Here is a 144,179-nt window from a genome sequence, read left to right as displayed (position 1 = left end):
AAGTCATCTATGAAGGTCAGAAAATAATGATACTTGTCGCGAGCTTTAATATTCATCGGACCACATACATCAGTATGTATGATTTCCAACAAATCTGTTGCTCGCTCCATTGTTCCGGAGAACGGAGTCTTTAGTCATCTTGCCCATAAGGCATGGTTCGCAAGCACCAAGTGATTCATAATCAAGTGATTCCAAAATCCCATCAGCATGGAGTTTCTTCATGCGCTTTACACCAATATGACCTAAACGGCAGTGCCACAAATAAGTTGCACTATCATTATTAACTTTGCATCTTTTGGTTTCAATATTATGAATATGTGTATCACTACGATCGAGATCCAATGAACCATTTTCATTGGGTGTGTAACCATATAAGGTTTTATTCATGTAAACAGAACAACAATTTATTCTCTTACTTAAATGAATAACCGTGTTACAATAAACATGATCAAATCATATTCATGCTCAACGCAAACACCAAATAACACTTATTTAGGTTCAACACTAATCCCGAAAGTATAGGGAGTGTGCGACGATGATCATATCAATCTTGGAACCACTTCCAACACACATCGTCACTTCACCCTTAACTAGTCTCTGTTTATTCTTCAACTCCCGTTTCGAGTTACTAATCTTAGCAACTGAACTAGTATCTAATACTGAGGGGTTGCTATAAACACTAGTAAAGTACACATGAATAACATGTATATCAAATATACTTATGTTCACTTTGCCATCCTTCTTATCCGCCAATCACTTGGGGTAGTTCCGCTTCCAGTGACCAGTCCCTTTGCAGTAGAACCACTTAGTCTCAGGCTTAGGTCCAGACTTGGGCTTCTTCACTTGAGCAGCAACTTGCTTGCTATTTTTCTTGAAGTTCCCCTTTTTCCCTTTGCCCTTTTCTTCAAACTAGTGATCTTGTCAACCATCAACACTTGATGCTCTTTCTTGATTCCTACCTTCATCGATTTCATCATCATGAAAAGCTCAGGAGTCATTTTCGTCATCCCTTGCATACTATAGTTCATCACGAAGTTCTACTAACTTGGTGATGGTGATTAGAGAATTCTGTCAATCACTATCTTATCTGTAAAATTAACTCCCACTTGATTTAAGCGATTGTAGTACCCAGACAATCTGAGCACATGCTCACTAGTTGAGCGATTCTCCTCCATCTTTTAGCTATAGAACTTGTTGGAGACTTCATATCTCTCAACTCGGGTATTTGCTTGAAATAGTAACTTCAACTCCTGTAACATCTCATATGGTCCATGACGTTCAAAACGTCTTTGAAGTCCCGATTCTAAGCCGTTAAGCATGGTGCACTAAACTATCAAGTAGTCATCATATTTAGCTAGTCAAACGTTCATAACGTCCGCATCTGCTCCTGCAATAGGTCTGTCACCTAGCAGTGCATCAAGGACATAATTCTTATGTGCAACAATGAGGATAAACCTCAGATCACGGATCCAATCCGCATCATTGCTACTAACATCTTTCAACACAATTTTCTCTAGGAACATATCAAAATAAACACAGGGAAGCAACAACGCGAGCTATTGATCTACAACATGATTTGCAAAATACTACCAGGACTAAGTTCATGATAAATTTAAGTTCAATTAATCATATTACTTAAGAACTCCCACTTAGATAGACATCCCTCTAATCTTCTAAGTGATCACGTGATCCAAATCAACTAAACCATGTCCGATCATCACGTGAGATGGAGTAGTTTCATTGGTGAACATCACTATGTTGATCATATCTACTATATGATTCACGCTCAACCTTTCGGTCTCCATGTTCCGAGGCCATATCTGTATATGCTTGGCTCGTCAAGTATAACCTGAGTATTCCGCGTGTGCAACTGTTTTGCACCCGTTGTATTTGAACGTAGAGCCTGTCATACCCGATCATCACGTGGTGTCTCAGCATGAAGAACTTTTGCAACGGTGCATACTCAGGGAGAACACTTCTTGATAATTAGTGAGAGATCATCTTAAAATGCTACCGTCAATCAAAGCAAGATAAGATGTATAAAGGATAAACATCATATGCAATCAAAATATGTGACATGATATGGCCATCATCATCTTGCGCCTTTGATATCCATCTCCAAAGTATTGTCATGATCTCTATCATCACCGGCATGACACCATGATCTCCATCATCTTGATCTATATCAATGTGTCGTCACGTGGTCGTCTCGCCAACAATTGCTCTTGCAACTATTGCTATCGCATAGCGATAAAGTAAAGCAATTATTGGGCGCTTGCATCTTATGCAATAGAGAGACAACCATAAGGATTTTTCCAGTTGCCGATAACTTCAACAAAACATGATCATCTCATACAACAACTTATATCTCATCACGTCTTGACCATATCACATCGCAACATGCCCTGCAAAAACAAGTTAGACGTCCTCTACTTTGTTGTTGCAAGTTTTACGTGGCTGCTACGGGCTTAGAAAGAACCGTTCTTACCTACGCATCAAAAACCACAACGATAGTTTGTCAAGTTGGTGCTGTTTTAACCTTCGCAAGGACCGGGCGTAGCCACACACGGTTCAACTAAAGTTGGAGAAACTGACACCTGCTAGCCACCTGTGTGCAAAGCACGTCGGTAGAACCAATCTCGCGTAAGCGTACGCGTAATGTCGGTCCGGGCCTCTTCATCCAACAATACCGCCGAACCAAAGTATAACATGCTGGTAAGCAGTATGACTTATATCGCCCACAACTCACTTGTGTTCTACTCGTGCATATGACATCTACGCGTAAAACCTAGGCTCGGATGCCACTGTTGGGGAACGTAGTAATTTCAAAAAAAATTCCTACGCACACGCAAGATCATGGTGATGCATAGCAACGAGAGGGGAGAGTGTGATCTACGTACCCTTGTAGACCGACAGCGGAAGTGTTATGACAACGCGGTTGATGTAGTCGTACGTCTTCACGGCCCGACCGATGAAGCACCGAAACTACGACACCTCCGAGTTCTAGCACATGTTTAGCTCGATGACGATCCCTGGACTCCGATCCAGCAAAGTGTCGGGGAAGAGTTCCGTCAGCATGACAGCGTGGTGACGATCTTGATGTTCTACCGTCGCAGGGCTTTGCCTAAGCACCGCTACAATATTATCGAGGAGTATGGTGGAGGGGGGCACCACACACGGCTAAGAGAACGATCACGAAGATCAACTTGTGTGTGTATGGGGTGCCCCCTGCCCCCATATATAAAGGAGTGGAGGAGGGGAGGGCCGTCCCTCTCTATGGCGCACCCTAGGGGAGTCCTACTCCCACCCGGAGTAGGATTCCCCCTTTCCTAGTCCAACTAGGAGTCCTTCCATGTAGTAGGAGTAGGAGACAAGGAAGGGGAAGAGGGAAGAGAAGGAAGGAGGGGGCGCCGCCCCTTCCCCTAGTCCAATTCGGACTAGTCAATGGGGGGGCGCGCGGCCTGCATCTCCCTCTCCCGTAAAGCCCAATAAGGCCCATATACTTCTTCCCCCGTATTCCCGTAACTCCCGGTACTCCGAAAAATACCCGAACCACTCGGAACCTTTACGATGTCCGAATATAGTCGTCCAATATATCCATCTTTACGTCTCGACCATTTCGAGACTCCTCGTCATGTCCCCGATCTCATCCGGGACTCCGAACTCCTTCGGTACATCAAAACTCATAAACTCATAATATAACTGTCATCGAAACCTTAAGCGTGCGGACCCTACGGGTTCGAGAACAATGTAGACATGACCGAGACACGTCTCCGGTCAATAACCAATAGCGGAACCTGGATGCTCATATTAGCTCCTACATATTCTACGAAGATCTTTATCGGTTAGACCGCATAACAACATACGTTGTTCCCTTTGTCATCAGTATGTTACTTGCCCGAGATTCGATCGTCGGTATCTCAATACCTAGTTCAATCTCGTTACCGGCAAGTCTCTTTACTCGTTCCGTAATACATCATCTCGTGACTAAATCATTAGTTGCAATGCTTGCAAGGCTTATGTGATGTGCATTACCGAGAGGGCCTAGAGATACCTCTCCGACAATCGGAGTGACAAATCCTAATCTCGAAATACGCCAACCCAACATGTACCTTTGGAGACACCTGTAGAGCTCCTTTATAATCACCCAGTTACGTTGTGACGTTTGGTAGCACACAAAGTGTTCCTCCGGTAAACGGGAGTTGCATAATCTCATAGTCATCGGAACATGTATAAGTCATGAAGAAAGCAATAGCAACATACTAAACGATCGAGTGCTAAGCTAACGGAATGGGTCAAGTCAATCACATCATTCTCCTAATGATGTGATCCCGTTAATCAAATAACAACTCTTTGTCTATGGTTAGGAAACATAACCATCTTTGATTAACGAGCTAGTCAAGTAGAGGCATACTAGTGACACTCTGTTTGTCTATGTATTCACACATGTATTATGTTTCCGGTTAATACAATTCTAGCATGAATAATAAACATTTATCATGAAATAAGGAAATAAATAATAACTTTATTATTGCCTCTAGGGCATATTTCCTTCAACTACAAGCATTCACCTTGTGCTTTCAACTTCTCTTTCTTTTCGTTTGATCATTCTTTCATTACCTGCGTTCTTCATGAAGGTTCTACATGATGGTTTCATCAATGATTTAATTCATTCTCGAAGTGTTCATCAAGATTCTTTTCAGAGGAGCTCAAGCTTTCTTCATCTTGTAATCCGGAGTGCAATTCATTCTTCCGTACCATTTAAGGTGCTGCTATGTCATTCTTGATAATTTGAGTTCATGTTTCATGATTCACATGTCGTTAAGAATGAGATATTTTAAATCCATCAATCTCTTCTTTGGAGTTATCTTGGGTTATATTTCACCTAAATCCTTCCCTAAGGATTGTTGCTATCTATGGTGCTTATAAAGGACCCAAGTTCTTCTTTATCCTCCCGGTGAAATACTTTCTCGTCTCCTTCTTCATATCAATCCAATTCTTTTCCCATGAGTGGCAGGTTGTGACCTCATAATTTGAGATGTATTCCACAAGACCATATCAAGCTTATCCTTTCGTTGTTGGTTTCCCAACAACTCCGTTCGACCCTTCTCCTAAAGATGCCTCTTCAAGCTCTTTTGTGGCAGAAGTTGGCATTTTCTTCTCCATTCTCCTATCTCAATTATCTATCTTCTATTCTTTTGTTCCGGAGGCATTGTGATGTTGCTCTCTTCTACCCATCTTCTTGTTTTGTCATGATAGTGTTCTTTTCTTTGCTTATCCATTCAAATTTTGCATCCCTTCTCAACCGGAGTGTTGTCCAAATTATATCATTCTTATTCTTTCTCTATATCGTTTTAACCGGAGTGTTGTGACCTTTTTTCTCAAGTTCTTTTCGCCTTATCAAGTCTTTCATCTCTTTTTCAACCGAAGTGCTACCCGTATCGGCTCTTTCTTTTCCTCTTTCTTTACAAAGTGTCTTCAACTTCGTTCATCTCCGTTTATTCTATTCTTGGAAATGGCTTAACCTTTCAAGGTTCTTTGGTCTCACTCATTTTTCAAAGAAGCAACTTAGTTTTACCTCTTATCTTCCTCTTATTTTTCCCTCCGGTGCCATCCTAGATCTCGGGACGAGATCCTCTCGTAGTGGTGGAGTGTTGTAACTCCTCGAGACCGATGTGCGAGGTGTCTTCTAGTTATTCGCTGTTGTTGCCATGTCATTTTCTTGCGTGCTGCATCTTGCCATGTCATGTGCATTGCATCATCATGTTTTCAAAACATGCATCCGTCCGGGTCTCCACGTTCCTTCTGTTGTCCGTTCCGAGCCCAGACACACTCGCACGCGCCTGCGGCACGTCCGAAATATTATTTTTATAAGTGGCTAGATAATGTTCTTGGAATGGGATGAAACTTGGCGTGTGGTCTTATTATAGTGTCGATAGACCGCCTGTCAAGTTTCATCGCATTTGGAGTTCGTCTGATAGCCCAACCGTTAAACTATAGCAGCATTATAGCCGGGCACACGTCGGACGTTTTCAGTCTCCGGAAACAGTCGCCAGGCCTCCCTCTCTTGTCTTCTCTCAGCTCGAGATCGTCTACACAGCTCACTACCTGCCGCCAGGCCTAACCTAGGCTCTCTCGTCAGTCCGCGGACCTCCTCGCGCGCGCGTCCGAAAGCTGTCCCGGACCCGATCCGGCCAGTCATCACCGTTGTGTCCGGATCATCCCCAAACATCTGACAAACGTCTCCGTTTTGTTAATTGGACTTCCTAACATATTTTTCTCGACCGCCCGATTATGATCGGAGGGACGAGATCGCCCCTAATCTAACCCACTCACTATATAACTAGTCAAACCCTAGATCCTAGGAGGGCTGTCCCATCCAATCCTTCTCCCCGCCACCACCCCTCTCCCACCTTGGGATCCTCCCGATGCATCCATCCACCGACCAGCCGCTCCTGATCTTCCTCGCCTTCCGTTCCCCACCAACCAGCACACAGCCTCCCGCTTCTCTCGTTCCCGAGAGCGAGGAGTTCCCCGGCCCCGATCCAGCGCCTGATCCCCGCCTCCTCTATATGCTAGCTCGCCGGAGCAGATTTCCTTTCTACCTCGCGCCCCTTCTCTTTTTCTTTCCCCCCGTTGCGGTCTCCTCCCTCTCATGATCTCTCCCTCTCTGTCTTCATGGACTCGAATCAGCGAGCCGCCAGGGGCACCCGAAGCATGGACCTCCGATGCCGAGCCGCCGACCAGCAACCCCGACGTCGTCAGGAACTGCCAGCACCGCCCATGGTCTCGCCTCCGGCCAGAACGGGCCGTCCCCGACCTCCACCGCTGCGGATCCGCCTCCCCAGCCATCCCGCGCACTGAACCTCGCCGGAGACGCGCTAGGCCGCCGCCGTCGTCCTGCTCCAAGGCGAAGCGCGGCCCGCTCGATCCTCTGCTTCATCGACCTGCTTCACTTCCCCTTGAGCCAGATCCGCGCCAAGGCCCAGCTCGCCTCGATCCGATCTCCACGCGCAGCCCAGCGCCGCGCCAAGCCCGTAGCCCCGCTAACCTCTGCTTCCACTTCTTCGAGCAGGAGCGCTCGTCCAAGTCACGTGGCGCCTTTGTTCGAGAGGAGGACGACGGGGTCGACTCCCCCGTTGACTGCGCCGCATCCACAAGAGTTCGTCGGGTGGGATCAAAAGCCCAGCTGCGCGCCCTGCGGTTCTCCCTCCTCCACCGAATGGGCCGAGGCCCATGGTGAGCCTCCAGTGCCCCTTCAACTGTTGGGCCAGGCTGCAGATTCGGCCCAGTGTATATCTTTTTCAGATCTGCGATTTTGTCTTTTATTCCAGAGATGACTGTTTTACAGAAAAGCCCTTGTTGATACTGCATTTAATAACTTCACAACCGTGCACCGGATCTAAATAAATTATATATGAAAGTTTCTTAGATTTTTGTCTAGTTTAATAATATGAAACTTTCATCCATGTTAAAAATGTTTAAGATGATGTTTGCATATATTTTGCTCCTATGTCATGTTGAAATGATTTAATTCATAACTTAATAACCGTAGCTCGGTTTTAAATAATCTTTATATGTAAATGGGGTGGAAAAATGCCTAGTTCAACATGGTGTACTTATTTTGCATGTTTAATAACTCTAAAATTGTGTTTAGGGCAGAACAATACCAAACCTTAAAATATGCATATGGGGTTTTACCGGAATTGTTGTTGTTTCCGGCCTCATTTAAACTTGCTTAAATGTTTAGTTTGCTTATGCTTCACCCCTTGCCATGCTAAACAACATTTAATATTGTTGAGTACCTAAACGAGATCGAACTAAATAATGGGATGTGGTGTTTTGTCAATATGCATCCCGATGCACATTGAGCTCCACTTAATTTGTAGGATTGTTTGTGCTTTTTTGCCATGCCATGCCTCATTAAACCGGACATGCATCATACTTGTTTGCACATCATGCCATGCTTATGTGATGATTGTTTACTATGTTGTTTGCCTTCTTTCCAGTGTACTTCTTCTCGGTAATCCGGTAACGTCGTGTTTGTGAGGATCTGCTCGGCTATGTGCGTTTGTCTTCTTCATGGACTCGTTCTTCTTCCTTGCGGGATCTCAGGCAAGATGACCATACCCTCGAAATCACTTCTATCTTTGCTTGATAGTTGCTCGCTCTTTTGCTATGCCTATTCTGCGATACCTACCACTTGCTTATCATGCCTCCCATATTGTTAAGCCAAGCCTCTAACCCACCTTGTCCTAGCAAACCGTTGTTTGGCAATGTTACCGCTTTGCTCAGCCCCTCTTATAGCGTTGTTAGTTGCAGGTGAAGATTGAAGTTTGTTCCTTGTTGGAACATGTATATTTTGTTGGGATATCACAATATCTCTTATTTAATTATTGCATCTATATACTTGGTAAAGGGTGGAAGGCTCCGCCTTATGCCTGGTGTTTTGTTCCACTCTTCCCGCCCTAGTTTCCGTCATATCGGTGTTATGTTCCCGGATTTTGCGTTCCTTACGCGGTTGGGTTATAATGGGAACCCCTTGATAGTTCGCTTTGAATAAAACTCCTCCTGCAAGGCCCAACCTTGGTTTTACCATTCGCCACCTAGCCTTTTTCCCTTGGCAGTCACGCATCCCGAGGGTCATCTTTATTTTTACACCCCCGGCCAGTGCTTGTCTAAGTGTTGGTCCAACCCAGAGCACCGTGCGGGGCCGTCCCTTGGCAACTTGGGTTACGTTGGCTCCCATATGCTTAGCTTATCCGGTGTGCCCTGAGAACGAGATATGTGCAGCTCCTATCGGGATTTGTCGGCACAGCGGGTGGTCTTGCTGGACTTGTTTTACCATTGCGGATGTCTTGTAACCTGGATGCCGAGCCTGATCGGATTGTTTTGGGAGAAGGAATATCCTTCGTTGACCGTGAGAGCCTGTGATGGGCTAAGTTGGGACACCCCTGCAGGGATTTGAACTTTCGAAAGCCGTGCCCGCGGTTATGGGAAAATGGGAATTTGTTAATGTCCGGTTGTAGAAAACGTGAAGTTGATCATAATTAAAATACATCAACCGCGTGTGTAGCCATGATGGTCTCTTCTCGGCGGGGTCCGGAAGTGAACACGACATTGGAGTTATGCTTGACGTAGGTTGTTCTAGGATCACTTCTTGATCATAGTTTCTCGTCGATGCTTTGCCTTCTCTTCTCACTCTCATTTGCGTAAGTTAGCCACCAAATATGCTAGTCGCTTGCTGCAGCTCCACCTCATACTTTTGCCCTTCCTATAAGCTTAAATAGTCTTGATCGCGAGGGTGTGAGATTGCTGAGTCCCCGTGACTCACAGATACTTCCAAAACCAGTTTGCAGGTGCCAATGTTACCGAGAAGGTGACGCAACCAAGCTCAAGGAGGAGCTCAATGAAGATCTTGTCCTTTGTCTTGTTTCGTTTTTAGTTGATCAGTAGTGGAGCCCAGTTGGGGTCGATCGGGGGACCTTGTTGCATTTGGGGTTGTTCTTTATTTTGGTTTCGTAGTCGGACCTTGATTGTATTTGGATGTTGTAATGCTTTATTCATGCAATTGTGTGAATTGGCGATTGTAAGCCAACTATGTTTCTCTTTCCCTTTATGTATTACATGGGTTGTGTGAAGATTACCTCACTTGCGACATTGCTTTCAATGCGGTTATGCCTCTAAGTCATGCTTCGACACGTGGGAGATATAGCCGCATCGAGGGCGTTACAAGTTGGTATCAGAGCCTTCCCTGACCTTAGGAGCCCCCTGCTTGATCGTATCGCTGGCGTTATTGAGTTTATAAATGTTTTGAGTCATTTAGGATTATATATATCGGAGAGTTAGGACTTCTTTTTACTCCTCAGTCCCTACATCGCTCTGGTGAGGCATCCTGATGTAGAGTTTTGACACTTCTCTTCTCAAATTTCACTAAAAAAAATTTTAGGATCACGCGGGTATCTTGGAATCGTTCCGATGGTTTTGTGACGAGAACATTGTTCTTGGTGCCTCCTGTCATTTAGGGGTTGTGGCAGTGTCCCGGGGAGTTGAGCTCCGAGGTGTTGTCGTCACAATTTTATCGTTGCAGTTCTGGAATACCTGAGTTTAGTTTCGCCGACATCGAAAATCTCTTTTATCCAGTTGTTGGTGAGATAACCTCGACGCCACCCAGTACTGGGGCGGGAGTTCGGGAGTATTGCCATAACTCGTATAACGGATGCTTTTCAAAGGTTGAGGTAAACAATTTCCGAAGGTTTCTTGGTTATGTGTTGAAGGATGGATACAGTTGGATGTAGGATTGTGTAGTTTTGGGTGAGATATTATGCTTCCCCTGTATCGCCAACACCTGATTGCATAACTGGAAAATTTCAGGAGTTTATAAGTGGGAATTCAAGTAGCTCTTAGGATATCTTTCCGACAGATGTATGATATGAAATTGGGGTTCGACGTCTAGTGGTCCGCCTATCCACGGTTGGTTTTACAGTAGTCTCGTTGTGTCTTAAAGAGTCCTTGGCTATGCCGACACGGGGACACTTCGTATGTCATGTGCACTGCCTTGTACATGATGGTGCTGTACGATCGAGCCCGTGTAGGCCCCACCACGACTTCGGACGAAATCTCTATCATATGTTTGTTTCGGCTTATTCTGCAAGCCAATCCTTTGTTTTGTTTTGAGTTGTGGTATTCGAGTTGCTTCGAAGTCAAATGTTGATTCCATCCCTTGTCCAAGTGGTGTTCTCATACTCCGATGTGAATACCAATCCTTCTTGATCATCAAGATTGTTTTGTCAACCCTGTTCAACCGGTGTGTTTTCTCTTCAAGCGGATCCGTTCATTTTCAACATCCGCAAGATTCAATCTCAGCTTTCTCAATGTTGTTTGTTTCATCCGTCCCCAAGTTGCCTTTGTTTTCCCGCCCACCCACCCTTTTTCTTCAAGGACTCAGATTTCTTAATCAACTATCTTGTTATTAAGGAGAAGTCTCTCCATTCTTTTCCGTCAATATTCGTATCCCGTGATTCTCAGGAAGATTCTAACGGAGCTTCAAGTTCATCATTATTCGTTCTCTTTCTTCTCCGGTGGATTCAATTCGAGTTTTTTAGTGTTGATCATATTCTTTTCTTTGTTTCTAATTCTTACTTATGCCGGTGCACCTCATAATCATTCCCCGCTTGCTATTCAATTGTTCTAGAGTGCTCAAGATATCTCGAAGATTCATGTTTCCACTCTGCATTCGTTCAAGCTCTTTCGAGGATGTTATCTCATTCAAGTCATTTAATTCAACCGGTGCAACCTCTCTTCTAAATCATCTCAACGGTGCTTCTCTTGAGTGGGCCCTAACCCACAGGTCTTTTTCCAGGATCTTACCTGACTCTTCTTATTCTCCCGGAGTTATTCTCAAATCTTCTAAAGTTTGACATAAGAATGAATTGTCATCAGTCAAATGTCTTTCTCCAAGATCTTTCATTTCTTTTCATCGTTGGTTCAACCTTTAAAATCGTCATTCCGGAGTATCTCAACAATTCATGGTGGTGTTTCTCGTCGTAATTCTCAGATTTTGAAGACCGAAGAAGATTTTTCCTCTTAATCTTGCTCCTTTCTGTTCAAGATTCATGGTTCTAGTTTGATGCCATCCTCTCATAATAGTTTTGATCGTGAGAATTCTTTTCACCTATCTGGAGCAATTCAAGAGTCTTCTAAGTTTGATTTTCTGGAGTCCATCAATTCAGGTTTATTCGTGCTTAGCTGTCAGTTATCATTCTCCAATCTTACTGGTGCATCGTTCAAGTGATCTCTAATCAGTTCATGATCCCTTCGTTCTCATGTATCTAGATTGTCTCAAGTATCTTCGTTCATTTCACAATTATTACCCGGTGATTCATCCTTTTTACTTCGTTCATTTTCAATTCTTATGGTGGTTCGCTCAAGAGTTCTCTTCCTTGGTTATCATATCATTTTTTTTCATTGATCCCAAATCCTTCTGGTGGTTCGTTAAAGACCTTCCCAAGTTTGCGCTATATCCCTCTTAATCCTTTCTACGAGAATAAGTAGTGTGATGAATCCATTGATTGTCATCAATTTAAATTGGTGAAGGATAAGCATAATGTAATTATTATTCTTGTTTCATCGACTAAATTCAATTCCTTATTCCGGAGCCTCATTGAAATTCTCGGTTTCAATTGTTTCATCTTCTCTTCCTGCAATTCCAAAGTCTCTCAATTATATCATCACTAAGATCCATCTAAGTCACTACAAGAATTCACCTTGTGCTTTCAACTTCTCTTTCTTTTCGTTTGATCATTCTTTCATTAACTGAGTTCTTCATGAAGGTTCTACATGATGGTTTAATCAATGATTTAATTCATTCTCGAAGTGTTCATCAAGATTATTTTCAGAGGAGCTGAAGCATTCTTCATCTTGTAATCCGGAGTGCAATTCTTTCTTCCGTACCATTTAAGGTGCTGCTATGTCATTCTTGATAATTTGAGTTCATGTTTCATGATTCACATGTCGTTAAGAATGAGATATTTTAAATCCATCAATCTCCTCTTTGGAGTTATCTTGGGTTATATTTCACCTAAATCCTTCCCTAAGGATTGTTGCTATCTATGGTGTTTATAAAGGACCCAAGTTCTTCTTTATCCTCCTGGTGAAATACTTTCTCGTCTCCTTGTTCATATCAATCCAATTCTTTTCCCGTGAGTGGCAGGTTGTCACCTCATAATTTGACATGTATTCCACAAGACCATATCAAGCTTATCCTTTCGTTGTTGGTTTCCCAACAACTCCGTTCGACCCTTCTCCTAAAGATGCCTCTTCAAGCTCTTTTGTGGCAGAAGTTGGCATTTTCTTCTCCATTCTCCTATCTCAATTATCTATCTTCTATTCTTTTGTTCCGGAGGCATTGTGATGTTGCTCTCTTCTACCCATCTTCTTGTTTTGTCATGATAGTGTTCTGTTCTTTGCTTATCCATTCAACCGGAGTATCATGTTTTCTTTCGAGCTCTCTAATCTTATCAAATTTTGCATCCCTTCTCAACCGGAGTGCTGTCCAAATTATATCATTCTTATTCTTTCTCTATATCGTTTTGACCGGAGTGTTGTGACCTTTTTGCTCAAGTTCTTTTCGCCTTATCAATTCTTTCATCTCTTTTTCAACCGAAGTGCTACCCGAATCGGCTCTTTCTTTTCCTCTTTCTTAACGGAGTGTCTTCAACTTCGTTCATCTCCGTTTATTCTATTCTTGGAAATGGCTTAACCTTTCAAGGTTCTTTGGTCTCACTCGTTTGTCAAAGAAGCAACTTAGTTTTACCTCTTCTATTCCTCTTCTTTTTCCCTCCGGTGCCATCCTAGATCTCGGGACAAGATCCTCTCGTAGTGGTGGAGTGTTGTAACTCCCCGAGACCGATGTGCCAGGTGTCTTCTAGTTATTCGCTATTGTTGCCATGTCATTTGCTTGCGTGTTGCATCTTTCCATGTCAACATGTGCATTGCATCATCATGTTTTCAAAACTTGCATCCGTCCGGGTCTCCACGTTCCTTCCGTTGTCCGTTCTGAGCCCAGACACACTTGCACGCGCCTGCAGCACGTCTGAAATATTATTTTTATAAGTGGCCAGATAATGTTCTCGGAATGGGATGAAAGTTGGCGTGTGGTCTTATTATAGTGTAGATAGACCGCCTGTCAAGTTTCATCGCATTCGGAGTTCGTCTGATAGCCCAACCATTAAACTATAGCGGCATTATAGCCGGGCACACGTCGGACGTTTTCGGTTTCCGAAAACAGTCGCCGGGCCTCCCTCTCTTCTCTTCTCTCAGCTCGAGACTGTCTACACAGCCCACTACCTACCGCCAGGCCTAACCTAGGCTCTCTCGTCAGTCCGCGGACCTCCTCGTGCGCGTGTCCGAAAGCTGTCCCGGACCCGATCCGGCCAGTCGTCACCGTTGTGTCCGGATCATCCCCAAACATCTATAAAACATCTCCTTTTGTTAATTGGACTTCCTATCATATTTTTCTCGACCGCACGATTACGATTGGAGGGACGAGATCGCCCCTAATCTAACCCACTCACTATATAACTAGTCAAACCCTAGATCCTAGGAGGGCTGTCCCATCCAATCCTTCTCCCCGCCGCCACTCCTCTCCCACCTTGGGATCCTCCCGATGGATCCATCCACCGACCAGCCGCTCCTGATCTTCCTCGCCTTCCGTGCCCCACCAACCAGCACACACCCTCTCGCTCCTCTCATTCCCGAGAGCGAGGAGTTCCCCGGCCCCGATCCAGTGCCTGATCCCCGCCTCCTCTATACGCTAGCTCGCCGGAGCAGATTTATTCTCTACCTCGCGCCCCTTCTCTTTTTCTTTTCCCCAGTTGCGGTCTCCTCCCTCTCATGATCTCTCCCTCTCTGTCTTCAGGGACTTGAACCAGCGAGCCGCCAGGGGCACCCGAAGCATGGACCTCCGATGCCGAGCCACCGACCAGCAACCCCGACGTCGTCAGGAACTGCCAGCACCGCCCATGGTCTCGCCTCCGGCCAGAACGGGCCGTCCCCGACCTCCACCGCTGCGGATCCGCCTCCCCAGCCATCCCGTGCATTGAACCTCATCAGAGACGTGCTAGGCCGCCGCCGTCGTCCTGCTCCAAGGCGAAGCGTGGCCCGCTCGGTCCTCTGCTTCGTCGACCTGCTTCACTTCCCCTTGAGCCAGATCCGCACCAAGGCCCAGCTCGCCTCGATCCGGTCTCCACGCGCAGCCCAGCGCCGCGCCAAGCCCGCAACCCCGCTGACCTCTGCTTCCACTTCTTCGAGCAGGAGCGCTCATCCAAGTCACGTGCTGCCTTTGTTCAAGAGGAGGACGACGGGGTCGACTCCCCCGTTGACAGCGCCGCATCCACAAGAGTTCGTTGGGTGGGATCAAAAGCCCAGCTGTGCGCCCTGCGGTTCTCCCTCCTCCACTGAATGGGCCGAGGCCCATGGTGAGCATCCGGTGCCCCTGCAAATGTTGGGCCAGGCTGCAGATTCGGCCCAGTGTATATTTTTTTCAGATCTGCGATTTTTTCTTTTATTCCAGAGACAATTGTTTTACAGAAAAGCCCTTGTTGATCATGCATTTAATAACTTCACAACGGTGCATCGGATCTAAATAAATTATATATGAAAGTTTCTTAGATTTTTGTCTAGTTTAATAATATGCAACTTTCATCCATGTTAAAAATGTTTAAGATGATGTTTGCATATATTTTGCTCCTATGTCATGTTGAAATGATTTAATTCATAACTTAATAACCGTAGCTCGGTTTTAAATAATCTTTATATGTAAATGGGGTGGAAAAATGCCTAGTTCAACATGGTGTACTTGTTTTGCATGTTTAATAACTCTAAAATTGTATTTAGGGCAGAACAGTACCAAACCTTAAAATATGCATATGGGGTTTTACCAGAATTGTTGTTGTTGTTTCCAGCCTCATTTAAACTTGCTTAAATGTTTAGTTTGCTTATGCTTCACCCCTTGCCATGCTAAACAACATTTAATATTGTTGAGTTCCTAAACGAGATCGAACTAAATAATGGGATGTGGTGTTTTGTCAATATCCATCCCGATGCACATTGAGCTCCACTTAATTTGTAGGATTGTTTGTGATTTTTTGCCATGCCATGCCTCATTAAACCGGACATGCAACATACTTGTTTGCACATCATGCCATGCTTATGTGATGATTGTTTACTATGTTGTTTGCCTTCTTTCCAGTGTACTTCTTCTCGGTAATCCGGTAACGTCATGTTTGTGAGGATCCGCTCGGCTATGTCCGTTTGTCTTCTTCATGGACTCGTTCTTCTTCCTTGCGGGATCTCAGGCAAGATGACCATACCCTCGAAATCACTTCTATCTTTGCTTGATAGTTGCTCGCTCTTTTGCTATGCCTATGCTGCGATACCTACCACTTGCTTATCATGCCTCCCATATTGTTAAGCCAAGCCTCTAACCCACCTTGTCCTAGCAAACCGTTGTTTGGCTATGTTACCGCTTTGCTCAGCCCCTCTTATAGCGTTGTTAGTTGTAGGTGAAGATTGAAGTTTGTTCCTTGTTGGAACATGGATATTTTGTTGGGATATCACAATATCTCTTATTTAATTATTGCATCTATATACTTGGTAAAGGGTGGAAGGCTCAGCCTTATGCCTAGTGTTTTGTTCCACTCTTGCCGCCACAGTTTCCATCATATCGGTGTTATGTTCCCGGATTTTGCGTTCCTTACGCGGTTGGGTTATAATGGGAACCCCTTGACAGTTCGCTTTGAATAAAACTCCTCCAGCAAGGCCCAACCTTGGTTTTACCATTTGCCACCTAGCCTTTTTCCCTTGGGAGTCGTGCATCCCGAGGGTCATCTTTATTTTTAAACCCCCGGGCCAGTGCTTGTCTAAGTGTTGGTCCAACCCAGAGCACCGTGCGGGGCCGTCCCTTGGCAACTTGGGTTACGTTGGCTCCCGTACGCTTAGCTTATCGGGTGTGCCCTGAGAACGAGATATGTGCAGCTCCTATCGGGATTTGTCGGCACAGCGGGTGGTCTTGCTGGACTTGTTATACCATTGTCGAGGATGTCTTGTAACCTGGATGCCGAGCCTGATCGGATTGTCTTGGGAGAAGGAATATCCTTCGTTGACCGTGATAGCTTGTGATGGGCTATGTTGGGACACCCCTGCAGGGATTTCAACTTTTGAAAGCCGTGCCCGTGGTTATGGGCAGATGGGAATTTGTTAATGTCCGGTTGTAGAAAACCTGAAGTTGATCTTAATTAAAATATATCAACCGCGTGTGTAGCCGTGATGGTCTCTTCTCGGCGAGGTCCGGGAAGTGAACACGACGTTGGAGTTATGCTTGACGTAGGTTGTTCTAGGATCACTTCTTGATCATAGTTTCTCGTCCGTGCTTTGCCTTCACTTCTCGCTCTCATTTGCGTATGTTAGCCACCAAATATGCTAGTCACTTGCTGCAGCTCCACCTCATACTTTTACCCTTCCTATAAGCTTAAATAGTCTTGATCGCGAGGGTGTGAGATTGCTGAGTCCCCGTGACTCACAGATACTTACAAAACCAGTTGCAAGTGCCAATGTTACCGAGAAGGTGACGCAACCAAGCTCAAGGAGGAGCTCGATGAAGATCTTGTCCTTTGTCTTGTTTCGTTTTCAGTTGATCAGTAGTGGAGCCCAGTTGGGGTCGATCGGGGGACCTTGTCGCATTTGGGGTTGTTCTTTATTTTGGTTCCGTAGTCGGACCTTGATTGTATTTGGATGTTGTAATGCTTTATTCATGTAATTTTGTGAAGTGGCGATTGTTAGCCAACTATGTTTCTCTTTCCCTTTATGTATTACATGGGTAGTGTGAAGATTACCTCACTTGCGACATTGCTTTCAATGCGGTTATGCCTCTATGTCGTGCTTCGACACGTGGGAGATATAGCCGCATCGAGGGTGTTACAAGTAATTTGTTCACCCACCATAGAATACTTATGCTCTTGAGAGAAGCCACTAGTGAAACCTATGGCCCCCGGGTCTATTCTCATCATATCAATCTCCATCACTTTAATCTTGCTTTGCTTTTTTACTTTGCTTTTACTTTTTACTTTGCATCTTTATACCAAAAATACCAAAAATATTATTTCTATCAGATCTCACTCTCGTAAGTGACCGTGAAGGGATTGACAACCCCTATTCGCGTTGGTTGCGAGTAGCTATCGCTTTGTGCAGGTACGAGGCACTTGAGCATGGGCTCCTACTGGATTGATACCTTGGTTCTCAAAAACTGAGGGAAATACTTACGCTACTCTGCTACATCATCCCTTCCTCTTTGGGGAAAACCAACACAAGCTCAAGACGTAGCATGAGGCACACGGTGGATCTTCCAGTACGGCAAGTCCCAGAAAACAGACCTCGTTTTCCATACCTTCAGCAGCGGCTCTGGCGCCTTTCGCTTCTTTCCCGGCTCTGGCGCCTTTTGCTTCTTTCCCGGCAGTGGGCAATCTTCGGGGTTCCTCGCCGCTCCTCGTATGCGGGCGTCTTCGGGGTTCGGTTTCACCACATGCCAATTTTTCAACAGCTCGTCTATTTCCTCGCCGCTCCTCGTACGTGGGCGTCTTCGGGGTTCGGTTTCACCATCGAACAGATCCTTGCGTTTTCTCCACGGGTCATCGTCGCGAAGCCACCTTCGATGTCCCATGAACATGGTTTTCGAAGACCCAGGATCTCTATCTAGCTAGAGATACGTTGTGTCATCCATGCACCTGACGCATCCAGAAAATCCGTGGACCACCTGTCCCGCGAGATATCCGCAACCAAGATAGTCGTGCACCGTCGTGAGCAGTGCGGCTCTCATAGGGAAATATTCTTTCTCTGCGGCGTCCCACGTATTGGCTGGCGTTTTCCACAGTGTGTCTAGCTCCTCTTTCAGCAGCTCCAGATACAGATTGATGTCGTTCCCTGGTTGTTTTGGCCCTTCAATTAGCATACTCATGTGAATGTACTTCCTCTTCATGCACAACCAGGGGGAAGGTTGTACATCCACACAAACACAGGCCAGGTGCTATGTGTGCTTCTCTGGCTGCCAAACGGATTGACTTCATCGGTGCTCGTGTCCAGCATGATGTTCCTTGGATCGTTCCCAAATTCTGGGTCTTCGAAGTTCAACGCTTTCCACTGGCTCGCATCCTTAGGGTGACTCAACATCTTGTCTTTTTTATTTATCTCCGGATCATTTCCGTCCTCTTCTCCCTTCTTCTCCTCCCTATCCGCGTGCCAACGCAGGAGCTTTGCTACCTTAGGGTCCGCAAAATACTGCTGCAGACGAGGAGTGATCGGAAAGTACCACACCACTTTTCGAGGAGCTTTCTTCCTCTTCTTGTATCGAGTGACGCCGTACACCGGACATATGGTAGACTCCGCGTGCTCATCCCGATAAATGATGCAATTGTTCATGCACACATGGTATTTCACGTGCGGTAAATCCAGAAGACATACGATTTTATTCGCCTCCTCGAAACTGGTCGGGCACTTGTTCCCCTTGGGAAGACGTTCATGCCAGAATGACATGTTCTCGTCGAAGCATGCGTCGGTCATTTTGTGTTTTACCTTCATCTCCAAAGCCATGAGTGTTACTTTTAGGTGGGTATCCTCAGGCCTGCATCCTTCATACAATGGAGTAACCGCGTCTATCTCAAGTTGATCCAGCTTGGCTTTCTCTCGGGCGGCAGCTCTTGCTTATCCGTCTGCTTGAGAAGCAGCTCTTGAATATGAGGGTCCTGCACCCAGCCTCCATCGTCGTCTGCTCCGGCATCTTCATCTTCATGATCATGCCCTTCGTCTTGACCTTCCTCGTCATCATGTCCGGCATCTTCTACATGATGACTGTGTACAGTATCACCGTCATGATCATGTCCTGGAGATTCTTCGTCTTCTCGTCCGCCCTCGCCGCAGTGGTTGTCTTGCTGCCCTTCCTCATTTCTTGCCCGGCCCCCATGGACGACTTCATAGTCATCTTCATCACCTTGCCACCGATAGCCATCCATGAAACCACGCAAGAGCAGGTGGTCTCGCACCTGCCCGGAATCCGGGTCCGCAATAAGGCTCTTCAGCTTGCATCTTCGACACGGACATCTTATATCTGTCTCATTATTTTGAAGCATCTCGGCCTTCGCGGAGCTCAAAAACCTATTCACGATGCCTTCGGTCATCGTGCGGACCATGGTGTCCTGCAGGGTAGAGCAAAACGATATTTTAGAACCAAGAAAAAATTTGGCATGACTTTCCCTAAAAATAGGACCAAAAAGCATGCATAGTGCCAAAATTCTCGCCGAAACGGAAATGAATCAACATTCCGGCAAAATATTGGCAACTATCGCATTTCAAATACCGGTACCTGCAAACACAAACATATATGCAACACCACAAACATATGCAACACCACAAACATACATAGATCTAGCAAGGCCATAAAAAGTGCATGTGCACGTTGTTGGAGCGAGCTAGGGAGAAAAAAAGTAGATCTACAACATAAAGATAGCCTTCCCCTTACTTACCTATCAAAAAAAGGTTATTTAACCACTTAATTTTGATGAATCTATGGTGCAAATGAGGTGAGGAGGAGGAGGCAGCCGACACAAGCTTGCAGAAGGAGGTGGAGAGAATGAAGTGGGGAAAGAGAGTGTGTAGGTGTGGCTATCCAAAATATATAGCTAGTCCCAGGTTACTAATGGCGCACCACCCACAGATGCGCCATTAGTAACCTTGGTTACTAATGGCGCACCAGCTTGAGGTGCGCCATTAGTAGTTTTGCAAAAAAGAGTTTTAGTAGTGGCGCACTGCGTTGGTGGTGCGTCATTACTAGTTTAACTAGTAATGGCGCACTCTTCCCTGGTGCGCCATTAGTATTTTTGGAAAAAAATTGTTACTAATGGCGCACCGTGTGTCTGGTGCGCCATTAGTGTCTACCACACTAATGGTGCACCAACTCATGGTGCGCCATTACTATATAGTAGTGGCGCACCACATGTCTGGTGCGCCATTAGTGGCCATATCATCTATAGCCTTTTTCCTAGTAGTGCAAGATCCATGGTGACAAGCATACCCTCATCAAAACCATACACCTTGCAAATTGCTTCCCATTTTTTGCAACCAAAATGGGTTACGCTCTCAGAATTGTACAACTTTACTTCAAAATCCACATCCTGATGAGTCCTTAGGTGAATTTTGTTTGTTTCGAAACTTCCATGGTCTTCAAAACCCATCCTCTCCAAGACATAGTGCCTTGCATGGCATGGGAAAACCTACTTGAATTTTAAAAGATGAAAATTACACGCTGAAATAGTTGTAGTCATGCTTAATTACGAAAAAACACTTTTCGTCGTTGCGTACCGTTTCAAGATCGAAGGTCTCCTCGAGCTTAATACTAAAGCGCCGATCATCGTCCAGGTGAGGCATGTCGCACAGACCTCGATTCTCGTGGCACCAGCTGCACTCACCCGGGAGATTTTCGTCGTCTGATGACGACATTTCCTACGTTCATAATTCAAATATTAAACTTGTACAATTAAATATATGTATTACAAAAACTAAATTAGATCATTATTATTCATCACGGGTTGACTATCGATCTGTCGAGTATTTTCTTGAAAACTCTCATCTCACGTGGTGTATATATTCGACTCTCGGTGATGGTCGCTCCTCACTTTGTCCCCGAGTGCATTACACCAAAATGTCTAGCACACGAGAACGAAGGAGAAGCGACCCCCATGACAACAATTGGGATTCTTCGTACTCTCTCTCTCTCTCTCTCTCTATATATATATATATATATATATATGGTGGAACTCTCCCTCACTGATTCCTCTCTCACATTTGCGACCTTCGGTGATGGTCGTTACTCCTTCTTCCCCTAGTGCATAACAAAGGTCTAGCACCCGGAGAAGAAGGAGAAACGACCCCCACGACAACAGTCGGGCTTCTTCGCCCTCTCATATATGGTGGAGACTCGACAGACTTAAAGTCAACCCGACATATTGTTTAATTATCTTTCTAAAAAAGGATTTGGCTGGTCTCACCTCGAGGTCGGAGGGGGTCGGTGACGGGGACGACGGTGGGGATGATGGAGGGGGGCTCCTAGATTTCTGCGAAAACAAAAATCCTATAAGCTATCAACTAATCATATGCATATGCCTTGCATAGTGCTCTCCAATTTTAGCATTCAAAGTAGGACTAGTTTTCCAATTTGAGCATTCAATAAGCAAAATCAAATCGCAAAATAAAGTAGTATTCAAATTCGGATGCATTAAATTATAAGGAAAACTACATCATCTAATACACCTCGAATACTATCATACATATAACATTGCTAGTACAGCTAGAACCGTAGCACCCGATGGGTATCGGCACGGGCGGTGGACACCCAAAGAGACGAAAGCATCACAGGATCGCTCCAGTGAGATCCCTGAAGAACCTGCCAGGTATTGTCGAACCTGCTCTCCAACGCAACCATGTAGCGACGGACGTGCTCGTCCTCCTCGCTGACACGGTGACGTACCACCTCCGTGGTGTCCGGAAGCCTAGGCACCGTCACTGGCCCACGCGACCGCCACCAAACAAGGATCGGGTCAACGACGGGCTGGCTCCTCACCAACCTACGCCCTCAGAAGGTAGCACCTCCCAATACCAGCTCGGCGGAGCCCAGTCCCGGACATGACGTCGATGCGGGAATAATTGCTTGAACTAAAAAATAAACTAGTTATATTAATTTTCTTGCTAAAAATAAACTATTTCTATAGTAAAATAAAGTAGTTTTATTAAATCAACTAGTTCAACTACTGATTAAGCACTTACTATAAATAAAATAAAGTAGTACTTACTAAAAATAAACTACTTCTATATATAGTAAAATAAAGTAGTTTTATTAAATCAACTAGTTCAACTACTAAACACTTACTATAAATAAAATAAAGTAGTACTTAATAAAAATAAACTACTTCTATATATAGTAAAATAAAGTAGTTTTATTAATTAATCAACTAGTTCAACTAAAAATAAACTAACTTTAAATGCACTAATAGTAGAACTAATAACCTAAAATGCACTAAATCAACTAACCTTAAATGTAACTTTTGCAACACAATTTTTTCCTCTCCTCTTCTAACCATAAACATTGAACAAAAATAAAACTATACAGCCTATAAAAATGCTATGAACAAAAAAAACTATGAACAAAAGAAAAACTATGAACAAATACACTTACATCCATCCATATACATGCATATCCATCCATCCATACATACATATATCCATATACATACATACATGCATACATACATACATACATACATACATACATACATACATACATACATACATACATACATACATACAAAAACAGGGGCGGCGGCGCGGTGCAGGGGGGCGGCGGCAGCGCACAGGGGCGGCGGTAGCTGCGGCAGCGCACAGATCGGGATGGGAAGGGGCTCACAGGGGGCGATGAGGCCGGTGACGAGGACGACGACGAGGCCGGCGACGATGACGGCGACGAGGATAGCGGGCTCGTGGGGGAGGGGTTACGCGCGCGGCGAGGGCTCGGGGAGGAGCGGCGACGGCGACGGCGAGGACGACGTCGACGACAGGTCAGGGGCGGGGCGACGGCGTCGGGGCAGGGGCTCGGGGCGGCGACGACGACGACGACGAGGAATGGCCTGGCGGCATTGGGGGGAATGGGAGCAGCTGGCGAAATTTTCACAAGTGCTACCTTATATAGCAAAACCAATGGTACCGGTTCGTGGCACCAACCGGTACCAATACCCACCTATGGTCCCGGTTGGTGCCACTAGCCGGGACCAAAGGTCTCTTTTCGGCAGCCCGAAGGGCGGGAATCTGAGGCCTATGGTCCCGGTTGATGTCACAAACCGGGACCATAGGTGGGCATTGGTACCGATTGGTGCCACGAACTGGTACAAATGTGTGCCTTTAGTACCAGTTGGTGGCACCAATCGGGACTAAAGGCCTTGTGCTGCCCGCATCGCGGCACGAAAGTTTAGTCCCACCTCGCTAGCTGAGGGAGCTCGAGAGTGGTTTATAAGCCCCACTCCCGCTGCCCTCTCGAGCTCCTCTCAAATGCAGGCTTTCGGGCCTAAACACATTGTATCTATATTGAGCCTTCCACGGACCTGAATCCTGACCCATGGGTGGGTTTCTAGTCGTATTCAGGCCGTGGTGGCCCAGTAGGTTGCTTTTTTTCTCAGTTTATTTCTTTTCTTTTTTGCTTTATTTATTTTATTTTGTTTCTAATTACTTACTTATTATGTAATTTTGTTATTAAAGTTTCTAACAAAAAAAGTTCTTTATGAAAATTCTTTTTGCTTTTAATGATTTTGAACAGAAAATACTTTGATAATTTTGTTTATTTTTCTTTTTTCCGTGATTCTTTTTGTTTCTATTTTTGTTTATTTTATTAAAGTTTATATTGTTTTATTTTGTTTCTACTTATTTGTTAAAGTTTATTTTGTTTCTACTTATTTATTTTATTTTGTTTCTACTTATTTATTTTATTTTGTTTCTACTTATTTATTTTATTTTTTTTATTTTTATTTTTTTTATTTTTTTATGAAAATTCTTTTTGCTTATAATGTTGTGAACAGAAAATACTTTGATAATTTTAGTTGCATAAATTTTATATAATTTTAGTTTAAATAATACTAGAGGTTTATAAAAATTTTACGAAAATTCTTTTTGCTTATTATTTTTCTATTAGGATTTCATACGGAAACTCGTCTTTTACAAAGGGATTTCATGTTTTTCGAACTTATTTGAACTCCAGACTTTTTGTGTGTTCAAAATGTATCATTCAAAGCCACATCAATAATTTTCAACCCTTTCTGACTTCATTTGTTATTTTTCATGCATTTACTGATTTTTTGAGCTATATGACCCTGAAAATGAAAAGCACTACAAATGAACTCTGAAAAGGTTCAAAGTTGGCATGGTAAAATCATTTCACCCACATAGCATGTGCTAAAAAGTTGAGAGGGTTACGGCAAAAACTGGATGCACTTCGCATACAAAACGGACAATCTCTTTCTAAGTATCAGGGTTTCATACGGAAACTCGTCTGTTACAAAGGGATTTCATTTTTTGAACTTAGTTGAACTCCAGACTTTTTGTGTGTTCAAAATGTACCATTAAAAGCCACATCATTAATTTTCAACCCTTTCCGACTTACATTTGTTATTTTTCATGCATTTACTGATTTTTTTGAGCTATATGACCCTGAAAATGAAAATACAAATGAACTCTGAAAAGGTTGAAAGTTGGCATGGTATCATCATTTCACCCACATAGTATGTGCTAAAAAGTTGAGAGGGTTACGGCAAAAACTGGATGCACTTCGTGTACAAAACGGTAGAAACTTGTCTGTTACAACATGCATTTCAAATGAACTAGGAAAAGGTTGAAAGTTGGCATGGTATCATCATAATAGTTGTGGACAGAAAGTCTTCACTTTTTCTTCGCTTGTGTGCTTTGCTTATTGCGCCGTAACCATGGATAATCTTCATCGTTTATCAAGATGCTTGGGTCAACCTTGACTTTGAAGGGAGGAATTTCATGAAACTTTTCATAATCTTCAGACATGTCTGTCTTGCCCTCCACTCCCACGATGTCCCTTTTTCCTGAAAGAACTATGTGGCACTTTGGCTCATCGTATGATCTATTCGCTTCCTTATATTTTCTTTTTCTCGGTTTGGTAGACATGTCCTTCACATAGATAACCTGTGCCACATCATTTTCTAGGACGAACGGTTCGTCAATGTACCCAAGATTGTTCAGATCCACTATTGTCATTCCGTACTGTGGGTCTACCTGTACCCGACCTCCTGACAGATTGACCCATTTGCACTTAAACAAAGGGACCTTAAAATCATGTTCGTAGTCAAGTTCCCATATGTCCACTATGTGACCATAATATGTGTCCTTTCCCCTCTCAATTGCTGCATCAAAGAGGACACCGCTGTTTTGGTTGGTGCTCTTTTGATCTTGGGCGATCGTGTAGAATGTATTCCCATTTATCTCGTATCCTTTGTAAGTCAATACAGTTGAAGATGGTCCCCTGGAAAACGAGTACAGCTCATCACAAACAGTGTTGTCACCTCTGAGACGTGTTTCCAACCAACTGCTGAAAGTCATGATGTGTTCACATGTAGTCCAGTCGTCACACTGCTCCGGGTGTTTGGAGCACAGACTGTTCTTGTGTTCATCGACATACGAGGTCACCAAGGTAGAGTTCTGTAGAGCTGTGTAGTGTGCTTGAGACCAAGAATGCCTGTCCCTGCATATTATTGTGTCCGCTCCTAGCGTGCCTTTTCCAGTCAGTCTCCCATCATACCGTGATTTAGGGAGACCTATCTTCTTAACGCCAGGAATGAAGTCAACACAAAACCCAATGACATCCTCTGTTTGATGGCCCATAGAGATGCTTCCTTCTGGCCTAGCACGGTTACAGACATATTTCTTTAGGATGCCCATGAACCTCTCAAAGGGGAACATATTGTGTGGAAATATGGGGCCCAAAATGACAATCTTGTCGACTAGATGAACTAGGACACGCATCATGATATTGAAGAAGGATGGTGGGAATACCAGATCGAAACTGACAAGACATTGCGCCACATCACTCCTTAGCCTTGGTATGATTTCTGGATCGATCACCTTCTGAGAGATTGCATTGAGGACTGCACATAGCTTCACAATGGCTAATCAGACGTTTTCTGGTAGAAGTCCCCTCAATGCAACCGGAAGCAGTTGCGTCATTATCACGTGGCAGTCATGAGACTTTAGGTTCTGGAACTTTTTCTCTTGAATATTTATTATTCCCTTTATATTCGAAGAGAAGCCAGTTCGGACCTTCATATTGAGCAGGCATTCAAAAAAGATTTCCTTCTCTTCTTTGGTAAGAGCGTAGCTGGCAGGACCTTCATACTGCTTTGGAGGCATGCCGTCTTTTTCATGCAAATGTTGCAGGTCCTCCCGTGCCTCATGTGTATCTTTTGTCTTCCCATACACGCCCAAGAATCCTAACAGGTTCACGCAAAGGTTCTTCGTCACGTGCATCACGTCGATTGAAGAGCATACCTCTAGCTCTTTCCAGTAGGGTAGGTCCCAAAATATAGATTTCCTCTTCCACATGGGTGCGCGTCCCTCAGCGTCATTCGGAACAGCTAGTCCGCCGGGACACTTTCCAAATATTACGTGTAAATCAGAGACCATATCAAGTACGTGATCACCGGTATGCATGGCAGGCTTCTTTCGGTGATCTGCCTCACCTTTGAAATGCTTGCCTTTCTTTTGACATTGATGGTTGGTCAGGAGAAATCGACGATGGCCCAGATACACATTCTTCCTACATCTGTCCAGGTATATACTTTCGGTGTCAGCTAAACAGTGCGTGCATGCGTGGTATCCCTTGTTTGTCTGTCCTGAAAGGTTACTGAGAGTGGGCCAATCGTTGATGGTTACAAACAGCAACGCATGCAGGTTAAATTCCACCTGTTTGTGCTCATCCCACGCATGTACACTGTTTTCATTCCATAGCTGTAAAAGTTCTTCAACTAATGGCCTTAGTTTCACATCAATGTCGTTGCCGGGTTGCTTAGGGCCTTGGATGAGAATTGGCATCATAATGAACTTCCGCTTCATGCACATCCAAGGAGGAAGGTTATACATACATAGAGTCACGGGCCAGGTGTTGTGATTGCTGCTCTGCTTCCCGAAAGGATTAATGCCATCCGTGCTTAAACCAAACCATACATTCCTTTGGACACCTACAAACTGAGCCCAGTACTTTCTCTCGATTTTTCTCCACTGCGACCCATCAGCGGGTGCTCTCAACTTCCCGTCTTTCTTACGGTCATCACTGTGCCATCGCATAAACTTGGCATGCTCTTTGTTTCTGAACAGTCGTTTCAACCGTGGTATTATAGGAGCATACCACATCACCTTCGCAGGAACCCTCTTCCTGCGGGGCTTGCCCTCAACATCACCAAGGTCATCTCGTCTGATCTTATACCGCAATGCACCGCATACCGGGCATGCGTTCAAATCCTTATACACACCGCGGTAGAGGATGCAGTCATTAGGGCATGCATGTATCTTCTCCACCTCCAATCCTAGAGGGCATACGACCTTCTTTGCTGCGTACGTACTGTCGGGCAATTCGTTATCCTTTGGAAGCTTCTTCTTCAATATTTTCAGTAGCTTCTCAAATCCTTTGTCAGGCACAGCATTCTCTGCCTTCCATTGCAGCAATTCCAGTACGGTACCGAGCTTTGCGTTGTCATCTTCGCAATTGGGTACAACCCTTTTTTGTGATCCTCTAACATGCAATCGAACTTCAGCTTCTCCTTTTCACTTTCGCACTTTTCCCTTGCATCAACAATGACCCGGCGGAGATCATCATCGGGCACATCGTCTGGTTCCTCTTGATCTTCAGCTTCCTCTTGATCTTCAGCTTCCCCCGTTGCAGCATCACTGTATTCAGGGGGCACATAGTTGTCATCGCCCTCTTCTTCTTCGTTGTCTTCCGTTATAACCCCTATTTCTCCATGCATCATCCAAACATTATAGTGTGGCATGAAACCTTTATAAAGCAGGTGGGTGTGAAGTGAAAGTGCAACTATCCCTGGTTGGTTTTGGTAATTCCTAACAACATATAGCTCATTGAGCTAACATTATTCCAAGATCAATATATTTCAGGAAAAGCTCAATGAATGGCATGGCATGGATGAAGAAAGTGGATCCCTTAAAATTCTAAGGACAAAAAGTTTGGCTCAAGCTTGAAGCTCAAGACTCTACATTTTATATTTTAGTGATCCAAGATCACATTGAGTCTATAGGAAAAGCCAATACTATCAAGGAGGGATGAGGTGTTGCTTAATGGCTTTCTTGCTCAAAATGCTTAGTGATATGCTCCAAAATCCTCAACTACCTCCCCACATCCACATATGACCTAAACCAAAAGTCAAACTCGGCCCCACCGATTATTTCTATCCGGTGCCACCGAGTTTCAAATGTCATAGCCACTGCCACAAACCCTAGGCAAATCGGTTTCACCGATGGGGATCTCGGTCTCACTGAGATGGGATTGTAATCTCTCTGTTTCCCTTCGTAATGCTTCGGTCTTACCGAGATGAGCGATCGGTCCCACCGAGATTGCAATGTAAACTCTCTGTTTCCCTTTTGTAACATTTCGGTCTCACCGAGATGAGCGAATCGGTACCACCGAGTTTGTGTAATCAGTCACACCGAGATTACGTTATGCCCTAACCCTAACCATATCGGTCCTACCGAGTTGCATCTTAGTCCCACCGAAAATCCTAACGGTCACTAGGTTTGCTGAATCGGTCCGACCGAGTTTAACCATTTGGTCCCACCGAGTTTGGCAAATTGTGTGTAACGGTTAGATTCTGTGTGGAGGCTATATATACCCCTCCACCCACTCTTCATTCGTGGAGAAAGCCATCAGAACATACCTACACTTCCAATACACATTTTCTGAGAGAGAACCACCTACACTTGTGTTGAGGTCAAGATATTCCATTCCAACCATATGAATCTTGATCTCTAGCCTTCCCCAAGTTGCTTTCCACTCAAATCTTCTTTCCACCAAATCCAAATCCTGTGAGAGAGAGTTGAGTGTTGGGGAGACTATCATTTGAAGCACAAGAGCAAGGAGTTCATCATCAACACACCATTTCTTACTTCTTGGAGAGTGGTGTCCCCTAGATTAGCTAGGTGTCACTTGGGATCCTCCGACAAGATTATGGAGTTGAACCAAGGAGTTTGTAAGGGCAAGGAGACCGCCTACTTCGTGAAGATCTACCGCTAGTGAGGCAAGTCCTTCGTGGGCGACGGCCATGATGGAATAGACAAGGTTGCTTCTTCATGGACCCTTCATGGGTGGAGCCCTTCGTGGACTCGCGCAACCGTTACCCTCCGTGGGTTGAAATCTCCATCAACGTGGATGTACGATAGCACCACCTATCGGAACCACGACAAAAACATACGTGTCTCCAATTGCGTTTGAATCCTCCAAACCCTTCCCTTTACATTCTTGCAAGTTGCATGCTTTACTTTCCGCTGCTCATATACTCTTTTGCATGCTTGCTTGAATTGTGTCGAGATTGCTTGATTTGTGCTAAGATAGCTAAAATCTGCCAAGAACTAAAATTGGGAAAAGGCTAGATTTTTATTTGGCCAATTAGTCTAATCACCGCCCCCCTCTAGACATACTTCTGATCCTACAAGTGGTATCAGAGCTTTGGTCTCAGTTTGCTTTGATTTCCATAGCTTTTGGTGATCATAGCCTTGGTTTCACAACCTAGGAGAGTATGGCGTCTAGCGAGGGAAATAATCACCGTAGAGGTCCTTACTTTGATGGCACTAATTTTGCTAGTTGGAAGCATAAGATGAAAATGCATATTCTTGGACATAACCCCGCCGTTTGGGCTATTGTGTGCGTTGGCTTGCAAGGTGAATTCTTTGATGGGAAAGAACCGAACCGTGAAGCTACCGCGGAAGAGTTGAAGATGCTGCAATACAACGCTCAAGCTTGTGATATCCTGTTCAACGGATTATGCCCCGAAGAATTCAACAAAATCAGTCTTCTTGAGAATGCAAAGGAAATTTGGGATACTTTGATTGATATGCACGAAGGTACCGACTCCGTCAAGGAATCCAAATTGGATGTGCTTCAAAGTCAACTTGACAAGTTCAAAATGAAGGATGGTGAAGGTGTCGCTGAAATGTACTCTAGGCTTGCTCTTATCACAAATGAGATTGCCGGCTTAGGGAGTGAAGAGATGACCGATAGATTCATCATCAAGAAGATCCTAAGAGCCTTGGATGGAAAATATGATACCGTGTGCACATTGATCCAAATGATGCCCAATTACAAAGATCTCAAGCCAACGGAAGTCATCGGAAGAATTGTTGCTCATGAGATGTCACTCAAGGATAAAGAGGAACTTCACAACAAATCAAGTGGTGCTTACAAAGCCTCATGTGAAGCCCCCACATCATCGAGTGAGAAACAAACCTTCAATGAAGAATTGAGCTTAATGGTGAAGAACTTCAACAAGTTCTACAAGAGTAGAAGCAAAGAGAGAAGCTCCAAGTCAAGGTCCTACAATGACAAAAGATCTTCTAGTCGAGAGCGAAATTTCTACAATTGTGGAAGGCCCGGACACTATTCCAATGAGTGTACGACCCCCTACAAGAGAAGAGAAGACTCTCCCAAGAGAAGAAGTAGAAGAGAAGAATCTCCATCTAGAGAAAGAAGGAGTAGAGATGATTGTTATGAATGAAGACCCTCACGGAGAAGCAAGGATTCGGAAAGAAAGGACAAGTCATCAAGGAGCTACACAAAACGAAGACATCAAGCTCATGTTGGTGAATGGGTATCCGGCTCCGACTCCGACAACCACTCCGAGAGAAGCTATCACTCCGACTCCGAATATACTCAAGATGAAGGTGTTGCTGGTTTAGCACTTGTGACAACCAATTCCTATGACATATTTGACTCACCAAATGAAGGAGTTGGAACATGCTTCATGGCTAAAGGCCCAAAGGTATCACACCCCAAGTATGTTGATTTCAATAGTGATGAAGATGACTTGTTAGGTGATGATGATTTACTTGTTGACAACTCTAGTGATGAATCCTATGATGAAACGTCAATTAATCATGCTAATCAAGATAAAACGAATGACAATGATAAGGAGAAGATTGAGTCTCTAACTAAAGAACTAAACACTCTTAAGTTAGCTCATGAAACTATCTTAGGAGATCATCGAGAACTTTTAAGGGCTCATGAGAAATTACGATTTTAAAAGCTCAACCTTGAGCAAGAGCATGAGTTCTTAAAGGCAATCAATGATGATCTTCGCAAGAAAAGTTCTTCTTACATTGCCAAGCATTTACTCTTATCCACTTACATGCCTCAAGTCAAGTCTAGTAACAAGAACAAGAAAGATTCTTTCCTCTAGTAGTAACAATAATCATGCTAAATCCAATATTGTTGCTTGTAGTAGTTCTCTTGATTCCACTAATGGTTCTCTTAGCCAAGTTACACTTGAGCAAGAAAATAGCTTATTGAAGGGAATTATAGAGAAAGGTGTTTACAAGAGCCTTGCCGGAAGTAAGCAATTCGAGGAAAATGTACGCAAGCAAGGAAGGCACCGAAAGAATCAAGGTGTTGGTTTTGAATGAAAGTTCAATGCCAATGGAGTTGAGTGGGAAGAAGATCAATACCCCAAGACGAAGTTTGTTCCTCAACAAGAGAAGTATGATCCTACTTCTCTCAAAGGGACACAAGCTCAAGATGATCTTCCACCACAAGACCACAAGAAAAAAGGCAAGGACAAGCTTCAAGAGGAAATTGATGCATTTGAAGAAGCTCCTAAGGCCTTGGTCAAGTGGGTTCCCAAGACTACTTCAAGTTCCACTTCATCAAGTACAACTACAACACTGAGGATTCCCATCAAGATGGTGTGGATCCCGAAGAAGAACTAGAGAGTTCTTGAGGGTGACTCCACCAACATACTTCACTCTTATCATCTTGGCAAGAACAAGTGCAATCAACTTCCACATCTTGCACTAGTTCAAGGAGTCACAACCCCTCTTGTTGGTAAGACAAGGGACAAGGTAACCTAAAAGCTTTCATAGACATCATCTTGTGTGTGCATTACTCTATGTCTATGGATATCCTTGTTTGTTCCTTGTGGGACTAACCTGTGTAGGTATTGAAAGTGCAACTCACTCCAATGGATAGCTCCAAATGATCTACATCAACATTGAGCATCCACATCTTCAACATCTACATGAAGTAATCATCAACAAAACCGAAGGTTAGTTCATCCCTCTTAGGGGGGATCTCACATCTAGGGGGAGCTTTACTCTAAGAATTGAGCTAAAGCAACTCTAATGGTGTGAACACAACAAATGCTTTATGTAAAAGTGGTAACCCCACTTGTGCTTAAACGATGAGTATGACCTATGATCAAATGTTCTCATTTGACTCCTAAGTCAATATACTCATATATAGATGACCTAGTCATCGCCAATTGTTTGATAGATGCTAGAATTGGTTGTGCATGCTTTGCCACATATTTCAATTGCCATTTTATTGTGTGAGCATGTTGATTGCATATTTTACTCATTCGAGGACATCCACTTGTTGTTTTGATTGATTGGTTTTCTTTTCTTTTGCCAAGTGGATGGACAAGAATGCCTAAGAACCCTCTCTAGCTATCTATGCTTTTCTCGTCTCAAACTCTATTCATGCTACATCACAAAATTTGATCAAGTCAGATTCGAACCACTCTGTGTGAGGAGCACTCGGAGTCCCCGATTCGTCATAGACTTAAACTTCCAAAACTTCTTTGTGCTTTTCGGTCTGACCGATTCCTCCATTTCGGTCATACCGAGATCACTAAGTCGATCTAGGTTTTCAATCTCGGTGCAACCGATTTGAACCTTTCGGTCACACCGAGTTTCAGTAACTGCTTGCAGTTATGAATCTCGGTGCCACCGAGTTGTTCCACTCAGTCACACCGACAGGGTCGGGCTATATATAATCACGGGCAAAATTTTGGAAATTTCTCCGAAACCCCTTCACCCGCGCATAGCTCGCTCTGCCTCCTGGGTCTCCAGATCGTCCTCCTCGTCGCCAGCCGCCTCCTGTCGCTGGTCTCCGCCGCCGTTAATGGAATTCTTCCCCGCCGTTGCGGCCGTAGCGAGTTCATCACCAAACTAGGGTATGGACTCGATCACAGTGCTATCCCCATCCGATTCCTAGCACATTGTGTTCATTATGATTCTTACCACGATTGAAACGCTTCTATCCAGTCAAAACACTCCGTAGATTAGAGTTGAATTGAAAATTTAGGGTTAGGTTTCCGCCGAAACCATCTCGGACCCACCGAGTTGTGGAACTTGGTACCACCGATTCGGCTCAGGCCATTGCACATGTAATTTTCGGTCTGACCGAGAATTGCAAATCGGTGTGACCGAGTTCAGGACTTTGTGAAACCCTAGCAGTCTCGGTGCCACCGAACTATGACTCGGTCTGACCGAGTTCACTAGTTTAGATTCCAACAGCTGCTTCGGTATCACCGAGTTTACAAATCGGTTGATCCGAAATGCTTTCTGTGGAAAACTAAAACTAAGTTTTTGACTCATTCTTTTGCAAAAACCTCTGCATTTTGTGATGCTCATCCACTCTATCTCATCTATATCTATTCACAGGGTCTGCTGTCAGTGCTTGCAATATGTCTGATCAGAGTGACAGCCAGAACAGGTCAGAGGAGCAAGTTCACCTGAGTGAGGGCACTAGTCCTTCTAGCAGTTCAGATGATGGTAGCAGGAGCACTCCCAGCAACTTGCCCAAAGCTGCCACCAGAACAAGGAAGAAGAAAACTTCAGAGTCTGAGGATGAAGACTATGTGGCAGTTGAGGATGAGGCCACTTCCAAGAAGAAAGTGGTTAAGAAGGAATATAGAACTGCTGCTGCCACCAAGCCAGGCATGAAGCAAAAGGTTCCTGCAAAGAGAATTCTAATGTCTAAGGCCAGAGCATCTACTCAAGTCCCTTTGGGATCTAAAGCCAAAGAGGCTGCTGCAGAAGGGAAGAAGAGGAAGGAGAGGATCAAAAAGACCACTGCTAGAGTGCTTGGGAGATCCTCAATCATGAGAGATTCTGAAGAGGAAGAGGAAGAAGAGGTTGCTGCACCAGCACCTAAGGCCCAGAAGCTTATGGGTGATGCTATCAGGACAGGGGCTGCTTCATCAAAGCCCAAAGAAGCACCCAAAGCAGTATCCAAGCCCAAGAGTGCACCCAAGAGGAATACCAGGAGCATACCAGCTTGGTTATTTGATAGCATCCACTCTGAGGATTGAGAAGGGGTTGGCCACCCTGACTCAAAACCAGGAGAGCTTGGAAAGAATTGTGGAGCAAAAATTCTTTGATTTAGATGTCAAAGTAACTAAGATTCAGTCAGTTGTGGAGCAGCTAAAAGATGATATGCAGGAGAGGAAGAGCAGAACAACCACTAATGCATTTGCCAGAGTGCCTAGAGCTCAGAGATCAACTGCAGTGCCTGTTCCAGACACTAGAGCCACTTCATCTGCACCAGCTACAGCTTCAGCTTCAGCGCAACCAGCAACAGCACCAACTCCATCAGCTCCATCCACATGAACTGAAGCCTTCGTTCTTGGAGTTCTCCGGACACCACCACCTGAAGACCAAGCTTGAGAGACGTTCTAGTGCTATGCATTTTCTTTGAACTTTTTGGTAACTTGTTGCCAAAGGGGGAGAAAAATGTATAAATCATAGGCTTTGAGAGAGAGCGTTGCTTTTTATTCTCTCTTGCTTTGGTGATTGAACTTTGTTTGTCTTTTGATTGCTTGAGATACTATGCTATTATCTGTGAGACATTAATGATCATGTGGTTGATCATAAGCTACACTTATGCTTGTTAGATGATATTATCTTACTTATCCTTATATGATCATTCACTTTGCTTGGTGATGAGTGCATGTATTTAATTCTTATCATTTTGAGCGCTCCACCAAGATGTATGTGACATGGAAGAGTAAGCCATGATCCTAACTCATTGTGCATTTGCAGTCCAAAGCAAATCTTAAGATATGCACAAATTTAGGGGGAGCTCTTGCTTTTCACATACTTCTCAAAGCGACAATATCTTTCACTCTTTTTATCATTTGTCAAAGATTTGATCTATATGTTGTCATCAATTACCAAAAAGGGGGAGATTGAAAGTCCAACTATCCCTGGGTGGTTTTGGTAATTCCTAACAACATATAGCTAATTGAGCTAACATTATTCCAAGATTAATATTTCAGGAAAAGCACAATGAATGGCATGGCATGGATGAGGAAAGTGGATCCCTCAAAATTCTAAGGACAAAAAGTTTGGCTCAAGCTTGAAGCTCAAGACTCTACATTTTATATTTTAGTGATCCAAGATCACATTGAGTCTATAGGAAAAGCCAATACTACCAAGGAGGGATGAGGTGTTGCTTAATGGCTTGCTTGCTTAAAATGCTTAGTGATATGCTCCAAAATCCTCAACTACCTTCCCACATCCACATATGACCTAAACCAAAAGTCAAACTCGGCCCCACCGATTCTTTCTATCCGGCACCACCGAGTTTCAAATGTCATAGCCACTGCCACAAACCCTAGGCAAATCGGTTTCACTGATAGGGATCTCGGTCTCACCGAGATGGGATTGTAATCTCTCTGTTTCCCTTCGTAACGTTTCGGTCTTACAGAGATGAGCGATCGGTCCCACCGAGATTGCAATGTAAAATCTCTATTTCCCTTTTGTAACATTTCAGTCTCACCGAAATAAGCGAATCGGTCTCACCGAGTTTACCTGACCAACTCTTTGGTTAGCTTATTACCAAAATCGGTCCCACCGAGTTTGTGTAATCGGTCACACCGAGATTACGTTATGCCCTAACCCTAACCATATCGGTCCTACCGAGTTGAATCTCAATCCCACCGAAAATCCTAACGGTCACTAGGTTTGCTGAATCGGTCCGACCGAGTTTAACCATTCGGTCCCACCGAGTTTGGCAAATTGTGTGTAACGGTTAAATTCTGTGTGGAGGCTATATATACCCCTCCACCCACTCTTCATTCATGGAGAAAGCCATCAGAACATACCTACACTTCCAATACACATTTTCTGAGAGAGAACCACCTACACTTGTGTTGAGGTCAAGATATTCCATTCCAACCATATGAATCTCGATCTCTAGCCTTCCCCAAGTTGCTTTCCACTCAAATCTTCTTTCCACCAAATCCAAATCCTGTGAGAGAGAGTTGAGTGTTGGGGAGACTATTATTTGAAGCACAAGAGCAAGGAGTTCATCATCAACACACCATTTGTTACATCTTGGAGAGTGGTGTCTCCTAGATTGGCTAGGTGTCACTTGGGAGCCTCCGACAAGATTGTGGAGTTGAACCAAGGAGTTTGTAAGGGCAAGGAGACCGCCTAATTCATGAAGATCTACCGCTAGTGAGGCAAGTCCTTCGTGGGCGGCGGTCATGATGGAATAGACAAGGTTGCTTCTTCGTGGACCCTTCGTGGGTGGAGCCCTCCGTGGACTCGCGCAACCGTTACCCTACGTGGGTTGAAATCTCCATCAACGTGGATGTACGATAGCACCACCTATCGGAACCATGACAAAAACATACGTGTCTCCAATTGCGTTTGAATCCTCCAAACCCCTCCCTTTACATTCTTGCAAGTTGCATGCTTTACTTTCCGCTGCTCATATACTCTTTTGCATGCTTGCTTGAATTGTGTCAAGATTGCTTGACTTGTGCTAAGATAGCTAAAATCTGCCAAGAACTAAAATTGGGAAAAGGCTAGATTTTTATTTGGTCAAGTAGTCTAATCACCCCCCCTCTAGACATACTTTCGATCCTACATGATGGATTTTTTTTTCAGAGTAAGACCTCGTATTCCCACAATCACGGCATGGACAACACATAAAACCATTCTGCTTGTTTGTCTCAGCCACTTTGAGAAATTTACGCACGCCCTTAATGTACTCGGAGGTGTGTCTGTCACCGTACATCCATTGCCGGTTCATCTGCGTGCATTATATATAATTATTTGTGTCAAAAGTAAGAAAATTAGACAAGTATCTATCTAAAGTAAGATTTTTTTTCTTTCAGAAAGAAGATAAGAACAAGAGGCTCACCACAGTGGTGCCGACGACGAGATTGGCGCGGGCAATCGACGGCGGTGAAGACGAGGACGGGGCGTGACGGACCGCTAAACCTAGACAAATCTCGGAAAAAAATGGAGCTCCGAGGTCGAGCTTCGAGAGGAGAAAGCTTAACTAATGTGGCTCAGGCATTTCATCGAACACCTCGCATGCATAAGAGGTGAGCTAGAGCACCCAAATGCCCTTCCTCGCCGGCCAGAAAAAAACAGAGCAGTGTGGAGTGCTCTGCTCGCGTGCGATGGGGTATATATAGGAAGCTCATTTGTCCCGGTTCATGGCTGGAACCGGGACTAAAGCCCAGCCTTCTGTCCCGGTTCGAGCCAAGAATCGGGACCTATATTTGTGGGCAAGGAGCGAGGCCCATTGGTCCCAGTTGGTGCCAAGAACCGGGACAAATGGGCCCAGAAGAACCAAAACCAATGCCCACGAGGCCCCGGCCGGCCCCCTGGGCTCACGAACCGGGACAAATGCCTCCATGGGTCTCGATTCGTGGCAGAACCGGGACTAATGGGCTGGCCAAGCCCGAACTAAAGCCCCTTTTTCTACTAGTGACCACTTCCCCCGCCACCACCAGAACCAGATTAGTTTGTCGTCTTCTTGACGTCGCCACCGCCGTCTAGGGGTGTTTCGTTGTGAGTCTGTGTTGGGTTTGTTATGCTATGCCCACAGCGAAACTTGGGTCTGTGTGTGTTGGTCTGTGTGTGAGTACTGGACCTTGTCTGCGGTGGCGTTGTGTTGGTGTGTTGTGTGTTCTGTTGTTAACTGATACTCCGTTTTTGGTGGTTACTTTATTTATAAAGCAAGGCGAAAGCCTTTTTCGGTATGTACGGACAGACGCGGACTTTTCTTGCCTTCTTCCTTGGAAACCACGCGACCGTGTGGAGGCGGTGCCTGCTCTCTATAAATAGCGTACCCACTCTAGCGCCTCGACGATCATTCATTCATTTAGTCCAAATCAAACAAACAGAAAACAATCCACACCATTTTGTATCAGACATATCAGAAATCTGCGTACAGAGGGTGGAGAAGATCGACGCGGCGCAGAGGAAACGACGACGGCCGCCGGTGCCGTAGCGCAGTTGTGCGGCATCGACACGGCCGCTGTGGAGTATATCAAGAAGGTGCACGAGCGGCTGGTGGCGGAGGAAGCTGCGGCGGCTGCTACTGCTGCAGCAAGGCGCTAGGTCTGCTAGGCGTAGCTAGGTGCGCGAAGTCTAGCGTATGTGATATGCCTGTGCAAAATCGATTTGTTCTTTTAGTTTTTTTCTTCTATTTCTATGGTCAGCTTTTTTCGATAAAGGGCGATTTTATTATCTCAAAATGTAGCATCAAGCGGATACAAAGTATTATGAGTAACACCCGACCTTTGTATAACTAAAATGCACACAGCCAAATCCAAAAGTCTGACAAAAATCATGAAATAAAAATCGACAAACCGGCAACAGTAGAGTCTTTTAGACCAACACTATGCCTATGTCGAAGAAGGTAGTGGCTCGATCCGTAGGTTATGTTGCCACCCATGTTGGGAAAAAACCTCCGTAGCCACCTGCTCCAATCGCGTACACACCGCCATGAACAGCAGTTGGTACTCCGGCCGTTGTAGTATAGACCACGTATGTAGCGAGTGCGTACACCGGAAAATAACCTGTAGAGGAGAAGCATTTTTTTCATTAAAAACCAAATCATTTCTACATAGCCAAAGCGACCAAATTAAGGCATATGCTCCCACTCTTATTAGCGTTTTGAACCTATTTGTGATACCGTCCAACCAATGACCAAAAATATTGGCAATACTTGTGGGCGAATACAAATTTGACGCTATTTAGATGACTGACCACATAGAACGTGCAAACTAGTATTGGAAAAAGAGGTGTTTGATTGTCTCGTCATCAGTACAAAAAGAAGACTTCTTACTCCCTCGCCAGTTGCGCCGTGCGAGGTTGTCTTTGGTTAACACAACTCCCCTACGGAGATACCACATGAAGATTTTCACTTTTAGTGGAATTTTAGACTTCCAAATTTTCTTATTATTACTCGTTGGTACCTCAGAATGCGTGAGTGCACGGTACATAGAGTCCACTGTGAAAGACCCTGATGTAGTAAGGTTCCAGTGAAACACATCCCGACCTTGTGTCAGGTTAATCGAATCCAGCCGGGATAAAAGATTATGCCATGACACAAGCCGGGGGCCAATCAAATCCCGCCTGAGCGAAATATTCGGCGGGGAAGAACCGAGCACGTGTGCAATAGTATTATTCTTATCGCGAGCGATGTTATATAAGGCTGGATATTGTTCTCTGAGACTGGCATTGCCTAGCCAGATGTCTTCCCAGAAACGAATCTCCGACCCGTCCTTTATCGCGAAAGACCCAAAGCAAAAAAGATGTTTCTTTGCCGCCATTAGGCCAGCCCAAAAGTGCGATTCGCCAGGTTTCCGATATGCCTGGGATACCGCCTTTTGGCCTAGATACTTGTTGCGCAACATGGTTTGCCAAACACCATCCTCAGTAAGAAGTTTAAATAGCCATTTACTGAGAAGGGCCTCATTCTTGACTTGTAGGTCATGAATTCCAAGGCCACCTTGGTCTTTAGGACTACAAACCACGCTCCATTTGTCCAGCCTGTTTTTTTTCTTTTCACCATCTCCTTGCCAAAAAAATCTGGATCTAAAGTAGTCTAGTCTTTGCAGGACCCCTTTTGGGAGTTGGAAGAAAGAAAGCATATAGAGAACCATATTTGTGAGGACGGAGTTGATCAAAACCAGCCGACCACCAACTGAGAGTAGTTTTCCTTTCCAACTGCTCAACCGTTTCTCTAGACACTTCTCCACATGCTTCCACTACGCAATGGTGAGACGCCAATAATGTACCGGTATTCCCAGATATTTAATCGGGAATTGGCCAAGTGCGCAACCGAACAGGTCAGCATAATCGGCCGCCGCCTCAACGACTTCTCCAAAGCAGAACAATTCGCTTTTATGAAAGTTAATTTTGAGGCCCGACAATTGCTCAAACGCTGAAAGCAATAGCTTCAGATTTCGAGCTTTGTCTAGGTCATGTTCCATAAAAAGAATCGTGTCATAGGCATATTGCAAAATAGAGAGGCCACCATCCACAAGGTGTGGCACTACTCCCGCAATCTATCCATCCTGCTTGGCGCGCTCAATCAGAATAGCCAGCATGTCAGCAACAATGTTAAATAACATTGGGGACATGGGGTCACCTTGTCGTAGTGCTTTTTTTGTCTTAAAGTAATGACCTACATCATCATTGACTTTGATGGCCACACTACCTCTAGTTACAAAATTTTGGATCCACTTGCACCATTTATCGGAGAAACATTTCATCCTTAGGGCCTGTTGGAGAAAAGACCACTTGACCTTGTCATAGGCTTTTTCGAAGTCAATTTTGAATACCACTCCACTCATATTTTTTCGGTGCATCTCGTGGACGGTCTCATGAAGGATAACTACACCATCTAGTATATTCCTTCCTTGCATGAAGGCCATTTGAGATGGCCGGACAACATGGTCAGCTATCGAGTTTAACCTATTCGTAGCTACTTTGGTGAAAATCTTGAAGCTGACATTAAGGAGGCATATGGGTCTGAACTGTTGGATCCATTCGGCCTCCTTAATTTTCGGCTCCAGAAGGTCAACCTTGATGATATCCCAGAAATTCTGATAAAATTTTGCGGGAAAACCATCAGGGCCTGGAGCTTTGTTATGTTCCATTTGGAACACCGCCGCTCTCACCTCCTCTTCCGAGAAAGGTGCCGTGAGGATATTGTTCTCTTCCACCGTGACTTGTGAAATATCATCTATTCGGGCCTCGTCAAGGGTGACATTCCCTTCATCTGGCGCCCCAAAAAGAGATTTGTAGTAGCTGGTGATATACTTTTTGAGCTCCTCCTGACCTTCGATCCGCCCCTCATCCTGTTGGAGACTATGAATACATTTCTTCCTATGTCGACCATTGGCGACCAATTGGAAGTATTTTCTATTACTATCTCCCATTAGGATGAAGTCAGCTTTGGACCTCTGGTAGTATTTGATCTCCTCTTCGCGCAATAGACGGGCAACCTTCTCATTAGATTGATTTTTTAATTCAATCTCTTGTTGAGATAAGGTACGTGTCTCTGCAATTTTGTTGAGGTCATCAATGATGGTACAGAGGCGCTGCTTTTCTTTTTTGTACAATCCAATGGTGTGTTTAGCCCATCCAGAGAGGTGTTGCCTCATGGCCCTTATTTTATAATTCCATCTCTGAGTCGGTGTACGACCAATGGCGGGCCTCTCCCAAACACTCTTTATTATGTCTACAAAACCATCCCGATGCAACCATGCCAATTCAAATTTGAAAGGGCGACGGGCAGAATGACTTGTAGAATTAGAATCAATAATGATTGGTGCATGATCCGATAATGCCTTGATTCGCTCTAGGGCTCGCACGGTTACCAAAGAAAATTTAAGCTCCCATTCGGTATCCATGAGTACCCTATCGAGCTTCTCATACGTCGGCACAGAACGGTTATTAGCCCAAGTGAACTGCCGCCCTGACATACAGGCCTCCCGAAGATCTAAATTGTCAATCACAGCATTGAAAAGGAAAGGCCAATGAGTGTCGAAGCGGTCATTATTTTTTTCTTCCTGGTACCTAAGGATATTAAAATCCCCTCCAATAAGCATTGGGTACGGGTTATCCTTAGCCAGGTTCACTAGTTCATGGAGGAAAGCAGATTTATGCTCATCTTGGGCAGACCCATAGACAATGATCTAAACGCTTTTATATTTCTTTAAAAAGGCAGTACTAAACAACAGATTTTGCACAAGATTCCTGGCTTTTCCTATAAACCATGAGTAATAAGCATTTGCCTTTTTTACTTTGTGTTCCCTTGACTCTGAAGGAGATTTTTGCTGACATGGTGCGCTTCCATGCATGCATGGCTAAGTCTTCGATGCTGACCCATGTTGTGTACTTCACTCGCGGTGCCATGCATCGCGGATGCACGAGAGAGGCGGAGCCTAGCTAGAAAGTTTACTGAAGATCTGGAAGCTAGTACGTACCTAACCATTGGCTGAGAGTCCCACACTCCATGATGTATCGACCAACTCTTGCAGACTTTTCGGCAGCTTGGTGCCACTATCAGTTACTCTCTGTAGAAGTGCACGCTATAGCTAATGCAATCAAAAAACCGATCTGATGGAAAAGACTATCCAGCACATTATAGGTCAACACTTCTTCTCACGTGTGGCTCCCTCAGACCTAAACGTAAACCGAAAGTGGGCTGCAATTTAATTGCGTCAGGCGGGTCTTGAACTTAAAACCTCTTGGCTCTGATACCATTTAGAAGTGCATGCTACAGCCAATGCAAACAAAAGACCGATCTGATGAAAGAGACTATGCAGCGCATTATAGGTCAACACTCTCCCTGAGACCCTGTTCAGGTTTTTAACTTTGATCATCAATTTGACTAATATAATGCCAGTTATATATCAGAAAATTTACACCGATCAATTCCTCAATATTCTTATTCAAATGTAGTTTCTAACAATATAATTTTTATCATGTACTTCATATCTTGTGGGTGCCATTGATTGTCAGAATGTATTCACGAAAAACAAGGACGGCATGTACTATTTAGAGACAGAGGGAGTAGTACATGGATACTATAGGTCACCTCAATATACGCTACATGGGTAGTTTGGCATGATAAGATGATCCGGGTACAGTTTCATGACTACATACGTTGGAGAGCAGAGATGATCCCTCCCACTCCTAACTGGTGGTCCAGTGAGTTGCTACTCCGCAAAAATAAAATGATATGAATAACATCTTGACCATGAAACATATTGCCTTTTTTTCCTCCATTAGTTCGATCTTATGCATATTGCACGAACTAGTTTATGCACGAATTCGATTTTTTTTATTGAACGGTCCAACTTTATTCATTAAATAGATAAAGTACATCCGATCAAAGAAACTGAACCATAGACGGATAAAAACGATCCCTCATACAATTGAAAGTACATCAAAGTCTATTGAATTTGTTGTCTTTGGTTCCATCTTTTGCATTTTTTACTTTCCTTGAACCTTCGGTAAAAGAAACTACATAACACAAAACAGGCACACGATGGACTAACATCATAGGTGTTGAAAGACCAACCCTCATGGGCGAGATCATAAGATCCATGGATTCACTATGACCCGTGAGGCTGCGAGACACCCCTTCCAAAATAGGTTGTCGAACCGCTGCTTCATTGTTGTATTATCGGGGAAGAAGATCAAGAACACAAAAAAGGTGAAACATGAGAACCATTCAGACCAAACTCAAACCCAGACTTGCCATCACCACCGCCTTGATAGGCCGAAGCATCAGATGATAAAACACCACATATAGACCCGACGATCCGTGGGAGGGAAAACACCATAGACGCCCTGATGTGTGTTATGTGGGCTATGATGACCACACCAGGATGGGGGTAGAGTAGTGGGGCTTTCATTCCGTGTGACATTACAAATACCGTCGAGGCGCAGCATAGACACACAAAACTAACATGAAAGAAAAAACTTTGATTGCGCTTCATCTCTGTTCCGTGCCCCTCCCCCTCCCATCCTAAAGTGGCTACCAGAGAGTAGGGGAATGAGCGATAAAACAAAGCTCCTCCTCTTCCAGTGGCTAGCGTTTCAACCATAGAAACATATGTGTACTTGAATGATTTTCGATTTTTTGAATAAATTAGCTGATACTACCTTGAACTACAAAAACGTCTTATATTTTGGTGTTGGGAGATAGTACATGAATTTAGTGCATTACTCTACTCCTCCCAGTGACCTTGTTCTTACTCTTACCGCGTGAAACACATGCAGTGCCCTTATTATGATCCAACAGCATGATCATGCAAAGTTAATTAAAGAGCAGGGAATCAAGCATATGATATATACTTCAACAAAGGCAGCCTGATGGAACATTTCTTTCTGACCCTCACTCACTGACTCAACCAAACCAAACACTTTTGGACTTTCTAGCAGCCCCGTTACACTAGCTAGTCCATGCTTTTCACACGTTGTACTAGATGTAGCTTACACTCTATATGCGGAAGTTATAAAAGTTCCCGGGTTTGCATAACAATTAGCTAGTCCAGACAATCGTACTGTACCAGTAAACCCGCGTGCTTAATTGGTCGGTGGAATTTGGCCGGCCGGCCGGCTGATCGAGACACGATTATACGGACAGCAGATTTCTTATGCGTGTAGACGCGACCGATCTCTGCAGGTCTTGTCTGTTACCTTTATTTAGTGATCAATCATCTGTAGCCATCAAAAACCGAATCTGATTCTCATTTGAGATTTACGACGCAGTTGCAGGTCTTGACGTAGCAAACCAAATCAGCGTGTGCGTATATAGGAGGTCTTTTCTCACTTGTTGCTTCTTGGCAATTCTCATCGTTACTTTCTTCCCCCATAGTAGTGAGATAATAGAGTTGGAGTGGTCTTGGGTCTTGACGACAGATTCTGTCCAAGTTTTAGCACTAGTGATTCGAAAAAAAGGTCTGACTATTACACAATGGGAAATGATTAGCTTCAACCGATTGATCTTTCATTGCCCATCCGCTTCCTCACGCTTGCGACGCGTGTCCTTATGGGACCAGCTCGTTCTTATCCTCACGCCAATGTCCACGCCTCTCATTCCTGAAGCTTCTTGGTGGGATCGTTTTCTTCTCCTTTCGTCCACCCCGTCTGCTTCCATCTCCCCCCACTCTCTCTCCTTAAGCCGGCGCTGCTCATCCATCTCTCTCATCTCCCCTCTCCTTCATACTATGCTGCTGCATCGGGGACAATCCTCATGCATGGGACATACCTTGTTGACCAGATCCATTGCATGCCTACTTCAAGGCTCCGGCATTGTAGGCTAGGCCCCGGATGTTACATGCCTGTGTTACTCACCGTCGAGATTTGGATGAAATTTACTACATGATACTACAAGTGCTTCAGGCGGAATTTTTGCAACAAAGGTCTTGTTGCAAGAATATGGAGAAGAGGTCGCAGATGATGTAATTTTTGAAACAAGGAATACATAGAAGTTTTTTTTTGCAACAATGGTCTTGTTGCAAGAGTGCATAGATGAGGCCACAGATGTTGTTGCAATTTTTGCAACACGGATCTTGTTGCAGGAATCTAGGAAAGATGCCGGAGATATTCTTGCAATTTTTGCAACAATGATCTTGTTGCAGGAATACGACGAAGGGAACAAAGGATTACTTGCCCCCGCGTGCCGGCGGCAGCTGATTTTTTGTGGTGGTTGGGGGCGACATTATTCTGGGCGCAACTCTGTCGGGGACGGTGGACTAGGGAGTCTGTTTCTGAAACAAAACCGTTGTCGCGGAAATTAAAGAGGGATCAGCCGACGCGAGGTGGTTACATCGAACGGCTGTTAGCACTCTGATCCAACGGCTGTCCAACCGGCGGATCATTATAACATATCATTATAACATGTCCACCGGCCGACGCCTAGCGTCGCCCTTACACAATCCCCCGTATTTTTTCAATCAAATTGCTCTCAACCGTAAGATCTTGATCCAAAGGCTCCCCGGTCTTCTTCTTCCTCTTTCCTCCTGCAGAAGATGCAATTCTATATCGCCACCAGCACCGCCCGTGGCCCGTGCGCCGCCGCGCCACCCTGCCATACTCTCACCGTGATGATTTATACGGCGAGAATTTTCGCCCGCCTAAACAATAGCAAAGGGAAAATTCTTTTTGATGCCAGTGAATATGTTGACAAGCTGCTAAGTACATGTATGAAACGGCAGAAAAAAGAACATTGTACATTGACCAAGTCCGACTGAAACACCATGAGGTATAACAATATTGAACGTTCCAGGGCCATCGAGTCAACGCATCAATCCAGCATCCACGTACTATATTCGGCGACGACTCTTTCTTCCCATCTTCCTTGGAAACCACGCGACCGCATGGAGGCCGTGGACGCTGCTCTATAAATACCGTGCCGCTCCGGTGCATCCACGATCATTCATTCAGTCCAAACCAAACCAAACACTCAACACTAGTATCACACATGTCGCGTGTTGGAGAAATCTGCGTCCAGAGGGTGGAGAAGATCGGTGCGGAGAGGAGGACGGTGGCGACGGCGAGCGTGCACGGGGCTGCCGGCGCCGTGGCGCAGTGGGGCGGCATCGACGCGGCCGCGGCAGAGTATATCAGGATGGTGCATGAGCGACTGGCGGCGGAGGAAGCTGCGGCGGCTGCTACTGCTGCGGCAAGGCGCTACTAGCTAGCTAGGTGCAGCTTGCGCCCAGGCTAGCATATGCGTGCGTGAATGGAATTGCTTCTTTTTTTTTATGTTCTTTTGGTTCTCTGCAAGATTGGTCAAGTCTGGTCAGTTAGCTCACTAGTAGAAATACTATGTAAATATAGCCTTTAGGAGTAAATAATACTACTACTATGTCAAGTCGTTATTTCATCTTCAGCTATTTGTATTCCCCTATCATTGAGTCCAAGGCAGCATATGATCGTCTGAGCAAACCGAGACTAGCGGTAATGTGCGAGATCATGATCATAAGCCAATTATTTGCAGAGATGTTTCACATCTTTCTGTCTTTTACTATTGGTCACTAACAATAAGCACATGGCTTGTCGAGTCTTGTGTTACTTTAACCTGAAGGACATTCTTGCTCACCTAGAATTATAGTTTACTCCACTAAAGGTCTGGAAGCTAACGCGCCTAACCTGTACTTGGCAAAGGATCATCATCATGGATCGACCAACTCTTTCACACTTTTCTCCAGCCTAAAGTTGCATAATAATCCAGTCTACAGGTCACCTGAGACTTCGGTATACACCACACATACGATGGCACGATGAGATGATCCAGATACAGTTTCATGAAACATATATTCGTTGTACTGTTGGAGAATCGAGATGACATTAGTACAGTTTTACATGGCATCCAAGTCAACACTGAAATGTGGGACCGACTAGTCAAAATATAAAAAAGTTATAAGGGATGAAAACAAAAAATTGGATTTTCTCCTAAATAGGATATAATCTGTCCCAAACCTAAAATTTAGGGGGGAAATGAAATTAACTCTAGTTGTTAATATGAACAACATCTTTCCTCCGCAAAGAGAATATGAATAACATCTTTGACCCTGCTACTAAATTGAGGTTCAGTGGCTAGCTGGGAGATGATCTGCAAACCTAAAGATCAAGGTGGACTTGGTGTTCTTGATCTCAGAACTCAGAACAAAGCCCTCCTCATTAAACACCTCTATAAGTTCTACAATCATGCTGATATACCCTGGGGTTGGGTGAATCTTATCTGTAGAGCACATTATTCAAACAATGAAATACCTCGTTCTCACAAGAATAAGGGTTCCTTATGGTGGAAAGATTGCCTCAAACATTATGATGAATTTAAAAACATGACCACCTGCCAAATCAGATCTGGGAACTCTGCTCTACTTTGGGAAGACAAATGGTGTAGTACAGTACTGAAGCATCACTTTCCTGAGTTACACTCTTTTGCACATGAAGAGAACATATTTGTCCTAGCGGCCTAAGAATTGCATAACTACTATCAACTATTTTCAGCTACCACTGTCCATTGTCGCACACCAACAATACCATAGACTTGCTGCTCAACTCAACTCTATAGACCTTCATGATTTGATTTTTTTTTCGAAAAGGGGGACTCCCCGGTCTCTGCATCAGAACGATGCATACGGCCAAATTTTATTAAAAAGCAAATAGTTCAACAAAGGTCTTAAAGTCACAATGAAAATAAAGAAGAGCTCACATAGATCCTAAAAAAAGTAATCATAGCGTCACAACCGGCCGGCATAAACAAGATAAGGAAACTAATTGCCTATCATATTACATGATTGTCATCCAAACCGGTTAAAAATATTCCGTGCTACCATCTCCCACCGGATAGATCCAGTAACCAAACGCTCCCTGGCCTCCGTCGAAGTGAGTAGCGACCACATACGGCTCAACGCAGTGGCTCGAAAGATAACCTGCAAAAAATAAAAATTTGTTGTTCTGCTAAAAACCAGGTCATTTCTGCAGTTCCAGACTGCCCACAATAAAGCACATACTCCTACGCGAATGTGTCTCGCTGTTTCGGCCTCTATCCCGTTAAGCCACGTTCCAAATAACGTGCTGACAGAATTCAGAGGTGTAATACTAAAGGCTATGTGCACCGTCCGCCATAGCACTTTTGCCAACGGGCACTCAAGAAAAAGGTGTTTGATAGTTTCATCCTGATCATAAAAACTACACCTAGTAGGTCCTGTCCAGTTGCGCTTTGCCAGATTGTCCTTGGTTAAGATGATTTGTTTATGTACAAACCACATAAACACTTTAATTTTCAACGGAATTTGGCTTTCCAAACATGTTTGGAACTAGGAATGGAGCTAGAGTTGATAACATCGAGATACATTGATTTAACTGTAAACTCCCTGGTCCTAGTAAGCTTCCAGCGCAACTGATCGGTTTGTTGAGACAGCTGGACCTCCATCAGTCTACTCACTAAATGGAGCCAATCTTCCCAACGATTACCGGCTAGCGTCCTCCTAAACTAAACATTGAGGGGGATGGACTGAAGTACTGTTGCAACATACGCGTCGCGTCGTTGAACAATACTATAGAGAGATGGGTATTGAAGCGCGAGGGGTGCCTCTCCTAGCCAAGTATCCTCTCAGAATCACGTGTTGGCGCCATTACCAATTATAAACTTTGTCCTATTGAAAAAGGCTGATTTGTCTCTCATCAGCCCTTTCCAAAAAGGCAAGTCCGTCGGCCTTGTTGTCACTTGGGACAAAGTTTTGGAGTGAAGATACTTACTACGGGGAATCTGCGCCCATGTGGTGTCACTCTCAACAGATAACTTGTACAGCCACTTGCTGAGAGGACATCTGTTCTTGACTTCAAGATTTTCAATACCAAGACCCCCTTGGTCTTTTGGACTACAAATAATATCCCATTTGGCGAGTCTGTATTTTATTTTTAGCTCATCACTCTGCCAGAAGAATCGGGATCGATAGAAGTCCAGCCTTTTCCTAACTCCAACTGGAACCTCGAAAAAAGACAAGAGAAACATAGGCATACCGGTGAGAACCGAATTAATAAGAATTAATCGGCCTCCGTATGACATGAGCTTGCCCTTCCAGCAACTCAGTTTCTTCTCAAATCGATCCTCAATGTACTTCCATTCTTTGTTTGTCAGCTTACGATGATGATTGGTATACCTAGATACGTAAAAGGTAAAGCCCCCAATTCACACCCAAACAATTGCCTATAAGCCTCTTGTTCCCCCTTGGCTCTTCCAAAACAGAACAATTCTCTTTTATGAAAGTTAATCTTTAACCTGGTCAATTGTTCAAATAAGCATAACACCAGCTTCATATTACCCGCTTTTACCAACTCATGCTCCATAAAGATGATAGTATCATCGGCATACTGTAAGATGGACACACCTCCATCCACTAGATGAGGCACCAAGCCACCCACCTGACTAGCCTCCTTAGCCCTTCCTATTAGAATTGCCAACATATCCACTACAATGTTGAACAAGATAGAAGACATCGGATCACCTTGTCTCAAACCCTTATGTGTTTGGAAATAATGAGCTATGTCGTCATTCACTTTAATTCCAACACTTCCTTTTTGCGTGAAAGATTCAACCTGTCGTCGCCAGGCTTTATGAAAACCTTTCATACGCAAGGCCTGTTGAAGGAAAGGCCATTTGACTTTATCGTACGCTTTCTCGAAACCCACCTTGAAAACAACTCCATCTAGTTTTTTTGTGTGAATTTCGTGGAGTGTTTCATGAAGGACCACAACCCCTTCTAGAATGTTTCTGTCCGGCATGAAAGCAGTTTGGGAGTGCTGCACCACAGAATGTGCAATCTGCGTGAGCCTATTTGTCCCAATCTTGGTGAAAATTTTGAAACTAACGTTAAGAAGACAGATCGACCTGAACTGCTCAATTCTCACAGCCTCTGTTTTCTTAGGAAAAGCAGGGTTATCGTTCCAAAATTCAGGTGAAATAGTTGAAGCTGTCCAGAGAATAAATCATGGAACATCGGTATCGAATCCCCCTTAATAATATGCCAGCACTTTTTATAGAACTCCGACGGAAATCCATCCGGCCCTGGAGCCTTACTATTTTTGATCTGTGAAATGGCTTCAAACACCTCTTTCTCCGAAAATGGGGCAGTCAAAATATCATTCTCATCTGCAGCCAGTTGTGGAACATCATCAATCCTAGGCTCATCCAGGGATACACAATTATCCTCTGGAGGCCCAAACAACTGCTTGTGATGTCCGGTTATGTACAATTTTAGGTTTTCCTGGCCTAAAATCGTTCCTTCGTCTTGTTCAAGCTGAAACATTCTTTTCTTTCTGTGCTTGCCATTAGCGATCATGTGAAAGAATTGAGTGTTCACGTCCCCCTGGACAACTTTGCGAACCTTAGCCCGCAGCGCCCACTTCAATTCCTCTTCACGGATCAGAAGCTCTTTTAATCTCATCTCGGCCTCAAGTTTAGCATTAATCTCCGTGGTTTGTAGGATTGTGGACTCGGCTTTTAAATGTACGGCCTGAATAAGTGTAAGGAGCCTTTCCTTTTCAACGTTATAAATCCCACTAAGATACTTAGCCCACCCATGCAAGAAACTCCTCAAATGTCTTATCTTATTCTAACAGCGCTCAACCGAAGTCCTACGTCCTGCATCCTTAGCCCATTCCCTGGCTATCAGATCCAAGAAGCCTTCTCTTTCAAACCACGCCAGTTCGAATGAAAAAGAGTTTTTGTTCCCCATGTGGGTTGCCTCACCGGAGTCCACCAGTAAAGGCATGTGGTCAGATATTCCGCGCGGCAGCGCCTGGACCGTTACCAAGGGAAATTTCTGTTCCCATTCAACGCTTGCATGGACTCAATCCAACTTCTCAAACGTCGGGTTTGGCGAGGTATTAGCCCAAGTGAACTTTCTACCAGAAAGCTCTATCTCTCTCAGATCCAAGCTTTCAATAATGGTGTTAAACATGAACGACCACCTGCCATCGAAATTATCATTATTCTTTTCCTCTCTCCTTCTAATAATGTTGAAATCACCCCAACCAAGACTGGAAGCTGCTCGGAACCGCAAATCCGAACAAGATCTGCCAAAAACTCCGGTTTGAGTTCGCGTTGCGCGGCACCATATACCGCCACCAGTGCCCAATTAAACCCATCGGCCTTTGACCTAACCCGAAACTTCACTGCGAAGTCTCCCATGACAACACTTCGCACTTCCAACAATTCGCATTTAACTCCAAGTAAGATCACACCTGATCTTCCTCTCGGAGGAAGGCAGTGCCAATAAAAATCGACACCTCCCGATAAAGTACTGAGAAACTGGGGGCAAATTATCTCTACTAGTTTCTGAGAGAGCAATAAAATCCAACCTATGCTCGATGGACGCGTCTGCGAGAAACGTTCTTTTAGCCAAGTCTTTCAGACCTCTGCTATTCCAAAAGATTCCTCTCACATTTCTTCATGAAACTTTTTAGTAGTGCGGATCCGAGCGCTCCTGTGCACCGCCAAAGCAGGGTAGATCTTCCGCTTCCACTTGCATTTATGTTTGTTTTGATCCTCCACTCGGTCCTCACAACCGGGCTCCGTGGATCTAACTATTACAGCTTCGAAAGTGTCATCCTCTTCCTCTGACTCAGGAAGGGATGGTGCAAGACCCGCACAAAAATTATCGAGCACCCTAACCCCCAACACATCTATCCTGGAATCATTCATGGGGTTGATTGCTTGTAGGTTTCGAATCATTTCTAAAGCGCGTTTTGCTTCCAAATCCAGGATATCATTTACAGATTTTGAAATTTCACTATCATTACTACCTAGTGAAACTCCTAATTGATTTGCATTATTAATAATCTCATTATTAGAAAAATTGCAAAATGGAATTAGAAGTGTTGACCTACATACCAGTAGTGACCTCAATGTCATGAAGCTTGGCCGCCCTCATGGCGCACCGCTTCTGCATGTCATCAACCTCCGAGTAATCCTGGAGACGGCAGCTCATCCGTCGCCCCTCAGATACCGGATCCGGAATGCCGCCAAGTGCGATTACCTCCTCCCGAGTGGCCCTGTTTGGGGTAAGGCTTCCAGCCCTACGCCCCACGTCCGGTCCGGCTGCAACGCCCGAGGAAGCACCAAGGTCCGCTGTAAGCACCGACGGTGTGCCCTCACCTTCATGATTTGATAGATGGAATTTTAAATGGGGAGAAATCAACAATATTACCAAAAAAATATAATTCACTCATGGGAAGTAGTGAACCCCCTCTCCCTATCAAGTGGATATGGACTTCTTGCTGTCTTCCCAAGCACAGTTTTTTCTGTTGGTTGATGTTATATGATAGAATAAACACATGTGATCTTGTTACTAGAAAGAGTCTCCACATGGGCTCCACATCCTACGTTTTATGTGATGATGAATACATGGAAGATAGAATGCATCTTCTTTTTACTTGCACATTCAGTCAGAATTTCTGGTGGAATATTGGTATAGAATGGGATACTGACAGGAGCATATATGACATCATCATGGAAGCCAAGCAGAGATACCAGTACAATTTCTTCATGGAAATCTTGACCGTTGGATGCTGGTTTATATGGATCCAAAGGAATGTAATGATTTTTTAGGGTATCCCATGTTCCATAAAAGCATGCAGATATGACTTCATCAACACTTTCAACTTAACCATGCTCAGAACCAAGCCTAGTCTTAAGGATGACATGTCATCCTGGATTGATAATCTTTGAACTTTTTTATCTTAGCACAGTATAGTAGAGTTTAGATCCTTGTTTTATTTTGATACTATCTTGGTTGTTTCCCCATCAACCATTGTAACATTTTTTTCCCTTTCAATATAAATGAAAGTGACACACAGTAGGGGTTATACCCTACTGTTTTATAGTAAAATAAAATAAAATAGAGGTTTAGTTACCTTAGGGTACACCGTAAAACGGCTTTTCTAGTATGGCACGGGATTGAAAAGATACCTGAAAAATACTGTAAAAAGGAATGTACACATGAGGCCAACATGTCTACTGGTTCTTCTATAACACTGGCTCCCCTACTCGCACGCAGCCCACCTACGGGGACCCCAACCGCCTACCTCCCAGCACGCACTCGCGAACCCACCCCTTTGTCCCTGGTTGCGCACGTAGGTAGACCCGTCCAGCTGCTTGCCCCTGCGCCCCGGCCGCCTTCAAAATCACGCCCGACCTCCCCTGCATCGGCCCCGCCCGTTCGGTCGCCTATCAATGGCGCCGGCTCGCCTGAGCTCCTGCTCCTACGTCAGAATTAACTGAAATCAGTCGAAATCGGGTTGGTCGCCGAAAATTGAAGGAGATTTGGGATGAGTTGGAGCACCTTGGTGAAATTTTCCAGACTTCCATGAGTACAGCGATGGTGCGGTGACGGTTGGGCTGGAATTTGCCCCCCGCCAACCGTCTCATGGTTTTTTAGTTCACCCTAGAAATCAGCTCCAAAAACTAGATATCTTGGGCACGAGGTATTTTTAGGAGGGGCTAGATAATTTTGTTTCCATTACCGGCCATTTTGCAGGATCTGGAATGGACATATTTTTCGCTCAAAACTGCAAAATGGTGGTTATTTGAAAGTTTTGGGCCTTTTTGTCTACTATGTAACTTTATTCTTGTAGACTCGTGTTGGGCCTCTAAGCGCAGAGTTTTGTAGGATAGTAGAAATTTTCCCTCAAGTGGATGACCTAAGGTTTATCAATCCGTGGGAGGAGTAGGATGAAGATGGTCTCTCTCAAACAACCCTGCAACCAAATAATAAAAAGTCTGTTGTGTCCCCAACACACCAAATACAATGGTAATTTGTATAGGTGCACTAGTTCGGCAAAGAGATGGTGATACAAGTGTAGTAATGGTAGTAATATTGATTTTTGTAATAGGAACAATAAAAAACAGCAAGGTAGCAATTGATAAAACGGAGCACAAATGGTATTGCAATGCTTGAAAATGAGACCTAGGGTCCGTACTTTCACTAGTGCAATCTCTCAACAATGCGAATATAATTGGATTATATAACCATCCCTCAAAGTGCGATCAAGAATCACTCCAAAGTTCCTATCTAGCGGAGAACATAAGAAGAAATTGTTTGTAGCTATTCTTTTCGATCGATCTATCCAAGAGTTCGTACTAAAATAACACCAAGTTATTCTTTCCGATCGATCTATCAATAGTTCATACTAAACTAACACCAAAGAAAATTCAGATTCATAATACTCAATCCAACACAAAGAACCTCAAAGAGTGCCCCAAGATTTCTACCGGAGAAAGAAAAGACGAGAACGTGCATCAACCCCTATGCATAGATTACCCCAATGTCACCTCGGGAATCCGCGAGTTGAGTGCCAAAACACATATCAAGTGAATCAATATATTACCCCATTGTCACCACATGTATTCATAGCAAGACATACGTCAAGTGCTCTCAATTCCATAAAAGTATTCAATCCGATAAAACAAAATCTCAAAGGGAAAACTCAATTCACAACAAGATAGAGAAGGGAAAACACCATATGATCCAACTATATCAACAAAGTCCGCGATACATCAAGATTGTGACATCTCAAGAACATGAGAGAGAGAGAAATTAAATACATAGCTACTGGTACAAACCCTCAGCCCCGAGGGTGGACTACTCCCTCCTCATCATGGTGGCCACCAGGATGATGAAGATGGCCACCGGTTATGATTCCCCCCTCCGGCAGGGTGCCGAAATAGGGTATAGATTGGTTTTTCGTGGATAAGAGGCTTGCGGAGGCGGAACTTCTGATCTCACGACTCTCCTATGGTTTTTGGAATATTTGGAAATTTATAGGGCGAAGAAGCGGTGCGGGAGGCCACCGAGGTGGGCACAACCCACCAGGGCACGCCCAGGTGGGTTGTTCACCCCTCAGGGCACCCCTATGTTACTTCTTTGGCTCAAGTTGTGTCTTCTGGTCCATAAATATTCCCCAAAAAGTTTCGCTGTGTTTGGACTTTGTTTGGTATTGATTTTTTGGATGTAAAAGACAAGCAAAAAACTTCAGCTGGCACTAGGCACTATGTCAACAGGTTAGTCCCAAAAATGATATAAAGTTTCTATAAAATGATTGTAAAACATCCAAGAATGATAATATAACAGCATGAATACTGAAAGGATCGATATAGTTGACTAGAGGGGGGTGAATAGGCAACTAACAAATTTTAGCTTTCCTTTATCAATTTAAACTTTGCATCAAAGTAGGTTGTCTTGATATGCAACTAGGTGAGCAACCTATATGATGCAACAACAATAAGTACACAAGCAAGCAAGGGATGTAACACAAGATAAGCTTGCACGAGTAAAGGGATGAGATAACCAAGAGTGGAGCCGGCGAAGACGAGGATGTGTTACCGAAGTTCCTTCCCTTTGAGAGGAAGTACGTCTCTGTTGCAGCGGTGTGGAGGCACAATGCTCCCCAAGAATCCACTAGGGCCACCATATTCTCCTCACGCCCTCACACAATGCGAGATGCCGTGATTCCACTATTGGTGCCCTTGAAGGCGGCGACCGAACATTTACAAACAAGGTTGGGGCAATCTCCACAACTTAATTGGAGGCTCCCAACAACACCATAAAGCTTCACCACAATGGAGTATAGCTTCGCGATGACCTCAACCGTCTAGGGTGCTCAAACACCCAAGAGTAACAAGATCCGCGAGGGATTAGTGGGGAATCAAATTTCTCTTGGTGGATGTGTAAATCAGGCCTTCTCAACCAATCCCTAGGAAATCAACAAGTTTGATTGGCTAGGGAGAGATATCAGGCGAAATTGGAGCTTAGAGCAACAATGGAGCTTAGGGGTGGAGGAGGTAGTCAACTCGGAGAAGAAGACTCCCCTTATAGTGGAAGAACAAATCCAACCATTATCCACCAACTCAGCCTGCGACGCACGGTAATACCGCACCAGAGAAGCGGTACTACTGCAGGGCACTATGGTACTACCGCTGGCGCAACAGTAGCTAAACCAGCTTTGACGTGTTGAAGCTGAGGGTGGTAGAACTGCTGGCGCGGTACTACCGCTCCCACTTGCGGTACTACCGCAAGGCAGGGGTAGTCAAGATTGGGAAGGCACGGACATATAAAAATGCATCTGTGGCAACTTCTGTTGAGTTTCGATCTATGCAAAAATCTGACACGGTACTACCACAAGCCTGGAGCGGTACTACCACGCAGGGCGCAGATGTAAAAAATTACATCCGCCCCTACTTCCGCTCGTGCAGCTGAGCCTGGCTTGAGGCCACGGTACTACCGCGCCCCATGAGCGGTACTACCATGAGCACCTGCGGTACTACCGCTCCCGAGGCCGGTACTACCGCAAGGGCCTGCAGTAGTACCGCTCCGAAGAGCAGTACCACCGCATGCCCCAGTTCAGCCACACTAGGAGCCCTTCATTTTGCAGAGACACGGAGAAACGAAGGATGCTCCAAAGAGCAAGAGGAAAGGTGGTGCAAAAGGAACAGACGTGTACATGTTGATTCCACCCAAACCATTCCAACGCGGACCCCCGCTTGATAGTACGGCTTTCCTACGACTCAAATCCACCGAAAAGAAACAAAGAGAAACATAGTCTTCAATAGTCTTCGAGGGGCACCAAATCGTCTTGTGCCTAGACATGATATATCTGAAATGCTCAATGCACACGATTAGTCCACAAAACCATTGTCATCAATCACCAAAACTACGAAGGGATAAATATGCCCTTACAATCTCCCCCTTTTTGGTGGATTGATGACAATACGGGATTTGCACATAGGGATATAAAATAAAACATAGGCAAACCCACCATCTATAAATTATAGACGGGCTCCCCCTAGATTTGTGCACTCTGTGGATATGCTTTGGACTACACGACACACATACTAGGATCACCACTCCCCCTATATTTTAGAGACGTGGCAAACCTTGCTAAAATAAGAAGGATACTAAGCATAGAAGCAAGGTCAGATAAGTGAGCATGAAGATAGGGGCACAAAATAACATGAGCTCGCAAAGTACGTCAACAAACTAGATAATAAGATAAAGCTGGAGTGCATATGTCTCACACCATATGATAGAAGTCTCCTGGTAGCACACAAGCACAAACACAAACCAAAGCACGACAATCAAAGCACGAAAGCAACAAGACTCAACACGCAAATCCTACGCTCTCTCCCCCTTTGGCATCGATACACCAAAAAGGTAGAGAGGACACCTACGAAACAGGTGGTAGCTCAGCTGCAGTGATCACTCATCATGCTCCTCATCTGTCTCGGCAGCGGGAATTGTCTCCTCCTCCTCTTATGACTCAGACCACCGGTAGCCCTGCTTCGCCATCGAGGCAGCCTCAGGAGTGATGACCCTCTCGGACCTGCTCGACACGTGCTCCCCGAACGTCCTCAAGATCCTCTTGTCACACTAGCGACTCTCCTTATGAGCAACATGAGTCCTGTACTATCCCTTAGCCTGCATGCAGAAAAGAGTCTTCATCTTGTCCTTGAGCTTCTAAGCCCAAGATGGCTCAGCAGAAGGAGGAGCGGACCCCTCAGCATGACCAGCCGCCACTTCCTGCTCAGCCTCTTCCTCATCACCCTCCATCCTTGCAGCCTCAGCCTCAGCACTGGTTGTGGTATTGGCCCACTTGTTCTTCTGGCGTAGTCGGATGGGCTCATGATGAACCCAGTCTGGAGCAAGAAACTCTTCGTGAGGAAAGAGCTTCTCCCAAGTCTGCGAGATCAAGAGCTGCAGGTATGGTCCATAGATAGGCATGTTGCGATTGAGGACCGCAAACTGGAGTTCACACCACATGATGTGAGAAACATCAAGAATGCCAGGAACTTGGAGATGGGCCTTCTCACAAAGAAGCATCATATCAACGAGATAAGCATGCACCTTATCCTTGTCTCCAATGCGTGGAAAGAGGGTGTTGCGGAAGATCTGGTACATGACATCAAGGTAGGAGTTGAGCACCCATGTCTTCTTGTTGTTTGCCAACTTCTTCTCCACATAGTAGGGCTGAAGCTTGTTCATGTTGGTGGACTCTTAGTTGGCATGAGGGCGGGCACCAACGGGCACATTAAGCCCCTGATCAAGAACGTTCAGCATATCCATGAACTCCTTCCATGTAGCAGACAACCTCTTCCCATTGGTCATCCAAGTCATGGTCCTTGCCTCACCCAGATGGAAGTGAACAGAGGCAAAGAATTGAGCCACGATCTCGGGGCCAAAATCCTTGTGGAACAAGATGAAGTCTTCAATGCCAAACTGCTCCACGGCATCCAGTGCCTCACCAAAGTATGCCCGGTCCTTTCAAGTCAATCCACTGAACAGGAACATAGATGTTCTGCTTGGACTTAATCACATCGAGGTAGATGAGATTCTGCCGCTTGGTCCAAAAAAGATCACAACCTCGAACATTCTCACGAGGTTGCACATAGGGGTTGATCCTCCTCCGACGGATGAACTCAGAGAGAGGCATCTCATCCATGCTCATAGAGGGCTCCTTGATCTTGGATGCGGTGGTCTTGGCGCGACATTGTGGGGCACTGGAGCCGTCCGGAGCCTCTTGGTTGCACAGACGCTTGGAGCCTGTGTCACGACTAGGATTCGAGAGCCGAGCCTGCGAACCGGAGCCACCACCTAAGACACACACAAGAACATACGAGAGAAACGAGAAGAATCAAAACAAGGACCACAACCAAGCGAGGGAATCATGTAGAAATAAGATTGGGTAGTTGCCACAAGGTAGTTTCGAAGTCAACGGTAGTACCGCAACACTAAGCGGAAGTAAAATTTTACTACTGCTCTAGCCGTGATAGTACTGCGTCGGGATGGCATGGTAGTACCGCGCCTAGAGCGAAAGTAGAATTCTACTTCCGTGCCTCGGGCAGTAGTACCGCTCCAGAGGTGCAGTAGTACCGCTCGGAACCCAATCTGGCACGAAACGAATCTAGGCACATCTGTAGTTTTGGAGCGGTACTACGGTTGATCGAAAATACAGTGTGGCAACATTCCAAATGGCATTTCTACAGCATTACACCTCTCCTACATCCTACTCTTGCAAAGATTTAGCCTAAAATCTCATGAACAACATGCATCTCCCCAAAACCTAAAAGCAAAACTACAAAGCAACGAGAGAAGGATTTGGCGAGAAACATTGTTCCATGGCAAGAGGACGAGGTGGGGATCGATCCCACCGGTCGGAATACGAGGGGAGTGGCCGGAGACGAAGATCCGGCAAGGTCCTCCGATGGCTTTCTTGGGGAGGAGAGAGACGAAGTGGGGAAAAGGAGTTGAATGGGTATGGGGGAGTTGAAACTCCCCCTGCCCGCTCTTGACCCCCACCCGCTCGCGACGGCGTGGTAGTACCATGGGTCATCGTGGTAGTACCGCCTGGGTGGAAGTACCAGCAAAGGCGGTAGTACCAGCAAAGTCGGTAGTACCGCTCTTCCAGTGGTAGTAAAAATTTACTACCGCAAATGGAAGCGGTAGTACCGTGCCGGAGATGCAACTGTGCACGCGCAGGGCACCCCATCTCCTGCGGTAGTACCGTGGCTTGCCACGGTAGTACCGTAACCCCAAGAAAATGCAAGTTTCGACAAGCAAAGAGAAACACGGCTTTAGCAACACGACCCACAAGCACCCGGAAACTCAAAAGGCACCCACGACGCAACTCAAACACAAGCACGGGACAAGGAACAACAAAAGGCAACACAAACACGAAACTCAACCTCTCCAAGGAGAGGGCAATGGCCGGAGCCACCTATGTTTGATTTAATTGGTATGGCGCCACGAAGAATTATCCTTGGGCCCATGACCAAAACTCGTCTTTGAAGCACAAGTACCATAAAAATGGCTAATGTGAAAGACTTGATCAATTTATGCATAATGGGGCGAGGGAGTGTTCATTGAGAGAACAACACCCCCCTATGTCCATGCCTACACCTAAACAAGATAACAAGTTGAGTATGGTGGGGTGTGCTAGGGTTCAAGCAACATTGCTCAAATCAATGATATTTAGCTCATGCCTTAACTCATGAAATTTTGCTTCATCCAAAGGCTTCGTGAAGATATCTGCAAGGTTATCATGAGTGTTGACATAGTTGAGCTCGATCTCCCCTCGCCTAATATGATCCCGGATGAAGTGATACCGAATCTCAATATGCTTCATCTTGAAGTGTTGCACTGGGTTAAGAGAAATCATGATGGCACTTTCATTGTCACACCAAAGAGGCACTTTGTCACAAATGACACCGTAATCCTTTAAAGTTTGCCTCATCCATAGAAGTTGTGCACAACAACTATCGGCGGCCACATACTCCGCTTCGGTGGACGAGAGAGACACACAACTTTGCTTCTTAGAAGACCAACTCACCAAAGAGCAACCAAGGAATTGGCACCCTCTGGAAGTTGACTTCCTATCCACTTTGTCTCCTGCCCAATCGGAGTCCGAATAGCCTACAAGGTCGAAGCTCGCTCCTCTTGGGTACCATAAGCCAAAGTTTGGGGTATGAGCCAAATATCGAAAGATTCGCTTGACCGCAACAAAGTGTATTTCCTTAGGTGCGTCTTGAAACAGTGCACAAATTCCCACACTCAACATGATATCCGGTCTAGATGCACAAAGGTAAAGCAAGGAGCCAATCATGGAGTGATATACCGTTTGATCCACCGCTTTACCATTGGGATCTATGTCAAGTTGGCATTTGACGGGCATTGGAGTGGAAGCCGGCTTGACATCACTTAGCTTGAATATCTTGAGCATGTCTTGAGTGTATTTGGCTTGGTTGATGAAGGTTCCTTCTCTTCGTTGCTTGATTTCGAACCCGAGAAAGAACTTCAACTCTCTCATCATGGACATCTTGAACTTCGAGGACATGAGAGCGGCAAATTCCTCATTGAAAGCTTTGTTAGGAGAACTAAAGATAATTCCATCAACATATAGTTGGCACACAAACAACTCCCCTTTGACCTTCTTAGTAAAAAGAGTGGGGTCGATTTTCCTAATTTCAAACCCCCGATCTTGCAACAACTCGGTAAGGTGGTCATACCACGCATGTGGGGCTTGTTTAACGCCATAGAGTGCCTTATCGAGTTGGTCCACGTGATTGTGAAAATAGGGATCCTCGAACCTGGGGGTTGTTTGACATACACCAACTCATTAATAGGACCATTAAGAAAAGCACTCTTCACATCCATTTGTTGCAAATTGAAGTTATGATGAGAAGAATAAGCAATCAACAAACGAATAGATTCAAGGCGAGCAACGGGAGCAAAGGTTTCACCGTAGTCGATACCCTCGACTTGGGAGTATCCTTGTGCTACCTGCTACGTCTTGAGCTTGCGTTGGTTTTCCCCGAAGAGGAAGGGATGATGCAACAGAGTAGCGTAAGTATTTCCCTCAGTTTTTTAGAACCAAGGTATCAATCCAGTAGGAGGCCACGCTCAAGTCCCTCGTACCTGCACAAACGATAGCTACTCGCAACCAACGTGATTAGGCGTTGTCAATCCCTTCACGGTCACTTACGAGAGTGAGATCTAATAGATATAATATTTTCGGTATTTTTGGTATAAAGATGCATAGTAAAAAGTAAAAGCAAAGCAAGACTAAAGTGATGGAGATTGATATGATGAGAACAGACCCGGGGCTAGGTTTCACTAGTTAGCTTCTCTCAAGAGCATAAGTATTCTACGGTGGGTGAACTAATTACTGTTGAGCAATTGACAGAATTAAGCATAGTTATGAGAATATCTAGGCATGATCATGTATATAGGCATCACGTCCGTGACAAGTAGACCGAAACGATTCTGCATCTACTACTATTACTCCACTCATCGACCGCTATCTAGCATGCATCTAGAGTATTAAGTTAAAAACAGAGTAACGCCTTAAGCAAGATGACATGATGTAGAGAGATAAATTCATGCAATATGAAATAAACCCCATCTTGTTATCCTCGATGGCAATGATACAATACGTGCCTTGCTGCCCCTTATGTCACTGGGAAAGGACACCGCAAGTTCGAACCCAAAGCTAAGCACTTCTCTCGTGGCAAGAACTACCAATCTAGTTGGCCAAACCAAACGGATAATTCGAAGAGACTTGCAAAGATAACCAATCATACATAAAAGAATTCAGAGAAGATTCAAATATTTTTCATAGATAGACTTGATCATAAACCCACAATTCATAGGTCTCAACAAACACACCGCAAAAAGAAGAAGATGACATCGAATAGATCTCCACAAGAGAGGGGGAGAACTTTGTATTGAGATTCAAAGAGAGAGAGAAGATGCCATCTAGCTACTAACTATGGACCCGAAGGTCTGAGGTAAACTACTCACACTTCATCAGAGAGGCTATGATGATGTAGAAGCCCTCCGTGATGACGGCCCTCTTCCGGCGAAGCTCCGGAACATGCCCCAAGATGGGATCTCGTGGTTCCTGTTCTGATCGTTTGGGGGTACGTAGGTATATATAGGAGGAACGAGTACGTCGATGGAGCACCGAGGGGCCCACGAGGCAGGGGGGCGCGCCCCCCCGCCCTCTTGACCTCCTCTTTGACTCCTTGGAGTAGGGTCCAAGTCTCCTGAATCACGTTCGGTGAGAAAATCACGTTCCCGAAGGTTTTATTCCGTTTGGACTCCGTTTGATATTCTGTTTCTCCGAAACACTGAAATAGGCAAAAAACAACAATTCTGGGCTAGGCCTCCGGTTAATAGGTTAGTCCCAAAAATAATATAAAAGTGGAAAATAAAGCCCAATATAGTCCAAAACAATAGATAATATAGCATGGAGCAATCAAAAAATTATAGATACGTTGGAGACGTATCAGGCATCCCCAAGCTTAATTCCTGCTCGTCCTCGAGTAGGTAAATGATAAAAAGAGAATTTTTGATGCGGAGTGCTACTTGGAATAATTTCAATGCAAATCTTCTTAATTGTGGTATGAATATTCAGATTAGACAGATTCAAGACAAAAGTTTATATTGACATAAAAATAATAATACTTCCAGCATACTAACAAAGCAATTATGTCTTCTCAAAATAACATGGCCAAAGAAAGTTATCCCTACAAAATCATATAGTCTGGCTATGCTCCATCTTCACCACACAAAGTATTTAAATCATGCAAACCCCGATGACAAGCCAAGCAATTGTTTCATACTCTAACTTTTTCAATCTTCACGCTATACATGAGCGTGAGCCATGGATATAACACTATAGGTGGAATAGAATGGTGGTTGTGGAGAAGACAAAAAGGAGGGTAAGATAGTCTCACATCAACTAGGAGTATCAACGGGCTATGGAGATGCCCATCAATAGATATCAATGTGAGTGAGTAGGGATTGCCATGCAACGGATGCACTAGAGCTATAAATGTATGAAAGCTCAAAAAGAAACTAAGTGGGTGTGCATCCAACTTGCTTGCTCACGAAGACCTAGGGCAATTTGAGGAAGCCCATCATTGGAATATACAATCCAAGTTATATAATGTAAAATTCCCACTAGTATATGAAAGTGATAACATGAGAGACTCTCTACTATGAAGAGCATGGTGCTACTTTGAAGCACAAGTGTGGTAAAAGGATAGTAGCATTGCCCCTTTTTATTTATTTTCTCTTGTTTGGGCCTTCTTTTTTTTATTTGGCCTTTCTCTCTTTCTTTTTTATTGGGACAATGCTCTATTAAATGATGATCATCACACTTTTATTTATTTACAACTCAATGATCACAACTCGATTCTAAAACAAAGTATGACTATATGGATGCCTCTGGTGGTGTACCGGGATATGCAATGAATCAAGAGTGACAAGTATGAAGAAATTATGAACGGTGGCTTTGCCACAAATACTATGTCAACTACATGATCATGATAAGCAATATGACAATGATGAATGTGTCATGATGAACTAAATGGTGGAAAGTTGCATGTCAATATATCTCGGAATGGCTATGGAAATGCCATAATAGGTAGGTATGGTGGCTGTTTTGAGGAAGGTATATGGTAGGTGTATGATACCGGCGAAAGGTGCGCGGTATTAGAGAGGCTAGCAAAGGTGGAAGGGTGAGAGTGCGTATGATCCATGGACTCAACATTAGTCATAAAGAACTCATATACTTATTGCAAAAATCTAGAAGTTATCAAAGCAAAGTATTATGCGCATGCTCCTAGGGGGATAGATTGGTAGGAAAAGACCATTGCTCGTCCCCGACCGCCACTCATAAGGAAGACAATCAATAAATAAATCATGCTTCAACTTCATCACATAACGGTTCACCATACGTGCATGCTACGGGAATCGCAAACTTTAACACAAGTATTCTTTGAATTCACAACTACTCAACTAGCATGACTTTAATATTATCACCTCCATATCTCAAAACAATTATCATGCTTCAATATTTTCTTAGTATTCAACACACTCAAAAGAAAGTTTCACAAATCTTGAATACCAAGCATATTATTATTAAGCAAATTACCATGCTATTAAGACTCTCAAAATAATTTAAGTGAAGCATGCGAGATCAATAGTTTCTTTAAAACAAATCCACCACCATGCTCTAAAAGATCTAAGTGAAGCACATAGAGCAAAATTAGAACACTCAAAATATATAAGTGAAGCACATAGAGAAAAACTACTTAGCTCAAAAGATATAAGTGAAGCACATAGAGCAAAATTACTTAGCTCAAAAGATATAAGTGAAGCACATAGAGCAAAACTACATAGCTCAAAAGATATAAGTGAAGCACATAGAGCATTCTATCAAATTTTAATTCATGTATGGCTCTCTCAAAAGGTGTGTACAGCAAGGATGATTGTGGCATACTAAGACACAAAGACATAAATAATACAAGATGCTCCAAGCAAAGCACATATCATGTTGGTGAATAAAAATATAGCTCCAAGTAAATTACCGATGGAAGTGGACGAAAGAGGGGATGCCTTCCGGGGCATCCCCAAGCTTTGACTTTTTGGTGTCCTTGTATTATCTTGGGGGTGCCATGGGCATCCCCAATATTAGGCTCTTTCCACTCCTTGTTCCATAATCCATCAAAAGAATTCACCCAAAACTTGAAAACTTCACAACACAAAACTCAAAATAGAAAACTTGTGAGCTCCGTTAGCGAAAGAAAACAAAAGACCACTTCAAGGTAATGTAATGAACTCATTCTTTATTTATATTGGTGTTAAACCTACTGTATTCCAACTTCTCTATGGATTATAAACTATTTTACTAGCCATAGATTCATCAAAATAAGCAAACAACACACGAAAAACAGAATCTGTCAAAAACAAAACAGTCTGTAGTAATCTGTAGCTAGCGCAAGATATGGAACCCAAAAAATTCTAAAATAAATTTCTGGACGTGAGGAATTTATCTATTAATCATCTTCAAAAAGAATTAACTAAATATCACTCTTCAAATAAAAATGAAAGCAGTTCTCGTGAGCGCTAAAGTTTCTGTTTTTTACAGCAAGTTCAACAAGACTTTCCCCAAATCTTCCCAACGGTTCTACTTGGCACAAACACTAATTAAACACAAAAACACAACCAAAACAGAGGCTAAATAATTTATTTATTACTAAGCAGGATCAAAAATCAAGGAATAAAAATAAAATTGGTTTGCCTCCCAACAAGCGCTATCGTTTAACGCCCCTAGCTAGGCATAAAAGCGAGGATAGATCTAGGTATTGCCATCTTTGGTAGGCAATCCATAAGTGGCTCTCATGATAGTTTCATATGGCAATTTTATTTTCTTTCTTGGAAAGTGTTCCATGCCCTTTTTTAATGGAAATTGAAATCTAATATTCCCTTCCTTCATATCAATAATCGCACCAACCGTTCTAAGGAAAGGTCTACCAAGAATAATAGGGCAAGAAGGATTGCAATCTATATCAAGAACAATGAAATCTACGGGCACATAATTCCTATTTTCAACAATAATAACATCATTAATCCTTCCCATAGGTTTCTTAATAGTGGAATCCGCAAGATGCAAGTTTAGAGAGCAATCATCAAAATTACGGAAATCTAGCCAATCACACAAAGTCTTGGGAATAGTAGAGACACTAGCACCCAAATCACACAAAGCATAAAACTCATGATCTTTAATTTTAATTTTAATAGTTGGTTCCCACTCATCATAGACTTTTCTAGGGATAGAAACTTTCAACTCAAGTTTTTCTTCATAAGATTGCATCAAGGCATCAACAATATGTTCGGTGAAGACTTTATTTTGACTATAAGCATGTGGAGAATTTAGCACGGATTGCAACAAGGAAATACAATCAATTAAAGAAAAAAATTCATAATTAAATTTCTTGAAATCCAATATAGTGGGTTTAGCAACATCTAGATTTTTATTTCTTTCAATCCCACTTTCATCAATTTCATCATTAAGATCTAATACTCCGAATTTTTAGAACGCCTTCTAGGTAAAGGAAGATCATATTCAGTTTCATCAAGATTCATATTGCAAAACAAAGATTTAATAGGGGACACATCAAAAACTTTTAGATCCTCATCTTGATTTTCATAGGAATTGGAGGAACACGCTTTAATAAAGGCATCTTTGGAAGCACGCATCCTAGCGGTTCTTTCCTTGCACTCATCAATGGAAATTCTCATGGCTTTGAGAGACTCATTGATATCATGCTTAGGAGGAATAGATCTAAGCTTTAAAGAATCAATCTCAAGAGAAATTCTATCAACGTTCCTAGCCAAATCATCAAGTTTAAGCAATTTCTCTTCAAGCAAAGCATTAAAATTCTTTTGTGAATTCATAAACTCTTTAACACTATTCTCAAATTCAGAGGGCATCTTATTATAATTTCCGTAAGAGTTGTTGTAGGAATTCCCATAATTATTAGAAGGATTACTAGGATATGGCCTAGGGTTAAAATTCCCTCTATAAGCGTTGTTACCAAAATTATTCCTACCAACAAAATTCACATCCATAGATTCATTGTTATTCTCAATCAAAGTAGACAAAGGCATATCATTAAGATCAGAAGAAACACTCTTAGTAGCAAATAATTTCATAAGTTCATCCATCTTTCCACTCAACACATTGATTTCTTCTATCGCATGCACTTTTTTATTAGAAGATCTTTCAGTATGCCATTGAGAATAATTAACCATAATATTATCTAGGAGTTTAGTAGCATCTCCTAAAGTGATTTCCATAAAAGTGCCTCCCGCGGCCGAATCTAAAAGATTTCTAGAAGCAAAATTCAATCTGGCATAAATTTTTTGTATAATCATCCACAAATTCAAACCATGAGTAGGGCAATTACGTATCATTAATTTCATTCTCTCCCAAGCTTGTGCAACATGTTCATGATCAAGTTGTTTAAAGTTCATAATATCGTTTCTAAGAGAGATGATCTTAGCGGGAGGGAAATACTTAGAGATAAAAGCATCTTTGCACTTGTTCCATGAATCAATACTATTTTTAGGCAAAGACGAAAACCAAGCTTTAGCACGATCTCTAAGCGAAAAAGGAAATAGCTTCAATTTAACGACATCATTATTGACATCTTTTTTCTTTTGCATATCACATAAATCAACGAAGCTATTCAGATGAGTAGCGGTATCTTCACTAGGAAGGCCGGCGAATTGATCTTTCATAACAAGATTCAACAAAGCAGTATTAATTTCACAAGATTCATCATCGGTAAGAGGAGCAATCGGAGTGCTAAGGAAATCATTATTATTGGTATTGGTGAAGTCACACAATTTGGTAGTATCTTGAGGCATCGCGACAAACAAGCAATCTAACACATGAGCAAACAAAAAGCAAGCGGGCAAAAGAGGCAAATTGAGAGGGAGGAGAGAGAGAGGGGGCGAATAAAACAGCAAGGGTGAAGTGGGGGAGAGGAAAACGAGAGGCAAATGGCAAATAATGTAATGCGAGAGATAGGGATTGTGATGGGTACTTGGTATGTTGACTTTTTGCGTAGACTCCCCGGCAACGGCGCCAGAAATCCTTCTTGCTATGTGTTGAGCTTGCGTTGGTTTTCCCCGAAGAGGAAGGGATGATGCAGCAGAGTAGCGTAAGTATTTCCCTCAGTTTTTGAGAACCAAGGTATCAATCCAGTAGGAGGCCACGCTCAAGTCCCTCGTACCTGCACAAAACGATAGCTACTCGCAACCAACGCGATTAGGGGTTGTCAATCCCTTCACGGTCACTTACGAGAGTGAGATCTGATAGATATAATATTTTTGGTATAAAGATGCAAAGTAAAAAGTAAAAGCAAAGTAAAAAAGCAAAGCAAGATTAAAGTGATGGATATTGATATGATGAGAATAGACCCGGGGGCCATAGGTTTCACTAGTGGCTTCTCTCAAGAGCATAAGTATTCTACGGTGGGTGAACAAATTAATGTTGAGCAATTGACAGAATTAAGCATAGTTATGAGAATATCTAGGCATGATCATTTATATAGGAATCACGTCCGTGACAAGTAGACCGAAACGATTCTGCATCTACTACTATTACTCCACTCATCGACCGCTATCCAGCATGCATATAGAGTATTAAGTTAAAAACAGAGTAACGCCTTAAGCAAGATGACATGATGTAGAGAGATAAATTCATACAATATGAAATAAACCCCATCTTGTTATCCTCGATGGCAACGATACAATACGTGCCTTGCTGCCCCTTCTGTCACTGGGAAAGGACACCGCAAGTTCGAACCCAAAGCTAAGCACTTCTCCCATGGCAAGAACTACCAATCTAGTTGGCCAAACCAAACGGATAATTCGAAGAGACTTGCAAAGATAACCAATCATACATAAAAGAATTCAGAGAAGATTCAAATATTTTTCATAGATAGACTTGATCATAAACCCACAATTCATCGGTCTCAACAAACACACCGCAAAAAGATGAAGATTACATTGAATAGATCTCCACAAGAGAGGGGGAGAACTTTGTATTGAGATTCAAAGAGAGAGAAGAAGCCATCTAGCTACTAACTATGGACCCAAAGGTCTGAGGTAAACTACTCACACTTCATCGGAGAGGCTATGATGATGTAGAAGCCCTCTGTGATGATGGCCCTCTTCTGGCGGAGCTCCGGAACAGGCCCCAAGATGGGATCTCGTGGATACAGAAAGTTGCGGCGGTGGAATTAGGTTTTTGGCTCCTGTTCTGATCGTTTGGGGTATGTTGGTATATATAGGAGGAAGGAGTATGTCGGTGGAGCACCGAGGGGCCCACGAGGCAGTGGGCACGCGCCCTAGGGGGGGCGCCCCCCACCCTCGTGACCTCCTCTTTGACTCCTTGGAGTAGGGTCCAAGTCTCCTGGATCACGTTCGGTGAGAAAATCACGTTCTCGAAGGTTTTAATCCGTTTGGACTCCGTTTGATATTCTGTTTCTCCGAAACACAGAAATAGGCAAAGAACAGCAATTCTGGGTTGGGCCTCCGGTTAATAGGTTAGTCCCAAAAATAATATAAAAGTGGAAAATAAAGCCCAATATAGTCCAAAACAGTAGATAATATAGCATGGAGCAATCAAAAATTATAGATACGTTGGAGACGTATCACTACCAAGCGAGCCTTGTTGCGAACAATGATTCCCGGAGCATCTTGCTTATTCTTGAATATCCACTTGGTTCCAATGAAATTATGGTTCCCCGTTGGCCTTGGCACCAATCTCCACACCTTGTTGTGCTCGAAGTTGTTGAGTTCTTCATGCATGGCATTAAGCCAATCCGGATCTTCAAGCGCCTCATAGACCTTTTTGGGTTCAACACAAGAGACAAACATGTGATGTTCACAATAGTTTGCCAATTTTCTATGAGTGCTTCCCCGTTTCGAATGCTTCCAAGCACATTTGTCATGAGATGACCCTTGGTAGAGAGCTTGGATGCAATCTTGGCGGCATGACGCTCCAATTCCTCCTCAGGAGTGAGTTGAGGAGTGGTTAATTAATCATCTTGAGTGTCGTCTTGAGCTTGTTCTTGATCTTGAGCTTGCTCTTGACCTTGAACTTGCTCGGAGGATAGAACTTGACCTTGGGAATCACTTGGCGGTTCAACACTATCTTGAGGTTGATCTTGCCCTTGGTCTTCTTCATGAGGTTGAGGGCCTTCACTTTGTTCTTCGGAAGCGTGTGGGCCTTGGGTTGGTGATGGTTCCACTTGAGTGGAACATTGTCCTTCTCCTTCGGCCACAAGGGGTTCCTCAATGGGTAGGATAAAACCAAAACCCATTCTTCTTATGGCTTGGGGAGGAATTTCATTACCTACATTACAAGTGCCACTTTGCTCCACTTGGGAGCCGTTATTCTCATCAAACTCCACGTTACACGTCTCCTCAATAAGTCCCGTGGACTTATTGAGGACACGGTAAGCATGAGAGTTTGTAGCATAACCAACAAATATGCCCTCATAAGCTCTAGCCTCGAATTTAGACAAGGGACACCTTTCTTGAGAATGAAACACTTACACCCGAACAAATCGGAAATACTTGAGGTTGGACTTGTTACCAGTGAGTATCTCATATGGAGTCTTGTTCAAGCCTTTGCGGAGATAGAGTCGATTGGATGGATGATACGCAGTGTTGATGGCTTTGGCCCAAAAGTTGTATGGAGACTTGAACTCCGCCATCATGGTCCTTGCCGCATCCATCAACGTCTGGTTCTTCCTCTCCGCTACACCATTTTGTTGAGGGGTGTAAGGTGCGGAATATTGATGCTTGATCCCCTCATCACTAAGAAACTCATCCAAGGTGTAGTTCTTGAACTCGGTGTCATTGTCACTTCTTATTGTCAAGATCTTTGCATTGTGTTGACGTTGAGCTTCATTTGCAAAGTCAATGACGGTTTGTTGGGTCTCACTCTTCCTCTTGAAGAAGTACACCCAAGTGTATCTTGAATAGTCATCCACAATCACCAAGCAATACTTTCTACCCCCAAGGCTATCAAAGGATGGAGGCCCATAGAGATCCAAGTGAAGGAGCTCCAAAGGCCTCTTTGAGTAAATGATAGTCGTGGGAGGGTGAGCCTTCTCATGTAGCTTTCCTTCAATGCAAGCACTACAAGCACGATCTTTGGCAAAACTAACATTTGTTAGTCCATGGACATGGTCCCCCTTGAGAAGACTTTGCAAAGACCTCATATTGACATGGGCTAAACGGCGATGCCAAAGCCATCCCACGTCAACTTTATCCATTAGGCATGTCGCGGTCTTAGTGGGTCGCTCCGAAAAGTTAATCACATAGAGACCGTTCTCGACATGCCCAACAAAGGCTATTTTAAGAGTCTTGCTCCACAAGAGGGCCATGGTATCAATATCAAAGAAAGTGGCAAATCCCATGATTGCAAGTTGACGAATGGAAAGTAAATTGTATGCAAGGGACTCAACAAGCATGACCTTCTCGATCGTGAGATCATGAGAAATGACAACCTTGCCAAGTCCCAATACCTTAGAGGACGAGGCATCACCCCACTCGACATTGGTGGGCATAGATGGAATATTATTCACGTCCAGCACCAAGTCCTTGCTTCTGGTCATATGATTAGTGGCTCCACTATCGAGCAACCATGATCCCCCACCGGAAGCAAACACCTACAAGAGATCAATGCTTGGTTTTAGGTACCCATTTTGTAATGGGTCCTTTGATGTTAGTGACAAGGGTCTTAGAAACCCAAATAGACCATTCAATGTACTCATAAGGAGAACCAACAAATTTTGCATAAACATTCCCATCACTAGCACGACATAACACATAGGAAGGGTTAAAGGCGCCGGCTTTGTTGGAAGGGGTGGCATTGCTCTTCTTGACACCACCACCCTTCACATTGTTCTTCTTCTCCTTAGACAAACCCTCTCCCTCTTTGACAAAAGTTTGCATGAGAGGAGGATGTTGTTTGGCCTTGTCATTCTTCTTCTTGTTCTTGGACTTGGGTGCGAACCCAATCCCTTCCTTGGTCACAACTTCGTTTTGATTGCTCAAAAGATCGTCGAGGCTCTTCTCACCTTGTATGCATGTCACAAGGCCTTTCTCAAGTTGCTCTTCCAACTTTGCATTCTCCTCAACAAGATGCACATGCTCACAACAAGGATTAATACACTACAAAAAAAGACACATCCATGACAATTTGGGCCGAATGAAAAACTAATTTGTCATACTTATGACACTTCTATGACAATAATTGTGACAAAACCCGGTATCATCATAGATGTGGTGGGGTCCTACTTCTATGACAAAAAATCATGACAGAAAATGGGCTTTTCGTCCTGGGCGGGCCGGAGTCGCAGCTGCATGACATTCTTTGGGCCGTCCATGACGGAAAAAACCGTGGTAGAAGCGAGGGCGAGGAAAATATCAGGGAGTTCCCGGTTACGATGGGTGGTCGGGGCCCGAGCGATGTGCGTTTCTCTCGTACGTACGCGCGTGTGTGCGAGGCATTGGGCTCTAATTGAACCCGAGCGAGGCGTTGGGCTCTAACTGAACCCGAGCGATTGCACTGCATGCTACGTGTTACACTGAACCCGAGCAATCGATCAATCCCCTGCTGTTAACTGAAGTCAAGTGATACCTTTGCTACTGCTGCTAATTGAAGCCGATCGATGCTGCCTCTTGATGAATAGTGAGCGTTGTTGGGGGATTTGGATGAACAGTTCCCGGTGGGGGGTTGGATGAACAGGACCCCGTGGTAGTAGAGGCCATTGCCACTATATGAATAGTACCCCGATCGATTGAGTCTGTGGATGAACAGGACCGCATGGAGGGCTGGATGAACATGACCCCGTGGAGGGCTGGTTGAATAGTAGCCGGTGGAGGGCTGGTTGAACAGTAGCCGGTGGAGGGCTGGATGAACAGTAGCTCGTGGAGGGGTGGTTGAACAGCACCCCCACGGAGAGGGCTGGTTGAACAGTAGCCGGTGGAGGAGCGCGCGGTGGAGGCTGGATGAACAGGAGCCTGTGGATGAACAATCGCAGGTGGAGGCTGGAGGAGGTCGACGGTGGATGAACAGGAGCCCATGGAGGCAGTCGACGGTGGATGAACAGTAGCCCATGGAGGCAGTCGACGGTGGAGATGAACAATATCCCGTGGAGTCCCGTTTTGCGGTACACCACACCCCTCCCGATGAATAGGACCCCCGTTTCAACCGTAGCGCTCCAACATAAGTCCGTTTCCTCCATTTTGCGGTATGTCACACCCCTCCCGATCAACAGGACCCCGTTTTGACCGTATGAGGTCCGTTTCCTCCATTTTGCGGTACGCCAGACCCCTCATGATGAACAGGATCCCGTTTCCATCGTGGCCGGCAAACACAAGGCCGTTTCCTCCGTTCTGCGGTATGCCAGGCCTCGTTTCCATCGGTTGTTCCGTCCAAGCCGGTTGGGTCCCGATGAACAACACGCGTTCCGTTGCCTCCTGATGAACATGACTCATTCCGTTGCCTCCCCATGAACACGATGACGATGCAGTTTCTTCGTTCCGACCCAGCCACAGCCATGTACATGAGCCCGGGCCGTACGTATGCGCGAGTAGGCATTCGAGACCCCGCCCGTATGTACGTACGTGGCCGTATATACTTTCTTGCACCCTGGCCACCGTACGTACATGTACATGCTACGTGCGCGCCTCTACTACGACACCTGGCCTTCCTTGCATGACCACGGTGCATCGCTACAGCCTGCAGACAGACCGATCGACCAGTATGTACGTACACGTTCGTGACTAGAATGACAACGCTATGTACGCTTCGACCAGGTGGGTCCCGACTGTCAGGCACTTCCTTGCGTGCGAAGATATAGATGGTGGGTCCCAGCAGTCAGGGGGGAAACATTTTTTCGCGAAATATGGTGGCCCGTCCGGTGGGTCGTTGCTGTCAGGTGGAGGAATAATTATTTTCAGCGTAATAAGGAGACTCTTCCTTGCTGCGGCCGTGGACCCAGCTGTCAGCCTCTCCACGTACAGTACTCTTCCAATGGAAGTCGGTTGTTAACCACATTAACCACACCACACCGAGAGCACCAATGCAGTGGACGACGGTGAGGCCTAAGAAGGGGACGACGCGGAGCCAGGGAAGACGCGGCAGTGGATGCCCACGCGGAGAGGAGTACGAGGGTTCACTAGTTCGGCTGCGGTGTGAGAATGTCTTCGCCGTAGGGCCTGGCCAGTGGTGGGAGTGGTAGGGGGAGGTGAGGCCTCCACGGTAGCACAACCGGCGACGGGAGGCAGGAGCAGGCGACACGACCAGCGCTGCTTTGGGCGGCTGGAGCAAGAAGATCAAAGGTACGGGTCAATTTATATTGACTAAGTTGACAAAGCCCTTGGTACGGGTTAATTTAGTAGGCCCACAGGTCAGCCTCCGAAACGATGCGCCCCAGAAGTCAGGGGGAGGAATCATTTTTTGGGCGGCTGAAGCTAGAATATCCGAGATTGAAGAAGAAGCACGACATCCGTTGGATGGACATCCAACGGACACTGCTGCTAGAACCGTGTGTTGACTATAAATTGACAAAGCCTTGCATACGCGTCAACTTTGTAGGCCCACAAGTGTGTGGCAGACAACTTATAGCCCATTTGCGATTTGTAAGAATGCACAACCCATTTTTGAATTCTAATGGAATTTACTACAGCCCATTTACAGTTTGTTAAAAGTACATCCCATTTTCTAGCTAGGACAACGATTAATTATTTCAACCAACCGTTCAAAACAGAATTCAATAAAATTTCCAACATTTTGATAAGATCCGAAATATTTTTGTCCTGAAATTTCTAGTCAGATTAAATACAGTTTCAATATAAATTTGTATTACGTAAAAATCCAACAAAACATTGCGCGCAACAATTAATGAAATTAAAATTTTCAAAATCCAAAAGTAATATTTTATAAACTAATTACGTGTTTGGTGCATTTTTTATAGTTACTACCCAGTTTTTATAATTACATCCCATTTATTATTTCTTAAAGCCTATTTTCTTATTAAGCCTAATGCATCCCTCCTAGGAAAGATTTGCAGCCCAGCGGGGCGGAGAATAACAAGTTGACCCGGATTATGTACAACTGTCGGCCCAGTTGCATTGCTGATGTTGAAAAAAAGGCCCGTGTAGTACAGTACAACCTTACATGGCTACTCAGCCCACATTCAGCAAGTCGGGAAAGGCCCAAACAAGGCTTCTGTACAACTTTTTGAAGTCACTGAGCTCAGTTAATAACTGAAGAATAAAGTTAGAGTATAATGGAACCTAATTAAAAGTTGTCATGAGCGAAGAAATAATTCAACGGGTCCCACTTGTGCGTGTGTGTGTGTGAGAGAGAGAGACCCATTGGTCGATGGTCGTAAATACATCTTTCAGCCATATGCATTGATGATGCTCAGTAAAACCTTATATAGTTGACACAATCATATAGAACATCAAAGCACACTGAACTTGCATACAAAAATTTCACGCAAGCGGCACAATCAGGGTGGAAGCAGTGGATCGCTACGGGTAGGGCTATGTTGAAACCAACGAACTCATACATAACGGTTCATCGTCTTTATCAATGACGGGGAAATATCTTGAATGTTGTGCAAAGAAAACAGACATACAACACAAGATATAAGTTCTGCAAGAACATTAAGTTGACGTACAGCCCTTTCTAAAAAAAGTTCATGTAAAAAATAGAACAGGTCATCTGACAAGATTCATTTGTTACCTCAAATTAGAGCACATCCAGGCAGGCAGCCGTACCTCTTCTCTCAAAGAAGCAGTGGCCTCCGCCGCGCGATGGAGTAGGCCCTGTGCCATCCATCGTTCTGGGCAACACGGGGAAAGTCTGACGTTGACTCATGTAATGGACGTTGTCGACGGACCTGGGCACCAGCGGCGGCGGCAGGACTTTGATTAATGGATTGACCACTTCTTCGACATGCATGAACACTCGATACAGGTACATTCCTAACGTGGTCCGCGGCGGCCTTGGTGGCGACGAATAGTACAACCCCGGTTCCTGCACCAGAATGTCAAGTCCAATCACATTCGGTATGGTGGACGACTTCTTCATCCATGCCATAACCGTCAGAGCCTAGCTGTCTGGAGGAACAAACATACTTACGAGCTCACTTCCAAGGTCGTTGATAAGATCATTCATGGACTCGCTGTTCCAAGCACGTCGAGGCATGCCATGGAAGGTAAGCTTTGTTAAAAACTCAAGCTCAGAGGGCACCGAGCCCCATCCTGGGTGCCACCGATCAAAGCTCACCAACACGCCATCGCAGAACAAATGACGGGAAGATTCAAACACACGACTGCAGTCGAAAGTTGTCCGGAACCTGATGAAGAAATCAGCTGGCGGCGGACAGACAAGTCACTTATTTGGATGCCATGCGCAATGCCAAGAGCTTTGACAAGGTCGTCCAACGAGACGGGAGGTCGGTCGCTGTTGATGGTTACCATCAACACTTTGCCGGCAAACTGGTCGTCAAGCGCTGCGATGCCACTGTTGAGTGACAACATGCAGTGCTCGAAGGCAGGACGGACCTCAGGATCTCCGGCTCCAAGATCCGAGTTGACTTGCGACATGATAGTGCACTTGAGTATAGGGAGTACAGGAGGGGGATTTGGGGAAGCTGGAGTAGGAACCGAGATTCCAGAGGTGGGGGAGGGGAGGTTGATTGGGAATGAAAAGGTAGCATGAATTTCGAACACGCGCCAATATTCTCTCGGCGCACAAGCGCACGAAAACACCGGTGGCACCCACATGTCGGCCTAAGAGACCCTATTCTTTTTTTTTTGAGAGCCTGGCCTTTTTTGAGGATCTTTTGAGAGCCCGGCCTGAGAGTCATAATTGACCTATTTGGCATTGTGTTACTACTCGGCCCATATTCAATGACACCTCACTGGCCCAAACAAGTGTACATCATCGAAAAGACACGGAGCTCAAATTATAACTTGAAAAAAGGAGATATACTCTGAACACTTGAGAATGGTGATGCCCTCATTTAGCCCACCAGCAGTTCGAGACAATAAACAGTTTGAAACAACGATATATACAACATTCAAACACTGACTAGTGACTACTACGGACATAAATAGCAAGACATGATAGTTCATAGGAATTCTTGCTACACCACCAAAACGCACCCATCTGCAGTGCGCAGACTCTCGTGATCCAAACGAGAATGACATTCTAAATAGAGGCTACTATTACATAGTAAGAGTTACATAGACGAGGATGACCAAATGACAAGGAATATGCATAACAAAAGAGAGAACTACCCATCCAGAACAAGCAGCAAAGACAACAAGTCATTCGAATAGGGATGATCCAACACCATCATAATTTGCAGCCCTGGTTCAGCCACCTGTGATCCGGAGACACCAGTACTCCACCCTTTCGACGCGATAGCCCAATTACCTCTCAACCTGAAGGCTTGAACCACATCACTGCCTGTTGGACTCGACACATCCAAGGACCAAAGTTAATCAAGATGCCTTTGTCATTCTCACCTTCTTTTGGCTGCAGGCTGTATCATTGACAATCAGGGGAGTTTACTCCCGAACTCCTAGGGATCGCCGTCTAGACACAGTTTTCCATAGCAAACAGAGCCTCTCTGCCATCAAGGTCCTTGCCAATGGTGATTGATACGTCTCCAACGTATCTATAAATTTTTATTGCTCCATGCTATATTATCTACTATTTTGGACATTATTGGGCTTTATTATCCACTTTTATATTATTTTTGGGACTAACCTATTAACCGGAGGCCCAGCCCAGAATTGTAGTTTTTTTTCCTATTTTAGGATTTCAAAGAAAAGGAATATCAAACGGAGTCCAAAGGGAATGAAACCTTCGGGAACGTGATTTTCTCACCAAACATGATCCAGGAGACTTAGACCCTACGTCAAGAGATAAAGGAGGAGGCCACGAGGTAGGGGGGCGCGCCTACCCCCCTAGGCGCACCATCCACCCTTATGGGCCCCCTGTTGCTCCACCGACGTACTCGTTCCTCTTATATATACCTACGTACCCCCAAATGATCAGATACGGGGCCAAAACCCTAATTCCACCGCCGTAACTTCCTGTATCCACGAGATCCCATCTTGGGGCCTGTTCCGTAGCTCTGCCGGAGGGGGCATCCATCACGGAGGGCTTCTACATCAACACCATAGCCTCTCCGATGAAATGTGAGTAGTTTACCTCAGACCTTCTGGTCCATAGTTATTAGCTAGATGGCTTCTTCTCTCTTTTTGGATCTCAACACAATGTTCTCCCCCTCTCTCGTGGAGATCTATTCGATGTAATCTTCTTTTTGCGGTGTGTTTGTTGAGACCGATGAATTGTGGGTTTATGATCAAGATTATCTATGAACAATATTTGAATCTTCTCTAAATTATTTTATGTATGATTGGTTATCTTTGCAAGTCTCTTCGAATTATCAGTTTGGTTTGGCATACTAGATTGATCTTTCTTGCAATGGGAGAAGTGCTTAGCTTTGGGTTCAATCTTGTGGTGTCCTTTACCAGTGACAGTAGGGGCAGCAAGGCACGTATTGTATTGTTGCCATCGAGGATAACAAGATGGGGTTTTTAATATACTGCATGAATTTATCCCTCTACATCATGTCATCTTGCTTAAGGCGTTACTCTGTTTTCATGAACTTAATACTCTAGATGCATGCTGGATAGCGGTCGATGACTGGAGTAATAGTAGTAGATGCAGGCACGAGTCGGTCTACTTGTCTCGGACGTGATGCCTATATACATGATCATACCTAGATATTCTCATAACTATGCTCAATTCTGTCAATTGCTCAACAGTAATTCGTTCACCCACCGTAAAATACTTATGCTCTTGAGAGAAGCCACTAGTGAAACCTATGGCCCCCGGGTCTATCTTCATCATATTAATCTTCCAATACTTAGTTATTTCCTTTGCTTTTTACTTCGCTTTTATTTTACTTTGCATCTTTATCATAAAAATACCAAAAATATTATCTTATCATATCTATCAGATCTCACTCTCATAAGTGACCATGAAGGGATTGACAACCCCTTATCGCATTGGTTTCGAGGAGTTATTTGTTTTGTGCAGGTACGAGGGACTCACGCTTAGCCTCCTGGTGGATTGATACCTTGGTTCTCAAAAACTTAGGGAAATACTTACGCTACTTTGCTGCATCATCCTTTCCTCTTCAAAGAAATCCAACGCAGTGCTCAAGAGGTAGCAAGAAGATTTCTAGCGCCGTTGCCGGGGAGGTTCGCGCAAGTCAAGATTTGACTCCCGACAACGAGCCATTTCTGGCGCCGTTGCCGGGGAGTCTATGCAAAAGTCAAACATACCAAGTACCCATCACAACCCTTATCTCCCGCATTACATTATTTGCCATTTTCCTCTCGTTTTCCTCTCCCCCACATCACCCTTGCCATTTTATTCGCCCTCTCTTTTTCTCGCTCGCTTTTCCTCCCCCATGTCTGAATCAAAAAGGGTTGGTGGCTCTCTCCCGAGTTTTAGTACTTTGGACAACCCTTCTATTCTCGCTAAGCTCATAAATAAGGATACTATGGAAAAACCTACCGGAGTTATCAATGAGAATCTTAATAATTTTGATGAACATGATTCCGGAATTTTTCGTTATTTACTTGATGAATCTTTGAAATATGCTTGGTATAGACTACTAAGAATCAGGGCTAGCTATGTGCCTCGATACCAAATTGAAATTTACTTAAAAAGCTTTTATATTGCCCTTCCTTCTTCTTTTAAGCATGTCTTAGATTCTATATTTGAAGAAGGCTTTCTTGAAGGGGATGCCGTAGACACTTATGAGAAGATGAAAACCATATTTGGGCACCCCATGAATGAGAAAGTTGAATCTACATCTCTTTTGCTCTCTTACCAAAACGAATCTATCAAAGAGATGAAGGCTAGCTTAGATAAAATTTCCGTAACATACTTAATCTTTCTTCTACCATTAATAGCCATGTGCTTTATCAAAATAGAAAGATTAATTCCATAGATAGCAAGTTTGCTCTTTTCTTCCCTAAAACCAAGGATGGCAATACCTAGATCTATCCTTGCTTTTTATGCCTAGCTAGGGGCGTTAAACGATAGCGCTTGTTGGGAGGCAACCCAATTTTATTTTTATTACTTGATTTTTGCTCCTGTTTAGTAATAAATAATTTACCTAGCCTCTTTTTTGGTTGTGTTTTGTCTTTAATTAGTGTTTGTGCCAAGTAGAACCGTTGGGAAGACTTGGGGAAAGTCTTGTTAATCTTGCTGTAAAAAACAGAAACTTTAGAGATCACGAGAACTGCTGCCATTTTTATTTGGAAAGTGATATTTTGTTAATTATTTTTGCAGATGATTAATAGATAAATTCATCACGTCCAAAATTTATTTTAGAATTTTTGGTGTTCCAGATCTTGCGCTAGCTACAGATTGCTACAGACTATTCTGTTTTTGACAGATTCTGTTTTTCGTGTGTTGTTTGCTTATTTTGATGAATCTATGGCCAGTAAAATAGTTTATAAACCATAGAGAAGTTGTAATACAGTAGGTTTAACACCAATATAAATAAAGAATGAGTTCATTACAGTACCTTGAAGTGGTCTTTTGTTTTCTTTCGCTAACGGAGCTCACGAGATTTTCTACTTTAAGTTTTGTGTTGTGAAGTTTTCAAGTTTTGGGTAAAGATTTGATGGATTATGGAACAAGGAGTGGCAAGAGCCTAAGCTTTGGGATGCCCATGGCACCCACAAGATAATCTAAGGACACCTAAAATCCAAAGCTTGGGGATGCCCCGGAAGGCATCTCCTCTTTCGTCTACTTCTATCGGTAACTTTACTTGGAGCTATATTTTTATTCACCACATGATATGTGTTTTGCTTGGAGCGTCTTGTATTATTTGAGTCTTTATTTGTTAGTTTACCACAATCATCCTTTCTATACACACCTTTTGAGAGAGCCATACATGATTTTGAATTTGTTAGAATACTCTATGTGCTTCGCTTATATCATTTGAGTAATATAGTTTTGCTCTAGTACTTCACATATATTTTTTAGAGCACGGTGGTGGAATTGTTTTATAGAAACTATTGATCTCTCATGCTTCACTTATATTATTTTGAGAGTCTTAAATAGCATGGTAATTTTCTTAAATAATCCTAATATGCTTGGTATTCAAGAATAGTAAAAACTTTCTTATGAGTGTGTTGAATGCTATGAGAAGTTCGATGCTTGATAATTGTTTTGAGATATGAAGATGGTGATATTAAAGTTCTGCTAGTTGAGTAGTTCTGAATTTGAGAAATACTTGTGTTAAAGTTTGTGATTCCCATAGCATGCACGTATGGTGAACCGTTATGTGTTGAAGTCGGAGCATGATTTATTATTTTGATTGTCTTCCTTATGAGTGGCGGTCGGGGACGAGCGATGGTCTTTTACAACCAATCTATCCCCCTAGCAGCATGCGTGTAATACTTTGCTTTGATAACTTGTAGATTTTTGCAATAATTACATGAGTTCTTTATGACTAATGTTGAGTCCATGGATTATACGCACGTTTCTTCCTTCCACCATTGCTAGCCTCTCTAATACCGCGCACCTTTTGCCGGTATCATACACCCACCATATACCTTCCTCAAAACAGCCACCATACCTACCTATTATGGCATTTCCATTGCCATTCCGACATATATTGCCATGCAACTTTCCACCGTTTCGTTTATTATGACACACTCCATCATTGTCATATTGCTTAGCATGATCATGTAGTTGACATCGTATTTGTGGCAAAGCCACCATTCATAATTCTTTCATACATGTCACTCTTGATTCATTGTATATCCCGGTAAACCACCGGAGGCATTCATATAGATTCATATTTTGTTCTAAGTATCGAGTTGTAATTATTGAGTTGTAAGAAAATAAAAGTGTGATGATCATCATTATTAGAGCATTGTCCCAGTGAGGAAAGGATGATGGAGACTATGATTCCCCCACAAGTCGGGATGAGACTCCGAACGAAAAAAGGGAAAGAAAAGAGGCCATAAAAAAAAGAAAAGGCCCAAATAAAAAAATGAGAGAAAAAGAGAGACGGGACAATGTTACTATCCTTTACCACACTTGTGCTTCAAAGTAGCACCATGATATTCATGATAGAGAGTCTCTCATTTCGTCACTTTCATATACTAGTGGGAATTTTTCATTATAGAACTTGGCTTGTATATTCCAATGACGGGCTTCCTCAAAATGCCGTAGGTCTTCATGAGCAAGCAAGTTGGATGCACACCCACTTAGTTTCTTTTGTTGAGCTTTCATATACTTATAGTTCTAGTGCATCCGTTGCATGGAAATCCCTACTCACTCACATTGATATATATTGATGGGCATCTCCATAGCCTGTTTATACGCCTAGTTGATGTGAGACTATCTTATCCCTTTTTGTCTTCTCCACAACCACCATTCTACTCCACATATAGTGCTATATCCATGGCTCATGCTCATGTATTGCGGGAAGATTGAAAAAGTTTGAGAATGTCAAAAGTATGAAACAATTGCTTGGCTTGTCATCGGGGTTGTGCATGATTTAAATACTTTGTGTGGTGAAGATAGAGCATAGCCAGACTATATGATCTTGTAGGGATAACTTTCTTTGGCCATGTTATTTTAAGAAGACATGATTGCTTTGTTAGTATGCTTGAAGTATTATTATTTTTATGTCAATATTAAACTTTTATCGTGAATCTTTCGGATCTGAATATTCATACCACAATTAAGAATAATTACATTAAAATTATGCCAAGTAGCACTTCACATCAAAAATTATCTTTTTTATCATTTACCTACTCGAGGACGAGCAGGAATTAAGCTTGGGGATGCTTGATACGTCTCCAACATATCTATAATTTTTGATTGCTCCATGCTATATTATCTACTATTTTGGACATTATTGGGATTTATTATCCACTTTTATATTATTTTTTGGGACTAACCTATTAACCGGAGGCCTAGCCCAGAATTGCTATTTTTTTTGCCTATTTTAGGGTTTCGAATCAGCCCCTTACGAAGCAACGCATAAACTAGGGTTTAAGCTTCTGTCACTCTAGCAACCCATCATCTACTTATTACTTCCCAATGCCTTCCTCTAGGCCCAAATAATGGTGAAGTGTCATGTAGTCGACGTTCACATAACACCACTAGAGGAGAGACAACATACGTCTCATCAAAATATCAAACGAATACCAAATTCACATGACTACTAATAGCAAGACTTCTCCCATGTCCTCAGGAACAAATGTAACTACTCACAAAGCATATTCATATTCATAATCAGAGGGGTATTAATATGCATATAGGATCTGAACATATGATCTTCCACCAAATAAACCAACTAGCATCAACTACAAGGAGTAATTAACACTACTAGCAACCTACTAGCACCATTCCCGGACTTGAAGACAAGAATTGGATACAAGAGATGAACTAGGGTTTTGAGAGGAGATGGTGCTGATGAAGATGTTGATGGAGATTGCCCTCTCCCGATGAGAGGAGCGTTGGTGATGATGATGGCGATGATTTCCCCCTCCCGGAGGGAAGTTTCCCCGGCAGAACAGCTCTGCCGGAGCCCTAGATTGGATCTGCCAAGGTTCCGCCTCGTGGCAGTGGAGTTTCATCTGATAAGATGGCTTATTATTTTTTTTCTCATAGAAAGACTTCATATAGCAGAAGATGTCCACCGGAGGGCCACCAGGGGGCCCACGAGGTAGGGGGCGTGCCCAGGGGATAGGGCGCGCCCCCACCCTCGTGGGCAGGGCGTGGCCCCCCCTAGTGAACTTCTTGCGCTCATTATTTTTTTATATATTCTGAAAACGTATTCTGTGAAGTTTGAGGACTTTTGGAGCTGTGCAGAATAGGTCTCTAATATTTGCTCCTTTTCCAGCCCAGAATCCCAGCTGCCAGCATTCTCCCTCTTTATGTAAACCTTGTAAAATAAGAGAGAATAGGCATAAGTATTGTGACATAATGTGTAATAACAACCCATAATGCAATAAATATCGATATAAAAGCATGATGCAAAATGGACGTATCAACTCCCCCAAGCTTAGACCTCACTTGTCCTCAAGCGAAAGCCGAAATCGAAAAATATGTCCACATGTTTAGAGATAGAGATGTCGATAAAAATAAAATACGGACATGAGGGCATCATTATCATTCTTAGAACAACAACTTATATAATTCTTGTCATATGATCTCTTATGCTAGAGTAGTGATTCAATCACAATTTCAAGTATGAATCGTAAACTTCATTGAAAACTAACAAACTATAATCTCAGTCATTGGAGCAATTGCAATTTATCATAACATAGGAAAGAGTCAATATATAAGAGCTTTTCAGCAAATCCACATACTCAACTATCATATAGTCTTTCACAATTGCTGACACTCATGCAATACTTATGGGTATGGAGTTTTAATCGGACACAGAGAAAGATAGGGGCTTATAGTTTTGCCTCCCAACGTTTTACCTCAAGGGTAAAGTCAACAATAATAGTTCATGAAAACTCACATCCAATTAGCCATATATACCAGGATCTTTCCAACATACTGGGCTTGCCGAAGGATAAAATGTAAAAAGGATGGGTGAAGATCACCATGACTCTTATGCAATGTAGGAGATAAAAGTAAAAGATAGGCCCTTCGCAGAGGGAAGTAGAGGTTATCATGCGCTTTTATAGTTGGGTGCACAAAATCTTAATGCAAAAGAACGTCACTTTATCATGCGCTTTTTTGCAATATAACTTTTTCATCTCATGTGTCTGAATGATCATTAGTCTTTTGAGATCCTCTGATCGAACGAGGAACCAGTTGTGCTTCCCTGTTTTTGGCAAAGGTGGTGTGATTACAAAGGGCAGTAACTGTAGGGACACTGCATCATATCAAAAAGAACAGACATTGTTAATGTAAGATCAGCATTGTTCAGAGTATGAGTAGGATAATGCAAGAAACGACATTGATATATCCCTGTTGGAACTAGGTGGAAAATATAGGGAAATGTATACTTGGTTTGAAAATATAGAAGTGCCATGCATGGTTATACACATGTTATCTCACAATCGATTCTTCATAGGAAACTACCATGTCATGCATGTCATGTAATCATGTTCTGTCCTCACGAACAAATTCTTCATGGAAACTAATAGACCATGCATTGTTATATAATCATGTTCCATGGGCAAATTTTTTGTGAGCATATTATTCAACCTATTGATTGTTGAAGGGCGAACATAGGTATGTACACATGGTAAGCATTACATGATTTCACTACTTCAAAATATAGAGTTGTCCATATGCACATTTACTTCCCTAATGTATGGTTAGATGAAATCAACAGTGTGATGCATGTTTCTACATCATGAAAATAAGGAAACTAACATGGGCATTGATACACATTCATATTTAGTAGTATATAGATTACTATAAAATATGGACAATAAAAATATCTTCCTAACAGTTTGATTATTCAGGGGTACAAATTGGTTGTAATGACATGGTCACAATCACATGACTTAACCCATTCCAAATATAGCTGATTTACGGCGTCTCTAATACATTGCCATAGTTCTACCCAAATTCTGCTCAAATAGGGATATGTCAATCATCACAAAAAGTTCAAACAGTGTCATGGCGTCATCATTAACATCAGACAGAAACAACTTACACGCGTCGTCCCAGCAATACGTGGTGCCAGCTGCTTTGTCAATCACGTAGATGATGACATTGTGTTTAATAGCATCACAGAAGTGTGTGTCATCTTTGACGATGATCCACTGCGAGCTGAACTGTCTCTAGCTAAAGAGGGCACCGGCGGAAAGATAGGCGAGTCCCTTGTCGAACAACACAATTAGCTTGAAGTTTGCGTAATTCGCATGTCGTGTGGGCACTTGGCAGATTACAATCTTCTGCAAAACAAGGTGCTTCCAACTGACGACGTAATCTAGATGACTTGGACCGCGAAGGTAAAACTCTATATCATCCAAGGGAGGAAGGATAATATCATGGGAGGTCTGGAAGTTCACGAGCACCAACTTTTCCCTGTCTTCTCTAACGGCAGCCATCCAGTGGTAGTTCATGCCGACCCAGTACATACCTGCAAGAAGTTTCGGGCGATGGTGATCAGATCGAAGTCGGGGGAAATGATGTACGGCGACCCACTACATACCTGCAAAGAAGTTTCGGCTAATGGAGGTCGGATTAAAGTCGGGGGGCATCATGTACGCCTCCGTATCATGATGAGCAAATCTCGCAAGACCAGATAGCAGCAAGCAGGGTGTCTTGAAAAGCTTAGGCCTTGCTTCGACGATGGTTGTGTGCATGCCCCTCGAGCATGCAGCCAGCCGCATGGCGCTCAACATATCCATACACGAACAACAGAGGTCGAGGACGTCACTGGGGAGATTGCTCCAATCGCGGCTAGTATGGATGCTGCAAGGTTCACGTTCGGACATGGTGGAGTTTGGAAGGTGGGGTTTTGGGGGGCTTGATTTATGGGGGAGAAGGCTTTCGGTGCTGGAGCGGCTAGCGAGGGAATAGTGGTACTGGGGGAGGCGAGCGAGGCGAGGGTATGCGAGGGAACAATGAGATGATGAACAGTGACCTCAGGATCTCCGGTGAGACGGAGATGGAGATGGAGTGGTTCTAGGGGAGAGGGAGGCGAGGCGAGGCATGCTATACAGTGGCGGTGAGAGTGACTGCATAGTGCACAAGGTGAGGCTGACTTTGGTAACCCAGACACGCCGCCTAGACTGGTGTCACCTCGGGCGCAGGGTCTTGTCACTTCACTGTGAGGACCGGATGAATAATAGTATTTTGACCATCAAGTGAACCATAGTTGTACAACTACTACTAGTAGGAGTAGTAGGAACATGAGTAGTACTCCCTCCGGTCCTCTTTTGTCTGCCCATTTCCCTCCATGCCCCGCATTCACAACATTAATTAGCGTACGCATGAGCAGCTGCAGCCAGACTCCAGCCAATAAACTGCAACATGCAAGTGGGCCATTTTGTGCGCATGGGAGAGAGAAAAGGCAACCGAAGAGCCTGTCCAATCCATTGCATGCAGCAGTCAAACCACCGCACTTCTCCTCATGCATGCGCATAACTTCTCCTATTTACTTCTCCATCGGGAACATATTTTCCTTGGCTTCTTCAATACTCCTTGATCTTCATTTGCATCCAAACCACACTGCATTCACATTGTTTTAACCTCTTCACATCCTCCTGGAGTAATTCCGAAGCCCCTATAAATAATCATCTTCTTCAGTTAGACTAGCTATCTAATCCTAATTCTCCAGGCCATAGCCCTCCTGTCCAGCGGTTCCAAATGGCGAAGAGATCGAGATGCATGTTTTTAGCATCCAACATGTCCTCGTCGCAGGCTCGTTGAGCATAGTTGCCACAGTCACCGACCACCCAAGGGTTGTTCGGAAGTGGATCAACAATGTATCCAACTCCCTCCAAAAGGTGGAGATGAAGGTCATCTGTCTCGACGCAGAGTACACGAAGCGTGCCACTGGGAAAATCCAACACGCCATCGTCCTTCAGCTGTGCCTCGAAGATGATGTTTTGGTGTACCACATCATACACGCGCCCTCCATACCAGGTGAGCTTCACGATTTCTATGGGGCAGCCATCGCAGGGGACAAACATAAGTTGGAGTTGTACAACCTTGATTTGAAAAGCATCGCTAACCTACAAACCAAAATAAAAATTACTACAGAAGATTGTGATAAACCGACACCATCCCTATTCGACATAGCAAATTTTGTGCTCAGAACAAATCTTCAAAAGGGTGACGAGACGCTGGCATTAAGGTCGTCTGGATGGGAGAATTATCCCTTGACGTACGAGCGGATAAAATATGCTGCTCTCGATGCCCGTGTGAGTTTCGAGATAGCTGCAAGGTCCAGCGAGCTTGTTGCGAAGCCGTCTCCCACAAAAAATTAGAACAACAACAAGAAGAAGAAGATGATGATGATGATGATGATGATGCACCAGCAGCAGGGCATTATGGATGGATGAACTATTTCCTGTCTTGTAAAAAATATTCCCTCACTATGTATATTGATATAGATGGACTATTTCGACGGTGTGCATGTCTTTGGAACAAGTAGTAGCATGGGTCCACTGGACTATATGGAACTATTTATCCGCCTAGCATTCTCTACTACTCCTTCCAGTGATCGGTATGCAATGCATGTGTCCGTAGACATGACAGCTTGTCCATGGAAGTTCAACTACGGCAACCATCACATTTCATCCACTGCCACTCCCGATTCCCATGACGCCGCTCCAACCCACGGCACCACGTCCCCCGACGTGCACCTCGCCCCTCTCGGCCGCACCGCCCCTGTGCCTTTGTGTGCATGACATGTGGGACAACTGAAATGCGGCGAGCATCAAGTTTCCACCACAGCCACACGCGATTCCCATGACGCCGCTCCAACCCATGACACCACACATCCCCCGACCTGCGGCTCACCCCTCTCGGCCCCACTGCCCCTCTGCCTTTGGGAGCATTACATCTGGACCAGCCACCTATCAGGTCCACATGTTATTGACTCAAATGCAGGTGTCGTAAGGCGCTGAAGCTCAGACCCGAGGGCCCCGAGAGGTAAATGCAACTCTTGCGCCAGGCCTTGTGGTGCTACCGCTGCACGAACTCGAGCCAAACTCGAGATTTGTTTCTTTACTATACATGCATGCAACGATTTAATGGACATTGTAATCTCAACATGTGATGGGGAGCTCTAAATTTGAATTTGAAACTTATAAAACGAAAAAAATCAAAACAAATAAACTGGGAGAGAGGGAGTATACCGTTGGATGTGTCCCATACGAAACAAGTCCCTGGTTTGTCACCGCGAAGATGCGGTTAGAAAGGAACACAGCGTCTTCGTACTCGTACGACAAGAAATTGGCCGCATTTTTTACAAAACACCTGTTGTGATTGACCCTTGCAGGAGTAATCCCATGTGTAAAAACTAATGATATCTTGAGAATTTTATCAGAAAAATGGTATCTTTGCAACAAGTGTTCTCTACTACTGCTCCTTGCAGTGAGCGGTATGCAATGCACATGTCAGTAGACATGACAACTTGTCCATGGAGGTTGAACCATGGCGACCATCACATTTCTTGTTTCTACCACTGCCACACCCACACACGATTCCCATGACGCCGCTCCAACCCACGGCACGACGTCCCCCGACGTGCGCCTCATCCCTCTCGGCCCCACCGCTCCTCTGCCTTTGTGTGCATGACATGCGGGCCAGCTGAACTGCGGCGACCATCCACTTCCTACCATAGCCACACCCGATTGGAAGTGGTTTGCCTGCTCCGATCCGTACTCCCGCACCATTGAATTTTCATCCACCGGCTATGACACATTTCGTCCCGGGCATCAATCCTCAGCGGGAGTACTTCTGTACTACAGGTAGTACCCGTCGGTGTGGCCATCTACGCCTCGTAACGCCTCGAAGCCCAGCTGTGGCACCCTCGCCACGGCCACGCCACCACTGGCCAGTTCAACTCGAACGAGTGAGCCGCGAATCACGCCACCGCCATGAGAATGACATGTGGGCCATCCGCCTTTAAGGTCCGCATGTCATTGACTCATAGGCCGGTGCACTAAGCCACTGAAGCTCGGTCCCGTGGGCCCCGAGAGGGAAATGTAAAACTCCTGTGGCAGGCCTTGTGGTTCTCCTGCAGTATGAGCTCGTGCCAAACCCGGATGAGATTTGGTAACAAACTAGTAAGCTACACGTGCATTGCACGCATGAGATTTGGTAACCAAATCTCTACTCTCTATATCTATATCTATATCTATATCTATATCTATATTCTTATAAAAAATCCGAGTTTGTGATGATGGTGTGCCTGCCATCCTGCAATATAGGCCGTCCGATTTATATCTGACAGCTAGGAAGGAAACTATGGAAATTTTGCAAAAAGATGCCCACACCCCTCTCCACATTTTTCGTGCAACGCATGGGCATCTTGCTAGTTATGAATAAATAACAATCTATCAATGAGCCCCATCAGACACCAAATTTCTTGGCTTCCGTGCTACAGCTAGGTCTTCCCCTTGTTTCTGTTTTCCAACCCGGCGGCGGGCGGGGTGCGGCTTGCCAATGGTCGGTTTGCTCAACGACGGTCCCACATGAAAGTGAAAATGCTAGGCAACCCGCCTTCCCTAGCTATGTGGCATGCCGGACGGGCCGTGCAGTACTCCCGATTCCCGAGTGTGTGGGGGGTGACACGAATGCAGTAGGCCTTTTCCTTTTTGCTGGCAACGTGCCCGTGCATTGCGACAGATCCAAAGTAGTAGAATAGTAGTACTTGTTCACAAACTTGAAAGAAATCACTCTTGTTTTGATATACTCCTAATATATTACTTTTCATCAAAATATATTTCTCACGCCGTTTTGATGAGGTGAGGGAGGGATGTGGTTGCTTTCAAGATAATAAGGGGTTTTCTGCAAAGTGGAGCAGAGAAGTGGGCTATTGTTGCAAAAATGCCACAACTTACCTCACAACCGTTAGATGCAGCTCTAATGGTCAGAAACGACGGATGGCAGACACACCACCATCACCAACTGAGTCTTTTATAGGAGTAGGAGTAGAGAAAAAATGTATAAATTGCGACATTTGGTTCTGCTCCTTGGCACGATTGATAGATAGAAATAATGATTGGAAACGCTAGGGCGGGGCTATTTCCGCCAGATAAGCAGGGTACGTAGTAGCTAGGTTGGCGCATCGTCGGTTTGGCCACATGCGGTCCCACATGTTCTTGTGTTTCTAGCAAGATGCCCGTGCATTGCACGAAGTTGATGGAAAAGGTAAGCACAACTTATAAATTGACGGATGGAGTACTAGTTATAGTGATGCATATAATTAAGCAAAGGGATTGCACATGTCGGTACTGACTGGAACGAGAATGCAATAGCACAATAAGAATTAAGGCCACGATGATGCGATCGCAGTGGTGGTTACAGGAGGCAAGAAGAAAGATGCATCCATCAACTTACGACCTCCTCCTCCTCAACTTAGTGCGCCGGGCCAGCGGCCGGCGGCTAAGGAGCGGCGGCTTTTGTGGCGAGGTCAAGGTGCTTCTCAGCAAAGGCATCCAAGGCTTCCAGCCGGTTGAGGAAGGCCAATGTTGTAGCGTCCTCAATGGACTTGTAGATACCTATGTACATAATTTGCTCGTACATGTGGATGTGTAGGTAGATGAATTCTTGGAGGGCGGGGCGCCTCGCGGCGAGCCTGACCTCCATGTGGACACTCTTCGTGGCATCGGTGGGCAGTCGCAGGGCCACCAGTGCTTGAAAGAGGTTCCGGCCATGGAGGCCGACTAGGGTGGTAGGCAATGAGGAGCCCGGGCGCGCGGGCTGGAGGAGTACGGCGATGTCGTCCCCAAGCTTCTTGAGGACGGTGAACTTGTTGGTGGTGGCAACGATCATATGGTCCAACTGAGAGTCGTAGTTGGCGTCGACGGCGGCCATCCACCAGCCGGTCGCGAACACCGTCTAGAGACGATCCTCAGGGCCATGCCGCAGGCCGGCGTCGTGGACCATCTGGCACAGCTGTCAGGACCCCAATTCTAAGTCACACCGATCACTACTAGGAAAAGGCCTACTAATGGCGCACCAGTTTTGCCTACTAATGGTGCATCACTGGTGCACCATTAGTATCACGCCACTAGTATTTATTACTAATGGCGCACCACAGGTGCGCTATTAGTATCTGGTATACTAATGGCGCACCACCCAGTGCGCCATTAGTATGCCTCCCAGGGCCATATTTAACCATGTGCTTTGGCACACTAATGGCGCACTGCGGATGGATGCGCCATTAGTATACTTGGCATACTAATGGCGCACTCTGTAGTGATGCGCCATTAGTATGAATATTAGGTTTTATTTTTTTACTTTTTTGATTTTTGCATAGGTTACAAAATATATTATTTGACTGAATATAGACAGTAGCACACAGCAACAGTAGATTCATCGAATACAATAGAAGATTAGTCTCCGAATACAACTCATCATATTAGTCTCCGAATTCAAAAGACCGAACAAAGATAAAACATTACAAGTCTCGAGACCGCAAGTATCGAGTTTGTCGGAAGTAATACTAATCCTAAGAAGTCCTACTAATCATCATCATACAACTTCTACTCGTTATTCATAACAAGTCATACGATCATCATCTTGATAGTCATCGAACCAATCCTACTTAATTGTTCTTAGCACATGATCATCAGTATTAGGCAGGACCTAAATACCCTATTTAAGCTAAAATAGCATAAGACAATATAGACCCTGACTCTCCATTATGGAGAATGGAGAACATCCTGTCTCCAATTCTTGCGCTTCGCTTCCTTTTGCTTCCAAGAAGCTCCTTACAACTGTCCATACATTTTTTCCATCCTTTGATTTTCATGTCTCCACTTCTTTTAGAAATCTCGTATGGATAGTTGAGATTCGTAGGACGACCTGGTTGTATGTTCAAAACATTAACACTACCTTTCTGATACATCATATGACGCACACAATTCTCTGGGATTATCTGTTGAAAAACATAGTAATAACTTCATAGTTAGCAATGATGTACTAGTTTTAGAAGTATGCAAAAGATGCACGGATGTCGTAATAGTAAAAATCTTACCAGGGTATCTCCATGGTATACCGTAGTTGAACACATGCACTAGTGGCACGTATTTACCATAATGTTGAGGAGTTTGATCGTGGATAGTGTAATTCTCAATGTCAGTACAAAATCCGACCAGATGATTTTTCTCCTTGTAAGTTGTTAATTCGGAGCCATCGGTGTAGTGGGTTTTGTCTACCATCTCCCGCACATTCTTTGAACAATAAAAATAAGCTGTCAATGGAAATAAGCTGTCAACTATTTTGAAATAAACAATATAAATTAGCTAATAACTATGTTTGAGAAACTCACATAGCGGCAGAACTGGAGGCGTATCAACAAGGACCCAAATGTCCATATTGTCTTGGTTGATGTTAGGATTACCAAGATCCATGGTGATAAGCATACCCTCATCAAAACCATACATCTTGCAAAATGCTTCCCAATTTTTGCATCCAAAATGGGTTACGCTCTCAGAATTATATAGATTTACTTCAAAGTCCATATCATGATGAGTCCTTAGGTGAATTTTCTTTGTTTCAGAAATTTCATGGTCTTCAAAATCCATCCTCTCCAAGACATAGCGTCTTGCATGGCATGGGTAAGCTATACTCGAATTGTAAAAGATGAAAATTACACGTTGAAATAGTTGAAGTCATGCTTAATTATGAAAATAACACTTGTCGTCATTGTGTACTGTTTCAACTTCGAAGGTCTCCTCGAGCTTAATGTTGAAGCGCCGATCATCGTCCAGGTGAGGCATGTCGCACAGACCTCGATTGTCGTGGCACCAGTCGCACTCCGCTAGGAGACTTTCGTCGTCCGATGATGATGATGACATATCCTACGTTCATAATTCAAAACTACATCATTTAGGGTTTGTTGACACCGAGGCATCCTAAAAGCTAAGCTTTTATCATTTAGGGTTTGTCGACGCCAAGGCACCCTAAAAGCCTAAGCTTTCATCATTTAGGTTCTTATCGACACCGAGGCACCCTAAAAGCCAAGGTTTTATCATTTAGGGTTTGTCGACGTCGAGGCACCCTAAAAGCCTAAGCTTTCATCATTTAGGTTTTGTCGACGCCGATGCATGCATTAGTCGCAAGTACCCCATATGTCCTATTTTTAGCAAAGTCATGCTAAAATTCACGGAAAATTTCGGCATGGCCTTTGCTAAAAATAGGACATATGGAGTACCCAAATTTGCCGGAATAGAAGTTAATCGACATTCCGGCAAACTCAAGGGCCTCTCGGGGTACCTGCAAATTCATCACGACACAATGGTCAGAGACAAAACCCAGCAAACTAGCAAGATGATCATCATCTTTCAAAGTCATTACTTGTCAAATACAGAAGAAGGAACAATTTATTTGTGACATAGTTGGCCCATACAGAAGAAGCAACACCCTGCACTAGCCTAAAAACAAGTGAAGTTTCACCCATATAAGAACAACTTTATAAAAACAGAGAAGTTGCTATGTTTTTTCTACTGCTAGGAAAAACATCACTCATTGGAAATGAAAATCTCAGTACCAGCATTTTGAACTTTGAAATGAAATACAGTAGTAGTATTAGTAGTATATGGAGTAGTATCTTGTCTAGTAGTAGTATTAGTTGTATATGGAGTAGCAAGTTTTGCCTTAGAGACCGCAAAAGCTATGTTTTTTCTCAATTCAGATAGCTAAGTGGAAAACCACGTCAAGTCCTGTTTTAATACTCTATTTCTCAATGCATGCAATTGGTTTCATCTGGACTACATCATAGAACCACCAATAAAGGACACTGAAAAAATATATAGAGATGCCTATGGTTCCTATCCTTGAGTAGCATGATTAGAGATGAGTAGATCTCCTAAAGGTGTCATAAGCACGTGCTGTTACTCTTGGAAGCAATGCAAACATGTAAAAGTTATTACTATTGACAATACTACTCAAATATCCAACTATCAGGACACAAGGCATGATAATCCATCTAATCTAATGAAATCTGAACTCAACTTGATCATGGTTCATGCCCTCAGACACATCAGCACCTCAAGAATGCCATGACAAAAATGAAAAGGACCAAGAGAATCACCACACAAGTGAAGAGAGAACTCGGGGCCTCTTTGAAAAAAATGAAAAGGACCAATACAATGAAAAGGACTAGTGAGATGAAAAAACTAAGGTAAGGGGGGACATCAAAACACAGAAGTGCATAACACAAGCTCACCGACATAGACACACATAACAGCCGCACAACAGCATAGACATTAAACATGGGCAGAGATCACAATCAATAGAGGCATAACAGTAGAAATTACAGGTGTAGATTGCTCTGTTCAACAAACTTCCTATCAGTCCAACAATGTTTCTGAATCTAAACTTTTTCAGTTAACAGAACCTAAACCTGACAATGTTCAGTTAACAGAAAGGGAGGGAGGGGAACTGGTGCAGCTCACCGAGAGGAAGACAATGGCGAGCTCGTGCGGGGATCGACGGTGAGGCCGCGGTGGCCGGAGGTGAAAGAAGGAGCAGACGCCCTAGACGGTGGAGGCGTTGGTATCGTAGAGGTGCCGGAGACCTTGCCCTGCGAGACAGAGAAGGGGCCGTCAGCCCCGGCGCAGGCGGGGGGCAAGGGGAGGAGGAGGAGGGGAAGGGGAGGAGGAGGGTCGGGGGGGCGTATGGTGCTGCGTTGCTGCTCGGCGCCGACGGCGAGGAGGAAGGCGAAGATGTTGAGGGTCGGGGCGGCGGCGGCGTGGGTCTGGCGAGGGAGAGAGGGACGAAAGGGGATCTCTGACGAGGGAGAGGGAGGACTTAGCTATAGGGGGAAGTTTACTAATGGCGCACCACCTGTCGGTGCGCCATTAGAAATCTTTTTTTAGATAGCAATGGCGCACCCACCGCCGGTGGGAAGGCGAAGATGTTGAGCGGGGGGGGGGTGCTCAGCGGCAAAGGGGGATCTGGCAAGGGGGATAGCTATCGAGAGGGAGGGGGATCGAGATCGAGTGTTCTCATGAATATTCAATATTTTTTTATCATCAAATTTGAAAAAATATTCATGAATTTAAAAAGTGCCCATGAAATTTAAAAATATTCATGATATCAAAAAGTAAAAAAAAGTGTCCGTTACTAGTTTAAACTAGTAATGGCGCACTATGCAACAGTGCGCCATTAGTAGTTTTGCAAAAAAGTAAAAAAAACAATAGTGGTGCACTCTACGGCTGGTGCGCCATTAGTAGTTCTAACTACTAATGGCGCACTCTTCTCGGATGCGCGATTATTATGTTTGAAAAAAATAAAATAAAAACATTTTGTTACTAGTGGCGCACCGTGTGCCTGGTGCGCCATTAGTGTCTTCCACACTAATGGCGCACCAACAGATGGTGCGCCATTAGTATATAGTAATGGCGCACCACATGTCTGGTGCGCCATTAGTGTCATTTCCATCTATAGCCCTTTTCCTAGTAGTGGATCTAGCATGTAACACGTCATATCACTTTGCGGCCTCACGCACGGTATTCCCACGGGTGTCGCCTTACCTGACCCGGGACCGTTTGCGTCTTTTGGCTCACGTATATGATAGTGTCGGTAGCATCCATATGACAGAGAACCCGGACTAACATGACTAGTCCTGAACCCAAAGTAGCACTAACTTACGGGAACAGGCATACATGAAACAACATCGAGCATGTCGGTCATCAGCGTGTGAATCCGGGCTACAGCAACTGGGCTAACAGGACTCCGGGAATCCGGGCTGTAGCAGGCTAGCAGGAGTCCGGAAGTCACCGCGAGACATATCCCCGAAGGGACAGACACAGGAACAAAGTGAATCACATGCCAGCCAGTCTAAGTGTTCCAGAGTAGTAGTGCTGGGCTAGCAAGACTCCGGTAAACCGGGCTGTAGCGGACTACCATGGCTCGGTGGAAGCAATAGACTACATTTCCCTATAAGAGAAGCTACCAAGGATAGACAACTAGGTTGTCGGATCCCACACATAGCAATACACGTTACACGTACGCATAACATGCAAGTATGTGCTGTACAACATGGCATCACAACATAACGCAAACTCGTATAGATAAAGGCCCAAAAGAGCCACATAGCATTTAATTCAAACAGGGGTCTCATGACCCATCATTCAGGGCATACAAGCAATGGAAGCATTACATGTCTGAGTACAGACAAGTACAAAAGAAAAAGGCTGAGAAGCCTGACTATCTATAAGACCGTCCCAAGGGTACAAGATCGTAGCTGAGGTAACAAGCTACTCGTCGAAGTCCAGGCGGAACTACTAGTGAGACAGTTGTCTCATCTGCAAAACATAAATTAAGCAAATGTGAGTACAAAGGTACTCAGCAAGACTTACATCGGATCCTATCATACATGCATTAGTATCAAGAAGGCAATGTGGGGTTTAGTTGCAGCAAGCCAGCTTTGACTCAGTGGCTATCTTGTTCTACGACTATGAGTAACTTCTTTGAGGTAAGAGAGCGCACACGATTCCACTAAACACCACATCAATACACTACTATGGATTCATTCTCGTCTCCCTACGAGAAGGCCATCCATAGCACTCACACTTGTCTTGAGCATTTTAGAATATCCACTTTAAGTTATCTATGTACCACGTAAGCATCCAAGAAGTCCATAACCGCGGACCCGGCTATTCGAATAGATCATGAAGACCCTGCAGGGGTGTACTTCTTCACACACGCTCTCACCACTTATCGCCGTTTACACGACGTGTACTCGGCAACCTTCAAGCGGAAGCCCAGCGAGGGTGTCGGCCACGACCTGACTAACCACACAAGTCTCTCATCCAGGTTTATCGCCTATTCGGGTTCCATCCGCAAGGAGATCCGGCCGGGGTGTTGCTTGATACGTCTCCGTCATATCTATAATTTTTGATTGTTCCATGCCAATATTATTCAATTTTCATATACTTTTGGCAACTTTTTATACTATTTTTGGGACTAACATATTGATCCAGTGCCCAGTGCCAGTTCCTGTTTGTTGCATGTTTTTTGTTTCGCAGAATATCCATATCAAACGGAGTCCAAACGGGATAAAAATTGACGGAGATTACTTTTGGAATATATATGATTTTTTGGAAGAAAAATCCATGCGAGACGGTGCCCGAGGTGGCCACGAGGTAGGGGGCAGGCCTGCCCCCCTGGGCGCGCCGCCGACCCTCGTGGGCCACCCGTAAGGTGGTTGATGCCCTTCTTTCGCCGCAAGAAAGCTAATATCCGGATAGAGATCATGTTAAAATTTCAGCCCAATCGGAGTTACGGATCTCCGGGAATATAAGAAACGGTGAAAGGGAAGAATCTGAGAACGCAGAAACAGAGAGAGACAGAGAGACAGGTCCAATCTTATGGACCAAAGGGGAAACCCTTCTCCCATCTAGGGAGGAGGTCAAGGAAGAAGAAGAAGGAGGGGGGCTCTCTCCCCCTCGCTTCCGGTGGCACCGGAGTGCCACCGGGGGCCATCATCATCACCGCGATCTACACCAACACCTCCGCCATCTTCACCAACAACTCCATCACCTTCCCCCCTCTATCTACAGCGGTCCACTCTCCCGCAACCCGCTGTACCCTCTACTTGAACATGGTGCTTTATGCTTCATATTATTATCCAATGATGTGTTGCCATCCTATGATGTCTGAGTAGATTTTCGTTGTCCTATCGGTGGTTGATGAATTGCTATGATTGATTTAATTTTCTTGTGGTTATGTTGCTGTCCTTTGGTGCCCATCATATGATTGCGCGCGTGGATCACACCCTAGGGTTAGTTGTATGTTGATAGGACTATGTATTGGAGGACAGGAGTGACAGAAGCTTCAACCTAGCATAGAAATTGATGCATACAGGATTGAAGGGGGACCAATATATCTTAATACTATGGTTGGGTTTTACCTTAATGAGCGTTCGTAGTTGCGGATGCTTGCTAATAGTTCCAATCATAAGTGCATAGAATTCCAAGTCAGGGATGACATGCTAGCAGTGGCCTCTCCCACATAATACTTGCTATCGGTCTAGTAAAGTAGTCAATTGCTTAGGGGCAATTTTGCAAATTCTACCACCACTTTTCCACACTCGCTATATTTAGTTTATTGTTTCTTTACTTAAAAAGCCCCTACTTTTTATTTACGTGCTCTTTATTATCTTGCAAACCTATCCAACAACACCTACAAAGTACTTCTAGTTTCATACTTGTTCTAGGTAAAGCGAACGTCAAGCGTGCATAGAGTTGTATCGGTGGTCGATAGAACTTGAGGGAATATTTGTTCTACCTTTAGCTTCTCGTTGGGTTCGACACTCTTACTTATCGAAAACTGTTGCGATCCCCTATACTTGTGGGTTATCAAGACCTTTTTCTGGCACCGTTGCCGGGGAGCAATAGCGTGGGATGAATATTCTCGTGTGTGCTTGTTTGCTTTATCACTAAGTAATTTTTATTTACTGTTCTTAGTTGTTTTCTATCTTTAGTTATGGGTAGGAAACGGCAAATACCAAAAAAATTAGTTGTACCTACTAAACCAATGGTTGAAGAACCACTCAAAATCTATCACACTGCTAAAGCTTATTACTTGGATCATCTTCGATCCCTATGTGCTCGTGCTGAAACCCCAACTAGCTTAGTTGAGGGAAAATCTTTAGATGAGCATGCTTGTTATGTGTGACACCGAATATCTGAGCATGCTTGTTATGATTTTACTTGTTGTTCTGAAAACCCTAAGAAACACCTTCCCTATCAATGTTTGTTTAGTGATAATGGAATCGTATCCTCTTATGCTAAGGGTTTTTATAGTTACTATGATGTTCAACAAATTGAAGAATTTGTTGCTTTTAAGGGTGCTTATGAAATTGCTTCTTTGATTGAAAAGTATGATGCTACTCTTTACAAATCTGAAAATTTTGACATACTTAAATATTGCTATGATAATTATGCTTCTAATGCCTATGTTGGACCATATATTGATTACTACTCCGCTGTCCAAGAAGAGACTAATATTTTGCAGGAGACTATGGAAGAAGAAATTGATGAAACTGTGAGCTCATTGGATGAAAAAGATGAGGAGGAGAGCGAAGAACAAAAGAAGGAAGAGCGGATAAGCTACCCGTGCCCACCTTCTAATGAGAGTAACTCTTCAACTCATACATTGTTTAATTTCCCTTCGTGCTTACCGAAGGATGATTGCTATGATGATTGTTATGATCCCGTTGATTCTTTTGAAATATCCCTTTTTGATGATGCTTGTGGCCAAGATGCCAATATGAATTATGCTTATGGAGATGAACTTGCTATAGTTCCTTATGTTAAACATGAAATTGTTGCTATTACACCCACACATGATAGTCCTATTATCTTTTTGAATTCTTCAAACTACACCATATCGGAGAAGTTTGCTCTTATTAACGATTATATTGATGGGTTGCCTTTTACCGTTGCACATGATGATTTTGATGAATATAATATGCATGTGCTTACTGCTCCTACTTGCAATTATTATCAGAGAGGAACTATTTCTCCACCTCTCTATGTTTCCAATATAATAAAATTGCAAGAAACTGTTTATACTATGCATTGGCCTTTACTCTGTGTGCATGAATTGTTCTTTTATACATGTCGATGCATAGGAAGAGAGTTAGACTTCGTCATTACATGATATGTGTTACCTTGTGCTCACCACTAAATTACAAATCTTATATTTACTAATTGGAGGCATCATACAAACTCCCATGTTAATCCACATCATTAAGATTATTTTAACCGTTCAATCAATATAATTGATTTATCTGAACCTTACAATTTACGTTACATTAGTTTTACTAGAAAAAAGACAAAACCTGACCAAACGTACACGTATGTAATGACTAGCAAAAAAAAACATACACGTACGTAATGACTAGCAGGAAAAGATCATCCTTCCTTAGGAATCACGTACAGATTTCTCCAAAAAGAAACACGTACATAATTAAAAAAATATAGAGTCCTAACAACCCACGCACACAATTCACCCACGTACACAACCGGACCCATCTTCGTGTGCTGATGTCAAAAAAGAAAACCCCATCTCCGTGTGCAAGCCTTCCTCCTAGCAGAGTCCCATCCAACGCATCTGCCTATTCTTCTTTGCCTCTCTACAGTTTGGTTAGTTCTCGATCTAGACGTTGCCTTGAGTCCTACCGTCCTACCATCTTCGATGCCCTGCTCCTCCAACGTTCCCTCGAGTCCTCCCGTCCCCCGACCTTCCACGCTCTGCTCGGCCGGGAGGTCACATCCAGCCTAAGAATCAAGAAGCTGTAGCTTTAGTCATGCCCCTAGCGCCGTCGTATGCTTTCAACGGTGCTACTACACCAGGAGCTCCACCTCCGGCCTTTGGTTTGAGAAGCTGCAACTTCGGTCGTAGCAGCAGCGCCATCATCATCAGCGGTCTAGGCTAATGCAATGCAGCACTGCTTTCTCATATTCCCTCAGTAGGCAATTTGTGCAACATGCACCCTTCAATGGATGAAATTGAGGATACAAACACAATGACACTTCTATTTTTGTAGTATCATCAAGATGTACAGCTTTTCTTGGATGCCCTTTTCAAACTATGCCATCAGCCTCTACAGAGATAAACCAATTTTCTGTTTGATAGAGCTACTCCATGATTGTTTACGGTGCAAGCTCAAGCACCCGTATAGCTGTTTTTTTTCTTTACTGTTTTCATGGCAATCATTCTTAGTTGGTTATGTCACTTTTAGCTCCGTTCATAAAACTGTATTGGCTGATCCAAAGTTTTCTTGCTACTGTTTTTAAATTTGTTTCTGTATCCTCAATATGATACAAGAGTTGACTGAGAGTTCTTTCCGACTCCCTCCGTAAAGAGTTGACTAAAGTAGTGATCTAAACGCTCTTATATTTCTTTACGGAGGGAGTAAGTTCTTTTTATTTTGTCTTGGTATCCTCAGTAGCACACAGGAGTTAACTAAGACTTCTCTACTAAGTTCGTCAAATATTATCATCATCTGTAAGCAAAGCCATTTTGGATAAGGATAGAACATGGAGGTGAAAGAGATTTTGTGTGCAAGGGAAATCCATGATGTTTCTTTACTTGGAGCACATAGTACTATGATAATGCAATTACTGTGATGATATCATCAAGTAAGAGGGATGCATGGCAAGTATATGAGGTAATCTACTACTCTCCATGTATTTCCAGAAATTGTATAGAAATAGTTCCTTCTTTCCTAAAGCTTCAATTGATTCAGCATTTATGTTAAGAAATAAGAAGCACATATGGGCATGATTCCGATTTGTATATATACCTGAAAATTTCATATGCCACATTGTTCTTCTCTGGTGGAAGCTGGTGCAAAATCTAATTCAAAATCATTTCGAGTTCAGGACTGGAGGTGATGTTCTTTTGTTCCAGTTTCTTATGTATATATGTAAGAATTTATCTGTAGTAGGATGATATGTTCAAACCAATGTTCGAACCTATTGATACTTTAAGGATATCGGCATCATGCAGTGCCAGCCATGCACCGCGTCTCTTCATCCAATTATCCCACCAGTATCATGTGACTACGGCATATGTTTGACGAAATCACACTAGAACTAACATGGACTCAGTTTGGAGGTGCCTCACGAGTACTATATCATGATTTAGAATAATAGCTGCCCAGGTGACGTACCGTTGACATTAAAATTCGTTAGTTTTTTAATGAGGTATATCTGTTCATTGGGAGAGAGCTTAGTTAGTGCGTCACGAATCTCAATTGCTTTTCTAAGGATTATTTCTTCGGAACTTTCCAATCTTTAGCTGTTCAAGGCTTCGGTCTCATCTAATATTGTTATGTCGTTAGTTGTGAAATATTCTGTCCTGCAAGTTTTGTGGCTACAACTGAACGAAATGTCAGTCTAAATATTTTATTCTTAGCCATCAAGTACTAACTAGCCTTTTTTCTCCATATCCTATAACTATTGTTAATATAATTGAGTGGGAAATGCACATTATTTCTTGCAAAGAATCATGGATATTGATCGTGTGTAAAAAGTGGAATATTAACCTGTTTGATACAACTTATTTCTGTAGTACGTTTGTTTCGAAAAGGAGGTACATGTTGGTACTCTTTAATCATGTCTACTTCTGAATATTATAGCTTGCTACTAAAATCGTAAGCCAGTTAACAGTTGGCTTTATACAACTACCTTCCATAATTTCGAAGACTATTGCTACTCAAAGTACTACTAGAATGTAGTTCGTATGAAGATGTCGTTAAGAAATTTTTTCTGAAGTGATCACACTGCACTACCTTTTTCTTGCAGCTATATTTATATCAGTTTTGCATCTGATTTTCTGAAGTGGCGTGCATCCCATGAAACGAAAGAACAATATTTTTTCTGAATTGCTATCTCAATCTATCAAATTTGATACCCCAAATAAGGCTAATTCAATTGTGAAAACCTTTAATCTATATATGTATTTTAAACTATGATGAAAGGAGTGCTGCTGGGATGCGTGGAGTGGAGGAAAAATCTTTAGATAGATACCCATATTGATAACACGTCAAAAGAAAATCTGATAATTACATGCATGTAAAACCATTCAAGTTTTCTTTCCAGATGTACGAAATATAAAACTGCTATTTGGGTTTTTGCTACCAACTTTAACCTCTTAAATTTTTACTCTGGAGTTTTTAACAAGCTAAGAATGTTTATATGCTAATTTGAAACAATGATTCCTAGCATACCATCAACACGCCATATGCTTAAACACCTTAAAAGGAGTAGTAAATGAGACATATTTTAATCTTTATATTTCAAAATTGTATTCGCATAACAAGATTATGGTTATATATTCAAAGGTATACTTAATTTAACATACTGATTCCCTATGTGTTCTATTTTTATCGACCGGGTTTCCCCATGTGCTCTTGAAATGGAGAAATAACTGTTATGAGATTCATTTGCAACAAAACAAGCTATGTGTTTTTGTGTTTTAAATAGTAAACTTGAGAGATTATTACTAAACTTAGTATTCATCAATTGTGCATTTGGTTTATATAGAACTATTCTGTATCAAAAAAGTTTAATAATATTTATTGAAATAACTAGCTCGTGCAGGTGCACGGGTTGATGACTAGTCATTGTTAATTAAAATTGGCTTTGATATACCTTGGGATCCGGGTGGATCCATTACTTGAGCACTATATACCTAGCTTAATGGCTTTAAAGAAAGCGCTGCCAGGGAGACAACCCGGAAGTTTTAGAGCGTCATTTATTTCTGTTGAGTGCTTTCATATAGTTTAAAAACAACAAAAATAAAGAGGGGAACCCAACACTTTTTCAAAAAGGAAAGTGAAAGTGAGAGAGACAAGCATTACTGAAGTGGGAGCTAGCCTTGGACTTTGTTCATGCTCACGGAAACTTTGTGAATCTTGATTACAGAAACTTTTCAACAAAAATAATTATCCCCTTGTACAATTTCATTGTATTATAAAAATAATGTGCCAAGGTTTGCCTTTAGGATGTTTACATTTGCTTGATGGTTTGTATGGTGCAGGACAGAAACTTTGGCTGTAGTGCGCAATTTTAAATTTTTTGCTGGGACGTCAAATGGTTCTGATTCTTTTTGCACTGTCTTCCTATACAAATTTTTTATGTTTCCTAATTTTGGTAGAATTTTTCAAGTATCAGAAGTATGGTGAATGTTCAGATTATTACAGACTATTCTGTTTTAGACAGATTCTGTTTTTGATGCATAGTTTGCTTGTTTTGATGAAACTATCGAATTATATTTGTGGATTAAGCCATGAAAAAGTTATATTACAGTAGACACAATGCAAAAACAAAATATGAATTGGTTTGCAACAGTACTTAGAGTAGTGATTTGCTTTATTATACTAACGGATCTTACCGAATTTTCTGTTGAAGTTTTGTGTGGATGAAGTGTTCGATGATCGAGAAGGTCTCGATGTGAGAAGAAGGAAGAGAAGCAAGAGCGGCACCCCAAGTAAATATTCAAGGAGACTCAAGCGTCTAAGCTTGGGGATGCCCCGGAAGGCATCCCCTCTTTCTTCAACAAGTATCGGTATGTTTTCGGATTCGTTTCGTTCATGCGATATGTGCAATCTTGGAGCATCTTTTGCATATAGTTTTCATTTTTCTTTTATGCACCATGCTGGTATGATATAGTCCTTGGTTGATTTATAGAATGCTCTTTGCACTTCACTTATATCTTTTGAGTATGGCTTTATATAATGCTTCATGTGCTTCACTTATATCATTTGAAGTTGGGATTGCCTGTTTCTCTTTACATAAACAACCGCTATTTGTAGAATGCTCGTTTGCTTCACTTATATTTGTTAGAGCATGGGCATATCTTTTGTAGAAAGAATTAAACTCTCTTGCTTCACTTATATCTATTTAGAGAGACGACAGGAATTGGTCATTCACATGGTTAGTCATAAAATCCTAATAAAACTTGTAGATCACTGAATATGATATGTTTGATTCCTTGCAATAGTTTTGCGATATAAAGATGGTGATATTGGAGTCATGCTAGTGGGTAGTTGTGGATTGTAGAAATACTTGTGTTGAGGTTTGTGATTCCCGTAGCATGCACGTATGGTGAACCGTTATGTAATGAAGTCGGAGCATGTGGTATTTATTGATTGTCTTCCTTATGAGTGGCGGTCGGGGACGAGCGATGGTCTTTTCCTACCAATCTATCCCCCTAGGAGCATGCATGTAGTACTTTGTTTCGATGACTAATATATTTTTGCAATAAGTATGTGAGTTCTTTATGACTAATGTTGATTCCATGGATTATACGCACTCTCACCCTTCCATCATTGCTAGCCTCTCTAGTACCGCGCAACTTTCGCCGATACCATAAACCCACCATATACCTTCCTCAAAACAACCACCATACCTACCTATCATGGCATTTCCATAGCCATTCCAAGATATATTGCCATGCAACTTTCATCATCATCATATACATGACTTGAGCATTCATTGTCATATTGCTTTGCATGATCGTCAAATAGCTAGCATGATGTTTTCATGGCTTGTCCATTTTTTGATGTCATTGCTACGCTAGATCATTGCACATCCCGGTACACCGCCGGAGGCATTCATATGGTGTCATATCTTTGTTCTAGTATCGATTTGTAATATTGAGTTGTAAGTAAATAAAAGTGTGATGATCATCATTATTAGAGCATTGCCCCAGTGAGGAAAGGATGATGGAGACTATGATTTCCCCCATAAGTTGGGATGAGATTCCGGACTTTACAAAAAAATAAAAGAGGCAAAGAAGCCCAAATAAAAAAAGAGGCCGAAAAAGCCCACCAAAAAAACAAAAAAATGAGAGAAAAAGAGAGAAGGGGCAGTGCTACTATCCTTTTTTCCACACTTGTGCTTCAAAGTAGCACCATGTTATTCATATAGAGAGTCTCTTGAGTTATCACTTTCATATACTAGTGGGAATTTTCATTATAGAACCTGGCTTGTATATTCTGAGGATGGGCTTCCTCAAATGCCCAAGGTCTTCATGAGCAAGCAAGTTGGATGCACACCCACTTAGTTTCAGTTAGAGCTTTCATACACTTATAGCTCTAGTGCATCCGTTGCATGTCAATCCCTACTCACTCACATTGATATCTATTGATGGGCATCCACTAGTAGAAAAAGGGTCAAATGTGAAGCACATTAGTGTCGGTTTGTATTTGAGCCGGCACTAATGTATACATTAGTGCCGGTTCCAACGGCTAGCCGGGCCGCTTTCATTAGTACCGGTTCGTGGCGAACCTTTAGCACCGGTTCGTGCCACGAATCGGTACTAATGAGAGTGGTGGTAGGATGTTGTCAGACTGGGGCCCCTCCAGCCCCTTTAGTACCGGTTCTTGGCACGAACCGATACTAAAGGTCGTCCTACATAAACCCTTCATCCACCCGAGCTCGCTCTGTTCTTCCCCTTTCCCCTCTCCTCTCTGTTCTTCCCCTCTTCCTCTCGAGCTCATCACACATTTTGCCCAAAATTTGTCAAGATTTGCAGGCCCCCATCCATTCAAATGATCACAAAGGTTAGCAACTTTGTCCTTTCATCTCTCATTGCTAGATTAGCTCTTGCAATGCTTTATATAGTGATTAATTTGTAAGTTTAGTAATTTGGGAGGATATATATATATATATGTGCTAGTATTTGATTTATATGCAATTTGAGGTCAAAAATAACACTTAGTTTGCATATGTAGGTGTGGTTTACTTAGTGCCTTCTAAATCTCCGTCGTAACCACCGTCGATCGCCCGCACCGTCCCTTCGCCGGCACCACCTTGTGGTGAGCCTCTTGTTCATGAAATTTTATATAAAAATTGATGTTTGTGTGATTGGGATATATAGTTACTCGTATAATTATCTTACCCGTACGTTGTTTGTTATACATATAGTGCCATGGTTTTGATATCCGTCCCCGTCGGCCCTCGTCCTTGTTATGATTCGGATGTGGTATATATATTCTCTTTTAAAACTAGTTGCATTTCATGTTTATTACAAATTATGCCCATCAAGTTGACATAGAAATTTTTTCTAGGAGGTATGTGAACCGGAAATTTCAACCGACCCTATTGTCGAGAGGTTAAATTTAGTTGAAAGAGAAAACGAGTACTTGAAAGAAAAATTGAAAAGAATTGAGGGGGAGAAGATGGAATTGGAGTTGCATGTTGCCGATGTCGTCGATGATCACAAGATCAAGATGGAGAAAATGCGCTTGAAGATTAGAAAGATTAGAAAATATGCCATCGATAGTGAGGCTTGGTATCATTATGCTGTTGGATCCATTGTTACCTTAGTTGCGATCTTGATCGTATTTGTTGTTGCATTTAAATGCTTTAGCTAGAGAGTTATTTGTTTGTTGCATTTAAGTGTTGTATGAACTTTATGTATGAACATGTATTAATTTGGTCTATTCGGTGTTGTGTAATGAAGATGAGCCGGCAATGGATGTACGATGACCGATGCTCTCCCTAGTTCGTTGAGGGCGTCCATACTTTTCTGCTTGCGGCTGAGGCAAACAGGCGGGCGAATGGTTTTATGCCTTGTCCATGTGCTCGCTGTAAGAATGGTCACAATTACTCTACGTCAAGAACCATTCACGTACACCTGTTTAAGTCCGGTTTCATGCCCCACTATAATGTTTGGACCAAGCACGGAGAAAGAGGGGTTATGATGGAAGACAATGAAGAAGAAGAGGACGACGACAGCTATCCTGGCCATGGGTTCCCTGAATACGATGATACAACAATGGGGGAAGAAGCTGAGCCGGTAATGCGGGAAGAAGCTGAGCCAGCAATGCGGGAAGAAGCTAAAGAAGAGGCATCAGATGAGCCCGTTGATGATCTAGGTCGGGCCATTGCCGATGCAAAGAGAAACTGCGCAAGTGATTTGGAGAAGAAGAAGTTGCAGTGCATGTTAGAGGATCACAAAAAATTGTTGTACCTGAACTGCGTAGGTGACAAGAAAAAGCTGGGCACCACACTGGAATTGCTGCAATGGAAGGCAGAGAATGGTGTATCTGACAAGGGATTTGGAAAGTTGCTGGTAATGATAAAGGATATGCTTCCAAAGGACAACGAATTGCCCGAGTGTACGTACGAAGCAAAGAAGGCTGTCTGCCCTCTAGGGTTAGAGGTGCAGAAGATACATGCATGCCCTAATGATTGCATCCTCTACCGCGGTGAGTACGAGGATTTGAACGCTTGCCCGGTATGTGGAGCATTGAGCTATAAGATCAGCCGCGATGACCCTGGTGATGTCGAGGGCGAGCGCCCCAGGAAGAAGATTCTTGCCAAGGTGATGTGGTATGCTCCTATAATACCACGGTTGAAACGTTTGTTCCAAAACAAAGAGCATGCCAAGGCGATGCGATGGCACAGAGAAGACCGTAAGAAAGACGAAAAGTTGAGAGTACCCGCTGACGGGTCGCAGTGGAGAAAAATCGAAAGGAAGTACGGGAAGGAGTTTGCAGATGACGCAAGGAGCATATGGTTTGGTCTAAGCGCAGATGGCATTAATCCTTTTGGGGAGCAGAGCAGCAACCATAGCACCTGGCCTGTGACTCTATGTTTGTATAACCTTCCTCCTTGGTTGTGCATGAAGCGGAAGTTCATTATGATGCCAGTGCTCATCCAAGGCCCTAAGCAACCCGGCAACGACATTGATGTGTACCTAAGGCCATTAGTTGAAGAACTCTTACAACTGTGGAATGGAACAGGTGTACGTGTGTGGGATGAGCACATGGGGGAAGAATTTAACCTAAAGGCGTTGCTGTTCGTGACCATTAATGATTGGCCTGCTCTCAGTAACCTTTCAGGACAGACAAACAAGGGATACCGCGCATGCACACACTGTTTGGACGATACCGACAGTATATATTTGGCTAATTGTAAGAAGAATGTGTACCTGGGACATCGTCGATTTCTTCCAAGCAGGCATCCCGTAAGAAAGAAAGGCAAGCATTTCAAAGGTGAGGCGGATCGCCGGATGAAGCCTCGCCACCGTACTGGTGCTAATGTACATGATATGGTCAAGGTTTTGAAGGTGGTCTTTGGAAAGGGTCCTGGTGGACAACCTATTCCGAATGACGCTGACGGTCGCGCACCCATGTGGAAGAAGAAATCTATATTTTGGGACCTGCCCTATTGGAAAGACCTAGAGGTCCGCTCCGCAATCGACGTGATGCACGTGACGAAGAATCTTTGTGTGACCCTGCTTGGCTTCTTGGGCGTGTATGGGAAGACAAAAGATACACCTGAGGCACGAGAGGACCAGCAATGTATGCACGGCAAAGAACGGCATACATCAGGGTCATGCAAGTTACACTCTTACCAAAGAAGAGAAGGAAATCTTCTTTGAATGCCTGCTCAGTATTAAGGTACCGTCTGGCTTCTCGTCGAATATAAAGGGAATAATAAAAATGGAAGAGAAAAAGTTCCAGAACCTAAAGTCCATGACTGCCACGTGATTATGACGCAACTGCTTCCGGTTGCATTGAGGGGGCTTCTAACGGAAAACGTTCGATTAGCCATTGTGAAGCTATGTGCATTTCTCAATGCAATCTCTCAGAAGGTAATCGATCCAGAAATCATACCAAGATTAGAGAATGATTTGGTGCAATGTCTTGTCAGTTTCAAGTTGGTGTTCCCACCATCCTTCTTCAACATCATGACGCACGTCCTAGTTCACCTATGCGAAGAGATTAACGTTTTGGGTCCTGTATTTCTACACAATATGTTCCCCTTTGAGAGGTTCATGGGAGTCTTAAAGAAATATGTTCATAACCGTGCTAGGCCAGAAGGAAGCATCTCCAAGGGCCGTCAAAATGAGGAGGTCATTGAGTTTTGTATTGACTTTATTCCTGACCTTAAGCCGATTGGTGTTCCTGAATCGCGGCATAAGGGCAGACTGGATGGAAAAGGCACGCTAGGAGGGGAACAAATAATATGTATGGACGGACATTCTCTCACTGAAGCACACTACACAGTTCTACAGAATTCCGCCTTGGTGGCTCCGTATATGAATGAACACAAGAATTTGCTATGCTCCAAACACCCGGAGCGGTCTGATGACTGGATTACACATGAACAAATCAGGAGTTTCGCCAGCTGGTTGCAGACACGTACCATGCATGACACCTCTATTGAAGATGACCTGTACTTGTTGTCCCAGTTACCATCTTCGAATATAATGACTTTCATAGGGTACGAGATAAATGGTAATACATTTTACACGATCGCCCAAGATAAGAAGAGCACCAGCCAAAACAGTGGTGTCCGCTTTGATGCAGAAACCCAGACGGGAAAGGAAACATATTATGGTTATATACAGGACATATGGGAACTTGACTATCGACGTGGTTTGAAGGTCCCTTTGTTTCGATGCAAATGGGTCAATATGACACGAGGCGGGGTAACGGGAGACCCGCAGTACGGAATGACAACAGTGGATCTCAACAATCTTGCATATGCAGACGAACCATTCGTCCTAGCCAATGATGTGGCACAGGTTTTCTATGTGAAGGACATGTCTACCAAGCCAAGAAAAAGAAAAGATAATGAAGCGAATGCATCATACGATGAGCCAAAGCGGCACATAGTTCTTTCTGGGAAGAGAAACATCGTGGGAGTGGATGACAAGACAGACAAGTCAGAAGATTATGAAAAGTTTGATGAAATTGCTCCATTCACTGTGAATATTGACCCGAGCATCCCGTTAAATGATGAAGATTTTCCATGGTTATGGCGCAAAGGGACACACGCGAAGAAAAAGTTTCACACCCAAAGATCTGGGATGTGATCGGCTTCACTATCTTCACTTTCTTCTGTGTTTCACACCCAGAAGGGAATCTCTGTAATAGTTAGGGTAGTTAATTATGTGTTTTGGCATTTGAAACGCGAAGAAATTTTATGTGCAAACAAATTATTTCATGCCTTTACTGATTTTTAAAGTTAAGTTATTCACAAACTAGTGATTCACACTAATTTCAAATAATTCAAAATTTAAACTATTCAAATTTGAAAACTATGGGCACTAACAGAAAGTTTGTAATTTTTTGTACCTAAAGCAAAAATATTCACAAAGAAACTCTAAATACACAAAAAAACAACTCAAAAATAAATAAAGCAAAAAAATAAAAAAAAAACCCGCCTACTAGGCCAGAGCGGCCTGCATACGACTAGAAACCCAACCTGTTGTTGGGCCAGGATGCGGGCCCGCAAAGGCCCAGTAGGCCAACAGGGCAGCACAGAACATGTAGGCCCAGTAGGCCTGCTTTGGAGAGGAGCTCGAGAGAGCTACCGCACGGGGGTTTATAAACCAGTGCGGTCGCCCCTCGGCTAGCGTGGTGGGACTAAACTTGCGCACCGCACCTGCGCCAGCGCACCCCCTTTAGTACCGGTTCGTGGCACCAACCGGTACTAAAGGGGGGCCTTTAGTACCCGTTGGAGCTACCAACCGGTACTAAAGGGGGTGCGGTTCCCGCCGCTTGGCCTGGCCAAAACAGGCCTTTAGTACCGGTTGGTGGCTCCAACCGGTACTAAAGGTGCCTTCTATATATACAACACTTACGAAAATTTCATTCTCCCTCTGTTTCTTCCTTTGTTTCCCCATTGAAGCACCGCCCGCGCGCCCCGTTCGATCGACGCCGTCACCGTCGCCGCCCTCGTCCCTGTCGTCGCCCCCGTTCCCATCGCCGCCCTCGTCTCCGTCGCCGCCCCGGGCCCGTCCCCGTCGCGCCGTCCCCGCCTCGCCGCCCCCGTGTCACGCCCCGGCCCGTCGCCGCCCCCGGCCGTCGCCTCGCCGTCACCCCGCTGTGAGCTCTCCCCCTCTAACCCCTCTCCCTCACTATCACGACCGGTTTTCCGGGTATAAATTTCCAGAAAATGGCCGTTGTGCTCACCAGCCCTAGGATTACTGTTAGCTGATGAGACACCAACTTGATACAGAAATCCCAAGCAAAAATACAAAATATGCAGTACAAGACCATTCGGGCCTGTGAGTACAACAATTGGTTTCTAGGGGTCGATGGCGGAAGCGGTTTGTGAGACATCAGTGTCTATGGGACTCCATTTCCCACAGGAACAGCTGACCAGGTCAACTCCTATCTTCGCGAGGCTGCTATCACCGTTGCTTAGTTTCTGGGGCTGTCATCGCAACGCTCCTCTCCATGCAGAAATCTGGCCAAGACAATAGCCAGGGACAAGCCAGCGAGTACTTTGAATGTACTCGCAAACATTATGAACACTGGGATAATATAATTGATAATTATGCACTGAAATATTCTATGATCACATCGTCAGTCATAAATAAAACATCATTTATGCATGCAAGCAGGTTATTTATATGCAACATGAATAAGCAATAATGGAGTGGGAATAAAATGCCGCAGTCGGGCATCTGTGTGACATCACATAAAGGGCTTATAAAGTAAATAAATAACAAGCAATGCCACAGTCGGGCGTCTCAGCGACACCACATAAAGGGATTATAAAGTAAATAAATAACAAGCAATGCCACAGTCGAGCGGGCGTCTCAGCGACACCACATAAAGGGCTTATAAATAAATAAATAACAAGCAATGCCACAGTCGGGCGTCTCAGCGACACCACATAAAGGGCTTATAAATAAATAAATAACAAGCAATGCCACAGTCGGGCGTCTCAGCGACACCACATAAAGGGCTTAAAATAAATAATCACAATGAATATCCAGGAGGTAGAACCGTCCCAGGGATACTCAATGATATAATGGGTGGGTTAGTCCATAATAATAATAATCAAAATCTTCACAAGTCAGAAGTCACAATCCAAGTTCTGGTTTAACAATTTCTCCTCCGAAGACCGACACTAAGACCAACCCTTGACCCATCCCAGACTGAAATCCTTAACCATGGACACGGCTATTCGAATAGGTTTAATCTCTGCAGAGGGTGTACTCTTTACCCACGAGTAACGGATTCCTTTAGTCCATCGGGACTAATTCTGTCTACGGTCTTTTAATTGAAAACACACCTGACTTGCACACACCAGCTTAACTCACCGGTGTCTGGAATCACCCACGACACTTGTTAAGCAGAACTCTAAGTGGGGAGGCTACAATCTCGCGTAGCATGGGATCAAATTTATATCGCGCGCTCTAAGGGGTGGCCTCCCCTCTCGGTCCCAACCGGAAACACCCATGCCCCCGGACCAGGTGGCATGCCTACCGGCTACAACCGGTATCTTCCACCATGGCCTCTCTGTACGGTGTGTGCCAAGACAAGGGTTAACAACTTACTGAACCGTACCCTACCTGTGGCAGGGACAAGTGGTAGTACGAACACGTATGGGGGTTACCGGAACAAGACTTGATCTACGGTCGACTCAGGAGGTTTATAAATTCCCTGCATGACATGTATAACAAATATATTTCAACCAAAAAAATCAACACTCATTATACCTTACTATGCCATACCGGACATAACCGTCCCGACGGAGACCGGCGACAAGCTCACGCCTACCCAAGGCTGAGGCTTTCCCGGATTCCTTTCCGGCATGCATGCAAGGCACATGAGGATGATTACCATCACAGGTATATTCATTTCCAACAGCAAGGAAATCACTAGTATGCATTCATGCAAATGATCGTATCACCACATAAAATAACGAGTTCTCCGAAATAAGGTGGTGTTATAAACATGTCATCTAACACATCAAAAATATTATTCCGGGGTTCAGAATGCTTGCCTTCAAGGTGTGGAAAGGCAGGGTGCACTCCAAAACTTTTGAAAGTTTTCTCCTCTCTCCAAAAAATCCTATTCAAAATATTTTTGAATCAATATATAGTTTCAAAAACAGTACCAAAAAGTTGTCTGATTTTTTTTGAAATAAATCTTAAAATAAACTAGATAATATTTGAGAGAGGTAGGAAAAAGAATCAACTCATTTGGAGTTTTATTTAAAAAGGTACAGCTAGTCAAAGTTTAGGTCAAAATCTGTTATTTAAAATAAAACAGAAAAGAAAACGTTTCGAATAAACACGTACACGTTGAAAGCGTATTTTGGATTTACGCTTCCACTTACTCCAGCGTGGACGGCGCGCGAGTCATTGACAGTGGACCCGCCTGGCCCACTGGTCAGGTTTGACTGGTCTATCTCTCCCTCCTCTTCCTCTGCCCGAACGGAGGCGAGGCAACGGCGATCATCGCCGGCGAACGGCGGCTCCCCCGTGGGTTCCAGAGGGTCTGGATGGATCCGTGAGACTGGGGCGGTCCTCCCGGTGGTCGTTGGGTCGACGGGGGTGGAAGGAGTCGTCGGTGGTGAGCTTCGCGGCGGAGGGGGCTTCGGGAGCAAAGTGGGTTTGGGGCTACGGTGGTTTCCGATCAAAATTGAGTAGGGGGATGGGTTCACGGGAGGAAGAGAGAGCTCCTGGTGAAGAAAACGGAGAGGGGGAGGCCCTGGTTGCGCTGAACGGAGCCGGGAGGCGGCGGTGGCCGAACTAGCCGGAGTCGGGGAAGACGGCCTCCCTGGTTCGATTGCTGGCCAATGGGGGGTTCCAGGAGATGGCTTGGGACTGCATGCATGCAGAGACGATCTCGGGGTCCCCTATATAGGCGAGTCAAGGCGGTTCCGCGGCGGCCGTGGATAAGTTCACCAGCGAACCGTCCTACTGTGCGGCAGAGCGACATGGCGGCGACGTGTGCTAGAGGACGGGGTTGTGGATGAGCTTGCGCTGCTCCAGGGGGCAGGTGGCGAGCGGAAGAGGCTCGGGCGGCGCCGACCTAAGCAGGGTTGTCGGGCGGCCGTGGCGGCTAGCTCCTGGCCTGCTGGGGACATGGCGAGGGGCAGCTTGGCGTGATGCGGTGAGAAGGGGAGTGCGTGGCGTGGTTCTGCAGTGAGGGCAAACCAGGGGCACGACGCGTTCGCTCGGGCGCGGCACGTGCAAAACGCGTGCTCTGCTCGCGCCCAGAGCACGCACGGAACGTGCTCGACGAAATGCTAATGCATGCTAGGGGGCTCTAAACCACAAGAGAGTTAGCAGGGTGGGGTTGTAGACTAGGGCAAATCCATGGGACATGCTGGTTTGGTCAGGGGATCAGGTTCACAAAGCAAACATAAACTCATGCCAAAACTGTCTATGCACACAGGGTGTTTGAAAAAATGCCAGAGGCATTTAGGAAGTTCTTGGAGTGGTCAAAACTTCCAGAGTGGGGTCTCTTTAGATGAATAAGAGGGTGGTGAGGTTAGTTTGCCAAAGACAGAAACTTGTTAGTGCAAGTTTTGCAAAACTTCAATTCTGGACAGGAGACAAATGACATCACTTCATGAACCAAAAATGATCCAATGGGTGCATGCTCCTGGACTTAGGGGTTTGGTAGGGTTGACTACAAGTAGGAGAAGGCACAAGGTCACTGGAGCAAAAATAGATAGGGTTGTAGTAGAAATCACAAGGCTGGACCAGAATGAAAATGAGGTTGATTCACTCAATTTTTTCAAAGGACATCACTGGGTTTTTGCATAAAGTTGAATCATGTGCTACTACCAACATCCCATAATTTTGGTGGAGTCTAGAAGAAAATATTTAAATGGGTTGTAGTGCAAAATTGCACTTTGGACCAGAGAAGAAAATTGGGTGTAGAGCTCAAAATATTTCATGAATAAAAGATATTCTTGTATAAAAGTGATTTAAAAACATCACATGACATCTCCAAATTTTGGTTGGAATTTTAAGTGAATTAATCAAATGGTTGTAGTTCAAATATGGCCATATAACCTTGAAAAAAACATTTTTCAAGAAAATAAAGATCAAGCAAATTAATTATTTAATTAGTTCTACTAATAAAAGAAGAGTTTTTCTTGAGAGGTTTAAACAAGTCCAATAACATATTTGAAAAGTTTTCACTTTGGGGAAAAACTCTATAAAAACAAGGGAGAAAATGGTTCCAAAATCAAAAGGGATCCCAGAAAATAAAAGTTTTAATTTCCTGGCAAAATTTTAATTTATTAAAATAAGGCCAAAATTTTGGGGTGTCACACTCACCCCCGGCGGCTACCATGGGCGCCGCCCCTCCCCGAGCCCATACACACACACACAAGCATGATGAACACACACACACACACACACGTACATATGTATGAATTAATGCATGTATATATTAGTATATACGTATTTTGTATGTTTAATTAGTTTAGATTTTTTAGATTATTATTTTTTCACTAGTATATATGTATGAATGCATGTTAGATGGATATAATTAGTGTTTAATTATTATTGAATTTTTTTATATAATGTTGTTTTTCAGTTTTTTAATGGATGTATAAAAGTTGTGTTTTCTGTTTTTAGTGTTAGATGCTTAATTAGTATGAAATAGCATATAGAATTTTGACATATGCAATGATAGCATAATTAGTGTTATATAGAAATGTTAGAAATTTTAGTTATCAAAATCCAATCATTAAAAAAATGTTACTTTTTGCGGGCATATAGCTAGTATTTGTTCTGACGATGCCCGGCCCGCATCCTCGCCGTCGACCCGTCCGCGACGACGTCCGACTGACCCATGTCCGGGACTGGGCTCCGCCGGGCTGGCACTGGGAGGTGCTACCTGGAGGGGCGCGCCGCTTGATGAGGAACCCGTCCCCGGGTCCCGTCGTCGACCCTGATCTCATTTGGTGGCGTTCACGTGGGCCAGTTTCGGTGCGGAGGGAGCCAGCCCCGCCGGAGGTGGTACATCGCCGTGTCAGGGAGGAGGACGAGCACGTCCATCGCTACATGGTTGCGTTAGAGGGCGGCAGGTTCTCCAATACCTGGCAGTTTCTTTAGGGATCTCACTTCAGCTATGATCCTGTGAGGGTTCCTTCTCTTTGGGTGTCCACCGCCCGCGCCGCAGGAACCGCGAGTGTCCTAGATTCTTCTGTAGTATTCGATCTTTATTAGCTACCTAGCCAGTGATGTACTCGATATATAATATTCAAGACGATGTATTCGAGATTATATATTATTCGAGACGATGTATTCGAGATTATATCTATTATTCGAGATGATGTATTCGAGATTATATCTATTATTCGAGACGATGTATTCGAGATTATATCTATTATTCGAGACGATGTAATTTGAATACTAAATTGTTTTATATTTCTTTTGGCATAGTTAAATAAAAGCTATGGCGGACAATACCGACAGAGAGGGAGAACAGACCATGTTCGATATAATACGCGGGCCAGATGATGATCAGAATGAAGAAGATTATGACGGCTCCGAATTTCTAAACAACACCGGAGAGGGTGATATGATATTCGATCGCGACGACCGAATTGATGAAGTCATGAACTACGATTATGACAACACCAGAGAGGTATATATATTTATATAAACAGGCATCTGGTGATCATCGCATGTTTTAAATGAGTTGAAGATATATTAACGAATCGATCTTTCTTCTTTCAGCCATTCGGATCGAGCAAATCTTCAGGCAACAGGACGAAACGAGGCCCAAACAAAAAGTTGAAGGAGGGCATAAAGTATAATATCGAGGCAATCAAACCTAATGGCGAACCATTAGCGCCTAAGAAGATTGCGGACAAGTTCGTTCGTCAGTGCGGAGTTCTTGTGAAGGACCAACTCCCGATCTCCCTTCAAGAATGGAGAGAGCCAGCAAAGCCACGTCCAGATCTTACTTTTGTCGACGACAGACAAAAAAGCCTGCTTTGGGATACTCTCATGGAACATTTCCCCCTACCAGATCATTTCACAGAAGCAGATGTGTAGAAAGTCAAGGACGCTGCTCTTAGGAAGATGGCGGTTGCATTCAAGAACCACAAGAATCATGAATGGGACAAGTACGTCAAGGGAGGAAGGAAGACTCCAGTATTCGAGGGAACACTAGAGAATCAAAGTGCTCATTGGGACGATTTCGTGAAATTCAAGGATTCAGAATTAACTAAGGAACGGTCGAGAATAAACAAGAAGAATGCCGAAAAAAAGGATAAGTTCCATAAGCTGGGCTAGGTGGCTACGCGGTGGCAATGCCTAAGTGGGATAAGTCTGAGAAAGAGATGGAGGATGCAGGTGTCACTCCGGTTACTAAGAGCTGGCCCCCTAGGTGCAGGACTTGGTTCTATGCGCATGGGGGGGGGGGGGGGGGGGGGGGGTTGGACCCGAAGACAGGCAATGTTTCGACGAAGGCATGTCTGAACGGAGCCGACGATAATATACTTGTTGCAATAGAAGAGGCTCGAACGGGGGTGTTCCATCCCAACAGAGAGAACGACGAGCTTACGCGTGCCCTGGGAAATCCTGAACACCTAGGAAGAACACGAGGCAAGGGCGCTATTCTGTGGTATGAGGGGTTTTTGGACTGGAACGCCGACTACAGAACCCGTGCAAGAAGGAATATTGTGGAGGAGAAGCAGAGGAAGATGGAGGAGGAGAAGAGGAAGCTGGACTATGAACGCCTTCAAGGCCTAGAATCAGCGCACACGGACTTGGTAGTCAAATTCCAGCGGCAGCAGGAGCAGATCGACTCACTTAGCCAGCAAAGGGGGTCTCAGCAGCTGCAGCAGCTAGCGGATGATCCAGCATTGGATACCACCGCCCCATCCATGCCGAGAAGCAGCGTGGGTTCCGCCCCGTTTGATGCAATGCTGGATAGATACCCCGTGGATGACATCGCGGAGAACACTAACTGCGAGCTACACTACAAAATTAAGAACATATCCTTGAAGATGGCGGACAGCGTTGCTTATACAAATTCCCCCGATGCAACCTTCCATTGCAACCCGATTCCAGCAGGCTATGCTCGTGTCGTGGTTGATGAGGTGGTGGACCAATATTCGGGGCTAGAGCTTGACATTCCTGGAGGTGACGAGGAGCACACACTCGGAGATGCCAAACATCGTATCATCCTATGGAGAAAGGATTGCATCATCTTTCGAAGGCCACCGACACCGCGTCACCCGACTCCTCGTCGAAGTCCGCCACCGAGTCAACAGACTCCCGCTCCTCCAAGTCCACCAACGCGTGAGGCCACTCCTCCTCCTCCAAGTCCGGCAAAGTGTCAGGCCACTCCTCCTCCAAGTCCGACATAGCGTCAGACGTCCACTCCTCCTCCAAGTCCGGCACAACCTCAGGCCACTGCAAGTCCGGCACAGCTTCAGGCCACTCCTCCTCGTCCAACTCAGCCCCGTCAGCCGTCTCCGCCGCCTCAGCAATCGCAGAAGAGACACCCCGCAGCTATGGTGCGTAGCGGTACGAGTCGAGGTCATAGTACAGGAAGTACAGGCGGAGGCAAGCGATATAAATATGGTCCAAACCTCACTACTCCTCTTCCTGAGAGGGCTTACGACAGGACCGAGGAGCAAACCAATGCCATAGTGCGGGCAGAAGTCGACGCCCATTTTGGACCGAAACCGCCACCGCCGCCAAGGGAGAAAGTGCTTGTGGAAGTAGTTGACCACTTCATTCGTATGGCTCAACCACCAGCTCCTAAGCCTGTTGACACAGACTATGAGCGCCACATCAGGAAGTTACATCGACAACGTCTACAGAAGGAGGCGAGCTCGAGCTCGAGCAAACAACAAGCAGCTATCAAAAAATGCGGGAAAACCGTTGCCCAGCTGGGAGAACAGGCGGCGCAATCGATCCCCCCGCTTGTTGTGCCACCAACAACACGTGACAGTACGCGCGCCCAATATTATTGTGGGCAAACAGTTTACATTCCCGAGGTGGGCGATGTGGTAATAACCCAGGAGCATATAATGCAGGCTGAAACTCTCAACATCACTGTTGGACAACTCCTCGAGATCGAGGACATGCCTGTGCTTACAGAGGAGGAAATAAAACGGAAATATGCCCGGGGCCAACCTTTGGTCAAGCCAGAAGAGGTCAAGAAGCTCCCAATGAGAATGTATGAATTGCATAAATGGTACATGGACATTACCAAGAGATCCGATCGAGAGTCCCTCATGGTGCAAGTCAAGAAGGATCATTACTACCATGAGAAACCTGTGACCGTTGAGTATTCTGAACTGTTTCAGTTATACAATCAAGACGCACTCGACAAATCTATCGTCAGTTGCTATTGTCTGTAAGTGATTTCTTTCTGTAATTTGAGTCTCAAGCTAGCTGTAGTGATCCTTTTGATCAATCATTACCTGTAATTATCCTCACTATATTCTTTTCTGTGGTATTATGCAGGATGAAGATGTATGAAATGAGAAAAGGTGGACGCTATGGCATTGGGTTCATTGACCCAAACACCGTTAATGAATACACATGGAAAATAAACAAGCATCATGAAAAGCAGGTAGAGGACAGCATGCTAGAGTTCTTGAAGCGCCTCAAATACAATGAAGATATACTACTTCCTTACAACTTCCAGTGAGTCACACTTTCTTGTACTACAAATTCTCTGCTTTTGCCTACTAGCTAGCTACATGTTTTTTCTTAGATATGCCCGCTTAATTAAGACATGCAAACGTGTGTGCATGCAGATTTCACTGGATCTTGTGTACCATTAAAGTTGACGCTGGAACAGTTCAAATACTGGACTCACTACTCAAAGCAAATAGTGACTATAACATCTTGTTTGGGATAGTCAACAGGTAATTTCAATCATTATTAACTATATATCTCGGCCTATTTAGTTCGTCATATCATGATATGAACTATTTAATAACCCCTTTATTCATTTTCTTTGTCGGCGGGCAGGGCTTGGGCAAGGTTCATCAGCGTCACAGAAGGCGAATGGAAATGACAGCTGAAATGGTTTCGACCCAAGGTAAGTAATTAAGTAGTACTAGCTAGCTAGCTGCCATCTCTTTAATTATCATGCTTGATTAATTATTATCTGATCAAATTAAATTCCATTCTCGTAATAAAGGCCCTGAAGCAGGCATAGGGGACTGATCTGTGTGCATTCTGCGTTTGCGAGAACATTCGCATGATGGCGTCCGAAAGGAGCAGATCTCAAAGACAGGAATGGGTACGCTTGTTAGAACACTATTCACAATTTTTACACCATTATCGATATCTAGTCACACAACTAATACACATGCATATTGATCTCCTTCTTAACAGTTCAAAGAGGTGCAGGACAAGCTCCTAGAAACAGAGCGCGTAGAAGCACTTCAAGAGGAAATAGCGGGATTTTTGCTCGACCAGGTCATAAATCCGAAGGGAGAATACTATTACCCACTACCGCCCCCATCGACCAGGTCATGAACCACTTCCAATTGTCATCATACTCCGAAGGCACCAATTAGGCTAATGCCACTGGCTCCGAAGGCAACATGCATATGTAGGAGAAATTGTATATAGCTATACATGTGTGTATGTGTGAATTAATATGGTGGTTTGTGAGACATTGATGATATATATATGATTGGTTCTACTAGAAATTCTATTTATATATATATATGCATAACGTGTACAATGTGTAGTATCGTAAAATACCAGCAAACAAAAAAGAATTAAAATGGAAAACACAAAATTAAATGAAAAAGAAATCATAAAACCAAAAAAACCCCAAACATTTTAGTACCGGTTGGTGTTACAAACCGGTACTAAAGGGCTCCCGGCCCCTGGAGCTGGCTCGTGCCACGTGGTTGCCCTTTAGCACCGGTTCATGATGAACCGGTACTAAAGGGGGGGGCCTTTAGTGACCACACTTTAGTGCCGGTTATGGAATCGGCACTAAAGGGCCATACGAACCGGTGCTATTGCCCGGTTCTGCACTAGTGATCTCCATAGCCCGTTGATACGCCTAGTTGATTTGAGACTATCTTCTCCTTTTTGTCTTCTCCACCATCATATCCTATTCCACCTATAGTGCTATGTCCATGTCTCACGCTCATGTATTGCGTGAAAGTTGAAAAGGTTTCAGAACGTCAAAAGTATGAAACAATTGCTTGGCTTGTCACCGGGGTTGTGCATGATGTGAGTATTTTGTGTGGTGAAGATGGAGCATAGCCAGACTATATGATTTTGTAGGGATAACTTTCTTTGGCCATGTTATTTTGAAAACACATGATTGCTTTATTAGTAGGCTTGAAGTATTATTGTTTTTATGTCAAATGATAGACTATTGCTTTGAATCACTCGTGTCTTAATATTCATGCCAGGATTAGATATGTGATCAAGATTATGCTAGGTAGCATTCCACATCAAAAATTATTCTTTTTTATCATTTACCTACTCGAGGACGAGCAGGAATTAAGCTTGGGGATGCTGATACGTCTCCGTCGTATCTATAATTTTTGATTGTTCCATGCCAATATTATTCAACTTTCATATACTTTTGGCAACTTTTTATACTATTTTTGGGACTAACATATTGATCCAGTGCCCAGTGCCAGTGCCAGTTCCTGTTTGTTGCATGTTTTTTGTTTCACAGAATATCCATATCAAACGGAGTCCAAACGGGATAAAAATTGACGGAGATTTTTTTGGAATATATATGATATTTGGGAAGAAAAATCCACGCGAGACGGTGACCTAGGTGGCCACGAGGTAGGGGGGCGCGCATGCCCCCTAGGCGCGCCCCTGACCCTCGTGGGCCACCCGTAAGGCGGTTGATGCCCTTCTTTCGCCGCAAGAAAGCTAATATCCGGATAGAGATCGTGTTAAAATTTCAGCCCAATCGGAGGTACGGATCTCCGGGAATATAAGAAACGGTGAAAGGGAAGAATCTGAGAACGCAGAAACAGAGAGAGACAGAGAGACAGGTCCAATCTCGGAGGGGCTCTCGCCCCTCCCGTGCCATGGAGGCCATGGACCAGAGGGGAAACCCTTCTCCCATCTAGGGAGGAGGTCAAGGAAGAAGAAGAAGGAGGGCGGCTCTCTCCCCCTCGCTTCCGGTGGCACCGGAGTGCCACCGGGGGCCATCATCATCACCGCGATCTACACCAACACCTCCGCCATCTTCACCAACATCTTCATCACCTTCCCCCTCTATCTACAGTGGTCCACTCCCCCGCAACCCGCTGTACCCTCTACTTGAACATGGTGCTTTATGCTTCATATTATTATCCAATGATGTGTTGCCATCCTATGGTGTCTGAGTAGATTTTCGTTGTCCTATCGATGGTTGATGAATTGCTATGATTGATTTAATTTGCTTGTGGTTATGTTGCTGTCCTTTGGTGCCCATCACATGATTGCACGCGTGGATCATACCGTAGGGTTAGTTGTATGTTGATAGGACTATGTATTGGAGGGCAAGAGTGACAGAAGCTTCAACCTAGCATAGAAATTGATGCATACGGGATTGAAGGGGGACCAATATATCTTAATGCTATGGTTGGGTTTTACCTTAATGAGCGTTAGTAGTTGCGGATGCTTGCTAATAGTTCCAACCATAAGTGCATAGAATTCCATGTCAGGGATGACATGCTAGCAGTGGCCTCTCCCACATAATACTTGCTATCGGTCTAGTAAAGTAGTCAATTGCTTAGGGGCAATTTTGCAACTCCTACCACCACTTTTCCACACTCGCTATATTTACTTTATTGTTTCATTACTTAAAAAGCCCCTACTTTTAATTTACGCGCTCTTTATTATCTTGCAAACCTATCCAACAACACCTACAAAGTACTTCTAGTTTCATACTTGTTCTAGGTAAAGTGAACGTCAAGCATGCGTAGAGTTGTATCGGTGGTCGATAGAACTTGAGGGAATATTTGTTCTACCTTTAGCTACTCGTTGGGTTCGACACTCTTACTTATCGAAAACTGTTGCGATCCCCTATACTTATGGGTTATCATCGCTCACGACCCCAAACGATGTGAGCAGGGTTCCCAAGCCCACCATCCGGGTGCCACTTGGTACACCTTGCCACTGTGCCTAGTCTGTCCGAAGACCACCTGGCCGGGTGCCACTTGGTAGACTACTAACACTACCTACAAACACCAGAAACTATTTGCAACTCCTGGACAGAGATCAAGTTGGCTAATAAGTCGAGGGAGCTTGGAGCGCCCGGAGCCCAATGTGTGGTAGTAACTAGTCATTGGACAACTTACACAGAACTCAGTTCTTAAGGACGGTCCCAAGGATACAACCCACCATGTACTCCTACATGGCCTCTCACCGCTACCTTTACCAAATCGTGTTCACATGCTTAACTCTCAGCACCAGAACATATCATAACACTCCAATTCATTCCCGATGAATCAGACCTGACACAAATCTAAGCAATAGCAGGCATGGCATGGTAGGAACACAACATGGCTCAATCAACTCCTACACATGCTAGTGGGTTTTAACTATTTACTGTGGCAATGACAGGTCATGCAGAGGAATGGGTTCAACTACCACAGCATAAAGTAGCAGTTGAATCGTTGTTGTCCTAATGCAATAAATGAGAGCAAGAGCGAGAAAGTAGGATTGTATCGGAATAAACAAGGGGGTTTGCTTGCCTGGTAGATCAACAGGGGGGCACTGCTCCTCAAACAGGTACTCTGGAGCACTCTCCGGAGCAGGACCTATCGAGAAGGAATGGTGTCGACAATTAATACACAATCATATGCAACAATATGATGCATGAGCATGGCATGAAGATGTGATGTTGTTTGAGCTGATGCAACTAGCATTCATTTGGTTGAAGTCCATTTGAACCAAAGGTTCAAATGCATCTCCAAAATAAGCACTTATAAATGCCATTCATGTGTTTTCACCTCTTCAGCAGGTATAAGTTGGTTTGTCATGCATGGAAATGGTACAGATAGATAGATTGCATTTTTTGATAATTTTTCATATATAAATTATTTCAATCTGAGCTACGGTTGAATTTCTATGAATTTTTTAAGTTTATATCATTTTCTGGATTTTCCTGATTTATTTTAATACCAGGAAATGAATAACTGCGTCAGCATTACAGAGGCATGATGTCAGCGAGTCAACCGTGGCTGACTAGGTCAAACATGACGTGTGGGGTCCACACGTTAGTGACTCAGTTAGTTAACAGGTTTTTTTACTAATCTAACTACAATTAGTGGCGCTGGGGCCCACTGTTAGTGTCTCAAGGTTAACTAAGTGGTGATTACCTGGCAGGTCGGGCCCGCACGTCGGGCCGCCGAGGTTAACGCCGGTGACCTCTAGACGCGGCGACGTCCACGTTACAGGCCACGGGGGCGGCGACTAAGGGCACTGGGGCGTAGCCCGGGCTCTCGCACATCCATTGGAGCAGGTAGGAGGAGCTGGGGTGGCCGGAGCTCGCCGGAGCGGAGCTCGAGGCGGCGGCCGGAGCACGGCTACGGGCAGGAGCGGGCTGCGGGGCACGTGAAGGCCACCCGTGGGGCTCTGCGGCACCCTCGTGGCACCAGGAGCACGGCTGGGTGCTCGGGGGCGAGCTATAGCGGCTAACGCGACGGCGGCGGCATGGACGGCGGCGAGGAGATACGGCCATGGCGGGGAATGGGCTACGGGGAGGAAATCGAGCGCGGGATCGGAGGGGAAACGAAGGAGAGCTCACGGCGGTTCGGCGGGCGTGCTCAGCGGCTCGAGGGAGGCTCTGGAGTCGACGGAGCGGCGACGGCGATCTCCGTTGTTGGAGGTTGAAGTCGACGGTGATTGCGGCGATGCAGCGCGTCCCTGGTCACGTGGGCCATCGAAGCGGTCGGAGACGAGCAGGCGGAGCGTATGGGCATGAAGCGAGGGCGAGACCGTGACGGTGGGCACGACAACGGCGAGCGATGGCGACGGCGGCGCTCGGGCGTTCGCGGGAGAGGGCGACAGAGGTGGGGAGGAGGATTGGAGAGAGCGAGAGAGGCCTGGGGGGTCGCGTGGCGTCGTTCGCGACGGCCAGGGCGTTGAGGAAGAGGCCAGGCAGGCAGCTCGCGTGGCGCACGGAGCGTGCGCGTGCGCCGGACACACGCCTCGCCTACTGGCGCAAGGTGGGGGACGGTGAGGTGGCCGGTGGGCTGGGCCGGCTGCTGGGCCAAGCTAGGATGCACAGTGTCGGGCTGCACAAGTATGTGGCCCAGGCAAGGGTTTTTCCTTTTTCTGTTTTCTTTTCTATTTTTCTGACATTTGTTTCTACTTAAAAATAATACTAAACTAATTTATTTGCTTATGCCAATTTTTGTAGGAGCTAATGGTATTATTCCAGAGCTCCTCATCAACTAGCATAATTTTTGGACATATATAAAATATATAACACATATATATCCAATTCAAATAAGTATTGCATTAATTCCAAATGGCCAAAATAAATATTTATGAGCTCCTGATAATGTTGGTTTGAATTTTAACTCTGACCAATATTTTCAGGGAGAGACATGAACATTTTCTTGGACCTTTTTGGAGCAATTTTACCTGGGTAATTTCCAGAAATGATTTCTGAGGGTTTCACAAATCCCCATTTCAAAATTAAATGAAATTTAAACATGATGCACACACGACTGGCTAGTCTAGGTCATACCAGAACTGGGGATGTGACAACTCGCCCCTACTCGAAAGAATCTCGTCCCGAGATTCAGGAGTTGGCGGAAAGAAAGTGGGGTACTCCAGTCGAAGACGATCTTCTCGCTCCCAGGTAGCTTCTCTCTCGGAATGATGAGACCACTGAAGCTTGAGAAACTTGATGTTATGACATCGAGTGACACGCTCTGCTTGATCCAGAATGCGAACGGGGTACTCTCGATAAGTGAGGTTATCTTGGAGATCAAGCGTTTTGTGGTCCACTCCATGGATGGGATCCGAGAAGCAACGCCTGAGTTGAGAGACGTGGAAGACATCATGAACTCGAGAAAGATGTGGGGGTAGTTCCAACTTGTAGGCAACCTCTCCTCGTTTAGCGAGAATGCGAAAAGGACCAATGTAATGAGGAGCCAACTTGCCCTTGATACCGAAACAATGGGTACCCTTCAAAGGGGTAACCCGAAGGTAAGCTTTGTCACCAACTTCATGAGCCACTTCCTTATGACGACGGTCATACTGGCTCTTCTGACGAGATTGGGCCGTTTTCAAATTTTCATGAATGATGCGAACTTGCTCTTCTGCCTCCTGAATCATGTCCGGTCCAAAGAATTGTCTTTCACCGGTTTCTAACCAGTTCAAAGGTGTTCGACATCTTCGTCCATACAGAATCTCAAAAGAAGCTTTTTTGAGACTGAATTGGTAGCTATTGTTATAAGCAAACTCGGCGAAAGGAAGACACTTCTCCCAATCCATACCGAATGAGATAACGCAAGCTCTAAGCATGTCTTCGAGAATTTGGTTGACCCTTTCCACCTGACCACTTGATTGAGGGTGGAATGTGGCACTGAAGGAAAGATGGGTGCCCATGGCAGTTTGGAAACTCTCCCAGAAATGAGAAGTAAAAAGACTACCATGGTCTGAATTGATCTCTAGTGGGACACCATGAAGTGACACTATTCGAGAAATATATAAGTCAGCGAGCTGACTAGCAGTGATACTCTCCCGAACAGGTAGGAAGTGAGCCACTTTGGAAAGACGATCAACGACTACGAAGATAGCATTATTCCCTTTATTGGTCCTAGGAAAGCCGGTGATGAAGTCCATACCAACTTTGTCCCATTTCCACTCAGGAATAGCTAAAGGCTGAAGGGTGCCAGCAGGCCTCTGATGTTCTGCCTTAACGCGATGACAAACGTCACATTTAGTAATGAACTCAGCGATTTCTCTCTTCATCCTAGTCCACCAAAACCTCTGGCGTAGATCCTGATACATCTTGGTACTACCGGGATGAATCGTGAGAGGAGATTCATGAGCCTCCTTAAGGATCAGTTGTCGCAGATGTTGATTCTTGGGAACCACCAAGCGGTTCTCAAAGAAAACGACACCTCGATCATCCATAGAGAAACAACCAACAACCCCCTTATTAATGTTCCTCTTGATGCGGGAAATTCCCGTATCCTGCATCTCAGCAGAGATGATCTGATCCACAAGGGTAGGTTTCGCCACCAAGGTAGAAAGGAATCCGTGGGGAGCAATGTGAAGGTTGAGCTTACATATTTCCTCATGGAGAAGTGGTTGGCCCTGTTGCAACATGAGATTGTTGCAATAGGACTTACGACTTAGTGCATCATCCATGACATTAGCCTTGCCTGGGGTGTAGGTAATCCCTAAGTCGTAATATGATATCAACTCCAACCAACATCTTTGCCTAAGGTTCAAATCTAGTTGGGTGAAGATATACTTGAGGCTCTGGTGATCGGTGTAAATCTCGCAATGCTTACCAAGAAGGTAATGTCGCCATGTCTTAAGTGCATAGACTATGGCCGCAAGCTCTAGATCATGTGTAGGATAATTCTCCTCATGTGGATGCAACTGTCGAGATGCATAGGCAATCACATGACGATCCTACATAAGAATGCAACCTAGTCCCAGTCGTGAGGCATCACAATAGATAATAAAGTCCTTAGTGAAATCCGGTGGCACAAGTATGGGAGCAGGAGTCAGGCGTCTTTTCAGTTCCTGAAAACTGTGCACACATTGTGGGGACCACTCAAACCTTATCTTTCTTGAGAAGTTCCCTGAGAGGCTTGGCCACTTTCGAGAAGTTTTCAACAAAGTGTCGACAGTAACTGGCTAGGCCAAAGAAACTCCTAACTTGTTTAACAGATTCAGGTGAGGTCCAATCAAGAACGGCTTGAACCCTCTCGGGATTGACAGCAATGCCCTTACCAGAGATTACGTGGCTGAGATGGGTCACTTCTAGCAACCAAAATTCGCACATGGAGAACTTGGCATAAAGGCGGTGCTCTTTGAGTTTTTCTAACACAAATCTAAGATGTTCGGCATGCTCTTCCTTGTTCTTAGAGTAAATAAGAATATCATCTAGATAAACCACAATGAACTTATCTAAGTACTCCATGAAGATCGAGTTCATCAAGCGGGAGAAAGTAGCTGGAGCATTGGTTAGACCAAAGGACATGACGGTGTACTCGTACTAGCCATAACGAGTGAAAAAAGCCGTCTTAGGAATGTCCCCATTTCTGATCTTGATTTGGTGGTAGCCTAACCTCAAATCCATCTTTGAAAAGACTGAGGATCCAGCGAGCTGATCATATAGGTCATTGATCCTAGGGAGCGGATACTTGTTCTTTATCGTGACCAAATTAACGGGACGATAATCTACAACCATTCGGTCCATACCATCCTTGTTCTTGACGAAGAGAACGGGGCAAGCCTAGGGAGAAGAACTAGAATGGATGAAACCCTTTTGCAAGGACTCATCAAGATGTTTCTTAAGCTCAGCTAGCTCTAAAGGTGCCATCTTGTAAGGTCTCCTAGAAATTGGAGCGATTCCTGGGATAAGATCTATGACAAACTCTACATCTCTGTCAGGTGGAATACCTGGCAGTTCCTCTGGAAAGACATCCGGAAAGTCACAGACTACCGGGATATCTTCAAGGTCCGGAAGAGGGCTGGCATTAAGAGAATAGAGCTGACGCTTTGCAACTCTAGTGGAGACAGTGACTATCTTGCCAGATGGATGTGTAAGCTGAACAGACCTGGTGTAACAATCAATCTTGGCATAATGAGCTTTCATCCAGTCCATACCCAAGATGATGTTAATATCTGTAGACTTGAGGGCTATAAGTGATGCAAGGAATATAGGTCTGTCAACAAGGAATATCTGTAGACTCCTCGTAAGTGAGTTGAGTTGTCTCTCCAAGAATGGCCTTGTTCACAAGAGCCTGGAATGTATTGCAATGATGCAAGTGAAGATCACAATGCAACTTGGGGTTGAGACCCTTCCGGAACCTAGCTTGCTTCTTGGCGTCTGTGAACACCTCCTCTGTAGCATAGCGGGCGAGGTTCTCAAACTCTCTGCTATAAGCATCAACAGCCATCTTACTCTGGGTGAAACTACACAATTCTTCTCTCTTGCGGTCAATGAGAGCCTGAGGAATGTGATGCTCGCGAAAAGCCTCAGTGAAATCTCTCCAGGTGGGTATCTGGCTAGCTGGAAGCATAGCCTCATAGTTTTGCCACCAAAGACTAGCAGGACCTTCCAGATGATAAGCAGCATAGGTGACCTTGTTACCTTCAGCTACGTTCACAGAACGCAGCTTGATAGTGATACTACGGAGCCAGTCATCGGCATCGAGTGGCTCAATGGAATGATGGAAGGTAGGTTGTTCCAGGCCAATGAAGTCATGAATGGACGCAGAATTTTTGTACTGATGGGCGGTGTTCTCCTCAATACGTGCTAACAAGCGGTTAGACTCTTGCTTGTTCTTCTCCATCTCTAACATGAACTCTGCCAACGAAGGCTAGTCGGGAGGATCCTCATCCCTACCATCTCCGTGGTTCCGGCTACGAGCAACAGAACTTCGGTTAACTAATGACATCCTAAAGAACCAACCAAGGAAACCTGGATGGATTCAGCATCATCATAGGATGGAGAATGTAGCACAATGGAATTAGTATCTCTCGAACTCCTAGGACAATTTCGGCAGCATAATGGCAGTAAAATGCTCAAAATTAGACATCCTGCAAACGATGGGGTAGTACCAAACTCAACATCATCACTCAAGGTTCTGTGATAGTACTAAACAGACTACACCGGAAGTACTCGAAAACTGGAATGTGACTCTGATCAACCAATCCTAAGAGACTATGGAGTAGTAACACGTGATCCTGATAGACGGAAGAGAAAGCCTAGTTCCTTAACCCCGTAGGAAAGATAGGATGACTCAGACAAGAAGGCATGAGGTATAAGGAGTAAAAAGAGCCTTACGTTCCCTTCCACAATCAATTCCCCTATATAGCTAAAGAATTTCTGGACTCAACTTCGACCAGGTTGGCTTGCTAATCCTACAGGCAGTCAGGCTTTGATACCAAAGCTGACAGAACCCCGATTCTAAGTCACACCGATCTAGCATGTAACACGTCATATCACTTTGTGGCCTCACGCACGGTATTCCCATGGGTGTCGCCTTACCTGGCCTGGGACCGTTTGCGCCTTTTGGCTCACATATATGATAGCATCGCTAGCATCCATTTGACAGAGAACCCGGGCCGACATGACTAGTCGTGAACCCAAAGTGGCACTAACTTACGGGAATAGGCATACATGAAACAACATCGAGCATGTCGGTCATCAGCGTGTGAATCCGGGCTGTAGCAACTGGGCTAACAGGACTCCGGGAATCCGGGCTGTAGCAGGCTAGCAGGACTCCGAAAGTCAACCCCGTGACATTTCCCTGAAGGGACAGACACAGGAACGAAGTGAATCACATGTCGGCCAGTCTCAGTGTTCCGGAGCAGTAGTGCTGGGCTAGCAGGACTCTGGTAAACCGGGCTATAGCGGACTACCATGGCTCGGTGGAAGCACTAGACTACATTTCCCCATAAGAGAGGCTACCAAGGATAGACAACTAGGTTGTCAGATCCCACACATAGCAATACACGTTACACGTATGCATAACATGCAAGTATGTGCTGTACAACATGTCATCACAACATAACGCAAACTCGTATAGATAAAGGCCCAAAAGAGCCACATAGAATTTAATTCAAATAGGGGTCTCATGACCCATCATTCAGAGCATACAAGCAACGGAAGCATTACATGTCTGAGTACAGGCAACTACAAAAGAAAAAGGATGAGAAGCCTGACTATCTACAAGACCCTCCCAAGGGTACAAGATCGTAGATGAGGTAACAAGCTACTCGTCGAAGTCCAAGCGGAACTACTAGTGAGACAGCTGTCTCATCTGCAAAACATAAATTAAGCAAACATGAGTACAAAGGTACTCCGCAAGACTTACATCAGATCCTATCATACATGCATTAGTATCAAGAAGGCAATGTGGGGTTTAGTTGCAGCAAGCCAGCTTTGACTCAGTGGCTATCCTGTTCTACGACTACGAGTAACTTCTTTCAGGTAAGAGAGCGCACACGAGTCCACTAAACACCACATCAATACACTACTATGGATTCATTCCCGTCTCCCTACGAGAAGGCCATCCATAGCACTCACACTTGACTTGAGCATTTTAGAATATCCACTTTAAGTTGTCTATGTACCACGTAAGCATCCAAGAAGTCCATAACCGCAGACCCGACTATTCGAATAGATCATGAAAACCCTGCAGGGGTGTACTTCTTCACACACGCTCTCACCACTTATCGCCAGTTACACGATGTGTACTCGGCAACCTTCAAGCGGAAGCCCAGCGAGGGTGTCGGCCACGACCTGACTAACCACACAAGTCTCTCATCCAGGTTTATCGCCTATTCGGGTTCCATCCGCAAGGAGATCTGGCCAGGGTGTCACTCACGGCCCCAAACGATGTGAGGAGGGTTCCCAAGCCCACCATCTGGGTGCCACTTGGTACACCGTACCACTGTGTCTAGTCTGTCCCAAGCCCACCTGGCCGGGTGCCACTTGGTAGACTACTAACACTACCTACAAACACCAGAAACTATTTGCAACTCCTGGACAGAGATCAAGTTGGCTAATAAGTCGAGAGAGCTTGGAGCACCCGGAGCCCAATGTGTGGTAGTAACTAGTCATTGGACAACTTACACAGAACTCAGTTCTTAAGGACGGTCCCAATGAGACAACCCACCATGTACTCCTACATGGCCTCTCACCGCTACCTTTACCAAATCGTGTTCACATGCTTAACTCTCAGCACCAGAACATATCGTAACACTCCAATTCATTCCCGATGAATCATACCTGACACAACTCTAAGCAATAGCAGGCATGTCATGGGAGGAACACAACATGGCTCAATCAACTCCTACACATGCTAGTGGGTTTTAACTATTTACTATGGCAATGACAGGTCATGCAGAGGAATGGGTTCAACTACCGCAGCATAAAGTAGCAGTTGAATTGTTGTTGTCCTAATGCAATAAATGAGAGCAAGAGCGAGAAAGTAGGATTGTATCAGAATGAACAAGGGGGTTTGCTTGCCTGGGAGATCAACAGGGGGGCACTGCTCCTCAGACAGGTACTCTGGAGCACTCTCCGGAGCAGGACCTATCGAGAAGGAACGGTGTCGACAATCAATACACAATCATATGCAACAATATGATGCATGAACATGGCATGAAGATGTGATGTTGTTTGAGCTAATGCAACTAGCATTCATTTGGTTGAAGTCCATTTGAACCAAAGGTTCAAATGCATCTCCAAACTAAGCTCTTATAGATGCCATTCATGTGTTTTCACCTCTTCAGCAGGTATAAGTTGGTTTTTCATGCATGGAAATGGTACATATGGATAGATTGCATTTTTCTGATAAATTTTCATATATAAATTATTTCAATCTGAGCTACGGTTGAATTTCTATGAATTTTTGAAGTTTATATCATTTTCTCGATTTTCCTGATTTATTTTAATACCAGGAAATGAATAACTGCGTCAGCATTACAGAGGCATGGCGTCAACGAGTCAACCGCGGCTGACCAGGTCAAACCTGACGTGTGGGGTCCACACGTCAGTGACTCAGTTAGTTAACATGTTTTTTTTACTAATCTATCTACAATTAGTAGCGCTGGGGCCCACTGTCAGTGTCTCAAGGTTAACTAAGTGGTGATTAGGTTAAGCTAATCACCTGGCAGGTCGGGCCCGCACGTCGGGCCGGCGAGGTTAATGCCAGCGACCTCTCGACGCGGCGGCATCCGCGTTACAGGCCACGGGGGCGGCGACTAAGGGCACCAGGGCGTAGCCCGGGCTCTCGCGCATCCAGAGGAGCAGGTAGGAGGAGCTGGGGTGGCCGGAGCTCGCCGGAGCGGAGCCCGGGGCGGCGGCCGGAGCACGGCTACGGGCGGGAGCGGGCTGCGGGGCACGGGGAGGCCACCCGAGGGGCTCTGCGGCAACCTCGTGGCACTAGGAGCACGGCTGGGTGCTCAGGGGCGAGCTGCAGCGGCTAACGCGACGGCGGCGGCATGGATGGCGGCGAGGAGATACGGCCATGGCAGGGAACGGAGCTACGGCGAGGAAATCAAGCGCGGGATCAAAGGGAAAAGGAGGAGAGCTCACGGCGGTTCGGCAGGCGTGCTCAGCGGCTCGAGGGAGGCTCTGGAGTCGACGGAGCGGCAACGGCGATCTCCGGTGCTGGAGATTGAAGTCGACAGCGATTGCGGCGATGCAGCGCGTCCCTGGTCGCGTGGGCCGTCGGAGCGGTTGGAGACGAGCAGGCAGAGCGTATGGGCACGAAGCGAGGGTGAGGCCATGACAGTGGGCACGACAACGGCGAGCGGTGGCGACGGCGGCGCTCGGGCGTTCGCGGGAAAGGGCGACAGAGGCGGGGAGGAGGATTGGAGAGAGCGAGAGAGGCCTAGGGGGTCGTGTGGCGTCGTTCGCGATGGCCAGGGCGTCGAGGAAGAGGCCAGGCAAGCAGCTCGCGTGGCGCGCGGAGCATGCGCACGTGCCGAATACACTCCTCGCCTACTAGCGCGAGGTGGGGGACGGTGCGGTGGCCGGTGGGCTGGGCCGGCTGCTGGGCCAAGCTAGGATGCACAGTGTTGGGCTGCACAGGTATGCGGCCCAGGCAAGGGCTTTTCCTTTTTCTGTTTTCTTTTCTATTTTTCTAACATTTGTTTCTTCTTAAAAATAATACTAAACTAATTTATTTTCTTATGCCAATTTTTGTAGGAGCTAATGGTATTATTCCAGAGCTCCTCATCAACTAGCATAATTTTTGGACATATATAAAATATATAACATATATATATCCAATGCAAATAAGTATTGCATTAATTCCAAATGGCCAAAATAAATATTTATGAGCTCCTGATAATATTGGTTTGAATTTTAGCTCTGACCAATATTTTCAGGGAGAGACATGAACATTTTCTTGGACCTTTTTGGAGCAATTTTTGCCTGGGTCATTTTCAGAAATGATTTCTAAGGGTTTCACAAATCCTCATTTCAAAATTAAATGTAATTTAAACATGATGCACACATGACTGGCTAGTCTAGGTCATACCAGAACTAGGGATGTGACAACAGCCGCTTGCCGCTCACACGCATCGCCTCCATGGGTCTGGAGTGAGCACTTTTGCCCTTAGTGTAGGTGCTTAGGCAAATTCTTAGGTGTGTACGATGTGGGTAGATGCATTGAAATGGAGGGGCGCCTTTATATGAGTGCAAGCTCGTTGCATTCACATCGTGCAGCCTCTTTTCCCGGTCCTCCTCCCATTACTTCCCTCATGCATGCACGATGCTAATTGAAGGAGGATGCATCATTGGCCATTCAACATTTCAGGAACTGCTACCCCTCCCTCGTCTGCATTAAAGCCATATCAGGAACTGCACCGCCCGCTGTCAAATCGAATAGTACTGCGCCACCCGCTACATGCCCGGCTGAACACGCCTCCTCGCCTCCATCAAACCCCTCCATTAAACCCGCATGCAAACCGAGAAAGCTACTCCGGCCACACGTCCGTTCATGAGCAGGCCGGAATTAAACGCAACACCGGCCAAGCTCCTCCCATCCGCCCTCAGTTTAAACTAGGCCAGACGCCGGCCAAGCTCCTACCGTCCGCCCTCTATTTAAACGAGGCCAGACAGACAGCGGGCAAGAATCACACCACTCCGCCGCTCCCCCATCTCCTCCTTCACCATTTTCTCCACTCTTCCGATGGCTTCCTAGGAGCCATTCTCCGGCATACTACCCGGCTGGGTGGCCTGCCGAGCCCTCCGGATACGGGCGAGGCCGCTCGATGCTTCATCAACCTCGCTTGGCCCGACGGAGCCAGTTGCCGCCCCAATCCGGCACGTGGTTCAGCTCGATGAGGAGTGGCGAGTTGCTCCACGCCGGCACGGCGGCGAGCATGCCGGTACGGGCGTCGTCACTACCTGGTCGTACCACGCCACTAGTGTCTGCGGTGGCCGCGCCTCCCGTGTCTATGGGCGCGCCTCCCGTGCCTATGGCAACACCATGCAGGAAGAGACAGAAGTCGTGTGTGTGGAGAGCAACGAATCGGTGGCCAGCTTCTCCGTGTCCACCGCCATCATCGAGGAGAAGTAGAACATGGGAGGCCGCCACCACTTGGGTCGCATGAAGGCCACCGCCGAGGCGGCGACTGCGCATTCAGGTGGTTTCTTTGCTGCTTTGTCTCTTCCGAGGACCTTCGTCGACTCCGCAAGTGTCTGCTGGACATGAGGAAGACAATGGGATCCGCAGGCGGCCATTTATATTAGGTACTCCCTCTCCTGCTGGCGGGAAATATTTGTTCTAAGAATGGATAAATTGGATGTCTATAACTAAAATAAGTCTAGATACATCCATTTCTAGGACAAGTATTTCCGGACGGAGGGAGTATTAATTATACCAAGAGAGCCGGATTAGCATCGCTTAGTTCATGTAAATGTAATGAAATCCATCATGTTTATATGAAGATCCGGCTTTTTTATACGAAATGGTGATAGCGTGAGTTAGCCATGTAGTATGATGTAACTACACTGGGCTACCGTGTTTCGTACTCTTCCAGTCTACTGTGGAGATGATTGGTTGATTTTATATCGCTGAATAATATAAAATATTATGAGTGCAGACGCTCCACCACGAGGTTCCTTGCTCCTTCTCGGTCGTCGGGAATCTATGCTCTTCCACTCTTGTTTATTGACGTGAGCTTTGTTCATCCTTTTGCCAACACGCGGCAACTCACATAACGACGAGAAGCTTGTTTACTACGCCTTCTCCCTCGCCAACGCGTGCGTGTTGGCTCGCAGCATGAGAAGAAACTTTTGCTGCGGTGGACGTGCAGTTGTTCATAGTGGGAGTAACATACTCCTAGGTAGTAACATATCACAGTCCAAGACAAGTTTGCTTATGTGGCATGTATTTAATGAGGAGAGGTGTGTTTAGAGTAACATAATATGTAGTGTGGGAACAAGCGAGTAGTCAATTGTACTTCCTCCGTCCCATAATATAAGATCGTTTTTTTACACTAGTGTAGTGTCAAAAACGCTCTTATATTATGGGACAGAGGGAGTAGAAACTAGGGTGGTGCCGGATTAATTCCGCATGTACATAAGCTTGTAACCGTGGATTTGGGGCTCTTTCCCCCCTCTTCTTTAATGAATGATACGCGCACTCGTGCGTATTTGAGAAAAAAATATGTTACTATAACACTGCGCTTTCCAAGAGAGGATGAGTCTACAAGGTTGAAGCCAACTAGTATGACATTACTACTATGTTACTTTGCATTATGGATGCAGTAACTTAGACTAGTGTCATATGCATGTCACTAGTCTAAGTTACTCTGCACTATGACCAGCCTAAGAGCATGGTTAATAGTATAGCCAGCTGTTGGCTATAAGAAACTGCCATGTCATGTATAGCCATCATTTATCTCTACTCCTATAATTAATCCTATAAAAGACTCAGTTGGTGATGATGGTGTGCCTGCCATCCGTCATTTCTGACAATCAGATCTGCATCTAACGACTATGATGTAAGTCGTGGCATTTTTGCAACAAGACCCCACTCCTCTGCTCCAATTTGCAGAAACCCCTTATTATCTTGTAACCAATCACATCCGCCCCCACCTCATCAAAACAACCACAAGGAATATATCTTGAGTGAAACCTAATACGAGTATATTTTTAGTGATATATATACCAAACTAGACTATTTTTCTTTCAAGTTTGGGAACATGTATTATTCTATTTTGGTTCCATTGCAACGCACGGGCACATTGCTAGTAGTCACTCATATAGTAGTGTGGGCTACAAGGTTGGCTATAACATCACTTAGTACCTTTTTCAACCTTCTCTCTTTCTCTTTCTTCACATTTATTCTATTTTACTAGGAATCCGCATATAACTAGGCTCTTGCATGAGAGCCCACTCCCCATAATTTTCCTCGTCATCATCTGAGTCCTAGAAGATCTCACCCACATCATCATTAGGCATGCAGCCACCTTGATAGACAACGTGCGCAGAAGGAGTAGAGGTGACTGGAGACACACCATGTCGTGGGTACTCCGTACGTGCTCGTGTGCATGCAGCGTGTGTGCTTTTCCATCGGTGCTAGCTCTAAGGCCGAGGCTGCGGTTGTCTTTGTCCCCGACTAGTTATTGAGCAACGACGGCAAAGAGGTGCTGCAAGAGATGTGTAGGCGCCGTTGTGTGCGAGATTTGCCGTAGCACGATGAACCGGACGTCGCCACAGATGGCGCACGCCTCCATGGAGCCGAGTGTCTGTGCATGCATGTGTTATTCACCTGCATTCTACGGTCGAGTGTGTGTGCATGCAAGTGTTCTGTACGTGCGTTGTGTGCTCCATGCTGTGGGCGTATGTGCATGAGTTGGATTGGCATGAGTTAGTGCGTTGGCGTGTGTACACGCGTGGTTGCATGTGTCCTGTACATGCGTGGCTTCTTGCGTGGTTATCAATATAAACTATAAAACATCTTCAACTTACCATCCTGCTGTATCGTCTCTAGTGTTTAGCGAAGAGTTCATGTTCTTTTATTTGTTTATAGGTGGGCAGGCGGCAAAAATAGGGGAAAACACGCAAGGTTCCTTGCTCCTTCTCGGTTGTCGGGAATCTATGTTCTTCAACTCATTTTTTACATGAGCTTTGTTCATCCTTTTGCCAACATGCGAGACATCTAGCATCAAGGTGCACATGTCATGCAAGAAAGTGGAGATAATCAGATAAGCAGTGCGTAAGTGAGTCGTGCACTTCGATGACACCTACCATGCAGTATTTTTTCTCCTCGATGGCACGTGAATAGTGCACGTACTCAACATCGGAGCATGGTATGGGGGGGTAGCCATGACATGGTCAGCCCTTTTTTGAAGTGAGTACGTACTAAATAACTTTGATGTGTCCCGTCAACTCGCAGAACGACAAGAAGCTTGCTTACTACGCCTTCTCCCTCGCCAACGCATTCGCGATGGCTGGCAACACGAGGAGAACCTTTTGCTTACAAGCGGTGGACGTGCAACAGTTAATTTGGTGTCAGATTGCCAGAAGTACTACTGTAGTACCATCATTATTGTTCCACTTCTGGAAGAGCCAAAGAGCCAAGCGCAAGGTCACCTACTAACCTTAGGCTAGGCATAGTGGGAGTAACTGATACGGGCATAGCACCATCAATTGTTAATGCTATTGAAGCTAAGCCAGTTAAGGAGAGAAGCCATGAAAGGATAACGGAAAATAATGTCATGCATGCGGTCAGATTGCATCGAGGAAACGATGGTCATGTACGTCAGTTGTGTGGACCGAGAATAAATTCTGTAATTAGCAGACCAAAGATCAATGAAGTGTTGCATGCATTAGTTTCAAGAAGAAGAGATGTGCATGGTCCTGTACGCATTGTACGACCAGATTTAGACTATAAGAAAAACATGACGTGGGGAGGATCATCATGTGGCAGTATGACAAGAGATCAGGCATGTTTTGATTTTAAACAGCAGTTAAAATCATGTCAGCTAATAGATATGCATCAAAGGAGGAAACATGAGATAGAAGAAGATCATGCACGTGACAAGGTGCTAAATTTTAGGACACCTCCTAGATATGTCACGATAGGAGTCCTTTCCTTCCAAATCAATTAGTAGTATTTTATTCCTTTGATTTGCGTCCACTAGTTTGTTACATACGTGAGAATGACTTCTGTTAGGATCTAGTCATTTGTTAGTTTATTTTTTTAGGGTCCAGATATTGCTTTGCTTTAGGTGTACGAGACTTGAGCCATATAAAAGGCTGGCTTCGGCCGTGTACAAAGGGAGTTTTTTGAGTTTTCTTTTCGAGTATGAGATATACAGAAAAACGTCCGAGTTACGGGCGGCCATATCTTGTGTATTATCTGTGATTTTTTCATCGTGGAAATTTACTAGCGACGGAGGGTTGATTATCATATCGACGCCTACGTGCTGACCCGAAGGGGTCATTATTTTCGTTTGTGTATTTTCGTACACAGGTGAAAAATATCTTGAAGGTTGCGAGGAGGAACAAGGGGACGAACTGTTGATCAAGCATCGCCGTGAAAGAAGCACAAACTAGCGAGATGCCAATTCACACGCGTAGATGGCCCGATCTTTCACGACGATCCTTCATCAACTATTCTTCCACCTGGTCCCTCAACCTCCAATAATAAGATTCACCTGTGTACGAAAATACACGAACAAAAATAATGATCCCCTCGGATCAGCACGTAGGCGTCGATGTAATGATCAACCCTCCGTCGCTAGTACTTTCCTCGATGAGAAAATCACAGATAATACACACGATATGATCGCCCGCGACTCGGACGTTTTTCTATATACTTCATAACTTCAAGTACAAAACTCCAAAACTCCCTTTGTACAAGGCCGAAGCCAGCCTTTTATATGGCTCAAGTCTCGTAGGCCTAAAGCAAAGCAATATCTGGACTCTAAAAAAATAAACTAACAAATGACTAGATCCTAACAGAAGTCATTCTCACGTAGGTAACAAACTAGTGGACGCAAATCAAAGGAATAAAATACTACTAATTGATTTGGAAGGAAAGGACTCCTATCGTGACATATCTAGGAGGTGTCCTAAAATTTGGTAGCACCTTGTCACGTGCATGATCTTCTTCTATCTCATGTTTCCTCCTTTTATGCATATCTATTAGCTGACATGATTTTAACTGATGTTTAAAATCAAAACATGCCTGATCTCTTGTCATACTGCCCCATGATGATCCTCCCCACGTCATGTTTTTCTTATAGTCTAAATCTGGTCGTACAATGCGTATAGGACCATGCACATCTCTTCTTCTTGAAACTAATGCATGCAACACTTCATTGATCTTTGGTCTGCTAATTACAGAATTTATTCTTGATCCACACAACTGACGTACATGACCATCGTTTCCTCGATGCAATCTGACCGCATGCATGACATTATTTTCCGTTATCCTTTCATGGCTTCTCTCCTTAACTGGCTTAGCTTCAATAGCATTAACAATTGATGGTGCCATGCCCGTATCATCCTCCCTCCCTTTAAATGAAACCGTCCTCGGTTTCAAGTCTATTTTGGGTACCATCAATTTTTTTGGAGCTTGCAATTATATTTTGATTATAAAATCAGACATTGGTTTCAGTAAATGTCGTCTTCCATCATGCACGAACGTGGATGTGTTGGATTTTCCTGCATGCATTGCATCACGGTCGAACTGCCATGGTCTCCTTAATAGCAATTAACAAGCATCCATCGGCAAGACATCACAATCCACCTTATCCATATAATCTCCAACAACAAATGGTACACATACCTTATGTGTAATCTTTAATTTCCCGGAGTTGTATAGCCATTCCACGTGGTGCGGACGAGGGTGCCGCCACATAGACAAACCCAATTGTTGCACAAGATCTTTGCTAATGGCGTTTGTAAAACTGCCACCATCAATTATCATCTTGCATGCACGATCTTTAATCTTGCATTGTGTTTTAAAAACACTCTATCGCTGCCCCTTTGCACCACTATCATGTTGTATCTTCTCCACCAAAAGATTCAACCCCTCTGTTGGTGCATCAACTTCTTCCTTTTTTTTCTTCCTGATGTAGTTCTCTTTTTAGCAAACGATTTTTCCAATCTGCCCTGAACACATCCGTTGGCATGGGAACAAAACAAATTTGTTGACCCTTCCAGGATAAAGAGTAACTATTTTTCTTGCAATTCCGAACAGCCCCAACACGTTTGCACCATGGATTACCAAGTAGCAGATGGCACGACACCATGGACACAGGACAAACGTGAAAAAATTCCGCACAACAATATTTCCCCAGATCAAAAAATAGCAAAATCCGATGCGTAATTTTGATTTCACCTTGGAACCACTCCAGCGTGTACGGTCTTTCAAGAGGCGTCATCTTCAACCCCAATTTTTCCACCACCTCCATGCTCACCATATTGACCGCAGAACCTTCATCGATCGTCAAATTAACACGTCGTTCCTTCACGATGCAACGAGTGTGAAAAAGAACGACCTCGCCAATGCCTCACCCTGCATCAATATGTTCTTGCTCAACGCCTTGATGCTCTGCTCCCCAGACGACATTGCCAATTGATCGCCGTGACCAATCTTAGCTCTGAATACCACTTGATGAGGCACAAACTAGCGATATGCTAATTCACGCGCGTAGATGGCCCGATTTTTCACGACGATCCTTCATCAACTATTCTTCCACCTGGTCCCTCAACCTCCAATAATAAGATTCACCCGTGTACGAAAATACACGAATAAAAATAATGATCCCCTCGGATCAGCACGTAGGCGTCGATGTGATGATCAACCCTCCATCGCTAGTAATTTCCTCGATGAGAAAATCACAGATAATACACACGATATGATCGCCCGCGACTCGGACGTTTTTCTGTATACTTCATAACTCCAAATACAAGACTCCAAAACTCCCTTTGTACACGGCCGAAGCCAGCCTTTTATATGGCTCAAGTCTCGTACGCCTAAAGCAAAGCAATATCTGGACTCTAAAAAAATAAACTAACAAATGACTAGATCCTAACAGAAGTCATTCTCACGTAGGTAACAAACTAGTGGACGCAAATCAAAGGAATAAAATACTACTAATTGATTTGGAAGGAAAGGACTCCTATCGTGACATATCTAGGAGGTGTCCTAAAATTTGGTAGCACCTTGTCACATGCATGATCTTCTTCTATCTCATGTTTCCTCCTTTGATGCATATCTATTAGCTGACATGATTTTAACTGTTGTTTAAAATCAAAACATGCCTGATCTCTTGTCATACTGCCCCATGATGATCCTCCCCACGTCATGTTTTTCTTATAGTCTAAATCTGGTCATACAATGCGTACAGGACCATGCACATCTCTTCTTCTTGAAACTAATGCATGCAACACTTCATTGATCTTTGGTCTGCTAATTACAAAATTTATTCTCGGTCCACACAACTGACGTACATGACCATCGTTTCCTCGATGCAATCTGACCGCATGCATGACATTATTTTCCGTTATCCTTTCATGGCTTCTCTCCTTAACTGGCTTAGCTTCAATAGCATTAACAATTGATGGTGCCATGCCCGTATCAGTAACATAAGTAGGGGTACCTTCTTTTTTATTCTAGAAACAACCACACGCGAATATTGGACGGTAGCGGCACATCAACTGAATCAAAAAATCGAAACCAACCAATGAACTATTATTAATGGTGAGCGTTTGCTAGTATCATGTACTCCGTCTATCTATGTATATAGGGCTTAATGTGTTTTCCGAGACTAACTTTGGCCCTGTTTGGATACATGGGTTAGAGTTAGTTTGAGCTAGTTGGGGCTCAAATAGCCCTAAACTCTACAAGAAACCTGTTAATCCATGACCGATTTTTAGTGACGTTCTACGAATCCGTCACATATAGGATGCCATCGATGACAGCTTCTTGAGTTCGTTATGGAAATCGTCACATATAGGGAAGATGAGAATGGATCCTAAAAAAGTAGCCCCATTGTGGCGGACATAAAGGTTCCGTCACGGAAACCGTCATGAAATGAGTAGCGGGGCCAGGTTTTTTTGTTTATACATCATCTGGAACGTCATGGATGGCTCATGCTAAATGTGTACGTACTTATTTGGCCCACAT

The sequence above is a fragment of the Triticum urartu genome, chromosome 1 (assembly GCF_003073215.2).
Source record: "Triticum urartu cultivar G1812 chromosome 1, Tu2.1, whole genome shotgun sequence".
Classification (NCBI taxonomy): Eukaryota; Viridiplantae; Streptophyta; class Magnoliopsida; order Poales; family Poaceae; genus Triticum; species Triticum urartu.
The sequence above is the reverse complement of the archived record's forward strand: the minus strand, read 5'-3'. Positions refer to the sequence as shown.